A 144,179-nucleotide genomic window follows, 5' to 3' on the forward strand; every position below is an offset into this window, starting at 1 on the left:
CTTTAGAGTTAGCTTCTCCATTAGTCTCCTCAGTTGCAGGATCTTCTTTCCAAAAGCTAAGTCGACGACCAAGAGATCTGGAGCTAAAGCGTAGGTGTGGTCCTCGCCCACTGTGCCATCCTCCACCAGTCGTCGTCCCGTCTCGGTCCCCGGCTCACCAACGTCCTCTTAGCAATGAGGGTAATGCATGAGGAGGCGTAGGAGGAAGAGTGAGATTGGCCCTCTCCTCATTCCTGTAGCAACAGCGCCCCCTGCTGTCGCCAGAAAACACGGTGGAATTGAGCATATCCAATTTCCCTGGGGTGCATGAAGAGAATTGAAGGAATTACCTAAAGGAGACATGGGGAGAACATGCAAACCACACAGAGGCCCCCCCGTCTTGCTGTGAGGAAACAGTGCTACCCACCGAGCCATCGTGCCGCCCTACAAGCGGCAACACACAGAGACTCAATATGAACCGAAAGCTACTCAATCCACCACTGAGCAGCAACCCAAATACCGGCAGAGTTTGATCATCAGTGTCAGAAACCTTCCCAGAAGATCGGAGACTGTTAGAACTGCTAAATCGGAGAACAGGAAGCTCCGTCTCCTCTCAGCTCGTCTGGCGTCCCGAGAGTGCGCCCCCCGGCCATACAAACGCTGTCGTCTTTCAACCGGACGGGCACAAATCCCCACAGACACACTCCGAAAGCTTGTGAGAAGCCTCCTTATCAGAGCAGCTGTTGTTCTAGCTGGAAGGAACACACAGAGGTCCAACAAGCTCACAGGGAGAACATGCAAAACTCCATACTGGGAGGACCTTCTTGCTGTGAGGAGACAGTGCTACCCACCGAGCCACCGTGCCGCCGTGCCGCCCTACAGGCAGCACAATAGAAATTCATTTCTGCACTTTTGTTAAAAAGGTTTTAGGTGTTTCTCTTCTCCCTCCACGTCGTTTCTTCACCCCGAGCTCCAGAATATTTGGGTCACGGGTACGACAGAGGTTACGGAGTCGGAATATAAATTTACTAGCCAAGGAGAAAAACCTTTTTTTTATTTATTATTATTTAAAGGACGTAATTAATAATCAGAGCGGCGCGTTTATGAGCTTCAGAAGTCAAAAAGAAAAAAAAAAGGTTAAAAATTAATAAAATTAAAATAGAAATATGATCAGGGGCCGGTAGAGGGCGCGTGTGAGCCGTGAACCGGGACCCTGAACTGGAGTCTCAGCTCACTGTAATAAATCACTGATGTAAAGAAAACGATCTGCTTCTGACCTTGTAGAAACAGTTTAGGGAAGGACCTGAGCACAAAGAAGCTCCAGTGTCCAGCACAGAGCCCCACCCGACAGCTCTGGGATGAACCGGAACGCCGACTGATCGATCAGCTGCTGTCTTTGTTAAACTGACCGGACACAAATTCCCATACACAGACATCCTTCAAAGTCTTGTGAGAAGCTTCTAGAAAGAGTGGTGTCCAAATACTTTTGACCACAGTGTCCCTCTATTTTTAGTGGTTAGAGCTTTGGGCTATCAATCGGATGATTCTCTGCCATGCAACCACTATTGGGTCCTTGAGCAAGGCCCCTAACCCTGTTTGCTCCAGGGGCGCCGTTCAATAACTCACACCTCAACTTCCAAACATGCTGGTACATATAGAAAAAGAATTTCATTGTACTGCACATGCCATAGACTTATCAAAAGGTCGCTGGTTTAAGCCCCACCACTGCCACACAGCCACTGTTGGGCCCCTGAGCAAGGCCCCTAACACTGTCTGTACAATACCTGACCCTGCGCTCTGACCCCAACTTCCCAAACGAACTGGGATACGTGGAAGCAGAATTTCATTGTACTGCACATGACATAGGCAGACTATCCTGAAACTAGTCATCAAAAGGTCGCTGGTTTAAGCCCCACCACTGCCACGTTACCTCTGTTGGGCCCTTAAGCAAGGCCCTTAATGCTGTCTACTCCAGAGGCACCGTGCAACCTAACATACTTAACTTTGATTGGTAGCTTTATTGCTGTACAGTGCAGAATTGGGCAGCACAAATTCCCACAAACATGCTTTGAAGTCCTGTGACACGCCCTATCAAAAACAAAAGCTGAAAATATCACACACACACACACACACTGTGTGTGTCTTAATTAAGGGCAGTAGTAGTAGTTGTGGTTAAGGTGCTGGACTAGTAATCAGAAGGTCACTGGTTCAAGCCCCACCACTGCCAGGTTGCAACTGTTGGGCCCCTGAGCAAGGCCCCTTACCCTCAATTGCTTAGATTGTACTGCCACAGTACTGTAAGTCATTTGGGATAAAAGCGTCCGCTAAATGTCGCAAATGTAAATGTAATTCCGCTTGTTTTTTTTAAACGAAGCTCATAATCAGGTGTCCAAATACTTTTGGTCACGTGTTACAAGCTTTATTGCTGTCTGATGCTAAATGGGGATCACAAATCCCCACAGACATGCTTTGAAGTCCTGTGAGACACCTCAAAAACAGAAGCGCTGAAAATATCACACACACACACACACACACCAGTCTGTTTTAATTAAGGTCAGTAATCAGAAGGTCGCTGGTTCAAGCCCCACCACTGTCAGGTTGCCACTGTTGGGCCCTTGAGCAAGGCCCTTAACTGCTTAGATTGCTTAGATTGTACTGCCACAGTACTGTAAGTCATTTGGGATAAAAGCGTCCGCTAAATGCCGCAAATGTAAATTTTATTCCGTTTGTTTTTTAAAACGAAGCTCATAATCAGGTGTCCAAATACTTTTGGTCACGTGTTACAAGCTTTATTGCTGTCTGATGCTAAATGGGGATCACAAATCCCCACAGACATGCTTTGAAGTCCTGTGAGACACCTCAAAAACTTTTGGTAATATTTAATAAGCATTTGCACTTGCATGCTTCATCTCATTTTTTTGATTATTTGTGGCCACTTTGAGGTCATTTTAATTATTCTGATCATGCAGATTGTATTTATTTGGAGTGTCGGTGTGTTTTATGATCACTTGCTGCACAAATGCGCAAAAATTAACACTAATTTTAACGCAATCGGAGCTAAAATTGCATTAAAATTGAGCGTTTGCGTGAAGTGAAATCTGCACCCACCCCAAAATCGCGTCCTATTGGATACCGTGGTGCAGACTCCCTGGTTTTGCGCACTACGTAGTGCGCTAGGTAGGGAGCACGACGGCGATTAGGACTCGGCGTCTCCAAACCGTCTCCAGCGCGTCGCGTCGCTCGGGGTTTTTTTCTCCTCACTCTCTCTCACCTCACGGCGTGTCGGGATTCACTGAGCCGCGGACTGGCATCCAGCAGCGCGGGAATACCCGGCGTGGAGTTCACACGCGTGACAGGAACGCGCCTGGCATCCGTGGAAAGTTTTTACACGCTGTGTGTGCGACGCGCACGAACACGCGGGACGCCGGAACGTTCTCACCAGAGCGTTCCTCAGGACTCGTGGGCTGGTATTTGATATTTTGGTGGTTTTGCAAGCCTGACGAGGCAGGAAGCGGGCACCGGGCTGCACGTGTGGGGCATTAAATGTGCGTGTTTTTTTGCGTGGCACAATCATCGCACTCATGCAGCCGCTGAAGTCTGGAACGTGTTTTTGAGTTCCTGTTTTATTTAATTTAATTTAATTTGATTTAATTTAATAAGGACATCGTTTGTGCAGCGCTGTGATATTTTCCACGCGGATTCGTCTGTCACGAGCTTCAACCCCCTCCAGCCCACGCGAGCTGCTCCAGATCGATGCTACACCGAGCTGCGCCTGTTCGCGCCGCGGATAAAAACCGGCAAACCGGCGCATAACGCAGCGCCGGCGTTCGGCTTTGCGCAGCTCCGCCACCGCGACCCTGTTTCACCCACAGTTCTGCACCTTCGAATCAGAACTCGGAACACTTTTAAGTTCAGGAACCGATCGGAACTGATCCGTTTCATATGGAAATCGATCATCGATAGACGAGTTCTGGTGCCAGGAGGAGTTTTTGATTATTGACGGAGTCTGGAGTGATCAAGATGGTGAGGATGAGGATGATGATGCGCGTCTGTACAGCCTCCTTCATCCTGAATCTGCTCTGCACAGGTGAGTCCAGACTGGCATCGCTGTATCGTTGGCATTGCGCGATTAATCAAGTACCTGGTGCTAATAGTTCTGCTTCCAGTCGTGCACCTGCGGTGATTTAACTTCTGCGCTTTTGCACTTGCTGTCGATCATTTATTATAATTGGATATTTATATAGATATTTTAATGCTATGGTGGTTTAAATACTATAAATAAATACGCCTGCAGCTAGAGAGTGATTATTGTAAATAAAATTGAATTTTATTTTAATTAAAATGCATTTTTATTTGTTAAAAAATACATTTATATGTGCGTAATGCTGCCGGAACACGAGAGCAGAGCTGTAGGACTCCAAACAAACATAAAAACCATCATTATGCATTTATTTATTTATTCATTTATTTATTTTTATTTATTTATTTATTCATTCATTCATTTATTCATTCATTTATTTATTTATTAAATAATTCATTCATTTATGCACTTTTTCCACTTTCCACTGTACCTGCAGTGTTTTCATTGCTCAGTGCTGTTGCTCATTTATTATAATTATAAGATTTTTTAAGCTTTGGGCTTTTTAATAATGTAAATAAATACATGTGCAGCCAAACAGATGCCAGACATAGTGATTTATTTTAATTAAATATAATTTTATTTTAATTAAATTGTATTTTTATTTATAAATTGTGCACAAAGCTGCCGGGATCACCAGACCAGAGCTGTAGAACTTTTCATTTTCTCGTCAGTAATGGACATGTCACATGTGTGTCTCCAAACAATAACATAAAAATATACATCATGCATTTATTTATTCATCCATTCATTCATATATGTAATATGTAATGATATTCAGTGGGCAGCGGTGTAAAAATAGACCCTACTGGGACTATATGCACGTTGGCACTTCACTCTAAACTTGAATACTTGAACACCCGAGGGATTCGACCCCCTGTTTATACACACACAGACACACATACACACACACTTTAAATACAGCACAATACAAAATATTTGCACATCCTGATATTCTGTTCTCTACCCTCTACCTCCTGGTCCACATTTAGTCCACGCACCATGCCAGTTATCCTGCTATTCTCAAACATTCCTGCCATCTTCATACCTGATGGGAACACACACTGATCCTAAAATGACCCACACCCGGTGAGAGGAGTCTGTATATGTGACAATTGGGGAGGGGGGTTAACTTTAAATACCCCTTTAATACCCCTTTAATACCCCCATAATTTAAAGCACGAGGAGGCATTGTGAGCATATATGAAAATCCCACCTCGAGTATATACTGTGATTACTGTGTGTGTACCTGTGTATGAGAGGGGTTTGGTGTGTGTGAGTGTGTGTGTCTGTGTGAGTGTGTGTCTGTGTGTATATGTATGTGTGAGTGTGTGTGTGTGTCTGTGTGTATGTATGTGTGAGTGTGTGTCTGTGTGTCTGTGTGTGTGAGTGTGTGAGTGTGTGAGTGTGTGAGAGAGAGAGAGTGTATGTGTGAGTGTGTGAGTGTGTGAGTGTGTGAGAGAGAGAGTGTATGTGTGTGTGTGTGTGTGTGTCTGTGTATGAGAGGGGTTTGGTGTGTGAGTGTGTGTGTCTGTGTGTGTATGTGAGAGAGAGTGTGTGTGTGTGTACCTGTGTACTTGTGTATGAGAGGGGTTTGGTGTGTGTGTAAGTGTGTGTGTAAGTGTGTGTATGTGAGAGAGAGTGTGTGTGTGTGTCTGTGTACCTGTGTATGAGAGGGGTTTGGTGTGTGTGTAAGTGTGTGTGTAAGTGTGTGTGTAAGTGTCTGTGTGTGTATGTGAGTGTGTGTGTACCTGTGTACCTGTGTATGAGAGGGATTTGGTGTGTGAGAGAGTGTGTGTGTATGTATGTGTGTGTGTGTGCGTGTGCGTGTGTGTGGAGTTTCTTAAAGCTTCTTAATATTTCTTTGTCGCTGCACAGAGAGGCTCGACAGCGTTTCATTATTCTGTACCAGCATGGCAAAAAAAGCTGAATTGAATTGCACTGTGGCGCAGCGGGTAGTGCAATCACTTCACAGGGTTCAGTTCCCCAGGGTCCTTTCTGTGTGGAGTTTTGCATGTTCTCTCTGTGTCTGTGTGAGTTTCCTTGCACAGTACAAAAACATGCAGTTGGGACGATTAAAGCTGCTAGTTATTACACTAGGGCGGCATGGTGGCACGGTGGGTAGCACTGTCACCTCACAGCAAGAAGGTCCTGGGTTCGATTCTGTGTGGGTTTCCTCCGGGAGCTCCAGTTTCCTCCCACAGTCCAAAAACATGCAGTCAGGTTAACTGGAGACACTGAATTGCCCTGTAGGTGAGTGTGTGTGTGAGTATGCTTGTGTGTGTGTGTGTGTGCCCTGCGATGGACTGGCGCCCCGTCCAGGGTGTTACTGTGTGCCTTGCACCCATTGAAAAGCTGGGATAGGCTCCAGCACCCCGCTCGACCCTGATTGGATAAGCGGTTAAGAAAGTGAGTGAGTGAGTTATTACACTAAGTATATATATGTGTGTGTGTGTGTGTGTGTGTGTGTGTGTGATAGAAGGGCAACCTGTCCAGGGTGTTTCCAGCCTTTGGACCAATGAATCAGACCCACCGAGACCCTGACCAGGATAAAGCGGTAGTTAAACAGACAGTGAATGAATGAATGAATGAATAAATGAATGTGAACTTGCATGTCGAAGCTGGATCAGAGGTTCTGGTTCTACAGTACCGATCAGACTCCGGGTTTAATCCCCGTCCTCACATTTCTCCTACTGTTGGGCCCCTGAGCAAGTCCCCTCAAGGCTTGGATTGCATCCCAGGACTCCTGTCTCCTAGGATAAAAGGTTTTGGATTAAAGACTCTAAGAATAAAATACTAACAAGAGTCTTTTATTAAGCTCATAAATCATTTTTGTATCGAACAGAACCAGAACTGGATTTTTTTACTGGATCTTTACCCACAGCTGAGGGTCATCCCGTGCCCCTGAACCTTCCCTAAATAACCCTTTTTCTGTTGCTTTTCCTTTCCCCGCCTGACTCTGACGGTCCCAGTCCAGGTCCTGAAAGCGTTCTGTGCTTTAATAATTCAGGAAGGTTCCCAGGGGCCGCCGGGGGGCTGGTGTGGAGCCTCTGTTGGGCCCGGTGCATACCTGGGTGGCGGCGCTTCCTCAGCACATTAGTGACACCGGGGTGGTAACGGGGTGGTAACGGCATGATGATTGGTGAACGTCGGCGTGGTTTTACAGCCGTCAGAGAGGAAGCAATCAGGAGGCTCGGTGACTGATCATGAATCTCAGGATTTACACAAATCAGCTCATTCCTGCCGTTCATTAAAAATCAATCATTTTTATTTATTTAATTCCTGTGACATTGTGAGCAGGTTTTGGAAAATCCTGCACCAGTTTTTTATGTTCCTGAATCGTTCTGGTCTGTCTGCGTCATTCCTCGGTGGTTTGATAACGTTCAGTAAAACATTTGTAAGAAATAGAATCATTTTTTATCTTTTTTATTAGAATTTTATAATATTGACGAGCTCCTGGTGACGCCGTCTCCTCACATACGCAGTCCTGGAGGGACCTTTGACCCCACGCTCCACTTTAACATAAATATCATTTCCTCCGTTCCTCTGTCTGTCCACCCAGTTAACCCCCCCCCCCCCCCCCCCCAAAACACCACTGCTTAAGAAGACATCTCTACCACCTCCAACAATCATGCTGGAACAGGAAAGGACCTTCCCTAAACTGTATATTTTGCTGAATAATTTGAATGATCCTGGTCAGGGTTGCGGTTGGTCTGGGTGTAATGCAGAACAAGTGTTTAGTTTAATAAAATGTGTTTTCTCCTGTAGTTCTCTTGGTGTATTATGATGATTTGTTTGGTCTGAGATGGTTCAGTGTGATGGAGGTGCAGTAACAGAGCTGAACAGTAAGGGGGCGCTGATGTTTTCGTTCAGGACTGATGTGCAGGTCGGTGCATTAGACGGGGTTTATGGTTGCACCTGTTCTGTAAGAGCAGTCGGACTCGGCGGGTGACAGAAGCGCCCCTGTCTGCCCTGTGAGCATGAATCAGGGAAGATTTGGGCGGGGGCGCAGGGTGTGTGTGTGGGGGGGGAGTGTAGAGTCATTACCCCAAACACACTCACATACAATGAGCCCATTAAGAAAGATTACAAGAGCCGCCTGTCTCACTCTCACTGATCTGCAGCTACCACAGCAACCGTAATCACTGTCCTCAGTACTGCACCCGAGATCCACCAAACACCGGCTCAAACACCTCCACCACCTCCAACAAACACCTCCAACACCTCCACCACCCTTACTAAACACCTCCAACACCAGTCCAAACAACTCCTCCAACAAACACCTCCAACACCTCCAATAAACACCTCCAACACCAGTCCAAACAACTCCTCCAACCAACACCTCCAACAAACACCTCCACCACCTCCAACAAACACCTCCAACACCAGTCCAAACAACTCCTCCAACAAACACCTCCAACACCTCCAATAAACACCTCCAACACCAGTCCAAACAACTCCTCCAACAAACACCTCCAACACCTCCAACAAACACCTTCACCACCTCCAACAAACACCTCCAACACCAGTCCAAACAACTCCAACAAACACCTCCAACACCTCCAATAAACACCTCCAACACCAGTCCAAACAACTCCTCCAACAAACACGTCCAACACCTCCAACAAACACCTCCAACACCTCCAATAAACACTTCCAACACCAGTCCAAAAAACTCCTCCAACAAACACCTCCAACACCTCCAACAAACACCTCCAACACCAGTCCAAACAACTCCTCCAACAAACACCTCCAACACCTCCAACAAACACCTCCAACACCTCCAACAAACACCCCAACACCTCCAACACCAGTCTAACAAACACCTCCAACACCTCCAACAAACACCCCAACACCTCCAACACCAGTCTAACAAACACCTCCAACAAACACCCCAACACCTCCAACACCAGTCTAACAAACACCTCCAACAAACACCCCAACACCTCCAACACCAGTCTAACAAACACCTCCACCGCCTCAAACACCTCCAACAAACACCTCCACTGCCTCCAACTCCAGTAAACAAACTAAAAGTAAATAATTAATAATAAAATTAATTACATTTAATATTATTATTAATAATAAATATAATAATAACAATTACAATAATAATAAATATAATAATAAAATAATAATAATAAATAAATATAATAATAATAATAAATATAATAATAATTATAATAAATATAATAATAACAATAAATATAATAATAATAATAATAATAATAATAATAAATATAATAATAATAATAAATAATATAATAATAAATATAATAATAATAATAATAATAATAATATTAATAAATATAATAATAATAATAAAAGATTTTTTGGCTCTGAAGATGTTTAATAAATAAAAACGTTTCAGGTCTCATTCAGTAACAGAAAAACTTCTGCAGGTTCTTATAAATAAATACAAAAGCTCACGGCTCAGTGAGTCCCGAACGCTTACACACACACACACACACACACACACACACACACGCTCACACACGCTCACCATCACACACATACACGGTGCCAGTGTGATGGGCGGCGCTCAGCAGGGGTCTGAACAAACACAGTCACTAAGCGATCATTATTCAGTTGAGCAGCAGTGTTACTGTGGTAGGAATCAGGAGTGTGGAGGAGGGATCAGCGCTCACCTCGTCTTCCCCGTCCCTCACCAGTCCCCCCGTCTCTCACCAGTCCCCCAGTCCCTCACCAGTCCCCCCCCTCTCACCCGTCCCCCCATCTCTCACCAGTCCCTCACCAGTCCCCCCCGTCTCTCACCAGTCCCCCGTCCCTCACCAGTCCCCCCCTCTCTCACCCGTCCCCCCATCTCTCACCAGTCCCTCACCTATCCCCCGTCCTTCACCAGTCCCTCACCAGTCCCCGTCTCTTCACCAGTCACTTACCAGTCCCCGTCTCTTCACCAGTCCCCCCGTCCTTCACTAGTCCCCTGTCCCTCACCAGTCCCCCCATCTCCCGTTTATATCATGAGTTTTTGATCTGAATCTTTGGTGAATTTGCTGATGAATACTCCAGATGTGGGAGGTCTTTATTTTTGGGCGTGGTCGGAGGTGAAGACGTTTATGTTCATTCATGCTGTTTGATGTTTAGCTGCTGGAGGTCGGGCGGGTTTGTTGTGCACGGGGGCTCAGGCATGCTGCAACCGCAGAGCACCTTCCCTAAACTGTTGCATATCATCGCAGGGTCACACCCGTCAAACATATCCCGTCGTGTCTGTATAAATGTCCGGCTGGCTGATAGCACCACTGAGAACTGAACCTGTTTTATACACCTGTAAATAATTTACATTTACAGCACTTAGAATTGAAGCGTTAGAGGCCTTTCTCAGGGGCCCATCAGGGGCAACTTGACAATGGTGGGATTTAAACCATTTACCCTCTGATCACGAGTCCAGTAACTGAACCAGTAGATTCTCAAAAAAAACTAGGAAAGAAAACAAACTGGAAACCTAGAAGAAGCATCTTGTGCCAAGTGTGGGTCCAAACGTGGGGCCCGCTCCGAAAAAAGGGCCTTACGATGATTGAGAAGTGCCGCCAAGTTTACTGGAGTCATACGCCAGCAGAAAACCGGCAAAACAGGTCGCCAACAGAGGAGAAGGCAAATCTGTGAGAGAGAAACCATAATGAATAGAAACACGTCCATCTGGAGCCAGTTTATGTTTAATGAGGCAATAATAACTGACTGTCGGTCATTTGTGCCGGCCGTATTTGGCAGTGCAGAAGGACACGGTTCTGTAATTGAACCCCAGCCGAGTTCCACCTCAGACGGGCATTATGAGGGAAGTCCAAAACTAACCAGAAAAACCTTGGCATGATGGGCAAAGTCTTGCAAAATCTTAATGACGTGATGTGGTTCGTTAGGTCTAATTGGATCAGCGTCGCCTCAGAAACGATGCTCGGAGAAATGACGGGAACATGTCCACCTTTACCTGGATGTTCTTCTGATTTTAAACCCACCACGTTTCAATTCTGGGCTCTTTTCCTCCGTCCATCTCTACCCAAACCACCCCCCATCCTCCAGTGCCAACCCACAACCCTGTGCCAACCTCACTGCACCACAGTCGGCAAATAAAGCGTCGCAGTGGTTCCGTCCCATTTCCTCTTGGTTCCCTTTAGTTCCCCATGCTTAGTGCATCGTTATTTACCCTCGACCCGTTTCTGCCCCTCTGTGCCGAACCCATGACCCCCGTCCGTCCAGGTCAGACTGTGATCCACTGCCGCTGGGGTCCAGGGTTCGAATCCTCGGTGTGGTCGATCGGACGTCGGCATTGTGACACGATCAACTGTTTCTAAAGACGCGATGGATTGGCATCCTGTTCAGGGTGTGTTACCGCATCGCTCCTGGCAAATGCATGGTAACTGCGCACACTGTGACCCTGACCAGCACAAGCAGTGGCCTCATTACCTGCCTCACCAGACGTTGCTTAAAGACTCTTCTGTTTCTGATCGCACGTTTATGGACATGTTGAAATAACGAGGTCACATGATCAAAATTCCGCGCCGCCGGTCCGTCCGTGTCGCTCGGGAAACGCTAGCTAATCGTCGTAGCCGGAAGTCCTACGCTGCATCTTTCATGTACGAAATCTACGCAATCTCACTCGCGTGTGTCTGACAGGCGCTAAAATTAGTCCGCGGTCGTCGCACGAATGCTAAGCAAAAATCCGCGGCTGATTCAGTGCTTCTGGTTCCCGCTGTGATTTACAAGGCTAACGGATTTTCCTGTAGCATAAGCGTGGCGTCTGCGGTGGGAATGTAAACGCGCCGCGCGTGCGCTCGACAGCTGTTCCGCCGGATGCCGTCACGGCCATAAAGACACGCGGTAATTGGGGGGGGGAAAGCAGCGGGGAGAAAAGTGCACGCTGCTCCGGTTCGGGTTAGCAATAACGGCTTCAGCGGCTTTATTATCTTAATCTTAGTGACACGTAGCGTGTGTACGGAGCTGCGCTGCGGCGGAAAACCACGACTGGCCTCGTTACGGCGGGACGCTGAATCAGTCAGTCATGGTATACCTTACTGAGGGAGGCTGGGTGGCATTACTGAGTCGTTTCCACAGCAGCAGCGACACCTAGTGTCTGGTCAAGGTCATGAAAGTTGCTCCTACATGCACTACATGGTCAAAAGTATTTGGACACCTGAGCGTGAGCGCCCCCTGTGGGGCTCAGGACTCTGTGTCTTGTGTTCAGTCTCAGCATCATTTAGGCGTGTTCGGTTCCCCTCTTTGAAGTCTGGCTCATGCATGCCATCCATGCTGGCCAAGGAGAAGCTCAGACTAGGACGGTGGTCTGAGATATTCATCCACCGCTTGTGCAGGTGCACAGACAGTAGGAGGCGCTGTTGCAGCAGTAGAGAGCTGACAGCCTATCCTGGCTCCCCTCTTTTAAATCAGAAGAGTCTGTAGAGCTCCTGCACGCGAGCTCCGTGCGACGTGAGGGTTTCTTCATCCTGCCGTGAACTATGTGATCATCTCTTCACCACGAGAGCCGCTTGCATTCCGAGCTCCGCCAGGCGTGAACGACATGCCAGCTCTGCCTGGCGAGCGGGTGACACCGGCTCTCCCGGGCACCAGGAGAAACGAATCCGACAGGCAGGAGAAGAACAAAAGGACGGAGCTGATCGAAAGTCTCGGGAGGTTTCGAGGAACCTCGATACGTCAAAAGAGCAGGTAGCTCGGCGCCCGCTGTACCCGCCGCTGGCCGCGCCCCTTCGATACGCGCTTTCAATTAAACAGACGAGTTCTTATGGTCTTATTAAAGGATAATAAGCTAATATTCACTGCGGCTGGAAGGGCTCAGAGGTCGTTCTCGTTAACATCTAATTAAAAGCTTTCCTTCGTCTCGTTTACGCCGAGGTGAAGCTCCATCGCGGCTCATCGTATTAAAAACGTAAACAAAAAAAAGCCGGACCTTTCGGGTGACAACGATTGGCTCATTTAAAGGGAAGGTGTCGTAGGGGATTCCTCATGAGTGCTGCAGTTACGCCCTCTGCTGGCTGATTGAGATGCTGCACAGAGACGAGGGATAATGGAGATCGGTGCCTAACTGTGATTCTCCATGCGCGATACGGATCTCCGTATGAACCCATCTGCTGCAGGTGAAAAGAAGCGGTACTAGTTAGTCACGACCCTTCTTGGTCAGGACAGGAGTGGAGGTCTGCAGCAGTAAAGAGAAATTATATCAGGGAGTCGGATATGACTAAATTAGTCGACGTCTCCAAGTGCCGAGGTTCGAACCCGACGTTAAAGTGCCACGTTAGAAAATAATAATGAAGGATTTAACCACTAGTTAGTTTTATTTATTTATTTATTTATTTTTATTATTAAAACGAATATCGGTGTGTGACTCTCCGTGCGCCATACGGATCTCCGTATGAACCTAGCTAGTGCGGGTGAAAAGAAGCGGTCTGTACTGCACACATGTCGGAGGGGGCGTGTTTTAGTCAGGACTGGAGGTCTGCAGCAGTAGATGGGAAGAGAAATGAAATCGGGGAATTGGATACGACTAAATTGGGAGGAAAACTGAATACAGAGTTGCAGCCACCAAATTTAGAGAAAGCAGTGAGGTGGATCAGTTGTTAGTGTTGTTCTGAATCGACGTCCTCAAGCGCTGAGGATCGAACCTGACGTTAAAGTGTGTACAGTGCTGCGCCGGCGGAAAACCACAACTGGTCTCATTACGGTGGGACGCTGAATCAGTCAGTCATGGTATATCTTACTGAGGGAGGCTGGGTGGCGTTACTGAGTCGTGTCCAGTGCAACAGCGACCAGACAGGTCAAGGTCATGAAACTTGCTCCTACATGCACTATATGGCTGAAAGTATTTGGACACGTGAGTGTGAGCGCCCCCTGTGGGATATTTTCAGCTAGAACAGCCGCTCTTCTGAGAAGCTTCTCACAAGACTGTGGGAATTTGTGCCCGTTCATTCCAACTATGACAGCATCAGTTGTGGATCAGTTGTGTTGTTCTGAATTGACGTCCTCAGGCGTTGCGGTTCGAACCCGATGTTAAAGTGCCACGTTAGAAAATAATGACAAATTTCACCTGTAGTTTCATTTATTGATTTATTTATTTATATTATTAAATGACCTCGGTGTGCAGATTCATTTGAAATTCTTTCTGTTTGTAAGTGAATGAATGCAGCAGCGCAGCAGGAGAGAGCAAACATGCGGCGGTTGTAGTAACAGAGACGCCGGAGCGACGTTTTAATCACGCCGTAATTATATTTCAATCATGCAGATGAGCCGGCGCCGGTACTTAGAGCCGCGCTCGGGTGTGTAATTGAAAACGGGAGCGTCGCCCGGCGGTGGAACCTCGGCCCGGTGCCTCCGCCGGCGTCCAATCAGAGCGGGCGCCGCCGCCAGGCTCGATCCGGGCTCGGCGTTCGCACAATCGAATCGTTTCATCTTAATTAACTGAGCGGCGTCCGTTCAGGAGAAAATTTATTCATTTATTTATTTCTTTATTTTTCTCTCTTCATCACGCGCACGAATAAACCTGTTTAATAATAAACACGTCTCAGTCTGGATGTGACCCCAACTGGTTCTGGACCAAGCCGAACCATCGCGGGAGCGTCAGTAGCAACCAGATCCCAGAATTCATTCCACTGGCCAATTAGGGTCCATCTCGAATCATAGTGACCCGCCCTGCTCCCTACTCCCCACTACCTACCTGATTCAGAATTAAGGCGCCTCAGTAGGAGCATTTTAAGAGATCTAAGGATTTAGACACGCCCTCTTCTCGGGAGTGAGGAATGATGGGATATGTGTGTGTGTAGAGAGAGCTAAGTTATCACACAGACCCCTGAATGAATGATTCTATTTCCTGTTCCTGTGTTTATATATAGGGGGCGCCACAGGGCATTCAGTCATCATACCAGTTTTTACCTCGGATGCCCGTCTTGACCCAACACTCTTTATCTGGTCTGTATGTACTATAGTGCGGTGGTAGCTTAGTGGTTAAGGTTTCGGACTAGTTATCAAAAGGTGTCAGTTTGAGCCCCACTCCTGTCTTAACCATCAATTGTTAAAGTTGCTTTGGATAAAGTACAAAAGTATTGGGACATTTAAATTTTCAGCATTAAGCTGACACTTTTATCCAAAGCGACTTCCGTGACGATATACTGTCTAAGCAATTGAGGGTTAAGGGCCTTGCTCAAGGGCCCAACAGTGATAACAGGCAACCTGGCAGTGGTGAGGCCTGAACCGGCAACCTTCTGATTACTGGACCCGCCTACGGGATGCCCCCTTCTAATTTTTAAACTTGTCCGCTTCAGCCTTAACAGTTACTAACAGGTGTAATAAATCATACAAAGAAAATAATGTGCTTTTAACTTTGCAGCAACAGTTTAGGGAAGGACCTTTTCTGTTCCAACATGAGCGAGCTCTATAAAGTCGTGAAGAAACAGAGCCCCACTCATCAGCTCTGGGATGAACCGGAACTCCAACTGAAATGCAAATGCTGTCTTTCGACTGAATGAATAAAATCAATCATATAAAATAAAAGAACGGGTCTCTGACTTTGCGGCAGCAGTTTAGGGAAGGCCCTGTATGGTTCCAGTATGAAATAAAGCTCATCTTCGGACTGAATGGGCACAGATTCCCACAGACACGGATGTACTTGTGTCTTGTATTGTGGCTGTTCGCTCTGTTTTAATACCGAGCTCATGATCAGGCTTCCAGCTTTGTAGAAACAGTTTAGGGAAGGACCCTCTCCGTTCCAGCATGAACTCTGGGATGAACCAGAACATTGACTGAATGGGCACAAATTCCCACACACAGACACACCTCAAGATCTTGTCAGAAGCTCCTTCTTAGAGAAAGATCACACAGCGGTCGCTGTATCTCCAGGTTTAGGACCTGCACCGAGAGCGCACTGACACATCCACCTAAACAAGCTGATCCCTACACAGGCTGTCGGCCGTCCCGCCCCCCGGCCAGACGCATCACAATAATGGAGCTCATTTCCATGTATTAACTTTAAAGGTCAGGATGTTTGTGAGCGTGAGGAGGATTTTCTAAAGAACTGAAGAAACATCAGAAGAACGTCAGCGCTGATAATGGCGGTTATAAACGTCGTTATTGTGATTCAGAGCGGAGAAAGTTCAGCGTTTACGCCAGTCTGTAAAATTATAGGTGAGATTTGATAATTGTGGGTATTTATCGCGGCTCGGCGTGAGTGTTGATCAGTTTCGCCGCCGGCGGTGCACGACTCCCTCCTGTTCACTCCGAAACCCAAACGCACCGAAAATAAAATAAATAAAAAGCTGAAATGAAGCTAATTTAACATCATTACCCTTATAAAAGCGCTCGCCCGCGTCGCCAGCATCGCCCTCCTAATGAAGCCCGATCACATAAACGCCGCTCCGGTCAGTGTGGGCCGAGCCGAGACCCGTAGCTCTCCGCCGCCATCGCGCCCACTTCTTAATTAGCATCACGTTCGGCTCCATTAGACTCGTATTTGTACGTAATCGTGCACAACAACCGCTACCGAGCAGAAAGTATGTGGACGCCTCCTGTAAACGTGGAGCTCACAGGTTTTGGCAGCTCAATGGGTAGCACTGTCACCTCACAGTGAGAAGGTTCTAGGTTTGATTCCCAGGTGGAGCTGATCTGGATCCTTTCTGTGTGGAGTTTGCATGTTCTCCCCATGTCTGTGTGGGTTTCCTACAGGTGCTTCAGTTTCCCGGGTGAGTTTGCCCTGTGATGGACTGGTGACCTGTCCTTGGTGTTTACCTTGACCAGGATAAAGCGCTGGTAAAACACACATTGAATAAATGAATGCTTTGGTTTGAGTTTGGACGAGCCGTGCACAAAGACCCAGTGTGAAGGAACGTTTGAGATGATTTTTTTGTTATTTTATTATTATTATTATTTAATAATTATCATTTTTATTTATTTTCATTGTTATTTTATTATTTTTTTATTATTTATACATTGTCATTATTATTATTATTTATTAATTAATTAATCAAATATTTTCATTATTATTTATTATTTTATTTTTCACACCCTCGTGCAGGGCCACGCCCAGATTTCATAAGCAGACCTGCCACATTGCCACATTTTTTAAGTTACTGGCACGCCCACGTATTAGGTACTTGGGTAGGAGGTTCAGCTTTGGTGCCCCCTCTGCCCCCCAACTCTTGAGAGTGATAGAATTATGAGGGTTTTATTAGCTGGTAAGAATCTGGCAGTACCAAACCACTTCTAAATCTTTTTCTGCTCCTTGTGGTGCCAGTCAGGCACCAACTTACCAACACGATGCCACCACCTTTCCACTGTCTAATGGAAGGTTCTAGTATAAGGGATGAATAAATGGAGGAATACGGGGCGCTGTGACGGAGCGATCGCGATCATACGAGAAATATCTTAGCGTCTAATTCCGCCCCTGAATTATCCCAGTGGGGGCGGCGGCGGTGGGGGCAGATCTCCTCAGGTTTACGCCACACCAGCGTGTTTCCCTAAAACCCGACACGTTTACGACTGAACGCATAATTAATATCAGTCAAATAAATAGTTAATGATGTGCCCGAGGCGCTGGCACAGTGAAGCGGGTTTAATCTGATTACAGCCGCGTGTGAACAGATTCAGTTTTATATGAAACACCTACAGACGCCGATATTACAGCGCAGCGCCGGCGGCGGCCTGCTGCACGCTAGCATGATCAATCATTTAACTACGACAAACCCCCCTCAGGCACGGCGAAGGTACGTACACGCCCCTCCTGACTGGACCAAATCAATTATGTGGGTACAGTTACGGGTCACAGAGACTCCTGTGGAATTCTGTATCGCTCTGGGCTTCGGTTATGACCCAAAATCACGTCGACAGCTCTGGAATGAACTGGAATGTCAACTGAGGCTTTCTCCATCATTTGTATTACTGAACTGGCACAAATGTTTTCCTGAGCCCTAAACACCTTTGGGATGAATTGGAACATTGCACACAAGCCAGGCGTCCTCGTCCAGTTTCTAAATGACCTCTGTTTTAAAAGCTCTTTTGGTTGAAGGTGCACAAATTCCTGCAGACACAGTTCAACACAGTCTTGTATCTTTTTTTTTTAATTATTATTATTATTATTATTATTATTATCATCATCATCATCATCAATCATTATTATTATTATTATTAATATTAGTGATATTATTTATTTATTATTATTATTTTTAATATGAATTATTTTATTATAATTATTAGTTTTAATTTTATTTTGTTCATTTTTGTATTATTTTATTTTTGTTATTTTATTATTATTTACTTTGACTTATTTCTTTATTATTAGTTAATTTTATCTTTATTTTATTATTATTAATTATATTATTATTGTTATTATGATTATTATTATTTGTATTGATTTTATTTTTATTATTGTTTTATTATCATTTATACTTTATTATTATTATTATTAATTAAATATTATCATTATTATCTTTTATTTTATTTTTCATTTTATTATTATAATTTTTATTAGTAGTATTGATTTGATTTTATTATTATAATTTTTTTAGAAATTGTCCTTATTGTTATTAATTGATTAAATGCCATTGGTATTAATTTTATTTATTTATTATTATAATTTTTTATTACAAATCCATTTTTATTTTTTTGTATTATTTGTATTTGTAATTATTTTGTTATTATTATTATTTCCTTTATTTATTCAGAAGTGGAGGCTGTTTTAGCTGTAAAAGGATTATTATTCCAGGCATCATAACCAGGCGTCCACATACTTTTGACCCGGTGGTAGGACGTCCTCATGCTCTGGTTTGAGTATTTAGTGGACGGCGCTCTGGCCGGCGACCTTGGTTTGCTTTTCCTCGGTAATTCACGTGGGATTGATGTTCCATCAGGAGACAGGTTTTCAGAGGGCTGCATGCCGATACGCAGACTTTTTACGAGGCAGTGCCTTGGTTTATGGCTCGCAATAAAGTCGACGGTGTGGGGGTGTGGCGAGGGGGGGGCGGGGGTGGAGAGGGGTGTGTGTGTGGGGGGGGACTCCTGTCGAAAAAAAGCCTTTTTCTCAGCAGAAGCTGGGCCAGCGTGCGGTGATTATCTGGATCTGCTCCGACGCCGGTACTTACCGAGTCTTCAGGGGCCGCGGGACGCTGATGGAAAACGATTCGCTCTGAAATGAAGCTGGAGAGGCGGCGGCGGCCCGAGGATCGAACCCGAGATGCTGGAGACCCCGAGTTCATCTCATTTATTAGAGTTAAACCCAAATTCTACACGTTCAGCCTCGCACCCCACAACACACGAGAAGGTTCGTGGATTTTTTGGGATGTCCACAGGAGGAACAGACGTTCCCCCCGTATAGGTTCCATAATCTTCAGTACGAATCCTCTTCATTCCTCTAGCGAGTCGTATCTGAGTCCCAGTGGCCCCAGGGCCCCTCTGATGGACCCAGAAGATCTGGAGGTTGGTTAGAACCATGCGGAACCGTCTCCAGATCTTCTTGTTAGATCCAGATTCATGTTTCCTTCGATGGTGCGTGATTCTCCGGTGCTGTTCGTACAGAAGCAGCTCTGTGCCGATCATGATGCTCCCACCACCGCACTTTACAGTGTTTGGTCCTGGATCTTTCGTGTGCACACGCAGCTCCTCTGAATTATTACTGAAGGTTCTGCTCTTGTTTTATTTCTTAACTGTGGGGTACTTGTGACCTGTCTGAGGTGTTTCCTGTCATTTGCTCAATGAACTGGACCCACTGCGACCCTGACCAGGATAAAGCACTAGCACAACAGACAGAATGAACGCCTGAACAAATGAGTAAATAAATCATTAAATGAATTATTGAGTGACGGATTGTGAATACATGAATGAATGGATGAGAGAGTGAGTGAATTAAATGAGTGAATGAATGGATGAATGACTGAGAATGAGTGAGTGAATGATGAGTGAATGAATTAATGGATAAATTAATGAATGCTTGAGTGATGAACATGAATGAGTGAGTGAATAAATTGTTGAATGTATGAATAAATGATTAATTGAATGAATGAACGAATGATTGGATGATAAACTGAATAAATAAATGACATTGATGGAATGAGTGAATAAATAAATGATTAATTGAATGATTAAATAAATTAATGAATGAGTAAATGATTTAAGTGATTTAAATGAGTGATATAAATGACATTAATAGAATGAGTGAGTGAGAGAGTGAATGAATGTGAGTGAGTGAGTGAATGAAAGAATGAATGAAAGAATGAATGAATAAATGACATTAATAAAATTTGTGAATGAATGAGTGAGTGAATGAATGAAAGAATGAATGAGTGAGTGAGTGAATGAATGAATGAATAAATGAGTGAGTGAAAGAATGAGTTGAGTGAATAAATGAGTGAATGAATGAGTGAATAAATGAGTGAATGAATGAGTGAAAGAATGAATGAAAGAATGAGTAAAAGAATGAGTTGAGTGAATAAATGAATGAGTGAATGAATGAGTGAATGAATGAGAGTGAGTGAGTGAATGAAAGAATGAATGAAAGAATGAATGAATAAATTACATTAATAAAATTAGTGAATGAATGAGAGTGAATGAAAGAATGAATGAATAAATGACATTAATAAAATTAGTGAATGAATGAGAGTGAATGAAAGAATGAATGAATGAATGAGTGAGGGAATGAGTGAATGAATAAATGAGTGAATGAAAGATTGAGTTGAGTGAATAAATGAGTGAATGAGTGAATGAATGAGTGAATGAGTGAATGAATGAGTGAATGAATGAGTGAATGAAAGAATGAGTAAAAGAATGAGTTGAGTGAATAAATGAATGAGGGAATGAATGAGTGAACGAATGAATGAGAGTGAGTGAATGAAAGAATGAATGAAAGAATGAATTAATAAATTACATTAATAAAATTAGTGAAAGAATGAATGAATGAATGAGTGAGTGAATGAATGAAAGAATGAGTGAATAAATGAAAGAATGAATGAAAGAATGAATGAATGAATGAATGAGTGAATAAATGAAAGAATGAATGAAAGAATGAGTTGAGTAAATAAATGAGTGAATGAGTGAATGAATGAGTGAATGAATGAATGAAAGAATGAGTAAAAGAATGAGTTGAGTGAATAAATGAATGAGTGAATGAATGAGTGAATGAATGAATAAAAGAATGAGTAAAAGAATGAGTTGAGTGAATAAATGAATGAGTGAATGAAAGAATGAGTAAAAGAATGAGTTGAGTGAATAAATGAATGAGTGAATGAATGAGTGAATGAATGAATGAAAGAATGAGTAAAAGAATGAGTTGAGTGAATAAATGAATGAGTGAATGAATGAATAAAAGAATGAGTAAAAGAATGAGTTGAGTGAATAAATGAATGAGTGAATGAATGAATGAAAGAATGAGTAAAAGAATGAGTTGAGTGAATAAATGAATGAGTGAATGAAAGAATGAGTAAAAGAATGAGTTGAGTGAATAAATGAATGAGTGAATGAATGAGTGAATGAATGAATGAAAGAATGAGTAAAAGAATGAGTTGAGTGAATAAATGAATGAGTGAATGAATGAATAAAAGAATGAGTAAAAGAATGAGTTGAGTGAATAAATGAATGAGTGAATGAATGAATGAAAGAATGAGTAAAAGAATGAGTTGAGTGAATAAATGAATGAGTGAATGAAAGAATGAGTAAAAGAATGAGTTGAGTGAATAAATGAATGAGTGAATAAATGAATGAGTGAATAAATGAGTGAATAAATGAAAGAATAAATGAAAGAATGAATGAAAGAATGAATAAATGAAAGAATGAATGAAAGAATAAATGAAAGAATGAATGAAAGAATGAATGAATGAGTGAATAAATGAAAGAATGAATGAATGAGACTGGATCAGACGCTCGTTATTAGATGCAGAATAAATCAGACACAGCGACTTTGTTAATAGTTTTTTCTTGTTGAGTATTTCTGTATCGTGTCCTAATTTTTTTTGGTCCCCTCAGTATTTCTCTCCCCTCGAGGCTCCATTATAAACACTGTCGTGTTCTCGGCCCTCTGGGACTCCCGGTTAAACCTCCTGCTTTTTTTCTCATCAAATCAAACCAGCAGACGTGATGTCAGAAATATGGGAACGTCTGTGGGAATTTGTGCCCATTCGGTTTAAAGAACTCTCGTGGTGGAACCAGACACACCGTGATCCTGACCATGCTTTAGAGCATTAATTTGTGGAGACGGGGAGGTGGTGGGGAGAACGATGCTCCACCAGGCTTTAGCGCACCGAATTGCCCTTTCTAATATCCTCAGTTTTTACGGGCACAGAGAAGTCACCAGCTTTAGTCAGTTATAAGCACTTTTGATCCAGCAGATGCTTTAGAAAACCTTGCGTGTTTCTCCTTTTCTTTTACCTCTGGGATGAATTAGAACGTTGACAATGAGCCGGGCTTGTTGACTGGGCACACGGGTGGCAAGAAGGACCTGGGTTCGATTCGGTGGGTCCCGTTCCCACTGCGACCCTGACCAGGATGAAGCGAGGGTGAAAAGGGACAATGAATGAATGAATGGGCAAGAAATTCCCACAGACACACTCCAGAACCTTGTGGATAGATGACTAGAAAAACTACGCTGGCAGTTGGCACAAAATACGGCCAAAAATATGTGGACACCTGAATATCAGCTAGTTTTACAGCCCTTGGAAAGAGACCACTGTTCCAGGTACCTTCTAATACTGTAGGTACTGTCACACTAGCCTTGTTTTTATGGGCACAGAGAAGTCACCAGCTTTATGCTTCAGAAAACCTTTGAGTGTTACTTCTTTCTTTTACCTCTGGGATGAATTAGAATGTCAACAGTGAGCCAACACAGGTGTCTGACCTCATGAATGCTTGCTGACTAACTGGGCACAGGGGCGGCACACAACAGGAAGGGCCTGGGTTCGATTCCCACCGGACTCGACCCTGACCAGGATGGGAGAGGGGGGGTGTGAAATGGACAATGAATGAATGAATGGGAAGGAAGTTCTCACAGAGACACTCTAGAATCCTGAAAATGAGATTGTTTTACAGCCCTTGGCAAGAGACCACTGTTCCAGATAATGTCTAATGCTGTCGCAGTCACACTAGCCCTGTATGATCCACTGAGTTGGACCCACCGTGACCCTGACCAGGATGAAAAACCAGGGGTGAAAACGGACAGTGAATGAATACATGAATGAATGAATGGGAAGGAAGTTCCCACAGACACACTCCAGAATCCTGTGGAAAATCGACTAGAAAGCCGGCAGTCATATAGTATGTGGACACCTAAACATAGGCTTGTTTTACAGACCTTGGCAGGAGACCACTGTTCCAGGTACAGTCACACTAACCCTGTATGATTCAACAGATCAATGAAGGGTAGGGAATTCCCACAGACGCACTCCAGAATCTTGCTGAAAGCCTTCCCTAACGGTTTTGGAACGGGACGTCCAGCGCGGTGATGTTCAGGTGTCCAGATACTTTTGGCCGTGCCGCGTGCTGAACGCTCACAATCACCGCCGTGGCTTAATTGAGGTAATTAGTGACGAGACGATTTGGCGCGACGGCGTGACGTGAACAGAATAATCGGAGCGTGTCTGTGGAGTGTTTTTCTCCGACTGTCAGGGGCGCGGGCGCGGGCGGGGTCGGCGCAGAGCTTTAAAACCTCCTCAATAATAAGCAGACGAGTTTGTGGCGAGACGGGTTTCATATCCGGAGGAGAAACGATGAGCCGCGTGAATGCGCCGGTGCTTTATTATTTATTTATTTAAGCGGCGGAACAGAACGCCGGGCTAATTTATTCTGGGAGATACGCCTGTCGCTCCCGCCGCCTCCGGAGCTTCTGATTTTCATTTTCTCGTCCGTCTCCGCAGCATCGACGGGGTTTCGGATCAGAGACGGAGCTGGCGCGCTCGTGAGGGTTTAAAGTAGTGCGTCTGTGGGAATTTGTGCCCGTTCAGACGTTGGAGGATGTTGGTTTAACCTGTGCAGAAAATTGCCTAAATGGGCACAAATCCCCACAGATGTGCTACATCAAACCCTCGCAAGTGCATCAGGCTTGACTAACATCAACCAACACCTAAGCGGGCACAAATCCCCACAGACGTACTACTTCAAACCCTTGTGAGGGCGTCAGCTCCATCAATGATCCAAATCATTGTCAGATGCATCAGTCAACACCTAATCAGGCACAAATCCCCACAGACGTACTACTTCAAACCAACACCTAAACGAGCACAAATTCCCACAGACGTACTACTTCAAACCCTCAACCAACAGCTAAACAGGCACAAATCCCTACAGACATACTCTTTTAAACCAACAGCTAAACGAGCACAAATTCCCACAGACGTACTACTTCAATCCCAACACTAAAACAGGCACAAATCCCCACATTCACACTTCAAACCCTCTATTTTTCATCTATTGTAATAGACGTCCGAATACTTTGGACCATGTAGCGTATAGCGTGTACGCAGCGATGATGAAGCTAATCCGTCAGCGCGCGATAAAAACGTCAGATTATTTATCATTTATTATTTAGACAGGCTAACGTACGCCGCTAGTCATCAGTAGCGCTGCACGCTGCTATCGATCAGAGACCGAATAGCGTACGCCTCAACAGTACCGGATCCGGTCCGGTCAGATCGTCCTGACTGATCATTATTAGCCATTAGCTTAGCGCCTGGCGGTTATCCAGCGCTACTCCCCCCGCGCGCGCTCACTTACAGTAAGATTATATAGATTTTTATTGAGCCGGCGGCGAGAGCGCTAATCCAAGGCCACTCCAATTACGTTAGCTCAGAGTCGGTGCGAGACTCCCCGCGGCCAGCGCTACGGCTCTTAAATTAGCTAATAGCTCCCCGGGCTCCGTGCGCCGCGCGCTCCTCCGCTGCTGTCAGCAAATATTTCAGCGCAGCGCGGGGGGTCCCGGCGACGCGGCGGAAACCAGCGCTCTCAATTATTGATGTAGATTCTATTCTGCACCGCGCCCACTCAACCCTAACACACCCAACCCCCCCACTGACTGAATGGGCACAAATTCCCACAGACGTACTACTAACACCAACCATCACCTGAACGAGCACAAATTCCCACAGACGTACTACTAACATCAACCATCACCTAAACGAGGACAAATTCCCACAGACGTACTACTAACATCAACCATCACCTAAATGAGCACAAATCCCCACAGACGTACTACTAACACCAACCATCACCTAAACGAGCACAAATCCCCACAGACGTACTACTAACATCAACCATCACCTAAACGAGCACAAATCCCCACAGACGTACTACTAACACCAACCATCACCTAAACGAGCACAAATCCCCACAGACGTACTACTAACATCAACCATCACCTAAACGAGCACAAATTCCCACAGACGTACTACTAACATCAACCATCACCTAAACGAGCACAAATTCCCACAGACGTACTACTAACATCAACCATCACCTAAATGAGCACAAATCCCCACAGACGTACTACTAACATCAACCATCACCTAAACGAGCACAAATCCCCACAGACGTACTACTAACATCAACCATCACCTAAACGAGCACAAATTCCCACAGACGTACTACTAACATCAACCATCACCTAAATGAGCACAAATCCCCACAGACGTACTACTAACACCAACCATCACCTAAATGAGCACAAATCCCCACAGACGTACTACTAACATCAACCATCACCTAAACGAGCACAAATTCCCACAGACGTACTACTAACATCAACCATCACCTAAACGAGCACAAATTCCCACAGACGTACTACTAACATCAACCATCACCTAAACGAGCACAAATTCCCACAGACGTACTACTTCAGACCCTCAATTGAGGCTCTCTTGCCTCATCAGGTTACAAACGAGTGACTTCAGCGTGATGTTTTTCGGCTAGAACGGCAGCCGCTCCTCTAAGAAGTTTCTCACAAAATTTTAAAGTGTGTCTGTGGGAATTTGTGTCTTTTCAATCCCTGATGTTGGTCGAGAAAGTCTCAGTCAATGTTCCGGTTCATCCCAGAGCTGTTGAGGGCTCTGTTTCTTTAAACTGAGCTTTTCTTCACGTCTTTATAGAGCTCACTCATGCTGGAACAGGAAAGGTCCTTCCCTAAACTGTTGGCACAAAGCTGGAACTCCAAAAGGCCAAAAGACAATCAACAATTGTATTTGTTAGCAGTTCGTACATTGCAAGCAACTGAAGGTTAAGGGCCTCGCTCAAGAGCCCAAAAGTGGCAACCTGGCAGATGTGGGGCTTGAACCAGCAACCTTTCAGTTACTGGTCCTGTACATTAGCCACTAAGCAACCACTGCCCATCTTTGCCTGTTCATTCCTTGTTGTTGGTTGAGAAAGTCTCAGTCGGTGTTCCGGTTCATCCCAGAGCTGTTGAGTGAGGCTGAGCTCAGGGTTCTGTGCAGGACTCTGGAACTGCTGTGGCTGAAATATGTTTATTTAATATTAGAAAGGGTGTCCCAATACTTTTGTCCCTATAGTGCAGGTCCTGGTGCCGGTGTCAGAATCACAGCCGCCTCCCTAAATCTCCTGCGCCCGTCTCTTCTACTGACCCGCAGACACAAAATCGATGGTGTCTCTCAGGACCCTCGATCAGAGCGGGTATCGGGGGCACTTTGCTCCGGTTCGATAAAGAGCTCCGGTTTGAAAAGTGGGGCGGCAGGCCCGCGCCGGGGGGGGCAGAGGTTTATTTACACCTCGGGGTCCGGAGCTCGGAGAGGTGCCGCCGCGGTTCCGGTCGGGGTCAGAGGTGTTACTACAGAGGACGCGGCTGTAATGGAAAGTTGATTGATGTCTCTTTCTGTCTCCTCGACAGTGACAGATGGCCGGACGCTGCAGGAAGGTCTGCCAAGGTCCGGCAGCGTGCCAGCGTACCTGCCCGTCCGCTATCGGGTCCTGAACGCGGATCTGGCCTTCTTCCTCAAGGAGGCTAACCAGGACATCATGAGGAACTCCAGCTTCCAGGCGCGCACCGAGATGTTCTTCGTCCAGCAGGCGAGGAGGACGCCGGTGGTCAACGCCACCTACGGACCGTTCTCCGCGCAGCAGGCCGTCCCTGCGGAATTCCTCGACCCGGGGATCTTCAACCAGCCTACGTCGTCGGCGCAGCCCTCGTCCCTGTTCACGTTCAACTGGAAGGTCCAGACCTTCGTGGTGACCGAGCGCGTCCACCCCAGCTGGCCGAAGGTCCAGGTCCTGTTCTACGTGGTGGGGCGGGACTGGGACGACTACACCACCGTGGACCGGCTCCCCTGTATCCGGATGTTCGCCTTCCACGAGACGCAGGAGGTTCGAGGCGCCTGTCGGCTGAAGGGGGAGCTGGGTCTGTGCGTGGCGGAGCTGGAGCCGCTGCCCAGCTGGTTCAGCCCGCCCAGCGTGGTGCCAGGCAGGCAGAGGGCGCCTCAGGCCGAAGGAACGCCCGTGGAGCTTTACTACATGGTGCAGTCGGGCGAGTCCGGGGAGTGCGAGGCCGAGAGTTCTCGCAGGGCCGGCGGCGTCCAGTCGGAGTCGCAGGGTCCAGCGGGGTACTTCTCGGGACCCACGCCGATGCGGCGGATCGGGAGCGTGCGCCTCCTCCAGCCCCTCTCGGAGTTACGGCTGGACAGGAACTTTGTGGTGATGGTGCCGTCCCGGTCCATCAGGCAGAGAGAGACGGTGTCCGCCTTCCTGGTGGCGTCGGCTCTGTCCTCGGTGGAGATCTTCACCCTCAGGTAGGACCTGCGTTTGTTTTTATATTCTGGTAGCAGTTACTGCTCAGCAGACACGTCAAGGGGCTACAGGGTTCGTCATCCTCCACAGGTCCAGAACCACAACCGCTGTCCAAACAACCAATCACATGTCAGATTAAAATGTGCCCACCTCCATTTGCTATCCGTTTAGTCAAACTGGCATTTGCAAGGTCAGGTGTTTTGCCATTCCAATTCATCCCGAAAGCATCAAGTGAGGTTTTGTCAGTAATCTCATGGTGGAACAGTGAAGGTCCTTCCCTAAACTGTCGCCACGATGCGTGTTGTGGGCCGAATGTGGCTGTAGGGGGCGTGTGGTTGCCTACGGCCCTTCTCGGGCATCGAGGGTGTCGAGAAACCAGCAGAGGTCGCCGGAGTGCAGAGGTGAATTAGGACGATACAGTCGTATCCTAGTACAGTTTTGTTTCCCCCGCTGCTCCAGACCCTGACTGAGAAGTGCTGTAGCTAAAACGCCCCCCTGTGAGACGTGTGCAGTTACTAACCACTTCTTTTTACCCGGCAGAGACGTGAGGACAGTATCGAGTCAGGCACTGCTCTCCGTTATTCAGCGTCTCGGTGCAGAGGTCGCAGTTATAGCAGCAGTGACAGAATCTGCAAGTCACATCTGTATAGCAGAGACGTTCACAAGTCACAAAATACGAGTCCGAGTCGAGTCAGGAGTCAATATAATCTACACAAAACATATATTATAAATGTAGCGTAGAAATAAAGAAATAATCTGTAAGTTCAGATAAAAACAACAACAGATTAGCGAGTGTATTTAGTCGTTTTACTTCGTGTCTTTACTTTCCTCCTCATTGTGTAAATGAATGTAATTTCTGTAACAAGAAGGTTCCAGTTAAAAGCTTCAACTGATACGTTTTGTTTTCATTACAGAACAAAAGCGCTCGATAAATCACGGCACAGCGGCCAAAATCCCAAACACAGCAAAAACAATCATAACCGCTGCTTACCTTAGCTTCTGTTCTTCCAGATGCTATTACATTTATAAGCGTGCGTCCCATTAGGAATAGAATCCGTTATTTTGTAAATGTGCTTATAATTAAAAACCTCCAAACTTTTCCGGGCGTGAAGTAAAACAGGAAGTCGTTAGAAAGCCATTTTTTGCGAGTCACGAGTCTGAGTCATTTGAAACGAGTCCGAGTCGAGTCTGAAGTCGCTGTGTGTGCGACTTACGTGCGACTTTGACTCGAGTCCCCATCTCTGCTGTATAGGCGCCCGGACGGTCGATAGCTCACCTGTACCAGCAAATACGGCATTTCTATACATGCAAGGTCATCTGTCCAGGAGCTGAAGCTGAGGTGCGATTGGCTGAAATTTGACAGAATGGAAATTTGGGACCTGGACCCTGTAGTGGTGCCGTGTCCTGACCCACAACCAAGTCATGTAGATGCTAAACGTGTTGCCGCCGGTTACCGTGATTAGGGGTTGGTAACAGCGGACATCAGAAGAAGGGGGCGATGACTTTTAAGCACCGCTGAGCGAGCGCAGAGAAGCTTCATATCAGCGACGCTCAGACGGTCAGGGACGTGGAGGGAGGGGGGTTATGGGGCCGAATGAAGAGCCTTTTCCCCCCGGGGGGTCGGAGTACGTTTATCTATCGTACAGGAGCTACGAGAGAGCAGGACGAGCTGCTCAGGATCTTATCATCACACACGCTGAGGAAAGAGGAACCTCGAGAGGAACCTCGAATCATGGAGACTTCTCACGTATTTGATGCATTTTCTCCCAATTTATCATAGTCAGTTTGTCTCCCCCTGCTGGTGGATTCCTGATTGCAGGTGAGGTGGGTATATTGCTGCTCACGCCTCCTCCGACCCACACGCAGCCCTTAGCGGAACCCTTTTCCACCCGTGCATCCTGCACAGGCACCTCGGAATCTCGGCGCTGGTGTGCTAGCGGAACATCCCGCTGTGAGATCAGCTGCGTGGATCATCATTACAGATCATCAGAGAAGATTAAAAATGCGAAAGATTGCTGGACATGCCTTAAAACACAGACGGGTACTGATGTTCCCCTGGTCGTGATTCTGATCCTCTGAGGTCTAGCAGGAATGAATCTGCTCAGATCTGACCAGAACCGAGACAACCCCAGGTCCTCAGGTTCGATCCTGCAGCGTTTATGAAACACCGTGTTCTCCGGGTCATTAAAACCAGCAGCTCTGACCTTTACAGAATCATAAATCACGAGCGCCGGGTCCAGCGCTGGAAATAAAAATACCAGAACGTTCTGGAGCTGCTTGATGAGTAAACGTGAGCTCCAGCGCTGAACGTGTTCCGCCTCTCTGATTCGGGGAGGAGTAACAGGTTGGAATTGGGACGCGTCTCGTTTATGATGCAGATGAAAAGCAGCTTCTCTCACCAGTCAGTTAACACTCATTAGGAAGGTAAACACGTCCCGCCGCGATGTGGTTTTTCCTTTAATAATCACACACGGATGCTCATGCTAATGCTAATAAACTCTAAGGAAAATATCTCAGTGATTTTATAGAACGTTTGTAGTTACACAGATTCAGGAGCGGAGCGTACCAGAAGCAGTCGCTCAGGGAGAGTTTCTTCTTCACCTTGATCACTAATCAGTACACCATTAACACCACCAACACCCTGAACTACACACCCGACCTATTATTTATCAATTATTATTATTGTTTATAATGATTTATTATTATTAATTATTATCATTTTTTATTATTATTTATTATTATTTATCATTTATTATTATTATTATTTATTATCATTTATTATCATTTATTATTATTATTATTTATTATTATCATTTATTATAATTTATTATTATTATTTATTATTATTTATTATTATTATATTATTATTATTATTTATTATCATTTATTGTTATTATTTATTATTATTTATTATCATTTATTATTATTATTATTTATTATCATTTATTATTATTGCTTTTTAATCATTTAATATTATTTATTATAATTTATTATTAATTATTCTTTTTTATTATTTATCATAATTTATTATTATTATCTATTATCATTTAATATTATTCATTATTATTTATTATTATCAATCATTTATTATCATAATTTATTATTATTAAATGGTATTATTACTTATTAATTTGTATTATTATTTATTAATATTTATTATTTATCATTTTTATTTATTATTATTATTTATTATTTTTATTATTTATTATTTATCATTATTATTTATTATTTTTATTATTTATTATTTATCATTTTTGTTATTTATCATTTATTATTTATTATAATTTTTATTATTATTATTATTATTATTTATTAATATGTATTATTATTTATTATTTTTATTATTTATGAATATTTATTATCATTTATTATTATTATTATTATTATTTATTAATATTTATTATCATTTTTTATTATTTATCATTTATTATCATTTATTATTTTGTTTATTATTTATAAGTATGAATTATTTCTTATTTGTTATTATTTATTATAATTTATTATTTATCATTTACTTTAATTTATTATCATTTATTATTAGTAGTTTTTATTGTTATTTATTATTAATCATTTATTATCATGGTGATGCGCTGGTGTATTCTACCCATCATAACGTCTTCTTTGTGTGTTCGGTGATTTATTAGCATCTTTATTTCGTATTAAAGACCCTAAATGTGATGAGTGTGATGATGTCAGAGTGTGATGCCCGGCTCGTGATGGGCATCCTGTTGGCGTTATTTTGTCCCACACGAGGACCGCCCCCCCCCCCCCCCCCCCCCGACCTCCTCTCGTCCCTCCTCTCATATTTCAGTTTATTTTCTGCTCTCCTCGTCCTCTTATGTATGTTTATTCGGAATCCTCCGTGTTCGCTCCTCTCTCTCGGTTGTTACCTGGTGGAGATGATTAGCCCGGCGTGACAGTTTACCCAGCAGTTCCTTCTAATTTCCTGCTGCCCCCCGTGGGGTCGCGGGCGTGTTTACTCAGACGCTCCGACTCCCTTCATCCAGCCATTAATAAGTAATTAGCGATTTGTGCGCTGGGGAGAAACACGGTCCCTCGTGAGCGCCGCTTTGATTTGGCTGCAGCCAGAAAAAGGCAATCAGCGCTCGCCGCTAGCAAACGTTATTACCGCTCACCGCTAGCAAACGTTATTAGCGCGCGCTGTTTTATAGCCGCCGTTTTTTATCACTCTGCCCCCGATTCTTTCACCTCCTGACGACGATCCAGCTCATTTATTTCATCCAGATTTCTACAGAGTGAACAGCTGGAAGTGTTTGTGCACCCTGAATGATGGGCTTATGCTAACAGCAGTGTAGCCAACAGTTTGGGGAAGTTCCTTTTTTGTTGAGCTTTGAACAAGACCCATAAACACGTGGTTTCTGTTTTTGTTTGTTTACAATTTGGTGTGGGTGGCACGGTGGCTCGGTGGGTAGCACCATTACCTAACAGCAAGAAGGTCCTGGAATTGATTCCTTTCTGTGTGGAGTTTTGTATGTTCTCCCCATGTCTGTGTGGGTTTCCTCTCCAAAGACGTCCAGTCAGGTTAACTTGAGATACTAAAGTCTGCCCAGGTCTGTGTGCCCTGGCGACCTATCCAGGCTCTCCCTGTAGCCCAGTGAATTGCACCCACCGCAACCCTGACCAGGAGGACTCGGTGGTAAAAAATTATTATAATTATTATTATTATTATTTATTTATTTATTTATTTATTATTATTATTATTATTATTTTTATTATTATTATTATTGTTATCATTTATCATTATAATTATTATTATTTATTATTATTATTATTTATAATTATTATTCAATATTTATCATTTATTATTATTAAATATTATGTAATATTTATTATTCATTATTATTTATTATTATTGTTTATCATGTATTATCATTTATTATTATTATTATTATTGTTATTATTATCATTTATTATCATATATTATCGTTTATTAGAATTTATTATTATTTATTATTGTTGTTTATTATCATTTATTATTTATCATTTATTAGAATGTATTATTATTATTATTATCATTTATTATTCAATATTTTTTATCATTTATTATTTTTAATTATTATTTAATATTATTTATTATTAGTCATTATTGTTTATTATTATTGTTTATCATTTATTATTATTATTATTATTATTATTATTATCATCATTTATTATCATATATTATTATTTATTATTATTGTTTATTATTATTTATTATTATTTATTTATTTATTATTATTATTATTATTATTTGAACCTGGACTTTACACAAATTCACACATATTTGCACAATTATTACTATTATTATAATTACTTTTATTGTTATTATTATTATAATATATTTTTATGTTTATAGAGTTTTGCATGTGTGCAGCTTTGGGATGAATTAGAACCTCACTTGTGAGTCTGGCATCATCGTCCTACATTTTGTTTGGAATTGTAATAGTTTTGGAGCAGGAGTGAAACGAGCTAATGGTGGGGTGCCCCCTTCCCCCGTGTGCTGTAAACACTGTGTGGCCGAAAGTATCTGGACGCCTGTTCTAATGTCTGAAGGAATCTTCAGTGAAACCTGTGAGCTTGATGGATCTCCGGGTCCTAAACGTTCTCATAAATATTGGAGACGCTGTCTGAACCCTGCGTGAATATTTACGAGTGATTTCCACTTCCTGTCCCGCTCCTCACCGCAGGTCACCGGCGTCTAATAAATCCACCTGCTACCCACATCCAGAAACCTGGCATTTAGCGCCAGGCGGGAGATCCTCCGCCCGAATGTTCCGCTGTAAGCTGTTTCCTGTTTGATGTTCCTGCAGATCAGAGCGCGGTTCCTCTCGACGGGACGACGTGGTTTTATGTAGGACTGAATATTTATCGATCACGTGATTCAGTCCTGCACACGTTTAACACCGCCGGCTTTGATCAGTCAGGCTGTTTTTTATCGCTCGCGCTGTGTTCCCGTGAAGTCTGGGCGTGTTCTGACCGTCATGGCACCGGGGCTGGTTGGGTTTGGGCTTGTCATCAGATCTTCTAATCCCATAATGATCTCGTATTATAACCACACTCTTTTCGTTTTTGCCCCCCTGGCGACCACTTCTTTTCACTGGGCAGTGTTGGGTTCCCATAAAGACCCGTATAGCGTATGGAGAGACACACTAAGTTCCATTTAGCAGATGCTTTACACTGTCTAAGCAATTGAGGATTAAGGGCCTTGCTCAAGGGCCCAACAGTGACAACCTGGCAGTGGTGGAGCTTAAACCAGCCACCTTTTGATTACTACTCTAGTACCTCACTAGGCTACAACTGCTCCTGCAGAGCTCCATGTCACACCTTCTCCTGGAGACCACATATCTCAGTGGCAGCGTGAAGACAGACAGACAGACACAGTCCGACCTTCCCTCCCTCAGACACACCTATCAGTGTCTGTGTGGACACCTGGGCTGGTTGGCAGCTCTGCTGAGATTCGAACCCATGACTTTCAACCCTCCGGAGTGGTGTGGTGTGTTCTTCTGTTCTCATGGACGCCCTCCCCTCAGCATGTGACCCTGTTTGACGCCTGGCCAAGTTGATGCCAAGTGCTTCTGAGATTTGAACCTGAACCATACCCGTTTCCAAGAGGTCTGTGTGAAACCCTCGCTCTGTCTCTACATAGACGCATTTCCCAGCATCCTCCACTCCCGTATCGTTTAATTCGGGTTCACGTTCCTGTGGCAGTGCCATGCGTACCGCGGGCCAAACGTGACCCAGTCGTACCATCCTGTTCACATCACACCCGAGAGACGATCCAATCAACGCGGATTTGTGGTCGCCGTTTGGCATCCAGACCTTCTCCTCCGCCGTGGTTCCGCCGTGCCATGTGGCTGCCAGCGCGGCCTGGCACCGGACCGTCGCTCGTTCACTATCGAAATAAAATTCTGTGCCAGCTACAGGGGGCGGTGGAACATCTGCAGCTGCTAAAACACCCCAAATCAGGAGGTTGTGGGGTCTAATATAGGTGCCAAAATAAACCCTCTCAAAGGTGTTTCTGTAACAGTGGAATGAGGAACATCACTGCCGGTCCACGTTACAGAGAACATAAACACGTGACCTTTATGGACTTTACTATTTACACTACATGGTCAAAAGTATTTGGACGCCTGACCGTGAGCCTTGTCAAATGGTATCAAAATAGAGCTTCTGACAAGACTTCGAAGTGCATCTGTGTATGGGAATTTGTGCCCGTTCAGACAAAAGATGACTGCATTCGTGTTTGTACGGCTGGGCGCTGATTGTTCAGTCAGTGTTCCGGTTCATCCCAGAGCTGTTCAGTTGACTGAACAGGCACAAATTCCCACACACAGAGCTTCTCGGAGATCCTATTTAAAAAACAAGTGGAAGTTGCTTGCAGGACTTTGAAGTGTGAGTGTGTGTATGGGAATTTGTTCCCGCTGTGCTGTACATGGAGCTTAGCGTGTCTCTCCGTATGCTTTACGGCTCTGTGCGGGTGATGAGAAGCGGTGCGAGGGGGCGTGTGGTGATCTGGCAGCGGATTCACGATCGGGAACAGGATATGACTAAACTGGGAGATAAAGTAGTAACCTTTTCAGCAGCCGAATCCTCATGTAACCCTCCGCAATCCATACACTGGGCTTCCAACTTTGCAGCAACAGTTTAGGGAAGGACCAATCTTTGGACTGAACGGGCATAAATTCCCATACACAGACATCCAAGGTGTCCAAATACTTTTGACCACATAGTGTACACAGACGCCCCTCCTAGCTGTTAAGTTCAGGTCTTTGAGCCACACCCACTTCTACCAGGTGTGTAAAATCAATGATATCAAATAAAAGAAAGGCTTCCAGCGTTGCAGCAACAGTTTAGGGAAGGACCTGTTCTGTTTCAGCATGTAGAGAAGCTCATGTTTGGACTGAACGGGCATAAATTCCCACAGACACAGACGTACTTGTGTCTTGTATTGTGGATGTTCACATTGTGTTTTAATATCACACTTATGATCAGGCGTCCAAATACTTTTGGCAATGTAGCATATACAGACGCCCCTCCTATTTAAGTTCAGGTGTTTGAGCCACACCCATTTCTACCAAGGAAAAGGCTTCCAGATGTGCAGCAACAGTTTAGGGAAGGACCTTCTCTGTTCCAGTATGAGCCCTGACCTCAGCCCCACTCAGCAGCTCTGGGATGAACCGGAACACCGACTGATCAATCAGTACTATGGATCCGGCCACACTAATGCTGTCGTCTTTTGACTGAATGGGCACAAATCCCAACAGACACACTTCAAAGTCTTGTGAGAGGCCTGGTACTATAAAGACATGAAGAAACCAAACAAACCGGAACGTCAACTGAGGCTTTCTTGACCGACATACGAACGCTGTCATCATTCGACAGAAACGGGCACAAATCCCCACAGACGTACTCTGGAGGAGGGTTGTTCATATACTTATATTTGAAGCTTCTCACGTCTTGAACGGCGTCCAAATACTTTTGGTCAGATGGTGAATTGTTGAGTATTTGAGAATCAATTATGATCAAATGAATGAGGGAAGCACACTGATGGACCACTGATCAGAAAGTCCACCACGTTGGCACTGTTGGACCCCTGAGCGAGACCCTTGACGTCCAGACGATTTCCAGACAGGTAAGTATTGCAAGTCTGGTGAGATAAACACGTCTGTAATCGTGAACGTAAACGTACGAGCGGATAAATAAACAGGCGGTAATTTATGCCAGCGGTTGCGGGCGGCGACGGCGGTCCGCGGCGGACACCTGCTGATGTGATTGCTCAGCGCTTCCCATCAGTGCACATAATGAAGTGCAAATCAGCCTAATGTGCTCGCCCATGCGCCCGCTCCTAAAGATCAGACTCAAATTGATTTATTCCCAGCAACGCCGCGCCATTAACGAATAATAAAAGCGAATCGAGCAGGAAGGGGCGCGGGGGTGGGCGGCGAGAAAAAAAAACCTCGTTCCACGATTCCAGCCTCGCCACGCCACGCCACGTACCGGCTGGATCCGGTGGATTGGCCCGCGGGTGGTGGAGGAAACATCAAGCAATCTTCTGATGACTACTCCAGTATCTTAACCACTAGGCTACAACTGCCTATAAAGCGACTTACAGTCATGACAATTCGATTTCAAGCAAGTGAGGGTTAAGGGCCTCGCTCAAGGGCCCAACAGTGGCAACCTAGCAGTGGTGGGGTTTGAACCGGCAACCTTCTGATTACCAGCCCATCACCAGGCTACAGCTGTCCTAAACTTTTTAAGCAGATGCTTTTATCCAAATTACTGTGACAGTATGCAGTCTAAGCAACTGAGGGTTGAGGGCCTCGCTCAAGGGCCTCACTCAAGGGCCCAACAGTGGCAACCTAGTGGTGGTGGGGCTTGAACCAGCGACCTTCTGATTACTAGTCCTGTACCTTAACCGCTAGGCTACAACTGCCTATAAAGCGACTTACATTTATGTCACTTCAATTTCAAGCAACTGAGGGTTAAGGGCCTCGCTCGGGGTCCAGTTTGGTGGCAGCTTGGCAGTGGTGGGGTTCGAACCAGCAACCTTCTGATTACTAGTCCATTACCACTATCCTCCAGAGTACGTCTGTGGGGATTTGTGTTGCTTTTATCCAAAGCAACTTTTGGGGGTTAAGGGCCCAACAGTGGCAACCTAGCAGTGGTGGGGGTTTGAACCAGCAACCTTCTGATTACTAGTCCAGTACCTTAACAACTGCCTCTAAAGTGACTTACAATCATGACAATTCAATTTCAAGCAACTGTGGGTTAAGGGCCTCGCTCAAGGGCCCAACAGCAGCAACCTGGCAGTGGTGGGGCTTGAACCAGCAACCTTGTGATTGCTAGTCAAGTACTTTAACCACTAGGCTACACCTGCCTCTAAAGCGACTTACAATTATGAACGTGCACAAATCCCCACAGACAATTTAATTTCAAGCAACTGAGGGTTGAGGGCCTCGCTCAAGGGCCCAACAGCGACAACCTGATAGTGGTGGGGCTTGAACCAGCGACCTTCTGATTACCAGTCCAGTACCACTATCCTCCAGAGTACGTCTGTGGGGATTTGTGCCCGTTCCGTCCAAACATGATTTGTATGTCGGTCAGGAAAGCCTCAGTCATTAGAAGGGGCATCCCGATACTTTTGGTCGTATAGGGTACGTTTCGGGTGAGCAGTGGGATTACCGATGGCGTGTGCCTGCGGGGGGGCATGAGGGGGCTCTAATAATCCCTCATCTGAATGTTGTAGCCCTTGGCAGGAAGGGAAACGCGGGACAAGCTTAGGCAGGTTGGCACCGTGCCCGTCTGACAGCTCCGCAATTTAATTCTCACAACATGCTGTGATTCATTTCAGAGCGTAATGAAAAAATCAATTGTTACAAAAGCTGAAGAAGATGATTGTAACCCCCCCTCGCCCGCACCCCCCTCCGAAAACCTCCTGCACCCCCCCTCCGCCCCTCGCCCCTCCGTCCCCACCCCTTGCCCCCCGTCCGCAGTGACATTTGATTACTGTGCCAGGCAGCGCATGCCGTTTCGGTAATAGCTTGATTTCGTATTTACTCGAACAGATGCCGCCCCTCCGCTCCTCGGCTCCGTCTCTGTTACCATAGCGATGCCGCCCCGATAGCTCAACCTCTCTCGGACCGCCGCGTCTGAGCTAATTGCGGATTTTGCGCTTGGACTTTGCGAAGGGCCCGGTGGCCCCCACGGCCCCCGCTCGGGTCAGATCGTTCTCACGGCTCCGTCTATCCGTCTAATAATCTGCGGATTCTTACACTGCACACAAATACGAGAAGCAAACGTAACACTGAAGGAATCGATGAATCAGAACGGGCACAAATTCCCACACACAGACAACATTCCAAGTCTTGTGAGAAGCCTCCCAAAAAAGGGCGTCCAAATACTTTTGGTCAGATTGTGTCTTTGTGAATCAATTCCAATCAAACAAATGAGAAAAGCACATTCAGCTCACTGATGCTCGACCATTGATCCAGTCGAGGTCCAGACGTCCTGCTCGGTGTCGTACCAGGTGAATATTGCAGGTCTCGTGGGATAAACACTGATCAGAAAGTATGCCACGTTGGCACCCACATTGGCACCCATGCTGGCACTGTTGGACCCCTGAGTGAGACCCTTGATGTCCAGTCGAGGTCCAGATGTCCTGCTCGGTGTCGTACCTGGTGAATATTGTGAGTCTCTTGGGGTTAAAGCATCCGGAAGTGTTTAATTACGATCAAACGAATGAGGGAACGGATTGATGGACCACTGATCAGAAAGTCCACCACGTTGGCACCCACGTTGGCACTGTTGGACCCCTGAGCAAGACCCTTGACATCCAGCTGAGGTCCAAACGTCCTGCTCAGGAACACTGATCAGAAAGTATGCCACGTTGGCACCCACGTTGGCACCCATGTTGGCACCCATGCTGGCACCTTCTGATTATTAACTCTGTGCCTTAGCTACTACTGCTGAGCTACCACTGCTGCCCCCTGCTGTGTTTGTGTGAATGGTTGTGGTAAACACTGTTGGACCCCTGAGCAAACCCTCAAGCACCTGGGTGATCAATTCTTTCAGATAATAAAAGCACCCACACCCTAAAATCTGATCGGCTCCGTAACGGCGGATTGTTTCCAGTGTCTGAGGGCCACGCCCACTCAGAGGAGCGTCACGGCTGAGCGATTGTCAGCGGTTCGGATCTGCTCGGCGTCGATACCTGCTGTACGAGTGTCCTTCAGACCCCCCGCCGCCTCCTTCTGTGATTGATCGCCTGATATTTCCAATCTAGCGTCTGTCAGGGCCCCGGCGGTGAAGCCTAGCGCTCGGGGCCCCGCGGGGGAAGGGGGGGGGGGGGGGGGGGGGGGGGTTGGATGTAGGCGTGAGGAGTGTTCCGCGCTCCTGTTTATATTGATTAGCTGAGCTGAGCGACTTCCTTCATTAGTTTCATTAATGAGCTCCATTAGCGGCGGAGCCTCGATCCTCAGAGACTCGGCGGTCAGGTGGTTAACACAGAGGCGCGGTGATACCTCAGGGGCTGAATCCACCCACGCAGGGACCAGAGTCATTCATTCATTCATTTGTTTATCCATTCATTCATTTGTCCGTCCATTTATCTATTCATTCATTTATTTATACATTCATTCTTTCATTCGTCTGTCTGTCAGTCTGTCCATCCATTCATTCATTTATTCATTTATTCATTTATCTGTTCATTCATTCATTTATTCATTCATCCGTTCGTCCGTCCGTCCATCCATCCATTAATTAATCCATTCATCCATTCGTCCACTTATTTATCCATTTATTCATTCATTCATTCATTTATTCGTTCATTTACTTATTTGTTCATTTCTTAATTCATCCATCTATTCATTCATTCATTCATTTATTTATCCATTCATTCATCTGTTTATTTATTCAGTAACTTCATAAAGTATCTGTCTATTATTCATTTAATCATTTATCCATTTATTCATCCATCAATTCCTTCATTCATTCATCTATCTACATATTGATCCATTCATTAATTAATTCATTCATTTATTCATTCATCCATTCATCTGTCCGTCCGTCCATCCATCCATTCATTCATCCATTCATTAATTCATCCATTCATCCATCTATTCATTCAACTATTTATACATTTATCCATCTGTTAATGTATTAATTCTTTCATCCATCCATCCATCCATCCATCCACTCACTCATCCACTCATCCATCCATCCCCTCATCCATCCATCTATTCATTCATCTATTCATTCATCCACTCATCCATCCATCCATCTATATTCATCCATCTATTCATTCATCCACTCATCCATTCATCCATCTGTCCTTACATCCAACAATCCATCTATATTCATCCATTCATTCCTTTATTTATTATTCATTCATCTTAATCTTGGATTGTCGTGATCTAAAGCCTGAACCAGAAACACTGACTGTGAGCTCGGTACTAGAGCAGAGTAACTCTCTGTGTCATCTTTACTGAGAAGCTTCTCAAAAGGCTTTAAAGTACGTCTGTGGGAATTTGTGCCGTTCAGTTGTGTGTTTAACTATGACAGCATTTGTAGTTGTATGTCTGGGCTCTGATTGATCAGTCGATGTTCTGATTCATCCCAGAGCTGTTGAGTGGTGTTGAACTCAGGGCTCTGTGCAGGAAGCTTTTCTTCCGGACCTTCCCTAAACTGTTGTGTCTAAAACATAAATTCCAAAATTAGAAGTGGCGTCCCAATACTTTTATCCATAAACGATATTCAAACGCTGGGCGTGTTTGACCCCTCCGTGCAGAGGCGCGTCACACCTGAACGGTCGGCGTGTGGCGTTTTACCCGGCAGATTGGTGGGTTGGTGAGGTGAGGTGCGGCGGGTTGGTGAGGTGAGGTGCGGCGGGTTGGTGAGGTGCGGCGGGTTGGTTTGGTGAGGTGCGGCGGGTTGGTGAGGTGTGGCGCGGACGGGTATCACCACGCCGATAACGAAGTTAATTGAATTAATGAGGCCGCGTCTGTCGTTTCATTATCGCTCTTGTTAAACGAACTGGGCCGTGACGACACGCCAACGGGGAAACGAGATTAGCGCCGTCAGAGGCGTCGTACACAACAGACTGAGCTCAGCGCTAACCGAGCGTTTCTCTCTCTCACACACACACACACACACACATACATACACACATACACACACACACATCCTGGTAAGAGCATTTTCTTCCTTTTTCTCCCAGTTTAGTCATACCCAGTTCCTCTTCCTCTACTGGAGACCCCAATGGTGTATTGAGGAGGGTATTTTCTCCTGACACGCCCTCCCTCCAACATGTCCTCCCTCTGGCACCTTCTTATTCGCCCGTACTTTGGTGGATCGGTGCGTGAGGTCGGTCTCGCTCATGGAGAGTCACTCGCTGATCTCCACGTTCCTCCACTTCTGTACTTCTGTACACAGCCTCAAAGACCCCGCCCACTTTTTAGCAGAGTAGTGGCCAATTTTGTCTGGTGCAGGCACTAGGGGGCGCCCAGCCGACCAGTAGCAGAGCTGAGTTAGATGATCCGCCGAGTCTCCGTTACAATAATAGATGTAAGTCTGATTATTTTGTTTAGTCTGATGCCGCCTGTCTGGGGTCTGGCGTGGGTGTAAAAGTCCGACGGAACAACCAGCGGATCCCGAATTAAAATTCTGAACGTGTCTGATCTTCACCTGCACCCCCGCCTCACCCCCCCGCCCCCCTCCCTCTCTCCGGGGTGCTTCTCAAAAAGATTAGCAGTATTTCATCTCCTCTCGGCCTCTCCGGAGCTGGTTTTGAATTCTTTCCTCCGCACCATCAGGGGAGCGGCGCATTCACATCGGCGCATTCACATCAGCGCTAAACCATCCGCACCGTGTATCGGTATTTTAGAGCCTGATCGCTTTGATGTCAGGGTGAGGGGGGCGTCTCGGGTTGTCAGAGCGCGAGGCGCGAGGAGGAACGTCAACGCTCTAGAATTTTAAATCATCCTGCTACCGTCCCAAAACCTCCTGGAACTCCGGTCAAAAGTATTCGGACACCTGACCATAGAGCGACCTGTATGAGATCACATGACTTTGAAGTGTGCCTCTGTGTGTGTGGGAATTTGTGCCCGTTCTGTAGTACAACACACGACAGCGTATGTATGTCTGGGCGCTGACTGATCAGTCGATGTTCCGATTCATCCCAGAGCTGTTGGGTGGGGCTGAGGTCATTGCCCCAAAGTCCAGGAGTCCTAAAGAGTCTAATAATTCTGATCTCTGAGTGATTAGACGGACACAATTCTGTACAGGTGCCAATGGGTGAGCCTACAAGGTGCCACACTTTGTTTCATTAATTCATTCATTGTCTATCGTACCAGTGCTTTATCCTGGTCAGGGTCACAGTGGGTCTGATTCATTGGGCGAACAGCAGGAAACACCCCAGACACACACACACACACACTCTTTTAGTAGCTCCAGTTGTCTTGACTGCACGTCTTTGGACTTGTGTGAGGAAACCCACACAGACACAGGGAGAACATGCAAAACTCCCGACAGACTAGTGAAATATTGTGCCCGCATGGGGTGCCCAGCCGACCGGTATTCTTGGGACGTTTCCGCTTAGTTTTTAGTAACTCCAGTTGCATTGACTGCACGTCTTTGGACTGGTGTTAGGATCCCCACACAGACACAGGGAGAACATGCAAAACTCCAGACAGAATTGACCCTTGGGAATCGAACCCAGGCCCTTCTCGCTGTGAGGCAACAGCACTACCCACTGTGCCATCGTGCCGCCCCCTTCAATGCTTATAAATAAATATACTCACGTCTCTGCCGAAAGTATCTGGACACCCTTCCTAACTCCTAAAACCTAGGTTTTAAGGTTTTTCAGCCACACCTTGGGTCCCAGGTCCTTCTAGCGCTGCCCGCTGTGCCACCATGCCACCCCATGATCGTGATCCATGCCAACATTATCAGGAATCGAATTATAAAGATGAGATAGAATAAGCAGAGGGGAACATAATACCTGACACATACGTGTTAAACATAGCATTAAAATACGAATAATTAAATTAGGAATCAGAGATGATCATTCGGGCACTGAGGTGGGCACAGGGTGAGACTCTGGTATTAAAATTGTTCCTCTGTGCCCGGTTTCCTCTCTGTGGCTCTTTCATCTCCGTCTTTCATCAGCGCTCCGGTCGTTCCTCTCCTCACGTTTGTAGATTCTAACAGAATTGATACTCGACTCTGTTTGGGGATTGATGAGCTGCCGATGCGGGTGCCGATGCGGGCGCTGACGGGGGCGCAGATGCCGACTCTCCCTTCAGTTCGTTTTCCCGGAATTTTACCCCCTGGCTCTTGGGAAAATCATATTAGCCGAACCAATTTCATTAAAGCCGACGACCTCCTGATTAACCCCTCCTTCTGCTCGCGGAGCCGCTCGGGTTTCTGGGATATCTCACGCCTCTGTTATCGGACCCGCTGATGTTTATTTCGTCTCCGTTTGCTAAATCGTTTGTACGGAGATGCCGCCGCGGGGTAAACTGGCACGGCCGCCACGTCTCCTGCTCATTTTATTATTAAATGTTGATTTTAATACGGTGGCACCACCTTCAGTTTATAAAGCGATGAAAGCCTTACTCCTTTGGGAAGACCTTTCACAAAATTCAGGAGTGTACCTGTGGGGATTTATGTCTGTTCAGTCAAACGAACACACTAGTGTAAAGAAGAAGAAGGCCTTGCACACAATCAGTGTTCCAGTTCATCCCTCTCAAACTAAACCAGGTCCTAAAAGACCTCGCTTTGTCCTGTCATACTGGGCCTTTGGGCCTTCCCTAAACTGTTGGGGAGGATCTTACACAACATTTGGAAGTGTGACTGTGAGGATTTATACTCATTCAGTCAAAAGAACACACTAGTGTAAAGAAGAAAGGCTTGCTTGCAGTCGATGTTCCAATTCATCCTATTCAAACCAAACCAGGTCTTTATAGAGCTCGATTTGTCCAGTCATACCGGGCCTTTGGTCCTTCCCTAAACTGTTGCTGCACAGTCAGAATCATGTGATGTTCTCTATCTGATTGTAATTCAGGTGAAGCAGGCCGTGATGGTGATTAAATAATCCAGACGCGTCGGAACACGCGTGATGAGAGGCTGAACGCAGTCGTGAGGACTCGACTTTGATCTTCACACTTCATCACGTTCTGCTTTGATCATTAAACCGCGGCCGTATCGATCCGGGCGTTTCTGAATCGTCCCAAACCTCCCGTCTGAACCAGGTTCATCAGAAACGACGTCCCGGCTCTGCTCGTACCACAGGTTCAATTCTCTTTACGAATCTTTAGTCGTGGTGACGTTACGCCGTCCAGTTCATCTAATAATTCTAATAAAATCTAATAATTAATAATTCTAATAAATTCTAATAATTCTAATAAATTCTAATAATTCTAATAAATTCTAATAATTCTAAAATTCTAATAATTCTAAAATTCTAATAATTTTTATAATTTTAATAATTCTAGTAAATTCTAATAATTAATAATTCTAATTAATTCTAATAAATTCTAATCATTTAAAATTCTAATAATTCTAATAATTTTAATAATTCTAGTAAATTCTAATAATTCTAATAAATTCTATTAATTCTAGTAAATTCTAATAATAAATAATTCTAATAAATTCTAATAATTCTAGTAAATTCTAATAATTAATAATTCTAATAAATTCTAATAAATTCTAATAATTCAGAATTTTAATCATTCTAGGTAATTCTAATAATTCTAATAAATTCTAATAATTCTAGTAAATTCTAATAATTTTAATCATTCTAATAAATTCGAATAAATTCTAATAATTAAGAATTCTAATAAATAGTAATAAATTCGAAAAGTTAATAATTCCAATAAATTCTAAAATTTAATACAAATTAATTTTAATAATTAAGAATTCTAATAATTAATCATTTAAATAATTAATACTTTTTTGGAATTCCAATTATAATAAAGTATTTTTATTTCTAATAATTAAGAATTCTAATAATTCTTCAGATTTCCACTGTAGTTCTTATCTATAAGGTTTATATTTCTTTAAAAAGAGGAGACATTTAGGAGTAACAACTGCTCAGCGCTTTCGCGTTTTTTTGTATTTCAGGAATCTTCTGTAATTGGGACGTTTGTTTCTTTACTTAAGCAGAGAGAACCCCGCCACGCCCCCCCCCCCTCCCCCCGCTCAGTGGATTATATTATAAAACAGGTTTTATTTGCAGAAAAAGAAGTTGCATCAATCAGTCACTGACTCACAACCCACTGCCAGCACCGCCGCCACCATCATCATCATCATCAGCGCCCCCGGAGATGAATTTATTAAAACATCCAGCCTTCAAACTGCAATAAACCCTCAAACCGCTTCATTTATTCCTGTGCTGCTTCTTTTTATTCGATCGTTTAGTTTCCTGTTTATTTGTTTGTTTGATTTTGTTGACGGTCAGCATCCGAGCGTCTGAGTGCTGACACGGTGGTAATTACTACGGTACGGTTAGAGGACGTTGTTTCCATCAACCTCGTGCTTGTGTTTACTAATCTCCGTCATTCAGATAAATTCGTTTCAGTCGTTTATTTGATTTATTTATTAATTATTGTTTTTTGGTGAGTTTCTACTTGAAGGATTTGGGTGTTCGGTGATGATTTTTGAGCCGTGCCGTGCCAGTCTGCTGTCTGCACCAGCGGTGGGCGATTCTGCGACGACATATTAGATGCACTGACACTCCTCCAAGGTTACAAGGTTTTTCCTGTGTAGAGCTCATGGCACACGTGTTTGTGTTTATAGTTTTTTAGCTATTTCGGTAAAACAAGCAGCCACACAGTAAATCATAAATAATGATAAAAAAAATCAATTCATGAAATAAAAATATTATTAATAACAATAATTATATTTTTAATATTTTTTCAAATAATGAAATCTCAGCCATTCCTCCACATTGTATGTATGTTTCAGATAAATCAGTTTTAGTCGTTTATATTATTTATTTTTTTATTAATTTTTGGGGTGGGGTGGTATGGTCAGTCGATGATCAGTCATTCTGTACGCCTGTATTTCAGTTTCCTCCCTGAAGGATTTGCACTCACATCTACACTTTTTGGACTCCTTTTATTCTGATTAAAATAAAAATAGAATGATTTTTAAGCGTCAGGAACGCGTTCCCTTAGCGGAAAAGTAAACAACAGCAGCAGCAGCCGACTAGTGATGCTAAGCTGTGATAAAATGTGTAGTTATACAGTGAACAATCCTGTCAGTAACAAAAATAAAACCAAGAACTAAACAAAACACAATCATGTGTATAAAGTGCCGTAAAACTTAAATAAATACATAAATAAATAAATTAGTTGTTATACAGTGAGTAGTTGTAGTATTTTTAAACGTCGCTGATCCATCACATCAAAATGATTCTTTATATTTATTAACGACACCACACCGACCCTCTGGTCACCATCTCTGGTTCTTCTCTTATAGCTCGGTACAGCTCAGTGTGTCCTGATTGGTGGGTTGATGAGCTTTGTTGATGTGCTATCGGCCAGTCGGGCATCTACATACAGACACGATCGTTTATGTCTTAGATGTAGGAGGTGGTACAACATGAGACGGTCCTACATGTCGGTCTTATACTGCTTCTTTAAATTATTCTATATGGCCAAAAGTTTGTGGACACCTGATCATGAGCTTGTTGGTCGTCAGGTTCTAGAACCATTAACACCCGTTAATAACTATAACAGCTTCCCTGATGTAAGTCCTTCCCCAAACTGTTGCCACAAAGTCACTATATAACAGATTAACAAAACCTCAATAATTAGAAGGGGTGTCCAGAAACTTTTGGTCATGACACCACTGCAGCTCACTTAGGTGCACATTTATGGACACTTATACAGACCAGTGGTTGTGAAACTTTATCAGCTGTAATAAACCAGGAGATGTTTATAAGAATGACAGGGCACAGCTGGCACAGCTGGCACACAGTCTGCATAACATGGATGTAATCGTGTTATCTGTACCGACGTGCCAGTGTTGCTTGTGATGTACAGGACGTGTTCTTTGTGTTTGGAACAGGGTGAAGTTAAAGGACGACGTGGCGTTTTTGGGAGCGAAGGCGGTTAACCCGGCGCAGTGGACGGTCAGTCAGGACGTGAGGAGTGAAGGGCACAGGGTGGTGACGCTGCACTGTCGGAGGAAAGATGCCAACTTTGGACAGAGGTCAGTGCACTTCCTTGGTCTGTTTATTAATGCGCACCAACGTGAATCTCAGCTGTGCTGTCGACCTGGCTGGGCATCCGACAGCCAAAATTGGCCGTGCCCGAGGCAGGGAGGGTCTGCTGTCTGCACCAGTTGTGGACAATTTATCAGTGGTATATTAGGTTGTATATACAAGGTTTTTCCAGAGTAGAGCTCTTGGCGCATGTGTTTGATATATTTTTAATATTTTTATGCAATTTATGTAAAATAATGAATTTTTTTTTTTAATTATGAAAAATGATAGAAAAGGAAATAATTATTACATAAAATTAATTCATTAGTTCATGTAATTTAATGTGATTTATGTAAAATAATGAATTTATTTTTAAACAAAGAAAAATTATAGAAAGTAAAATAATTACATATTATTAATTAATTTTAAATATTTCATTGTTATTTTTATATTTTTTAATATTTGTATTTAATTAAATGTAATTTATGTAAAATAATGCATTCATTTTTTAATTATGAAAAATGATAGAAAAGAAAATAATTATCGCATTAAATATTTTTTTTTATTATTTTGATATATTTTTAATATTATGTAATGTATTTAATGTAATTTATGTTAAATAATACATTTATTTTTAAATATTAAAAAATAATAGAAAATAAAATAATTATTTCATAATATTAACCAATTAATTTGTTAAAATACTTATTATATATATATATATTTATATATATATATATATATATATATATATATATATATATATATATATATATATATATATATATATATATATATATATATTATTACAATATTAATTAATTGATTTAATAATTTTTTCATAATTTTTGATATATTTTAATATTATTATGTTATTTAATGTGATTTATGTAAAATAATAAATGTATTTTTTTAAATAATAAAAAATATTAGAAAAGGAAATAATTATAACATATTATTAATTATTTAATTAATTAATTAATTAAAATATATAAATGTAAATAATAAACAATAAAAATATGTATATATTATATAATATATAATAAATAAATTGCTCGTGTAATTAAATAAATAAATAAATAGCTATATATATATATTGCCACCTGGTGTTCTACCTGGTTGTAATGACATATTACATGCCCATGTACTGGCACTGTGTTCAGGGTGTTTTCCCGGTTGGCATCAGACCCACGTTAGTTCTGCAGCCAGCGGAACAGTTGAAGGTTCATGCTGAACATTCACATGGACCATTTCTCAACCAGGAGCTTTAATCAAATATAAAAATAATCATCTTTTAGCTGCACTGGAGTGAATGTTTGAGGGGGGAGAAGCACGAGATGTTCATGGATGTTCGCCAGCGTTCGGTGCAATAAGAATTTCAATGAGCGAGCGTAATCCAATCAGAGCGCTTTAGTACAGTATGATATATCTGAGCTCCGGCGCTGGAGAGGCGCCTTTCCGTTAACGTTCATCATTTTTTTATGCTGAAACTTAGTTTGTGAGAACTTCCAGCGGCGTGACGTCCCCCCCGCCCCTCTCGCCCCTCTCGCTCCCCCCGTCCTCGTTCCCAACCTAATTTACAAACTGACACGTGTCAGGAGATTTAACAGAAATCTATTCGAGGTCTGAAGGGAAAGCAAAGCACAAAAATATCCACTTAATTACCATCGCCGCTGCTGATTCTGTTTTCCTCTCTCTGCTCTCCGTCCGTCAGCAGGAGGATCCGGGTTTTTGACGTTTTTCTCAGATTAATTTACGAATGTTAATGCGAGCGAGCCGGAGACGATCTTGAGTTCTGCTAAAGACAGACAGACACGGAGAGCACGGCTGACAATCAAAACAGTCCAGTTTTCTAATCCATATACGTCAGGAGGTCTGAATTCGGCGGGCGGTCAGACGGGCGGCTGGTGAAGCTAAATAAAGTCCTCAGGAGGTGGAAAGTGCAGGAGAACCGAATTTGTTTGGTTGCGAGGGAGGAGAGCGTTTAGCCTAAGCTCAGCACGTATAAATAACGCTCGGGTTCGACTCCCAGGTCCAACTTTGAATTTGTGACTCTTAAACCTCCCAGGGTCGAACCCTCCACCTAAAAAAGCACGTCTCTGTGTTTTTGCCGGGGGCTAAAATTCTGACCTACGAACCGCGCTATCAGTGGTGCTCCGGATCTGCTGCTCCGCTCAGCTCGAGCCGCTCGGTCGGGTTTCCAAACTGAAAATAAATGAGTTTCACATTTTTATATTTTTTACACTGAGCTGGATGGTAATTTTACCCAGAACACTTTGTCCTAGTGAAGCAGAACCTTATCATCAACACACAGACGGAGAGTTCCACCTTTTATTCCTCTATTTTATAACATCACATCATCTATGTCATCTTTTCAGCTTCTCACAAGACTTTGAATTAGTCTGTGAGTGGGAATTTCTGCCGGGTGTTGATCGAGCTGTTGAGTGAGACTGAGCTCAGGACAGTAAGCTTTTCTTCATGTCTATATAGAGCTGTAGGACCTTCCCTAAACTGTTGTCGCAAAGTCTGAGACATAATTTCCTTTATATGACTGATTTATTACCTGTTATTACACCATTAGAGATTTGTGGCTGTGAAGTTCCATTTACTGAGCAGCAGAAAATTATTAATAAATAACAATTCATTAATTACAATTTTAAAAAGAAAGAAAATGACCAATAATAATAATAAACAAGTAATAAAAATAAATAATTAAATAAATAAATTGCCTTTTTAAATAAATTAAATAATGAATGATTAATAAATAAAAAATTATAAAACAGAAAATAATTATTAAATAATAATTAATTAATTATAATTTTTTAAAGAAAATAACCAATAATAATAATAATAATAATAATAATAATAATAACAATAAATAATAAAAAATAAATAATAAGTAAGTGCAGTAGCTTGGCACCCGGTGTTCTGAGGAAAGGTTCTAGACCCTGACCGTCAGTGTGGCGCTGTGTAAATAAGATGAGGTTTATGGAGAGGTGAGACGGGAGGTAGTGGGTGGTACGAGGGGTGAGGAGATTATCCTCAGGTCTAAATTACATGTCAGAGGAAGTGTGGCTGTCAGGACGGACGTGTCAGTCATGAGTTAATTCACGTCTGTCGCTGCGTGTCGGTAATGAGATTCAGGAGTGTGTGTGTTCTGATCTCACTGGGTAACACGATACGCTGTGATTCTGATCTCACACGTCTGTATTCTTTACTGATTTATTACTTTATTTATATGTATTATTCATTTTTTTATGGATGTGTACATCTGATACCCGTCTTAGTGACCTGCACACAGTGTCCTGACAGAGTCCTGACTTTAACAGCTTTGTCAAATTTATTTATAGAGCGCTTTTTACAATAGACATCGTCTCAAAGCAACTTCACAGAATCCAGGACCAACAGACCAAAACCCCTGTTGAGCAAGCCGAGGGCAACAGTGGCATTCTCGGGTGGCCTGGAGAATTATTTGAATAAATAGGATTTACACAAAACATACACACACAATTAAAATGAACTAACAGTTATAACTAGCAATAAATAATAGTAGAGTTATTATTCAGTCCAGTCTGTAATAAATTCTGTAGTGAGTTTGTGATATTCTTGGTGCAAACACGCCAGGTCCCCGTCACATCTAGCAGGAGCAGCATTGTTGGCACGGCAGTCTCGACTTCATTCCTTAACCTCGGGTGGGTAAACAGGTTTCCATCAGAACCACCTCGGGGTAAAACAACAGAAACTGTAGTTAAAAATGTAAGATGTCAGTTTTACAGAGTAGCTTTAGACTCCGCCCACAAATTATGACATCATAACTAAAAGGGAGAGCGAGCAGGTAACAAGGTCATGAAGCTTCCACAGGGCATCAGCGCCCACCTCGCCCACTGTCATCAAACCTGAGTGATCGGACAAGAGAGGCAGAACGACAGCAACCCAACATCCCTGATCACCACACGTTTCTATCACCAAGAACCCCCGAGCTCTGCTCCTCTGTCTATAGTCAGGGTGGGCAGTTTCAGTCGTAGAGGCCAGAAACCGGGCGTGGCCAGAAGCCAACACGCAGCACCAGCAAATCTGACAACATGAGAGCACTAGACCGCCCAGACCCCAGATCTCCAGGACCGGAGGCACACCCCCCTAGTCTGGAAAACACTACATCAAAGACCTGAGTAAATAAATCTCTTTTCAGTCTAGACTTAAACGTTGAGACGTGTCCGAGTCCCGAACAGAGGCAGGAAGATTTGGGGTGAATTGGAATGCAGATTGTAAGCCAGGCCTTCCTGTCTAACATCACTGCCTTCTGACTTCTGAATGGGCACGCGTTCCCACAGACGCACTCCGAAATCCTTTGTTATGATCAACTTTTCCAAGTCCCTCAGTCTCCCTGGCACTCGGGTGGTACACAAGGGCATGATTTGGCCCCAGACGTGCCACCCCAGGAATGCTCCGGGGTGAATTCTGACACCTCAGACGTGTTTGATGTTTGAAGATGAGCCGCTGGTGTTCCGTTTACGTTCACAACATGCCCACGAGCGCAGAAGTGCCAGGGTTCAGGGTTCAGCCTGGCACCGTCCTGGTTACGAACCCGAAGCTAAATCTGCGTGAGTGCCTAGGACGTACAAAGAGAAACGTAAACACCCGAAAACAAGCGATCGTACCCAGTTACAGAACAGTCGGGGGTGCGGGTGGGGGTTCTGATTATGGTCTGAGTTCCTCTGTGCCAGCATCACCGATCCTGGCACAGAAATAAATCCTGATGTTCTTCTGATGTGGACCTGCTGTGAGCTTCAATCCCATCTACCTTCATACTGCATTAATCAGCAGGAGACACACACACACACACTCGCACACACACACACACACACACACACACACTCTCTCACACACACACACACACTCACACTGTCAGTTTGTCACTAATGTACAGGTCAGTTCGACATCAAATCAGAACTGTTATTACTCCCTGTGGACTCTGATACGCTCCCACCAGGTTGCCAGATTATTCAGGCCACCGCGCCGCTCCACCACGCTTTTTACTCCAGTGCACTTAAAATTATTCACCAAAGTATGTGGACGTCTGATCTATCCGATAGAGCAGATCTTCGGTGTGGTTATATAGAACACGGACCACATACTGTATTGTATATATGTATTTTGGCTGGCAGAGGGGGCACGGAGGCGCCTCATGAGTGTTAATTCGCTCCCTGTGGAAGTTCTTTTATAGATCACGGTTTCTCTTTCGCCGCCAGTTCCTCTGACTGGCGAACCTGCTTTTCTCTGAGACCGAGGTGCCAGCCTGCCTGGTACAATACAGTTTCTGCTGGCATGTGGTGCCAACAGTCTCACTTCAATGATGGGGTGTTTTGGGCCTCAAGGTGTGTGTGTGTGTGTGTGTGTGTGTGTGTGTGTACTCATGTGTGTGCTTATTATGTATGTGCTCGTGTGTGTGGGTGTGTGTGTGGGTGTGTGTGTGTTTGTGTGTGTGTTTGTGTGCGAGCATGTGTGCTTATGTGTGTGTGCTTGTGTGCCTATTATGTGTGTGTGTGTGTGCTTATTATGTGTGTGCATGTGTTGGTGTGCTCATGTGTGTGTTAGTGTGTGTGTGTGTGTGTGTGCTTATTGTGTGTGTGCTTATTGTGTGTGTGCATGTGTTGGTGTGCTCATGTGTGTGTTAGTGTGTGTGTGTGTGTGTGTGTGTGTGCTTATTGTGTGTGTGCTTATTATGTGTGTGCATGTGTTGGTGTGCTCATGTGTGTGTTAGTGTGTGTGTGTGTGTGCTTATGTGTGTGTGCGCGCATGTGTTTGTGTTTGTGTGTGTGTGTGTTTGTGTGCTTATTATGTGTGTGTGCGCATGTGTGTGTTTTTGTATATATATGAGTGTATTTAAGTGTACGTGTGTGTATTTGTGTGTTTGTGTGTGTACACTGCCAAGTTGCCAATTTTGGGCCCCTGAGCAAGGCCCTTAATACCCTTTATTCAATCACAATTGTGAAGCGCTTTGAATAAAAAATGTGTGTGTGTGTGTTAGCTGCTGGTGGTGTAAACAGCATTAGGGTGGGTAGGATTAAGTTTGCCACCCTGGATTGGCACCCCCGGTCCCCTTATCACATGAGACCAGCCTGGCCCTGCTCGCTGAATGCTGCCTTTAGGCTGGCACACCGGGCACCGGAGCTCATGTTCCTCTGAAGCTGGTGAGGGGAGACGCTTCAGGGTGAGGGGCGAGGTCTGGAGGAGGAGGAGGAGGAGGAGGAGGTGATGCCGTGCCAAAAGCTGAGAGGGAACATTACAGAAAAACGAATAAAGCATCGTTTAAAAAGAGCTGAAACTGAACCGTATGTGTGGAGAACATACCAAACTCATACAGTTAATATAGTAATCACAGAATTGAGACGTTAATTACATCATCACGTCAATTAAAAAGCCTAAACGCTGTAAAACAGAGCAAACCAGTAAAAGCTTTACCCTTTATTATTTATACACAGCAATTTCTATAAATCTTTTCATAATATTATGGACGGTAGGTGGTAACATCCCTAAATTCCTGGCAGTTGGGTGTTTGTTTTTAAACCGTGCGACCAAACGGCCAATTTGGACCCCAAATTTGAACCCAAAGCTCCGTTCATACCCGACCTGTATTATTATGTTTATTTTCCCCTGTCCCAACTTTTTTGGAAAAGGTCAAATTAGGAACATGCTAGGGCGGTGCAGCGGCCTATTCTGCTAGCCCACCGCCACACCACCAAGATCCGGGTTTGAATCCTGGGACTGTCTACTCAGACCAAACGTATGTGGACACCCCTTTAAATCAGTGAGTTTAGGTTTTCACTTCAGACCTACTGCTAACAGGCTTGGAAAACCACTGGTTTTAATAAATGGCAACAGTTTGACTTTGTGGCAAAAGTTTGGGGAAGGAGGTGAATGTTGATGAAGAGGAGGAGAATGTTGATGAAGAGGAGGTGAATGTTGGTGAGGAGGAGGAGGTGACTGTTGATGAAGAGGAGGTGACTGTTGATGAGGGGGAAGCAAATGTTGATGAGGAGGAGGTGAATGTTGATGAGGAGGAGGTGAATAATGATGAGAAGGAGGAGGAGAACATAAAGGTAGGTGAAGAGAGGGTGGTGAATGTTGATGAGGAGGAGGTGAATGTTGAGGAGGAGGAGGATATAATGGTAGGTGAAGAGGAGGTGAATTTTGATGAGAAGTAGGCTAATGTTGATGATGAGGAGGTGAATGATGATGATGAGGAGGAGGAGGAGGTGAATGATGAGGAAGAGGACATATAGGTAGGTGAAGAGAAGGAGGTGAATGTTGATGAGGAGGAGGTGAATGTGGGTGAGGAAGAGGAGTTAAAGCTCTGTTTATACCCAACCTGTATTATTGTAGTATTATGTTTGTTTTTCCCTTGTCCCAACTTTTTTGGAAAAGGTGAAATTAGGAGCTAGCGTATACATGTTGGGTGCTCGCTCGGGTGGCGCAGCAGCCTATTATGCTAGCCCACCACCACGCCGGCGAGATTCGAACCCGGGACTGTCTACTCAGACCAAAAGTATGTGGACACCTCTTTAAATGAGCAAGTTTAGGTTTTTGGGTCAGACCTACTGCTAACAGGTGTGAAAAACTACCGGTGTTAATAAATGACACGTGTTTGACTCGCTGCAACAGTTTGGGGAAGAATCTCGGGTCTCTCTACTCAGAAGTGAAAGGCCGTGTCTGCCAAGGATTGACACCCTGTCTGGAGTATAGCTGCCTCGTGACTGGACCCACTGCAACCCTGACCAGGATAAAGAGGTTAATAAAAAGCTTGGGTTTTTTTTTACCCAGTGTCCCAATTTTTTTGGAACGGAGGTTCGTACACAAAAACAAAGGAGCTGAATCGGAAATTCTGTGGTCGATTTGTTTTTACACACCTTGAACTTCACAGAAGCAATCACATAAATTACTGTTGACTTGTAAAAGCGGTGCCAGCTCTTGAGGGCACGGTGCCAGCGCCGCCCGACCTCAGCACTTTTCCCTCCGTCGCTCTTTGTGTTTCTGAAGTAAATCAGATTGGCGCTGCGTGTTGTTTGATTGCGCCGCAGTTTGAATCGACGACCCCGCTCTTGGAACCCGGTCTCCGATTGGTTGGCGCGGTTGGCGGGCTGGTGTAACTAAGCGCCCGGCTCTGTGTTTAAACGTGGCGGTGCAGAGATCCTGCCGGGCAGAACGGCGGCGTTCCGCCGGCGTCCGTATTTCCATATTGTAATTTAGCCCGTGCTCCGGAGAAGCCGCGCGCGCTATTACCGCAACGACGTACGCTCCGCGCGGAGAGGAGACGCCGCCTCCCGAAATAAATGTGCCATCGTGGTTCCCGCCGTGCCAGCGTGAGATTATTGTTTATGATAAAACGTACCCGCTGTCATTTATTTAAACCCCCGCACTGAGCGTCTGGTAGTATTAGAAGGAACGCGTGTGATGCTAGCTGGCGGGAATCAGACAAACGTCTCCAGCTGGTGTTAGTGTGGCACACTATAGTGCATCCATTAATCTGGGTTCAATCCTACATGCTGATGCAGCTCCACATACTGTGTGCCAGCAGGATAAAGAAACATCCGTACGTGTGTGTGTGTTGGTGAGGAGGAGGTGGTAAAGGTGGGTAAAGAGAAGGTGATAGTGAGTAAAAAGAACATGAGGGTGGGTGAAGAAAAGGAGGAGGTGAAGGTGGGTGAGGGGGGAAAAGTAAAGGTAGAACAGTAGAAGGTGAATGCTGATGAGGAGGAGGTGAATGTTAAAGAAAGTGAAGGTGATGAGGAGGAAGTAAGAGTAGGACAGGAGGAGATGTACAGTGGTGTTCAAAATAGCAGTGATTTTAAAAAAGCAAATAAAGCACAAAATCATTATAATAACTTTTATTTCCATAAATGCAAATGTACTGAAAATACTCCACTTTCAATTCTAAATCAAAACATTAACAATATTTAGCCAGTTTGTGTTCATCCTTTACAGAAAGTTAAGAAAAATGAATATTAGGCTGTTCAAAATAATAGCAGTGAAGCATTTTTCTTTAAAAACCTCAAAAAAAAAAATCTATTATCTATAAAACAAAAAAAATGTTTGAGGTTTCACTTTACTTTAAATTACTGAACTAATATTTAGTGGCATAACGATTGTTTCTGAGATCTGTGTTGCATGGAGTCGACCAACTTCTGGCCCCTCTGAACAGGTATTCCAGTCCAGGATGATTAGAACATTCCACAGTTCTTCTGCATTTTTGGGTTTTGCCTCAAAAACACGTTTCAGACGTCAGAACACAAGTTCTCTCTGGGATTGAAGTCAGGGGATTGTGCTGGCCACTCTATTACCTCAATCTTGTTTGTCTGTAACCAAGATGTTTTGGGTCATTGTCATGTTGAAACACCCATGTTAAGGACATTTCTTCTTCCACATGGGGCAACATGATGATCTCAAGTATTCTGATATATTTAAACTGATCCATGATCCTTCATCTGTGATAAATAGGTGTAACACCACGGTATGAGAAACATCCCATATCATCATTTTGTACCACCATGCTTTACTCTCTTCACAGTGACCTTTGGCTCGAATTCAGTGCTCAGGGGTCATCTGACATACTGTCTACAGCCACTAGACCCAGAAAGAACAATTTTGCTTCCACCAGTCCACAAAATGTTGAGCCATTTCTCTTTGGACCAGTCAATGTGTTCATTGGCAGATTTGAACCCATTCAGGACGTCTGTTTCTTAACAACGGGACTTTGCAGGAGTTCTTGCTGGTAAATCGGCTTCATTTCATCATCTTCTTTACTCACTGATAACTTCAGATGTTCCTTGATCTTTCTGGACGTGATCATTGGCTGAGTATTTGCCATTTTGGCTATTCTTCGATCCTTTTGAACAGCAGTTCCACGCTTCCTTCTACGTCTTTCAGGTTTTGGTCACTTCAAGGTATTTGAGATCATTTTAGCTGAGCAGCCGATAATCTGCTGAACTTCTCTGTATGTTTTTCCCTCTACAATCAACTTTTTAATCAAAGTACGCTGTTCATCAGAACAATGTCTGGAACAACCCATTTTACCCAGTATTTCAGAAGGAAACGCACTATGACCAACCTGTGCAACATTTGCCCCCCTCCTAAATTAAATAAGGGCCAAAATTGACACCCGTTCTTCTGCAGAATGAATGACTTCACCAATTGAACTCCTCACTGCTATTATTTTGAACAACCCCCTTTCAATCAATGCTTCGATTACTCAGAATGAGCGGCATGCATGTTCTAATTGTTGGGTTTGTTTTGTTTATAATACTCTACTACACTTTCAAGTAAATTATTTGCTATGTAGAAATATCACTTCTACTAATAACAGTGATTTATCAGGTTAATGGTGTTGGGCCGCTATTTTTTGAACACCACTGTATGTTGATGAGGAGAAGTAAAGGTAGGTGAAAAGGAGGTGAAAGTGGAGGAGGAGGAGGAGGTGAATGTTGAAGAGAAGGTGGATGTTGATGAGAATGTTGAGGAGAAAGGTGGGTGATGAGGAGGATCATGATGAGAAGGTGGAAGTAAAGGTAGAAGGTGAAGAAAAGGAGGTAAAGGAGGAGGAGAGGTGATGGTGGGTGAGGAGGCGGTAAAGGTGGTGAGAAGAAAAGAACGTGAAGGTGGGTAAGGAGGGTGAAGGTGAAGATGATGATAAGGAGTAAGTAAAGGTAGGTAGAGGGAAGGAAGTGAAGGTAGATGAGGAGGAAGTGAATGTTGAGGAGGTGGAAGTGATGTGGCCAAATGTAAGTTTGTGAATATGGGTGAGGAGGTGAATGTCGATGTGGAGGAGATGAATGTTGAGGAGGTGAATGATGAGGAGGAGGAGGTGATGATGGTGAGGAGAAGTTATGAAAATGGGTAAGGAGAAGGAGGTAAATGTTGATGAGGAGGTGGTGGTGCCAAAACTATGTGGACACCCCTTTTATTCAGTTCTTTTAGGTTTTTGAGTCAGATCTATTGTTAACAGACGTGTAAAACCACTGACGTGTTTGAGTCTGTGGGAGCAGTTTGGGGAAGGTCCGGCCTCTGCTGTGGTGTGGAGTAGTTTGAGTCTGTGGGAACAGTTTGGGGAAGGCCTGGCCTCTGCTGTGGTGTGAAGTGGTTTGTGGGAACAGTTTGGGGAAGGCACGGCCTCCACTGTGGTGTGGAGTAGTTTGAGTCTGTGGTAACAGTTTGGGGAAGGCCTGGCCTCTGCTGTGGTGTGAAGTGGTTTGTGGGAACAGTTTGGGGAAGGCACGGCCTCCACTGTGGTGTGGAGTGGTTTGAGTCTGTGGTAACAGTTTGGGGAAGGTCCGGCCTCTGCTGTGGTGTGGAGTAGTTTGAGTCTGTGGGAACAGTTTGGGGAAGGCCTGGCCTCTGCTGTGGTGTGAAGTGGTTTGTGGGAACAGTTTGGGGAAGGCACGGCCTCCACTGTGGTGTGGAGTAGTTTGAGTCTGTGGTAACAGTTTGGGGAAGGCCTGGCCTCTGCTGTGGTGTGAAGTGGTTTGTGGGAACAGTTTGGGGAAGGCACGGCCTCCACTGTGGTGTGGAGTGGTTTGAGTCTGTGGTAACAGTTTGGGGAAGGCCTGGCCTCTGCTGTGGTGTGAAGTGGTTTGTGGGAACAGTTTGGGGAAGGCACGGCCTCCACTGTGGTGTGGAGTGGTTTGAGTCTGTGGGAACAGTTTGGGGAAGGCCCGGCCTCTGCTGTGGTGTGGAGTCGGCTGTGGTGTTTGTGTGTTGTAGCTGAAGGATGGACTGCATTGAGAAACAGTGAGTCTGGCCTCCACGCCGCCGCTCGCCGAGCTCCTCAATCAATAGCAATCAGAGCGCAGGTTACTGACCTCACTCAGCTAACGGAGCACGGCATGATGGGAAGTGTGTCATCACCAGAGTTTATCTATAAACCACACCGGCTAACATTCGCACTCCGCTCTCTCACACTCTCTCTGTCTCTCTCGCTCTCATGTCTGTCTCTCTGTCTCTCTCTCATGTCCAGTGGCCTGGTGGTGGGAGTTTAGTGGAAATGAACTTAGGGGAAACTATAGGGGGCGCTAGAGTGGATCTGCTCCTCATATCAGACTCAGTACAGTTTTTACACTGGATCCCCTTCCTGACTCAACCCTCCTATTTCTATCCAGACTTGGGACCTACACTGATAACCTTCCCTCTTCACTGGACATTAGCCAATCACGTCTGTGCAGACGACCGACCGTGCTTTGGAAAACCGTTGTCATTGAACACAGGCCGCCGCTGCATGAGGAACTGAGATCTGATCCTCTATTACACAGAGAAAGTCGTACATCAGTTCTATACAGAAACACCTCAGAGGTCTCTGGGCCCGAGCTCATCTCAGATGGACCGAAAGAGAGTGGACATGTGTGCTGTGGTCAGAGGAGTCCACAGCACAGCTTCTTCAGGTTCCTGTTGTTCTTCTCTGAATGACTGGAACTCAGATTGCCAAAAATATGTAGACGGCAACTTGATTTCACCTTGACTCATGCTGTGCTGCTGAAAGTTCAATAAAAGTCGTTAAACATCGTGGCGTGAAGTTTTAATTCCTCAGAATGATTATGAAATTATGATCAATGGCAGCTGGGGACTTCTCTGTGCCCGTATTCATCTAACTAATATTGGTGCACAAAATTGTCTATTAGAACAAAGTACGTGGAACAGTGGTCTGTTTCTCAGTGGTGGTTCTTCAAACCTGACAGGTCTGCCAGCATGGACGCCTTCCTTCTTTTTCCTTCCTTCCTTCCCTCCGTCCGTTCTTCCCTCCGTCCGTCCTTCCTTCCCTCCATCTGTCCGTCCGTCCTTCTTTCCTTTCTTCCGTCCTTCCTTCCATCTGTCCTTCCGTTCTTCCTTCTTTCCCTCCGTCCATCCTTTCTTCCGTCCGTCCTTCCTCCCTTCCCTTTGTCCTTCCTTCACTTCTTCCTTCCTTCCTTCTCTTTATCTATCCATCTATTTTTTCTTTCTTTGTTCTTGCAGAGTGAATTGCTTTCTTTTGCTCATGTGGGCATGGTGTTAGCATTAGTGTGAGTCTTTGTAGTGGGTTGATTTGATTCCTGTGATGTTTGGTTGGTGTCACAGTAAAGCAGCAGCAGTTTAAACAATATTCATTATCTACAGAAACTTCAGCAAACGCAGCAGCAGCTCCTCGTTCTTCAGCGTCTTCATTTTATACTTAAAAAAGACTGACATTTTACTATTAAATATAATTTATTAGTTTTACTGAAATATTATTAAATATAATTTATTTCTGATGTCGGGGCTCTGTGGTGTGTGTTTGGTGTTTGAGGAGCAGCAGATAAAGCAGCTCCACTGATTTCAGTTCAGTGAGGTTCTGCAGGAAGCTCCAGGTGGAACCAGCAGGCGTGAGCGACACTTCGATAGTCCAGGTTCCCGGCGTGTGTTTGTTCCGAGTGCAGGGCGAAACCCGCCGCGCTGATCAATCCTCGGCCGCCGCGCTGCACCCACCCTGTTTTTATTCCTCCTCTTTGCTGCTTTGTTTGCATGGCGATGAGAGAGGAAACGCTCTCGCCCGGCCGCTGAGGTTCTGTCCTGAGGACCAGCGTGAGGCGCAGGAACAAAATAAATTGCTTTTTTTACTGTTTCACTGAGACGTGTTTTTTTACCGGGCTGAATAATAGAAGTGAATATTGTTCTCGACCTGAGCTGAGGGAACACACACACACACACACACACACACACACACACACACACACATATATATACACAGTTCGTATATACGTATATATATATATATTTCTACACACAGACCCTCTATACTCGGTACAGAAAATCGAAACACATGTTTAATAAAAGTGTCTCAGGATTAATGGAAGCAACAGATTAAAATCAGATTTTTTTTGTACAAATCAAAAGACAAAAATTGATTTTCTTTATCTGTTGAGGTTATTGTTGTTGTTTTTTATTTTCTTTGTGTTCTTGGTCACTCAATCTGTAATTGAAATCAAAGCTGGTTAGACGTGGTTTATTTTCTCACCCACAGTCGCATACGCAGGTACGAACGGATCCTCAGCTCAATCAGACCAGTTATTTTGACGCCTTATGTTCTGAAATGTATTAATTAATTTAATTCATTGTTATTTTATTTCAATTTAAGTTTGTATTTAAATTTATTTTGTTATTCCAATTTAATTTTAATTTAATATTATTTTTATTTTATGTAATTTTTATTTATTTTAATTTAATTTTTTTATTTTGTTTTATTTCATTTTATTTGTTTTATTTTATTTTTTTTGTTTTATTATTTTTTTTGTTTGTTTTGGTTTATTTTTAATTTATTTTATTTAAATTCTATTTCAATTATAATTAAATTATATTTTTTGTTCATTTTATTTTGTTTTATTTTATTTTAATAGCTTAATTAAGAGCTCTCAATCTAAATGTGACAGACAGTAGTAGCCTAGTGGGTAGAGCTTTGGGCTATCTGTCAAAAGGTTGTGGGTTTGAATCTCGGTTCTGCCATGCAGCCACTGTTGGGCCCTCAAGCAAGGCCCCTTAACCCTCTCGGTTCCAGGGATGGTGTACAATAACGCCCCTCCAACAAGTGTGCAGCACCGACCACTTCTTTTCACCTGCACCAGGCAGGTTCGTACGGAGATCTGTATCATGCACGGAGAGTCACGCACTGATTTATTACTCCATTATCCCCCGTCTCTGTGCAGCACTATCAATCACCAGCAGAGGGAGTAATTACAGCAGTTATGAGGAACCCGTACGACCCTCCCTCCCTCAGACCAGCCGTCAAATTTAGTTTCTTGGTCAATAAGATCTAGTAGGACTTTTGCTCCCTTCCATTGATGTGTAATTCTGTTGTAATGTTTGCATTACTAGCAGCCCCATATCAGGATGCTCCCACCACCATACTTCACAGTAGGTTTGGTGTGCTTGGTATATTTCACATACGCAGCGCTTCTCCAAACACGAGTGTTATAAGCATTCTTACCAATTTACTTTTGTTTCATCTGCACGCCATTCTGATGCCGAAACGAACGGGGCGGTGCTGGTAACCCCGCTGATAACCCCTGACCTGTGTCCCTGCAGGGCGGAGTCAGGTCTTCAGAAGGTTCTGCAGGTGGATCTGGATGTGAACGGACTGGTGGAGCCGCTCAGCACTCGCTCCGTGACCTGGCAGGTGGAGTACCCCGTGACCCGCACCTTCTCCGAGGAGATCCAGACCCTCATACGCCTGGCACCTTCTGACCTGGGGGGCATCGTACCTCTCGCCATGGTGAGTACCGCTCTTCTAAACCGTCATCCCCATTTATTTTATTTTATTATATTTTTTATTGTTTTGTTTTATTTCATTTTATTTGTTTTATTTTATTTTGCTTTATTTTTATTCATTTCTTTTAAATTCTAATTTTATTTTATTACATTTGTTTTGTTTTATTTGTTTTATTTTATTTTGAGTCATAGAGTCATAGAGGGGTACAGTCAGTATCACCACCCCAATAATCTACAACTGAGGGAGTGTTCCATGTTGTTTGAGGTCACCAGTTTATTTCCAGTCTGTACTGGTTTTTAAGCCACAATTTGGTTCTTCTATGAGTCTTTAATTCCACGCAGCGTAAATAAACCTTCAAGTCTCACCATCGTCTCTTGTTGCCGTTGTCATTCTGAGTGTTGCAGCAGGGGGGCGCTGTAGAATGTGAGTGCGTTTATCTCCAGCCTGTCAGTACGAACACATTCACGACACTTCGTAAGATCGCTACGTAATCTCACAAGGAAACCGCCAAAAGAAAGAGGAAACCGATCCAGATCTGATTAGTGGATGACTCTAGCGCCCCCTGGAGTGCTGATGTTTCAAACCTCTGTAGTAATAACAGCAGCTTGTTTCAGTCCTCGCTGCTTCTGTTATCGGTGTAAACATTTAAAAACTGAGTTCATTCGTTCTCTTAAAAGTCGTCATTTTCACCCTCTTAGGTTAAAAAGCGCCACTTCTTTTCCCCTGATGTGTTATTGTGTGTGGCTCCGCCTTTTTTAATCACCTTTAATTGCTCAATTTCCTGTATTTTATTGCTATTAAAAAATAAACACTACTGCTAGCTTTGTCATGTCACGTTACGTCCGGGTTGTGCGCAAAATTAGGAATACCTCATGCTATAAAATATTGAACAGCTAGTTAGCTTGCTCGCTCTGTGAGCGGTGATGCACAGCTAGCGGGTTACTCTCCAACATGAATTGTGGCGTAATGCTAAAATATGTAAACATGAGATTGTATTTACTGTATATATATTGAAACGTAGAAGTGAGTTGCGGGCTGATTGTTGTCGCCAGGGGGCGCTGTAGAGCGTCTGTGACTCGGAGCTTTAGTGTGTTTATCTCTGGCCTGTCATGGCAGAGCAGTTTAATAGAAACCCTGCTGGATCAGAGCTAGTTCGAGTGAAACGGCGAGTAAGACGGATCGGAATGACGTCTGTAGGTTAGTCTAGCGCCCCCGTGAGTGCCGATGTTTCATATCTCCATGGTAACACGCGTTTGGATGATAGGAACGGAACTAGACTCCCCCCCACCGCTGAACCACCGCCTGAGGTTAAACGTTCGAACAATGATGTTGTTGGTGGAGGTGGAAGGTCAGCGATTAGCATCTTCAAACAAACTCCGAACGCCATCTGAACACACTTAGCTTGAGCGGCGCTCTCGCCGCGCTCTCGCCGCGCTCTCTCCGCGCTCTCTCCGTATTGATCTTTTGGACTCTCGCGAAGCGCCGGCGTTCCTCCGAGTCGACGCCGGGTCAGATCCGGAGTCGTGTGTTATTTTTAGTTGCGCTACGTTGGCACACGCGGAGGATCCAGCAGAATGGAGCGCATGTGCTAAAACGACTTCCCATCGCTAATTAGTGCGCGTACAGTTTGATTAGCGGCAATTAAGCTAATAGAGCACAAACGCTGCTTCTGTTATTGAGAAGCTGCTCGTACTGAGGCTGAGCGCAAACGTACAGGAGAAGCTCTGTATGGGCAAAAGTATTGGGACAACCCTTCTAATTATTGAATTCTAGTAATCCTAAGGTTGCCAGTTCAAGCCCCATCATCACTACGTTGCTGCTGTTGGGCCCCTGAGCGAGGCCCTTAACCCAATTGCTCAAATTGTATTCATTTATAATTGTAAGTTGCTTCAGATAAAAAGTTTTAGCGGATTCTTTTAGCCAAAGCAACGTACAGTACACAGTCTGAGCAATTGAGGGTAAGGGCCTCGCAACAGTGGCGACCTGGAAGTGGTGGGGTTTGAACCTGCAACCTTCTGCTTACTAGTCCAGTAGCTTAACCACTAGGCTACAACTGTCAAGTCTTGTGAGGAGCTTCTCAGCAAAGATCTCTGTAATGAGTGGTAGAGTGGCTAAGGTACTGGACTAGTAATCAGAAGGTTGCAGGTTCTAGCCCCACCACTGGCACCACTGTTGGACCCCTGAGCAAGGCTCTTAACCTTCAATTGCTCAAACTGTATTCAGTCATAATTGTAAGTTGCTTTGGATAAAAGCGTCCACTAAATGCTGTAAATATAAGGGCAGAGGTAGCTCAGTGGTTAAGGTACTGAACTAGTAGTCAGAAGGTTGCAGGTTCAAGCCCTACCACCACCAGGTTGCCTTAACCCTTTGTTCAAAGTGTATTGGTCATTATTGTAAGTCACTTTGGATAAAATCATCCGCAAAATGTTGGGACAGGTGTAGCTTAGTGGTTAAGGGTACTGGACTAGTAATCAGAAGGTTGCAGGTTCAAGCCCCACCTCAGACAAGTTGCCATTGTTGGGCCCTTGAGCAAGGCCCTTAACCCTCAATTGCTTAGACTGTATACTGTCACAGTACTGTAAGTCACTTTGGATGAAAACGTCTGCTTAATTCCCCTAAAGTTGGGACAGTTGTAGATTAGTGGTTAAGGTACTGGAGTAGTAGTCAGAAGGTTGCTGGTTCAAGCCCCAACACTGGCACCAATGTTGGGCCCTTGAGTGAGTCCCTTATTTCTTAATTGCTCAGACTGCATACTGTCACACAACTGTAAGTCGTTTTGGATAAAAGTGTCCGCTAAATGCCGAAAATGTAAATGTGTTTTAATATTGTTCATTTTTGGACCCGGACGTCCAACAAGCTCACAATCAGGTGTCCAGATACTTCTGGCCCTCTGGTGTACATGTACAATATTATTCACCCAGTATAACCGATAGTTCCAGTGAAGGTTTTCGCAGCGTGGTGGTTCAGCATTGATCCGTGACTCCGTTCCTCATGATGAATGATCTTTAATTTCCCGAGGTGAGCAGGTTCCCTCTGATGGACTCACGCCTCCAAACGGCTCCATTAATGTTTCATGGGGTTCAGTCAGGAGATGAACCGGGTCCATGTGAGCACCTTCACCCCCCAGCACCCAGCACGGGCTCCTGGCACGGGCTCCATACTGATTTATTACCCACGATTCAGTTAGAGTTTCTGTTTCTCCTCATTTGTTGTCACGGTTTAGCTCAGATTTAAGCTTCCCTGGAATCACCGGGTGCGTTTGGGTGTCCTGGGTAAAATACAGGGCTTTAAACTTAAAATTCACAATTTTAAAGGTCCTAACATCAATCCCTGGTCAGATAGTGAGCGTGAAGAAATAAGAATGAACTCCAGAGACCCGTGCTGTCAGTTTTTACTCATCATTTCTGGACTGTTGGGTGGAAGAGCAGCTGGAAACAAGCTGGAGACGAGCGTCGTCTCGTACACAAATAAAGAAATGCTTTTATTTGAATTGAAACACGTCTGGCTGTTTAACGTTTTCCAAAACATGTTCCACCCTGATTCAAGCTCGGTTATCACACAGCGTCCCCTCCGCGTCCGAAAAACGGAGCTTCCTTTCATTTACCGTCACAAATTTGAGTCTTTTTTATGATTATTCTCGTCATAACTATTATAGAAGGTCCTTGTGTTTACTGTAGTGGGTTTTTTATCAGTACACTGTGTACTGTGTTTGTACTTGTGTTCTGTGTCCTGGAGTAAAGTGGCCACTCAAAAGGAGGAACATCAGACCCCAAAATGTACATCAGACCCCAAAATGGACATCAGACCCTAAAAGGAGGAACATCAGACCCAAAAAGGAGGAACATCAGACCCCAAAATGGAGAACGTATGGAATTAGACACTAAAAAGCAGGAAATCAAAGTCCAAAAAAAGGTGGGAATTAGAGCCCAAAAAGGAGAACATCAGACCTCAGAAAGGAGGAACATCAGACCCCAAAAAGGAGGAACATCAGACCTCAGAAAGGAGGAACATCAGACCCCAAAAAGGAGGAACATCAGACCTCAGAAAGGAGGAACATCAGACCCCAAAAAGGAGAACATCAGACCTCAGAAAGTTTATTTAGTTTAAAATTAAAAGAAAAGTTTTTTTTGTCCAGTTTTTACGTTGGAGTCTTGTTAGTGCCACCATTCTGCTCTGGCACCCAAAAAACCTTCTGAAACCACCCCGGTGCACAGAAAGGTAATTATTAGCATTGCTAATTGTACTGCCGCCGGTGCCCAGCGGTGTTTACATGCCCGTGTGCTGATCACAGCGTGTCCTTTTTGCCGGCGGTGATTAAATTTGGCTTCAGTCACTAATGAGGGCACGATCAGCTAGAACAAACGGCCAGTGCCAGTGGCATGGGCACCGGGGGCAAACCGCCACAGGCTCGTTCCTGCTAGTGTGTTCAGGGCCAGATGAAGTGTTATCGAGCCCCTGTGGTACCCATCTGCACCAGCACATGCTTCTCATACAGAATGTACTGTGAAAAAGTATTCACCCCCCATTCTTATTACACCAACCCAACTTTATTTATTTATTTATTTAAATGTATTTATTTATTTATTTATATTTATTTACATTTATTTATTTACTTATTTAGATTAATTTATTTAGATTGATTTATTTATATTTATTAAGAGTTATTTTTTAGATTTATTCATTTATATTGATTTATTTAAATTTATTTATTTATATTTATTTATATTTATTTATTTATTTTTATTTATTTTTTAGATTTATTCATTTATTTATATTTATTTAGATTTATTTATATTATTTGTTTATTTTTATTTATTTATATTGATTTATTTATATATTTATTTATATTTATTTATTTATAATTTTATATTTATATATTTATATTTATTTATTTATATTTATTTATGCTGATACAGACTGATGTAGTTTTCTGCAGAACACAGTCGGATGCTTTTTACTTTTTATTATTTTACTTTTTTATCATATAAAGAAAAAGGTTCCGTCTGGCGCTGTAACAGGGGTGTGAAGACTTTTTATATCCTCTGTACATGACGAGCACCAGACCCACTATCTCACAACATAATGGAAGCTGGCAGTGCATTTGTGTGCCAGTCGTGCCCGTCTGTGTACAGAGCAGAACCGTGGCTAATGTTGTGTGAATAAGATGCATTTCTTCATGGCCGTGTGGGCAGTGGGCGTTAGATAAAATGCCAGCCTCTGTCTGGCGGCAATATAAAAATCACACCGATACACACACACACACACACACACACACCCACATACACACTGACATATATGTATATAAAGCTATAGCGAGTGTGAAGTGAAATTATTCAGACCTGTCTGCATTAATATGGTGCTGCTGTGCCCATTCAGTGAAAAGACAACAGCATTTTTGTAAGTCTGGGCACTAACTGATTGATCAGTCGGTGTTCCGATTCATCCCAGAGCTGTCGAATGGGGCTGAGGTTGTTTTCCACAAGCTTAGTTCTGTATTAAAGACCAGACCTGGCGTGAGTGAGGTGGCGAGAACAAATCCACCTGATTCATGCTCGGATGGAGGAACTACAAACAGTTCCTCTCCTCTCTGATGGTGATGCATTCACCCAGGCGGCACGGTGCCAGCGCCGGGCACCCATCCCTCACCCTCACCCGTCTGCCGAGCGGCACCATTCATCTGGAGTTTGTGCTGGAGCCCAGAGAGCCGTGAGTGGTGGAACTCAGCGGGACGGAGATGAATGAGATCACATCACTCTCCACTTACAGGATGAGGAGATCAGATAATCAGATTGGGTCCTGTACCCTGTACCACGGTCCAGGGGTGAAAGAAATCTGCTGATGAAGCTGCGCTGGTCCTCCTCCTCCTCCTCCTAATCTTCATCCTCCTCCTCATCGTCCTCCCTCATCTGCACTAATGCACCAGAAACTGACTCTGCAACTTCCTGTCGGATCCGACGGGGCCGATCAGAAGGACCGGAACGGTGACTGTGCTCACCTCCACCTACTCGGTATGAGGAAGTACCTGGAAGAGTGGGTGGGTCCTCTGGACGTGGGTTTGATGCTCCCCATGGTGTTGTCCTTCCAATCTAGTCATATCCAATTCCTCTACTCTGACTGAGGAGAGCCGTGACTAACACACGCTAACACACGAGTTCATATGCAGATCAGCTTTGTGTACGGAGAGACACCCTTAACCTCATTATTCCTCGTCTCTGTGCAGTGCCATCAATCGGCCAGCAGAGGTCGTAGTTGCATCAGTTATGAGATCCCATCCGGCTCCCACCCTGTATGAACTACAAGCCAATCGTTGTTCAGGTAGGCACCCAGCATGCCAGATGGCTGGTGTGCTAGCATGTTTTACCGCTGTGCCACCTGCTATATACATGGATTTTTTGCCCTAAATTGCCCCTTGGTGTAGGTCTGTAGATCTTTTACCCCCCCCCTTATCCCCTGTCTACCCATTTTATACCCCTGTTTATCCCCCTCATACCCTCATTACGTTCCCCTGCACACCCCTATACCTCCTGTATATACAGTATGTGTGGGACCCCTAGTGGACAGGTGAAGCAATGTCACACGTTTTTTGTTTTGTTTTACATGGATCCCATAAGAAAGAAATAATGACGCCTAATAATAACCCGAGGAGGATGGAGGTTCCTGCTGAGTCTGGTTCCTCTCGAGGTTCCTCCTGTAATTTTAAGGGGGTTTTTCCTGCCACTGTTGCCCTCGGCTTGCTCAACAGGGTCTGTTCTGGTCTGTCGGTCCTGGATGCTGTAAAGTGCTATACAAATAAGTATATAATTAATAAGTGCTGGGGGTGCTCAAGTGGCCGACACGCTGGCACACCGTCAGGTCCATACAAACTCCCTCCCTCTGATGGAGAGAGGGAGGGAGTTTGTATGGATTCCTCATAACTGCTGCGATTACGACCGCTGCTGGCTGCACAGATGCGTGACTCTCCATGCGCGATACAGATCTCTGTATCAACCCAATTGGTGCAGGTGAAAAGAAGCGGTCGGTACTGCACACAAGTCGGAGGGGGCGTGTTTTAGTCACGACCCTCCTCGGTCACGAGTGGAAGTCAGCAGCAGTAAAGAGGAGGCGAAATGCAATTGGGGAATTGGATATGACTACATTGCGAGAAACTGAACGGTGTATAAAGTGGCGTAAAACTAAAATAAATAAATAAATAATATATACATGGATCCTCTGCTCTAAATTGCCCCTTGGTGTAGGTCTGTAGATTTTTTAATCCCCTTTATTTTCTGTCTACCCGTTTCATACCCCTGTTATCCCCCTCATACCCTCATTACGTTCCCCTGCACCACCCTATACCGCCGGTATATAATTTGACTGTATATACAGTATGTGTGGGACCCCTAGTGGACAGGTGAAGCAATGACAGCTCCATGTGTCACACTTTTTGTTGTAGATGTTAGTGGTCTGACGGATGGTCCCCGAGTACCACTGAGGCATTTTCGGTGCCAGTCTTCCTGTACTGTACGCCGTGTCACAGCCTCATCGGGGTCGTGAATATAAAGCACAGAATTACAGACGTTAATAAAAATGCTAATCTGTTTCTCCCTGCAGCTCGGACCTTACACGCCTATTAAAGAATTAATCGTGGTGTTTATACGCGGCGGTGCGAGGAAATACCTGCAGGGGAGAGCTGCTGAAACAGTAAAGTCAAAGGTTTGTTTTGAAACCGTACTGACGTGCCGGGGTGTGTGGGGTGGGGGTCTGAAACACAGAATCTGTTTGAAAGGGGCGCGAAAGAAGCCTAAATCCTATAATAGGGTCACGATTCTTCCTTTCAGCCTTTTTACGCTCCCTTCCTGGTCTGATTAGTTCTTCTGTGTGAAATTCCTGCAGAGCGACGCTCCAATTTGCAGCTGCATGAAAGTATTCGGACACCTGATCGTGAGCCTGGTATTAAAACTGTGACCCTCTGTGTGATCTTTTCTGCTGGACCTTCAGCCGCTCTTTTTGACATTGAAGTACGATTGACCTGTTGTTCATATATGGGCGGGACTTAGCCGGATGGGGTCTCTCTCTCATGACTGGTGTAATTACGACCCCTGCTGGCTGATTGATGGCGCCTGCACAGAGATGAGAAAAGAGTGCTCTTAGGGTGCGTCTCTCTGTACACAACGCTGAGCTGCACTGCACTCGTCAAAGTGTAAGTGATAAGATGCATACGGCTGCTGCCCACGTGTCGGAGGGGGCGTGGGATAGCTTCGTTCTCCTCAATCAGAGCGGGGATCGGCATTGGTGGAGAGGAAGCGTGATTCAATTGGCAATTGGATGTGTTAAAAGGGAGAAAAAGCTGGAACATCAGCCGCTCTTCTGAGAAGCTTCTCACCAGACTTTGACATTGAAGTGCTTCTGTGTGTGGGAATTTGTGCCAGTTCAGTCAGTACGGCTGGGCGCTGATTGATCAGTCGATGTTCTGGTTCATCCCAGAGCTGTTGAGTGTGGTCAGGGCTTTGTGCAGGAAGCTCACTCATCCTGGGACCTTCCCTAAACTGTTGTTTCCTTATATAACTGATTTATTACACCTGTTGGCTGTATTTAGGTCGTATTCCTCATTTCCGATGACGTGTTACCCGCTGCTCAGCATCACTGACCTCAATCACCGTAGAGTAACAATCATCATCATTATTGGGTTACGCCATCGCCGTCGCTCACTAATTACTCCAGATGGAAGAGTGGAAAGCAGAAGGATGAAGGATCCAGGGGTCATGGGGTCATTAATGAGTGTTCTGGGACGCACCCTTCTTTCTGTTCCTAATTTCTGATGGATGGAGAGATCACCTCCCAAAGTTCTTCAAATGAATGATTGGGGCGCCTGGTGTTCTAAAAATACTCGGCTCTGTTACCGGTCAGCTGGGCGCCCCCTAGTGCCTGCAGGGGACAAAATCGGCCGGTAGTCTGCTGGGTGGGAAAAGATAGGACGATAAGAATGGGGGTCTTCGAGACCGTGTAAGGACCCTGGTTAGTAGGCCGAGGCGTCTGTACAGAGGTTGAAGAACATCAGTGTGTGACTCTCCATGCGTGAAACCGATCTCATTAAAGTACAGGAGGATAAGAAGGGGTCGGTGGAGCGCCCACACGTCAGAGGGAGAATATACCCTCCTCGTACGCCATCGGGGTCTCCAGCAGAGGAAGAGGAACTGGCTACTACCACAAGGATTCGACTCTCCAGGGTTCGACTCTCCAGTGGACATGATTAGCTATGTCTGAGGCAGGGGGGTGACCGAGGCATCTAGATGGATTGGCGTCGTGTCCGGGGTGTGGTCACACATTGCGCCTACTGATTCCTGGGCATTCGGACCCTGTTCACGTCTCTTGACCCATCTAAATGAACATGTAAATAAGATTGTGACTTCTGTATAAATCAGTGAAACACTTGGGGTCGTGTATTAAGACTGAGGGTCAGCGCTTACCAACGAGTGAACCCTGGCGGAACCACACTCCCTCTCGACGTCTATTGTTTAGTAATTGATTAGGGCGCGTTTACGAGCAATCACGCGTCCCTGGCGTCGCCTCTGCCGGCCGAGGTTACGGTCCGAGCGGTGTGCTGTATCAGGAAGGTAAATCTCCAGAACACCGCAAGCACTTGGCCCCGCTGTGCGGAGGAAAATCCTCTGATGATCTCTGGGCTTCGGTAGTTGGAACATGTGGACGTTATTAGTGATTATCCCCGTGGGTACAATCTGCAGCGGGATCGAAGCGAGCCGACCGCTGTGATGGGCTCAGCGGCAGTTAAACCTTTCTTCAATTTCTCTCCGCCATTATAGAAATAACCGAGCGTTTTCTCCGGCGCTGACCTCCTCCTGCACCTTCATTTTCTCAAACATCTGCTAATGGAGGGAGTCGGGGTGCTGGAACTGGGTGGAAACGCGGCGTCCAAATAATAGTAATACACCAAACCCCAAACCCAATCTCAACTAGTATAGACTGTGTAAATGGAAACACATTTAGAATTCGATCCCTGCCAGGCGCTCCAGAAAAGTCAGGACGGGGGCGTGTTCCACACGTGTTCCATCAGCGTCCCTATTAATGAGATTTTTTAATGCGTGTGGAACTGAGGACACAAATCGTTGCTGGTTTGCGAGTGGATTTTTTCTCCGTTCTTCCTCGATACGAGACTTCAGCTGGAGACAGATCTGTACTGCAGGCAGGCCAGTCAAGCACATGTACTCTGTAGATGATACAGCAATGGGACTGTATTGCTTTAGGGATGCCACTAACGATTAATCTATAGACTATTTGATCAATTATTGATTAATCTAACGATTCATTTTCATCCAAACAATATAATTCAGAATCTGATTTAATCTTCTTTTATTCTAACACTAAACTGTAGGTGATAATAATCTAACACAGAACTAAATGTAAACAGGGTTTATGTTCATATAATCACATTCTCAGGTGCTCCATATTAAACAGAGTGCAGCTCGTGTTCATGCTGTTCTGTACACACAGCAAAGTGCTTCAACTTATAGCAGAAATAAAGTAGTTAGATGTAGCCACGTCTCATTAAGTCCAGCGTTCAGTAACGACAGAATGAGCCCAGATTCTAACCTCCACATTCACTCAACACTTACTGCACATTCTAAGTGGTGTAAACACAGTGGTGAGAAATACGGTGTTCCAAGATCCCACGATTAAGAAGCTTAATGAAACAATATAGAAGTAAAAATGCGCTCTAACTGAACTCGCTAAGGAATACGGTATTCTAGGATCTCCGCGATTAAGAAGTTGAAACAATATAGACGTGCAGCATGTCGCTGGTGCTGCTGTGGTACCATCAAAGCTTTGCACAGAGAACAAACCAGCTTTTAGTTTTGTACCAGTTTTAAGTATCAGGTGCAAGTTCTGTCTCTAGTTGATTTTCTTGAGGGATTAATGAAGTCTTCTCTTGTCTCTTGACCATTAGCTTGCTGGACATCTTATTCCGAAACCGTCGTGTCCTTTTTTGCAACCTAACAGCCTCCAGTCATCTAGGAAGACTTTCCTCCAGATTTTAGAGTGTCTTGTCTGTGGGAATTTGTGCTCATGTAATAAAATAAAATAAAAAAAACATTTTGTGAGGTCAGGCACTAATAACAGACAAAATGCCTGGCTCACAGTGGATGTTCTAATTCATCTCAGATGTGTTCAGTAGAGTTGAGGTCAGGATTAAACCATGTCTTTATACGTAGATCCTGCTTGGTGGCACAGTGATGCAAAAAAGGACCTTCCTCAAACTGTTTCCACATTGTAGAAGGCAGATCATTTATTGTATATAATTTAACACGTGGAAGATGCCTGCAGTAACAATCAGAAGATTCGAACCCGTGATGAGATTCAGCTAAAAGCATTCCGGCCCCTCAGCACAGCCCCTCAGCACGGCCCCTCAGTGTGGCCCCTCAGCACGGCCCCTCAGTGTGGCCCCTCAGCACCGCCCCTCAGCACGGCCCCTCAGTGTGGCCCCTCAGCACCACCCGTCAGCGCCGCCCCTCAGTACGGCCCCTCAGCACCACCCCTCAGCGCCGCCCCTCAGTACGGCCCCTCAGCACCACCCCTCAGCGCCGCCCCTCAGTACGGCCCCTCAGCACCACCCCTCAGCAGCGCCCCTCAGTGTGGCCCCTCAGCACCACCCCTCAGCACCACCCGTCAGCGCCGCCCCTCAGCACGGCCCGTCAGCACGGCCCCTCAGCACCGTTCCCTCGCTCTGGTGTTGATCCGTCACCCTCTGGTCTGTGTGGTACAGATATTTGAGGACGGGTACGTGCCGATGATCCAGTCCCCCCGCTGATAATCAGTCAGGTTAGAGTGCAGCCGCTCAGCACATCTCTGAAGCGCTATCAGAATCAGTAAACAGAAAGCAGCTCGACCTCGGGAGGGGGGGTGGGGGAGTGTTCACCCACCTCCAGGCGTCAGCGCTGACCGGAATACATAAACGGCACCGAGAGAGATCTGACCTGGCATTCAGGGGCCCGAATTCCTGCGGGTGGAGGAAGCTGGAGGAGGGAGTGGAGCGGGGTCAGAGTGAGGGGTTATGGTCGAGACTGTGGGATGATCAGTGATGAGAGGAGAGATACATGAAGAGATGAAAGGATGGGGAAAGATTGTTGGAAGGGTTGGATGGATGGATGAATATAGATGGATGGATGGATGAATATAGATGGATGAATATAGATGGATGGATGAATGTAGATGGATGGATGAATACAGATGGATGAATATAGATGTATGGATGGATGAATATAGATGAATAGATGGATGGATGAATATAGATGGATGAATATAGATGGATGGATGGATGAATATAGATGGATGGATTAATATGGATGAATATAGATGGATGGATGAATATAGATGGATGGATGAATATAGATGGATGGATGAATATAGATGAATAGATGGATGAATATAGATGGATGGATGGATGAATATAGATGAATAGATGGATGAATGGATGGATGAATATAGATGGATGGATGAATATAGATGGATGGATTAATATAGATGAATAGATGGATGGATGAATATAGATGGATGGATGAATATAGATGGATGGATGGATGATTATAGATGGATGGATGAATATAGATGAATAGATGGATGAATGGATGGATGAATATAGATGGATGGATTAATATAGATGAATAGATGGATGAATATAGATGGATGGATGAATATAGATGGATGGATGAATATAGATGGATGGATGGATGAATATAGATGGATGGATTAATATAGATGAATGGATGGATGAATATAGATGGATGGATTAATATACAGTAGATGAATAGATGGATGAATGGATGGATGAATGGATGGATGAATATAGATGGATGGATGAATGGATGGATGAATGGATGGATGAATGGATGGATGAATATAGATGAATAGATGGATGAATGGATGGATGAATATAGATGGATGGATGAATATAGATGGATGGATGGATGAATATAGATGGATGGATGGATGAATATAGATGGATGGATGAATATAGATGGATGGATGGATGAATATAGATGGATGGATGAATATACAGTAGATGAATAGATGGATGAATGGATGGATGAATGGATGGATGAATATAGATGGATGGATGAATGGATGGATGAATGGATGGATGAATGGATGGATGAATATAGATGAATAGATGGATGAATGGATGGATGAATATAGATGGATGGATGAATATAGATGGATGGATGGATGAATATAGATGGATGGATGGATGAATATAGATGAATGGATGGATGAATATAGATGGATGAATTAAGATGGTTGAATATAGATGGATGGATGAATATAAATGAATAGATGGATGAATATAGATGGATGGATGAATATAGATGGATGGATGAATATAGATGGATGGATGAATATAGATGGATGGATGGATGAATATAGATGGATGGATGGATGAATATAGATGGATGGATGAATATAGATGGATGGATGGATGAATATAGATGGATGGATGGATGAATATAGATGGATGGATGAATATACAGTAGATGAATAGATGGATGGATGGATGAATATAGATGGATGGATGAATATAGATGGATGGATGGATGAATATAGATGGATGGATGGATGAATATAGATGGATGGATGAATATAGATGGATGGATGAATATAGATGGATGAATATAGATGGATGGATGGATGAATATAGATGGATGGATGAATATAGATGGATGGATGGATGAATATAGATGGATGGATGGATGAATATAGATGGATGGATGAATATAGATGGATGGATGGATGGATGGATGAATATAGATGGATGGATGGATGAATATAGATGGATGGATGAATATAGATGGATGGATGAATATAGATGGATGGATGGATGGATGAATATAGATGGATGGATGAATATAGATGGATGGATGGATGGATGAATATAGATGGATGGATGAATATAGATGGATGGATGAATATAGATGGATGGATGGATGAATATAGATGGATGGATGAATATAGATGGATGGATGGATGAATATAGATGGATGGATGAATATAGATGGATGGATGGATGAATATAGATGGATGGATGAATATAGATGGATGGATGAATATAGATGGATGGATGGATGGATGAATATAGATGGATGGATGGATGGATGAATATAGATGGATGGATGAATATAGATGGATGGTCGTGGGTGAGTGTTAGGAGGGTGGATGGGGGGTTTTGAACTGGATTATCCAACAAGATCACGGTCAGGTGTCCATATACATTTAACCATATATTATATTATATGTGACTGGTATAAAACTCTTTATGGATTTTTATTCCTTTTCTGAGGAAAAACCTATGTGGACATGTGGAGAACATGCAAAACTCCATACAGAAAGGACCTTGACCATTATCTATATCTGGACACCCGCTGTACCACCGTGATGACGCCCTTCATGGATGTACAGCAAATCCAGTCTGTTCCAGCCCCACCACCATCTAGTTGACACTGTTGGGCTCCTGAGCGAGGCCCTCAACCCTCAATTGCTCAAACCGTCTGTGGATAAAAGCGTCCGCTAAACGCCACAAATGTAAACGTATAGAAGAGCGGCATTGTGGGTAAATGTGGCGCTGAAAGTCTTTTTGATGCCCAGAGATTCTGATTTTGTACATTTTTTATCTGGTGGCTTCAGAGCGTCGGGGTTTTATTCTCCTCAAATCGTTTCTTAATTTCTGCATTAATCTTTAAGCTCGAGTGAAAATCACTTTCAGCGACGCGACGCCGACAGACGCGTGAAAGCGTAGCGAGCGTTTTATGGAGTCGTCGGGGGGGGGGGGGGGGGGGGGGGGAGGGGTGTATTCTTTAAATCCATCAGAGGTAAAAGGGGTGCAGACGTACCGCGTTCTTCACGTCCTGATGAATTCCTGTTTTGACAGCGGATCAGACGCGGACGGGAACTCGCTGTCAAAACACTGCGAGTCTGCGCCCGTACCCACGACCGTCCCCGTCACTCCGGAACCCAATCAAAATCATACGTTTCAGTTCGGGGTGGAATTAAACCCTCGGTGTCGGATAGATTAAAAAAACAACCAGAACATTCAGGTCTGATGGGTACAAGAAAAAAAAACGGGTGGAAATTATTGGAACTGAAATCGGGACAAACTGTCGGCGTCAGAGATGTTTACAAGTCACAAAACACGAGTCCGAGTCAAGTCACGAGTCTTTAGGCTAGAGTCCGAGTCAAGTCAGCAGTCAATATAATCTACACAAAACATATACGTATTATAAATGTAGCGCAGAAATAAAGAAATAATCTGTAAGTTCAGATAAAAACAACAACAGATTAGCGAGTGTATTTAGTCGTTTTACTTCGTGTCTTTACTTTCCTCCTCATTGTGTAAATGAATGTAATTTCTGTAACAAGAAGGTTCCAGTTAAAAGCTTCAACTGATACGTTTTGTTTTCATTACAGAACAAAAGCGCTCGATAAATCACGGCACAGCGGCCAAAATCCCAAACACAGCAAAAACAATCATAACCGCTGCTTACCTTAGCTTCTGTTCTTCCAGATGCTATTACATTTATAAGCGTGCGTCCCATTAGGAACAGAATCCGTTATTTTGTAAATGTGCTTATAATTAAAAATCTCCAAACTTTTCCCGGTAAACCGGGAAACCGACCCACCGTGACCCTGACCAGGGTTGGGTTGATGACATGACGGTTCATATCTTAGGAATTACAGCATACAAAAGTATTGGGACGCCACGTCGGTTGAAAGACAGCGGTTAAGGTACTAGACTAGTAATCAGAAGGTTGCCGGTTCAAGCCCCACCACTGCTAAGTTGCCACTGTTGGGTCTTTGAGCAGGGCCCCTAAATCTTAACCTTAATGGTTAGGGTACCAGACTAGTAATCAGAAGGTTGCCGGTTCAAGCCCCACCACTGCCAAGTTCTTACTGTTGGACCCTTGAGCAAGGTCCTTAACCCTTAAACTTCAAGGTTAAACAGACTAGTAATCAGAAGGTTGCCGGTTCAAGCCCCACCACTGTCAAGTTGCCACTGTTGGGCCCCTACACAAGGCCCTTAATCTTAGTCCTTAATGGTTAAGGTACTAGACTTGTAATCAGAAGTATGCTGGTTCAAGCCCCACCACTGCTAAGTTGCTACTGCTGGGCCCTTGAGTAAGGCCCTTAACCCTAAACCTTAATGGTTAATCAGACTAGTAATCAAAAGGTTGCCGGTTCAAGCCCCACCACTGCCAATTTGCCACTGTTGGGCCCTAGGGCATGGCCCTTAACTGTTAATCAGACTAGTAATCAGAAGGTTGCCGGTTTAAGCCTCACAACTGCCAAGTTGCTACTGTTGGGCCCTTGAGCAAGGCCCCTAACCCTTAAATTTTAAGGTTAATCAGACTATAAATCAGAAGGTTGCCGGTGACAAGTTGCCACTGTTGGGCCCCTACACAAGGCCCTTAATCTTAGACCTTAATGGTTAAGGTACTAGACTAGTAATCAGAAGTATGCTGGTTCAAGCCCCACCACTGCTAAGTTGCCACTGTTGGGCCCTTGAGTAAGGCCCTTAACCGTAAACCTTAATGGTTAATCGGACTAGTAATCAAAAGGTTGCCGGTTCAAGCCCCACCACTGCCAATTTGCCACTGTTGGGCCCTTGAGCAAGGCCCTTAACCCCAAACCTTAACGGTTAAGGTACTAGACTAGTAATCAGAAGGTTGCCGGTTCAAGCCTCACAACTGCCATGTTGTGGTGAGGGAGGGACGGATGAATGAGTTTGATCTCTCTGATCTGCCCGCAGGAGACGGAGATCCTCAACACCGCCGTCCTGACCGGGAGGACCGTCGCCATGCCCGTCAAAGTGGTCACCGTGGGAACGGACGGAGCCGTGAGCGACGTCACCGAGTCGGTGGAGTGCCGCTCGACCGATGAGGGCGTGGTTAAGGTGAGAGAGCGATGAGCGGGGTGGGCGGGGTCAGGTGGAGCTCTGAACGCCATACGGCTCTCTGTGGGACCTGTGTTGGAAGGGTCAGACACCGCAGCGACACCGACGGCGGTGTGAAAAAGTATTCACACCCCCTTCCAGTTTCTTCTTCCTGCAGTGCATTAGTACACCAAGAGAACAGAAATAAACACACTCTTTCTTACTTACTGTGATTAGTGTGTCTGACCTGTGTGTCACTGTTGTGAAAAAGTTATCACCCCCACCCCCCACACCTCGTTTACTCAATTAGTCCTTGTTAAGCTTCAGAATCTTCCTATCAGGATCAATCAGCACCTTTAAAGTTTCTACAGGAACACTACACACCCCGACCTCACCATCTTCCAAAAGCACCAAGACCCATGTGGCACAAAAGTATTGGGACACCCCAGGTGTTTTCTGAGGGATTGGCATCCTGTCAGGAATGGGTTTGCACCCAATGATTCCAGAAAGGAAAGGGAGGTGGACCCACTGTGACCCTGACCAGGTCAAAGCAGTGGTAAAACATCAAAATGAAACAAATGTGCAAAAGGAATTTCAGGAATTCTGGAAGGGGGCGAATACTTTTTTAACAGCTCTGTATTCATCCATATATTCATTCACAGTTTTACCACTGCTTTAGCCTGGTCAGGGTCCAAGTGGGTCCGATTCATGGGGCGAAAGGCGGGGAAACACCCCAGACACACACACACACACACACACACACACTTAGCTCCAGTTGACATAATGGTGGAAGGAATTTGGAGCACACAAAGGAAACCCACACAGAAACAGGGAGAACGTGCAAAACTCCACACAGAACGGACCCTGGGGAATCAAACCCAGACCCTTCTTGCTGTGAGGTGTGTGATAAATACAGGAATGTATTTATCACCCTAAAGGCTTCTTTAATGTACTTTCCAACTCCAGTGATGCCGAGATGAGAGAGCTGGAGCACCGACAGATTCGGAGGGGTGTGGGGGTTACGGGGGGCAAGTGGGGGGTGAGGGTGGCGAGTGGGGGACGAGGGGCGAGAGGGGGGCGGGGTGCATCCGAGACGGCGAAAATGGGATGAACACCTGCAGGGAGACAGTGAGCGGAGTCAATGAGCGATGACGTTTATTTAGCCTGGCACCTGGGCATGCCGGTTCCAGACACTTTTTCGAGAGGGGTGCGTGCCAGGGGTGCCAGGGGTGTGTGCTGCACCTGTTTTGGTTTGCACCCAGACCTCCTGTCGGTCTTCTGAAAAATGATTTGGGGGTAAGAGTAGCAGATCTGTGCTTAATTAGTGCCAGGAACAGCGGGTGGAACGGCGACCGTCGATGCCACGGTGCCCTCGTGACACCCCCCCCCCCATTCTCGACGGCATCCACAACGTCCTCCATGAGCGTCCTCGTCGTCTTCGGTACTGCCGATGGATCCCCCGCCAAAATTATGTGGACACCCCTTCACAGGCAGGAGAAACCTGCTATAACCTGGGGCAATAGTTTAGGGAAGGTCCTTTCATGTTCCAGTACACAGCACTACAAAGCCAGTTCTAAGACTTTAGGACTCCACTGAACCACAGTGAGAGCGAATCTCTCCACACCAAGGAATCTTCTGTGTGTGTGCGAGGGGGCACATACTTTTTCTGTTCTGTGTGGAGCATCTCTGTTAATTCAGCTGCTTCAGCCTGGTCAGGGTTGCAAAGGGTCCAGAGCTTCCTTTTAGGCAAAACACACCACGATCAGGAGCGATTAAGGGAAGCCAATGTAGTTTTTTGGGAGGTGTGAGGTTCTGAGCGTCCTCAAAAGATCAAACCCAGGACCTCAGGGAGCACGATACCGTGTCACACCCACACCAGGTCAGGGTCGCTAGGGGTCCAGAGCTTCCTATTGGGCAAAACACACCACGATCAGGAGCGATTAAGAGAAGCTGATGTTGTTTTTTGGGAGGTGTGAGGATCTGAGGTTCTGAGCGTCCTCAGAGGATCAAACCCAGGACCTTAGGGAGCACGGTACCATGTCACACCCACAACAGGTCAGGGTCGCGGAAGGTCCGCTTCCACCCATCCATCGCAGGGCTTCCACCCCTCACTCCCTCGGCCGAGATTCAAACCTGGATGGTGGGTAACGTGGCATCCCACTGCACCACCCGGTAACGGTGTCTTCTTTTGCCCCCCCTCAGGTTTCGGAGAGGTGCGATTACGTGTACGTGAACGGGAAGGAGAGCAGAGGGAGGGTGAAGACCACGCTGAACTTCACCTACAGCTACCTGAGCGCTCAGCTGGAGGTGAACGTCTGGATCCCTCGCCTCCCGCTGCACATCGACCTGTCCGACCCCGAACTCAGCCAGATCAAAGGATGGAGGGTCCCCGTCGCTACCGGCAACCAGAAGTGAGGGGCATGTTTTTTTTTGTCGTGCATGACCAACATTTGATATTGTGGCTCTAAAGCTCGTCCAGATCTTCAGATCGATATCGTTTGGGACAGATGCACCTCTTCCTCCGCCGCCAAATTTGGGGAAAACTTAAAAAAGCTCATGGTCAGGCGTCCAAATACTTTTGGTCATATAGGGTAAAGGGTTTTTCCAAAAAAACAAGAGGGGGTCGCAGACAAAAACAATAATAATGAAATAAACTGATTTTAACTGGCACGAGTGCACACAAAATAAACTTGTACATCAGCGCCACCTTGTGGCGTAACATCTTGTTAACCACAGTAGGACCAGATCACCACTAATTTTATTCATGAAGTTTATTTAGTTTGGGGTATGTCTGGGGTATGTCTGGGGTAGACGGGGATCCAACAGTGTACCTGCTGTGAGGTACGGTGGTGGTAGTTTAATACTCTGGAGTTGATTTGCTGCCGTTTGAACCGTAAGAATGACCCCGGGTGGGTCCGTGTGTTTCAGACCCGGCGAGGACAATGCTGACGAGGGCAGCAGGAAGGACCGCGGGTGTGGCCCGCTCTACCAGAGCACCACTTTCCGGGTTCTGACCCACTTGGTGGCAGACCCGGCTGAGGGGCGGGGGCAGCCGGACTTCCTGCTGGGCAGCGACTGGCAGGTGGACGTGACCGAGCTGGTCAGGGATCTGCTGAAGGTGGAGGACTCGCGGGTGGCGGGTCTGCGGGACGGACCGGTGCTGACGGGTCTCGGCGCGGGAACCACCAAACTCCAGGTGAGTAGTAGTGGTGGCAGAGGGTTCCTGAGGGACGGGAGGTCTGGAGAATCCACCACTGACTGAGGTAAAGAAGCGTCTGGCGAATGCAGGTTTCACCAGCCGAGCAGGTTCTCCTCGGCCAGCGCCGGGGCTTATCTGAGCCGTCCTGAACGTGTCGTGGATTTGTACACTGTGGATTTGTACATCTCTACACTGGCTTCCAGTTAGTTACAGAATAGAATTTAAAGTGCTGCTACTGGTCTATAAATCACTGAATGGGTTCGGCCCAGAATACATCTCAGAAATGTTTAGAGAATATAAACCCAGTAGATCTCTTAGATCCATGGACTCAGGTCAGCTAGTTGAGCTCAGAGTCCAAACTAAACATGGTGAAGCAGCATTTAGCTGTTGGGCTGCATATAACTGGAACAGACTGCCAGGAGATATTAGATGTTCCTCAAATGTAGAAATCTTTAAATCCAGGTTAAAAACATTTCTTTTTTCTTGTGCCTATGATTGAGCTCGAAATTTTTGCTATTACCCTCATTTTACCATATTTCTTTTAGTTTTTCATGCTCTTCTAAATTGTAGTGTATATTTTACTAAATTTTCTTTTAGTTTTCATGTTCTTAATTTTTTATCTCTCTTGTTTTAATTTCATATTCCCTAAATTGTAGGTTATACTTTACAATAATTTCTTTTAATTTTTCATGTCCTTAATTTTTTTTATCTCTCTTGTTTGAATTTCATGTTCTTAATTGTAACTAAATGTTTGCAAGAAGTCTTTCTGAGGTTCTAGATCTCAGGAATGTTTTAATGCTTTTAATTTATTTATTTTTTTCCTTATGTAAAGCACTTTGAATTGCCACTGTGTATGAAAGGTGCTATACAAATAAACTTGCCTTGCCTTGCCTTGTACCCAAGTACTCAAACCAATTCTCTCAATTTAGTCATATCCAGTTCCTGACTGTGAATCCGCTGCTGCTTCACAACCCCCGATCACCACACGTCAACATGTGTCCAGTCGGTCGCCGCTGCTTATCACCTGTCAGTGTTAGGTTCCCACACAGAGAGCCGTATCGTGCACGGAGAGACACGCTAAGCTCCACGTGACTCGCTTAGGAGTCTGGACCAGTCACAAAGATCGGATATTGTAGCAGTCGTAGGAATAGATGCCGTCCGACCTTTCCTCCACCAGACACGCCCAATTGCGTCTGTGTGGAGGCCCGGCCCGAGTCGGTGGGTCACGAGTTCCGACACTCCGCAGAGGTGAAACATAATACCTAGCATGCCATATATACAGTGTATCACAAAAATTAGTACACCCCTCACATTTCTGCAGATATTTAAGTATATCTTTTCATGGGACAACACTGACAAAATGACACTTTGACACAATGAAAAGTAGTCTGTGTGCAGCTTATATAACAGTGTAAATTTATTCTTCCCTCAAAATAACTCAATATACAGCCATTAATGTCTAAACCACCGGCAACAAAAGTGAGTACACCCCTTAGTGAAAGTTCCTGAAGTGTCAATATTTTGTGTGGCCATCATTATTTCCCAGAACTGCCTTAACTCTCCTGGGCATGGAGTTTACCAGAGCTTCACAGGTTGCCACTGGAATGCTTTTCCACTCCTCCATGACGACATCACGGAGCTGGCGGATATTCGAGACTTTGTGCTCCTCCACCTTCCGCTTGAGGATGCCCCAAAGATGTTCTATTGGGTTTAGGTCTGGAGACATGCTTGGCCAGTCCATCACCTTTACCCTCAGCCTCTTCAATAAAGCAGTGGTCGTCTTAGAGGTGTGTTTGGGGTCATTATCATGCTGGAACACCTGCGACCCAGTTTCCGGAGGGAGGGGATCATGCTCTGCTTCAGTATTTCACAGTACATATTGGAGTTCATGTGTCCCTCAATGAAATGTAACTCCCCAACACCTGCTGCACTCATGCAGCCCCAGACCATGGCATTCCCACCACCATGCTTGACTGTAGGCATGACACACTTATCTTTGTACTCCTCACCTGATTGCCGCCACACATGCTTGAGACCGTCTGAACCAAACAAATGAATCTTGGTCTCATCAGACCATAGGACATGGTTCCAGTAATCCATGTCCTTTGTTGACATGTCTTCAGCAAACTGTTTGCGGGCTTTCTTGTGTAGAGACTTCAGAAGAGGCTTCCTTCTGGGGTGACAGCCATGCAGACCAATTTGATGTAGTGTGCGGCGTATGGTCTGAGCACTGACAGGCTGACCCCCCACCTTTTCAATCTCTGCAGCAATGCTGACAGCACTCCTGCGCCTATCTTTCAAAGACAGCAGTTGGATGTGACGCTGAGCACGTGCACTCAGCTTCTTTGGACGACCAACGCGAGGTCTGTTCTGAGTGGACCCTGCTCTTTTAAAACGCTGGATGATCTTGGCCACTGTGCTGCAGCTCAGTTTCAGGGTGTTGGCAATCTTCTTGTAGCCTTGGCCATCTTCATGTAGCGCAACAATTCATCTTTTAAGATCCTCAGAGAGTTCTTTGCCATGAGGTGCCATGTTGGAACTTTCAGTGACCAGTATGAGAGAGTGTGAGAGCTGTACTACTAAATTGAACACACCTGCTCCCTATTCACACCTGAGACCTAGTAACACTAACAAATCACATGATATTTTGGAGGGAAAATGACAAGCAGTGCTCAATTTGGACATTTAGGGGTGTAGTCTCTTAGGGGTGTACTCACTTTTGTTGCCGGTGGTTTAGACATTAATGGCTGTATATTGAGTTATTTTGAGGGAAGAATAAATTTACACTGTTATATAAGCTGCACACAGACTACTTTTCATTGTGTCAAAGTGTCATTTTGTCAGTGTTGTCCCATGAAAAGATATACTTAAATATCTGCAGAAATGTGAGGGGTGTACTCACTTTTGTGATACACTGTATATATATACAAATAGATGGCACAGCGGGATATTCCGGGATCTCTCAGCTCTGCTAACGGTCGGCCTCTAGCAGACACGATCGGCAGTGCAGACAGTGCATTAGTCGCTAGTCTGCTGGGTGGGAAAAGACGTGACTAAAAATAAAGGGGGCGGGGTCTTGGACGCTGTGTAAGGACCCTGGTTAGTAGCTTGAGGTCAGCTCGCGACTCTCCGTGAGAGAGACCGACCCCACACGGTGATCCACCGAAGTACAGGTGAATAAGAAGGGGTCGGTGGAATGCGCACGCGACGGAGTGAGGGCGTGTCAGGAGAATATACCCTCCTCAGTACGCCATGGGGGTCTCCAGCAGAGGAAGAGGAACTGGCTATGACTAAACTGGGAGAAAAGGGAGACAATGCAGAAGAAGTAAAATAAACTCATCACGGCGGTTCTGAGTTTGGACTGTACTCTGACGGCGTCTCTTATCTAATCTAAATGATTTTCTGTCCTCGTGTGCTTTTCATTTCCGCTCTCGCCGCCGAACGTTAAAAGCAAATAATTTCTGACGTTGGGCACATCGCGGCCGCGGCGCACGCCCAAATTATACAGAGGCGCCGTCGGCTCTCTCCGATGTTCTATTTGATCGTCAAATTGCCTCTCGCTCGGGCCGCACCTCCGTCCCCCATCTGCAGGGGGTGGAAAATTAAAATCAGATAAAAGCAGAGTAACAGGTGGAGGATTCGGAGCCGCGAATCACACGCCGTCTGCTCCCGCCCATCACTAATCATCCGAGCTCACTCGTACCCCCCACGGTCACGGACGGGCACCGAGCGGCGGGTTCGGTTCCTCCAGTTCCTCCGGTGCCACACCCTCGTTTCACCTCATTAACTAGAACTGAAGGAATAACTACATCAAACAGAGCAGGACAAATACTGACAAACATCAACATGCCTGAGAGGCTAAATACTGATTATATACAGAGCAGAGGGGGTAATTACACTCACTCACTCATTTATTCATTCATTTACCCACGTGCTTATTTACACATGACATCCAAATACTGATTATATACAGAGCAGAGGGGGTAATTACACTCACTTATTCACGCATTCATTCATTTATATTTATTTACTTACTCATTAATTCATTTATTAATTCATTCATTCATTGACTCATTCATACACTCACTCATTCATTCACTCATTCATTCACTTATATACACTACCTGGCCAAAAAAAAAGGTCACCACCAGGATTTAACTAAGCAAATAGGTAAGAGCCTCCCATTGGATAATTACTGCATGGGTGATTGTTTCAGCTGGCAACAAGTTATTTAAGCCTAACTGATGCAGTGAGTAGCTTCTCATTTGTTAAACAACCATGTGGAAGGACACGTCCTGTGGTCATGGAAAAGATGTTCATCTGTTTTTGAAAGGTCAAATTATTGGCATCAGGCAGAGAAAACATCTAAGGAGATTTCTAAAACAACTAACATCGGGTTAAGAACTGTCCAACGCATTATTTTAAAAAGTGGAAGGACAGTGGGGGGGGGGCATCATCTTTAAGGAAGAAATGTGGTCGGAAAAAAATCTTGAATGATGGTGATTGGCGATCACTTAAACGTTTGGTGAATCAAATGGCATAAAAACTCCAGTAGAACTCTGGGATGTTTAATAGTGACAGTAAGAGCATTTCCACAAGCACAGTGTGAAGGGAACTCAAGGGATTGGGACTAAACAGCTGTGTAGCCTTAAGAAAACCACTCGTCAGTGAGGCTAACCGGCAAAAACGGCTTCAATTTGCTAGGGAGCAAAAAGATTGGACCCTGGAGCGATGGAAGAAGGTCATGTGGGCTGATGAGTCCAGATTTACCCTGTTCCAGAGTGATGGGCGCATCAGGGTAAGAAGAGAGGTGGCTGAAGTGATGCACCCATCATGCCTAGTGCCTACCGTACAAGCCTGTGGGGGCAGTGCTATGATCTGGGGTCGCTGCAGTCGGTCAGGGTCTAGGTTCAGCAACGTTATGTGCCCAAAGAATGAGGTCAGCTGACCACCTGAATATACTGAACCACCAGGTTATTCCATCAATGGATTTTTTCTTCCCTGATGGCACGGGCATATTCCACGATGACAATGCCAGGATTCATCAGTCAGATTGTGAACGAGTGCTTCAGGGAGCACGAGACATCATTCTCACACATGGATCGGCCACCACAGAGTCCAGACCTGAACCCCATTGAGAATCTTTGGGATGTGCTGGAGACGACGTTGTGCAGTGGTCCAAATCACCCATCATCACTACAAGATCTTGGGGTAAAATTAATGCAACTCTGGACAGAAATAAATGTTGTGACGTTGCAGAAGCTTGTGGAAACGATGCCACAGCGAATGCGTGCTGTCATCAAAGCTAAAGGCGGTCCAACCAAATATTAGAGTGTGTGACCTTTTTTTGGCCAGGCAGTGTATATACACACTCATTCATTCATCAGAAACCTGAAGGACTTGTAGGTGTAAATTTTTTCTAATTCATGTTTTCTGGCCACAAAAGTTGCTAACAGTTTAGGGAAGACCCTAAGTCCTGAACTCAGCCCCACTCGACAGCTCTGAGATGAACCGGAACATCAACTGAGGCTTTCTTGACCAACATCAATGCCAGCCATACTGACTGAACGGGCACAAATTCCTAAACACACATGACAAACTCCTATATATTCATTCTTTAAGGGTTTAGAATAAACAAGCTCACGCTCTACTCTAATACATGTCCACATACTTTTGGCCTAAAATGTCACTATACTGAGTGATGTGGCCTAATTCCTTATTAATTAATGATTAATTAACTACAGATGCTGACTCCTCTATGCCCGTATAAACAGGGTTTATAGGAGTGGACATAAATCACCTTGGACACTCCAAAATCTTGTGTACAAACCTTTCCAGAAAAGCAGAGACTGTTGTAGCTACAAAGCGGGTGGTAGGACGTCCAGTGTGGAGATGATTGGTGGAACAGGCAGTGAGGTATAACTGGGTGCAGAGTGAATTTGGGGGTGTGGAGTTGTACCCATGGTTCTGTGGCAGTGCCCGTTGCTGATATTTTTATCCTCTTGCTGCTGGCTGGCGTGTTTAATGCAGCGTGCTTATGTAAGAAACACCTGGCGCCGTGTGTTCTGACTGTCTGTGCCCTGTGCCGTGCCAGGTAACGTCGCCCCTGTCTGACGCGCTGCTGGCCGAGAGGACGGTGCGGGTGCTGGATGATAAAGTGAGCGTGGTGGATCTGGGTCTGCAGCTGGTTTCGGGACTGGCGCTCTCGCTGCAGCTCAGCCCGGGAAGCAACAGGGCCATCGTCGCCACGGCAACCACCCAGGATACCATGCACAGCCTCAAACAGGTACACACAACCATCATACAGGTACACAACAATCATACAGGAACACACAAACATCATGCAGCTACACACGACCATCACACAGCTACACACAACCATCACACAGCTACACACAACCATCACACAGCTACACACAACCATCATACAGATACACACAACCATCACGCAGCTACACACAACCATCGTACAGGTACACACGACCATCACACAGATACACACAACCATCATATGGGTACACACGATCATTACACAGATACATACGACTATCATACAGATACACACGACCATCATACAGAGACACACGACCATCATACAGATACACACGACCATCACACAGATACACACGACCATCACACAGGTACACACGACCATCACACAGGTACACACGACCATCACACAGGTACACAACAATCATACAGGTACACACAAACATCATACAGCTACACACAACCATCACACAGCTACACACGACCATCACACAGCTACACACAACCATCACACAGCTACACACAACCATCATACAGATACACACAACCATTACGCAGCTACAAAACCATCACACGGGTACACACAACCATCGTACAGGTACACACGACCATCACACAGATACACACGACCATCACACAACCATCACACAGATACACACGACCATCACACAGGTACACACGACCATCACACAGGTACACACGACCATCATACAGATACACACAACCATCACACAGGTACACACAACCATCGTACAGGTACACATGACCATCATACAGAGACACACGACTATCATACAGATACACACAACCATCACACAGATACACACGACCATCACACAGGTACACACGACCATCACACAGGTACACACGACCATCATACAGATACACACAACCATCACACAGGTACATGACCATCATACAGGTACACACAACCATCACACAGGTACATGACCATCATACAGATACACACGACCATCACACAGGTACACACGACCATCACACAGGTACACACGACCATCATACAGATACACACAACCATCACACAGGTACATGACCATCAAAAAGATACACACAACCATCATACAGATACACACAACCATCATACAGATACACACAACCATCACACAGGTACACACAACCATCATACAGATACACACAACCATCATACAGGTACACACAACCATCATACAGATACACACAACCATCATACAGATACACACAACCATCATACAGGTACACACAACCATCATACAGGTACACACAACCATCATACAGATACACACAACCATCACACAGGTACACACAACCATCACACAGATACACACAACCATCATACAGATACACACAACCATCATACAGGTACACACAACCATCATACAGATACACACAACCATCATACAGATACACACAACCATCATACAGATACACACAACCATCATACAGACAGCGTGGAGGCAGCAGCGTGGTGGCGGCAGCGTGGTGGCGGCAGCGTGGTGGCACCGTCTCGCCCGTCAGCGGGTGCTGTCTGTAATCAGAATCACGGGAGGAACAGAGGCGCGGCAGAGAGGACCCGATCCGAACCTCCGATTAGATTCAGATCAGATCACTGTGCTGTTTATCTGAGAAACATCAAAAAGATTTTTATTTATAACACAAATATAAACAAACAATCAGATCTGTAACAGTGCTGTACGATCAAAAGTATGTGGACGCCCCTCCTGATAACTGAATTTAGTTGGTTTTGTCCCATCTGTTGCTATCAGGTGTATACAATTATATTCAGTAAGGTAAATGATATGCTTTTAACATTGTGCCAACAGTTTAGGGAAGTCCTCTATCTCTTCTAACATAATTACACCTTTCAGCACAAAGCAGCTCTGTAGAGACGTGGTTTGAATAGTTCCAGACAGTTGTTCAACCCAAAACTTTTGAACTTCACCAGTCCTTCTCTTCCTGACTCTATTGACTGAACAGGCACAAATTCCCACAGACACGTTCTCTCTAAAGTCTTGTAGAAAGGCTTCCTACTAGAGCGGATAATATTAAAGCTACAAAGTAAAGACGGAGCGATTTAATATGAACGCAGACGGTTTTGGAAAGGGGAAGCTCACAGTCGGGTGTCCCAATACTTTTGAACATTTTTTGGAGGAGATGATTTAATATTTTTAATCAATTTAGTTTTAATGGTTTGTGTTTTTTTAGGAATCTCTGGTAAGCGCGTGGCTGCACTTCAGCGACGGTGCGGTGACGCCTCTGGACCTGTTCGACCCCGCCCACTTCACGCTGACGGCGGTGTCGGTGGACGAGCGCGTGGTCTCCGTCCGGAGGGTCCCGTGGTGGAAGACGCCCGTGGTGGTGGTGAAGGGCGAGGGGCAGGGCACGCTGGTCCGGGTGGAGATGTCCGGATCCGAGTCATGCCAGAAGAACAAGCGTCGGGCCGTCCTGGCGTCCGCCAGCGCCAACGTCCGGGTCAAGTTCACCCGCCACGACGACGACGGCGAGGGCCGAGCCGAGGATCGGAGAACGCACAGAGCGAATAATTCTCACCACGTGATTACGAGTTCAGACGCCGGCATCGTGACCCGAGCCGCCGCCACCACCAAAACCTCCGCCGGCGAAGACAAGCGGAACGCTCCCGTGGACTTCCCGACGCGACCCGACCTCCCGCAGGAGGACCTGCTGCAGGCGCGGCGCGGACTCACCGACCTGGAGATCGGCATGTACGCCCTGCTGGGGGTCTTCTGCCTGGCGATCCTGGTGTTCCTGATTAACTGCGTCTCGTACACGCTGCAGTACCGGAACAAGCAGCTGCCCATGGACTGCCAGGAGACCATGCCGCACTCCCACGACTGGGTGTGGCTGGGGCACGAGGGCGAGCTGTGCCTCCAGCAGGATGACCTCAGCGCCACCGTGGACGTTGGCGCCGCCCTGGAGGAGGCCAGCACGCTCCTGAACGGCGTCTCCGGTCAGAAAGGACAGGCGGCGCACAAGGAGCACAAGAGTGACGTGAACTCGCCCACCACCAAACGGAAACGGGTCAAGTTCCAGACCTTCAGCGGCAGCTCCAGATCGGGCGGCGGTTGCCCGGGAAACAGCCCGCTGGGCGTCAGGCAGAACGATATCAAGTGGGTTTGTCCGGACATCGAGCTCGGGGACTCCATGGAGCTCCGGAATTACATGGAGAGGCTGAACGAGAACGCCAGCAAGAGCGCGGCGTAGCGTCATCCGTTTTCCTCTCTTGCACTATTTATTTCGGCGTAGCTCACCCATATGCCTTCAGGGTAAAGAAGGACGGGGGGCGGACGGGGGGCGGGCAGGGGGCGGGCGGGGGAACGGGGGGGGTACATGAAAAGACAGGCCTGTCGTCAGGTCTTGTTTCCATGGCAACTGTCAAAAGGGTTTCGGGATTAGAAGGGAAGGCGGACGATGAAAGTGGTCGTGGAACTGCCGAGGAACCTAAACGTATATTATACACACGTATATCATATATACATTTATACATATCATATATCATATATCATATATCATCGGGCTCGTATGAGAGAGGTGCGCTACATGGGCTGAAGTATTGGGACACCCGACCGTGAGCTCGGCGGACGCCCCGTTCCAAAACCGTCTGCGTTTATATCAGATCGATCCGTCTTTCCTTTGTAGCCTTTCTACAGGACTTTGGAGGGAGTGTGTCTGTGGGAATTTGTCCCTGTCCAGTCAATAGAGTCAGGAAGAGGACGCACGGGACATTTGCACATAGAGCTGCTTTGTGCTCAGGGGTGTAATCATACCGGAAGAGAGAGGGGGGACTTCCCTAAACTGTTACCACACTATTAAAATCATATTATTTACCTTACTGTATGTCATTTTTATTCACCTTAAGTTAAGGAGGGGCGTCCACATACTTTTGGGTGTATAGTATCGCCTTACGGTGAGAAGGGCCTGGATTCGATTCTCCAGAGTACTTTGTGTGCAGAGTTTTGCATGTTCTCCCTGTGTCCAAGTGGGTTTTCTCCTACAAACTCCTAAAAGACATGCAGTCAGGATAATTAGACCTACTGAAAAATTACACAAGTGTGTGTGTGTGTGTGTGTGTGTTGGACCCACCGCAACCCTGACCATAGAATGCAGTGGTGAAACAGACAATGAATGAATTAATAAATGAATGAATGAATGAATGATTCAATCACATGACTTCAGTAATGTCCAATAATAACCTGAATGACATTTGACCTAAACTATATGACCAAAAGTATGTGGACACCCGGACAAACTCACAGGGTTTTGGAGTGTGAGTGTGGGAATTTGTGATTTTTACACACATCATATAGTCACTTATGTTTTATCCCTGGCTTGCAGTCGGCGTTCCAGTTCATCCCAGATGTGTTCCTCCACACCGAAATCCTGTGCACAGGGTCACGGTCCTGCCCTTCCCTAACGTGTTGTTCAGGTGTTAGCAGTGGGTGAAACAGCCGAGCTCTGTAGTAAGGAGGGGCGTCCACATACTTCTACCCCATGTAGTGTGTATTTAAGGGTAAATAATGGATCTGTAGGTTATGATATAGAGTACATGTACACATTCTACATCTATATACATATATAAATAGAAATATATATACACACACGCACGCACGTATACATCTGTACATAAACATTTACTGATGATGATGTAAAACCACATTTTATAAGATTTTACATATTTTTATAAATCCTGTAGTGTGTGTGTGTGTGTGTGTGTGTGTGTGTGTGTGTGTGGGGATTAAAGCTGCTGTAGGTGAGTTACACTTCAGTACCTTCATATACTGATACACTCCAACACTTCACTCATTCACTCATTCACTCACTCACTCAGGTTTACACTAATCCACTTCAACACTACATTAATTCACTCACTTACTCAATCATTCACTCATTCATTTTCTTAGATTTACACTTCGGTACCTACATATACTGATACACTCCACTCCAACACACTTCATTCATTCATACACTTAGATTTACACTGAAGGGCCTTTACACATCGATACACTCCATCACCATTGATTCATTCATTCACTCGTTCACTCACACATTCTCCCAGATTTACACACTGATAATTCATCACCTTTGATTCATGCATTTATTCATTTATTCACTCACTCATTTACACTTTAGTTATTTCACTTTAGACTTTCACATACTGATGCACTCCAATACTATTCATTCAGTCAGTCATTAAATCATTCACTCATTTATTTATTCATATACTTACTCATTTATTCATTCCTTCATCCTTATTTTCTCAGATTTCCACTTCAGAACTTTCACACACGTATACACTCCAACACTATTCATTCACTCACACATTACACTTCATTACCTTCACATAACAAAACACTCCAACACGATTGACTCATTCATGCATTCATCCACTCACTCACTCACTCACTCAGATTTACACTTCAATACCTAGGGAAGGTCTGTAAAGCCCAGTCAAAGTTCAGAGTTAAACCACAGACGTCTGTGGCGAGACCTGAATATGGACGTTCACAGACGCTCATTATCCATACTTTATACATCCATGAAGAATGGGATAAACCGCCCAAATCATGTAACTGCTGCCAAAGAGGCGTCTACTAATTATTGATAAAGGGTCTGAATACTTTCTGAATCCACTGTGGGTGGTTGTTTTCAAGAAACCAGAGTCACCGAGACCCTGACCAGGATAAAGCGGTGGTTAGACATGAAAATGGAATGAATTGAAAACTGAATGATTACCTGATAACTGATCAGGTTTGAAGGTTCTGGATTGGCCTAAATTCAGATGATTTAAGTCTAATCGTTGATAAGTGGCCCCTGAGCAAGGCCCCTAACTTTCTCGATGTATTCATTAACAATTGGGAGATAAACGCCACAAAATGAACACGATCAGATGTGAAACAAACCATGTCATCTCACCATTTATTAAAGGTAGACTTGCTAACTTCACTTACAGCAGCTTTAATGCAAACAGAGTCAGTTTGGGGGATTTTATGATGATGATGATGATGATGATGATGATGTGTGTAAATATTCTAGATGATCGTGTCACAGAATTCACAACAGAGAAACTGTACTGTGATACCTGATGTTTTTGTGTACAGATACTTTGTTTTAATGAAATGATAAAAGATAATCACCTCATTTCATCCTGTGACTGTTGATTCGCCATGTTACTCTAACTTTCTCTGTTTTCGGTGGAGCAGGGTTGCCAGATTGCTGCATAAAACCTCTTTCAAGACGCGCCAAAACACTACACATGAAAAACGGTCGCTGGGTTGCCAGATTGTTAGTCATTTCCAGCCAAAACGTGTTTCAAATCCCGACAGAATGCAAATACACAGAAAAACAGCCGCTGTTCAGAATTAACAATATTAATATTAAACACGAACTGCTTATAAACTGCTGAAATACACCGATCAGGCATAACATTAAAACCACCTCCTTGTTTCTACACTCACTGTCCATTTTATCAGCTCCACTTACCATATAGAAGCACTTTGTAGTTCTACAATTACTGACTGTAGTCCATCTGTTTCTCTACATGCTTTGTTACCCCCTTTCATGCTGTTCTTCAATGGTCAGGACCCCCACAGGACCCCCCCAGAGCAGGTATTATTTAGGTGGTGGATGATTCTCAGCACTGCAGTGACACTGACATGGTGGTGGTGTTAGTGTGTGTTGTGCTGATATGAGTGGATCAGACACAGCAGCGCTGCTGGAGTTTTTAAATACCGTGTCCACTCACTGTCCACTCTATTAGACACTCCTACCTAGTCGGTCCACCTTGTAGATGTAAAGTCAGAGACGATCGCTCATCTATTGCTGCTGTTTGAGTCGCTCATCTTCTAGACCTTCATCAGTGGTCACAGGACTCTGCCCACGGGGCGCTGTTGGCTGGATATTTTTGGTTGGTGGACGATTCTCAGTCCAGCAGTGACAGTGAGGTGTTTAAAAACTCCAGCAGCCCTGCTGTGTCTGATCCACTCATACCAGCAAAACACACACTAACACACCACCACCATGTCAGTGGGGGTCCTGACCATTGAAGAACAGATGGACTACAGTCAGTAATTGTAGAACTACTGTGCAAAGTGCTTCTATATGGTAAGTGGAGCTGATAAAATGGACAGTGAGTGTAGAAACAAGGAGGTGGTTTTAATGTTATGGCTGATCTGTGTAAGTTATAACAGAAATGCAGACAGGTTGCTGGGATGACGCTCTTGTTCTCTATAGTTGTTTTGTTCTCCAGGGATTCTTTGGCCACTCGAACCATCCTCCTTACCGCTCGTGCGGTCAAGATAAACTCACGTTCTCCTCCAAGCATCTTCTTAACATCATCGGTTTCATGATTCGTGCAACTCAACACCCGAGCCAGTAATTTTGGCACACGAAGGTTTTTAATAATGAATTCTATTAATTACATTGAAAAGATCAAAAGAATAAACAATGCAGAACATTTTTACAGCCTGTTTGGTTTGGATGTTCATAGAAGGGGGCTGTAGGTCGCTGTGTGCATATTTTTGATCCACAACAATTTACACAAATGATAAAAGAGCTAACATTTGTGACCCCCCTCGTCCCACGCACACATTTATTCAGTCAGAAATAAAGAATAGTTCCAGAGATGAATAAAGACCTACAGTGAACTGTATGTAAACTTTTGACCTGAACAAGTCACCAAAATAAAGAAGCAGACGTCAGCCATCAAACACGTCTCGTCTGATTTTATTTTTGGCAAACAGTTCCACATACACGATATGGCCAAAAGTATTCGAATGCCTGACCGTGCGCTAGTTCAAAAACAAACGATATTAAAATACAGAGACCTTAATGTGATTTTTTGAGTTTTGAAGGACGTCTGTGTGTGGGAATTTGTGCTTGTTCAAATGTTAGCTGATGCTGGTCAAGTAAAGCCTCGGTTGATATTCCAATTCATTCCAAAGCTGTTTAATGGAGGCTCTGTGCAGGCCAGTGGCGTTTCTTTAAACATTATTACATTTTCAGCATTAAGCAGACGCTTTTATCCAAAGTACTGTGACAGTATACAGTCTAAGTAACTGAGGGTTAAGGGCCTTGCTCAAGGGCCTAACAGTGGCAATCTGGCAGTGGTGGGGTTTGAACCAGCAACCTTCTGTTTACTAGTCCATTACCTTAACCACTAGGCTACAACTGCCCTTAAGGCAACTGCCTTTAAACCTTTATAGAGCTTGCTTGAAAGGCCCTAAGTTGGAAGCACATTATTTTCTCTATATGATTTATTACACCTGTTAATAACAGTTGTGGCTGAAACGTAAGAATTCAGTAATTAAAAAAGGCGTCCCAATACTTTTGTCCGTACAGTGTACCTGTTCTCAGGTAATGCGAGTCGTGAGAGGTACAAGCGTAGCCACAAATTTTAAGAACGCATTTCTGGACTCTCTTTTTTTATTTGAAATCTGTTCATCTTCTCAGTGGTGATTTATTGGTCTGATGTTTTTTCCTCTGTGCTGCTTCATTCTGACGTTAGATTGGATTTATTTCCGTGTCGTGTCTGTCTGATAAATGCGCAGAATAAATGGATTTTGTCACCCGATAATGTTTCTCCTTTGATTGATTTTTGCTTCCTTCTCGGATTTTATTGTATTCCAGATGATATTAGTCTGCATTCGATTACGTTACGAGGCTCCCGGGGGCCCGGAATCTGATTTCCGTTCTTAAATACCGCCATATTGGATTCTGTAAAAGCTGTGAATGTAAAAAAAATTTTTTATCAGATGTCACCTGCTTTCAAACACCATCCTGTCGGTCAGCATCCCAGTGCCTGGTGCATCTCTTCTTCTGGTAAATGCCCCACACACACAATCCTGGAGAAAACTGAACCTGACCTTCTTGTGTTGCTCTGATGTCCAGTTCTAATTCCTGGGTGCACATTAGGAGTAGGAGCCTTCACTAGTGGACAGGAGATGCACTGACTGGACTCTGACTGGCACTGAAGGGTTTGATGTGCTGTGTTGTGCCACATTCACCTCATCACCAGGATAATAAATAGTAGGAAAAACACTCACTCACTCATTCACTCAATTTCTTAACCGCTTATCTACTTAGGGTAGCGGGGGGTGCTGGAGCCTATGCCAGCTTTTCAATGGGCGCAAGGCACACAGTAACACCCTGGACGGGGCGCCAGTCCATCACAGGGCAGACACACATACACACACCCCTTCACCTATAGGGCAATTCAGCTTGCCAAAGCAAACCAAATCCGTTTATTTGGGATAACTCCCAATTTGGCAACCCTGTAGTAGCGCTGCTGTGAAGTAAGTGGGACTCGATCATGACAGGAATCGTGACGGGACTCAAAATTCACTCCATAACCTTAAATAATTTGGGGGTTTTGGGCTGTTTTATTACCAAAATAAAGGCACTTGATGTTCCTCTGACAGCAGACCACGTGTATGAGGTCTGAATTTTGTTTCTCAACGTGAATCTTTACATTTTACAGGTGATTCCTGGGTGCACATTGTGGGAGCTTTCAATGGTGGACAGGAGATGCATGGGGACTCTGGAACTGAAGGGTTTGATGCTCTGTGTTGTGCCACATTCACCTCATCACTAGGAATAAAATCTGTAAAACACGTCTTAATAAATATATATTTTTAATTATGATAAAAATCAGGCGTGATATCACCCACCCACCCACATATAAACTTTTTTACCTTTATGACTGGTGCAGCCTTGCTAATGTGCGCTTTAGAATCACCCCCTGTGGCGGGTACCATACAAGCTTTTAGTTCATACCATCCCAAATTTTGTCCACCCGCCAAAGCATCTTGTTTTCTGCCAATTTCAAACCAAATCCGCATATTTGGGATAACGCCCAATCTGGCAACCATGTGGTAGCGCTGCTGTGAAGTAAGTGGGACTCGATCATGACAGGAATCGTGACGGGACTCAAAATTCACTCCATAACCTTAAATAATTTGGAGTTTGGGGTGTTTTATTGCCGAAATAAAGGCACTTGATGTTCCTCTGACAGCAGACCACGTGTATGAGGTCTGAATTTTGTTTCTCAACGTGAATCTTTACATTTTACAGGTGATTCCTGGGTGCACATTGTGGGAGCTTTTAATGGTGGATAGGAGGCGCATGGGGACTCTGACTGGTACAGAAGGGTTTGATGCTCTGTGGTGCCACATTCATCTTATCACCAGGAATAAAATCATCACACTTTGATCCACAGTAGATCTTCTGTTTTGTGAGGGAGGTCCTACCTCCCGTTAATAACGGGCATCGCCCACACTGGTACCCGGGACCATTTCTCCTCAGAGAGAGAGACAAACACACTAATTAACTAACGAGTTTTTATCCATGCTAATGTGACATTTCAGCGCAACCTTTCAAGCTCAATTAGTGCATCCCGTTACCCACCCAGATGCCAACGATGTGCCAATTAACCCAATTACCATGACAAGCTCTACCAATCACTTCAAATACAACGTAAAAATGTGGGCACAGGGAGACAAACTCAACCCATCCACAGACTGCTACAAAGAGTGTGTGTTTAAATGTGGTACCTGGCCACGCCCTCTAATTACTCCATTCAGGTATCTCAGCCCCGCCCACTGCTCACAGATGTATTAAATCAATCCTTTAATTTCCATGTTTCGCCAGCCAGCGCTGTATCCTGGTCAGGGTGGTGGCGGGTCCGGTTTGCCGGAATCACCAGGAGTGACGAGGACCGACGGGATCAGTATGAAATTTGTAACAACAGTTTGGGGAAGGACCTTTGTGTGTTCCAGCATGCCTGCGCTCCTGTTTAGTGTGGAGGAACTGAACAGTTTGAGATGAATTGGAATGATTTTCTCAGACAGGGCACAAATTCCTACACACACAGTCCAACATCAAGCTTGGTAAACATTATCGGGGGTAAGTGTTTTTTTTGTTCACTTTCAGGTCTCTTAGGTGAAAGTCTTTATTTAAATAGCACCATCAGTGCCAGGCGTGCCAGCTTTGCCTCATCAGAATGAGGACAGAAACAATACGAGTTCAGTAGAGGAAACGCTACACGACACTCTCAGACGCTCCTGGCTAATTCGTCTCCCAGCGGGCGCGGCCTTTTTCAGATCCCTCGGCGGGGATCCCTCCATAACAGGCTCTGTTTTGTCTTTTATCTGAGCTGATATTTTAGGATTTGGGTCTTTGCTGGGGGTCCCGGGGGGAATCACGCCCGCTCAGACTGTGTCTGCTTGTAAGGATGGCATTTACACTCTCCCGTCTCTCAGTGGTTCTCTTTGTCCGCCTGGTCCGAGTCTCTGGGGGGCGGAAGCTTTATGGCGCCTCATGGGGGGTCGACGTGACTGACGTGGGTCTGAAGTGATGATATAGAGTTAATCAAAAGTATAAACCAGGGTGCTGAGGTGGCACAGCGGTAAAACATGGTAGAAGGAAAAGGATTGGCTCGTCCGGGGGAGGGAGGGTCGTACGGGTTCCTATTGTAGGTCAGATCTGATGGTGCGAACCCTTTATAAACTAATCCCCCCCGGGTGGTTCCGAGGAAGGATGAGGGGGGTCTGGAGGCGCCGCGGCGATGACAAAGATCATCTGAGCGTATTATACGAACCATCACGTTACACGACATTATTTCCTGCCGTCAAGCTCAGATCAGAGGAATCAGACGCCACCGCTCCGTACATTCAACAAACGATGCCGGTGAAATACGGTACGCACAAACACTCCATCACACCACCGGCGCACGCCGTCTCAGTCCGAGTCTCAGTTTAGGTCTCTGTCCGAGTCTCAGTCCGAGTCTCAGTTTAGGTCTCAGACCGAGTCTCGGTTTAAGTCTCAGTCCGAGTCTCAGTCTGAGTCTTAGTTTAGGTCTCAGTCCGAGTCTCAGTTTAGGTCTCAGACCGAGTCTCAGTTTAAGTCTCAGTCCGAGTCTCAGTCCGAGTCTCAGTCCGAGTCTCAGTTTAGGTCACTATCCGAGTCTCAGTTTAGGTCTCTGTCCGAGTCTCAGTCTGAGTCTCAGTTTAGGTCTCTGTCCGAGTCTTAGTTTAGGTCTCTGTCCGAGTCTCAGTCCGAGTCTCAGTTTAGGTCTCAGACCGAGTCTCAGTTTAAGTCTCAGTCCGAGTCTCAGTCCGAGTCTCAGTTTAGGTCTCTATCCGAGTCTCAGTTTAGGTCTCTGTCCGAGTCTCAGTCTGAGTCTCAGTTTAGGTCTCTGTCCGAGTCTCAGTCTGAGTCTCAGTTTAGGTCTCTGTCCGAGTCTTAGTTTAGGTCTCAGTCTGAGTCTCAGTTTAGGTCTCTGTCCGAGTCTCAGTTTAGGTCTCTGTCCGAGTCTCAGTTTAGGTCTCAGACTAAGTCTCAGTTTAAGTCTCAGTCCGAGTCTCAGTCCGAGTCTCAGTCCGAGTCTCAGTTTAGGTCTCTGTCCGAGTCTCAGTTTAGGTCTCTGTCCGAGTCTCAGTTTAGGTCTCTGTCCGAGTCTCAGTCTGAGTCTCAGTTTAGGTCTCTGTCCGAGTCTTAGTTTAGGTCTCTGTCCGAGTCTCAGTCCGAGTCTCAGTTTAGGTCTCTGTCCGAGTCTCAGTTTAGGTCTCTGTCCGAGTCTCAGTCCGAGTCTCAGTTTAGGTCTCAGACCAAGTCTCAGTCCGAGTCTCAGTTTAAGTTTCAGTCCAAGTCTCAGTTCAAGTCTTAGTCCGAGTCTTAGTTTAAGTCTCAGTTCAATTCTCAGGCCGAGTCCCTGTTTAAGTCTATACCCGAGTCTCATTTTGATTTTCTGTTTGAGTCTCAAGTCTTAGAGCGAGTCTTATACAGGAATCTGTTTAATGCACAATAAAATAATAAGAAGAAGATTTTATAACTGCTTAAGAGTAAAAACTTTAACTAAACATTTATTACCACACAAACACACAAAACAGCCAAAAGTATTTGGACACCTGACCATGAGCTTGGTATTAAAACAGGAAGCTTCTCATAAGACTTTCAAGTGTGTCTGTGTGTGGGAATTTGTGCCTGTTCAGTACAAAAGATGACAGCATTAGCATTAATACAGCTGGGCGCTGATTGATCAGTCGGTGTTCTGGTTCATCCCAGAGCTGTTGAGTGGGGCTGAGCTGAGGGGAACATGACTGATTTATTAGCGACTGTCGTGCCTGATCACCTGAATTCAGTAATCAGAAAGGGCGTCCCAATACTTTTGTCATGCTGTTATACAAAATACGGGGGGTTAATGACGGTCTAGGGTGCGAGTGCGGTAGGTGTGTTGGTGTTTGTCCTTTCGACCTGTCTCTAAGGCTGTAGCTTGTTAGGAAGTGAGGTTTTTTCGGGAGTGGGTACTCAGGCACCCTGGATGGGGGGATGGGGTGTTGGGTTTGTGGCAGATCCATTACTCCACTTCTGTCAACCTGTCGGCCACTCTGCACCTCCTGCGCTCCTCGTTCTCTCTGTGCTTTTCAAAGAAAACACTTACTGGAAGCGGAGTCGCCCCTCCGAGCGCCTCTTCCTGTCAGATAACGCGTATGAGGCGGCGTGGAGGCACGGGCCGCGACCCCGCTACTTCTCTTTAGGCGCAGAAGCCCTGCAATTCCATTTTCATCAACATCCTGCCACCCATAATTTACTCTCCACTTACGTCTGACGGGCAGGATATTGTGCTCGGGGTCCGGACCGCGCCGCAGCACCGCACCTCAGCACCACCGCCTCCTCAACACCGGCGCCCACCGCGAGAGAATTCCGAAGCAGCAGGAATCGAAAAAAAAGCTTCATTCACGCCTATTACTAACAGGATTATACAGTTTGACGACCGGGCGTCTACACAGGTGTGATTGGTTACACCTTCGTGGCTAAAACCCTGTGACGGATTGCCACTCTGTCCAGGCTGTTCCTGTCGTGCGCCCCATTGTTTCCCAATGGAACCGGACCCGCCGTGACTCTGACCAGGCTAAATGAACTGAATGATATTAAATGTAAAACCTTCACTGACTGATACTCAGACGTAATTAGAGATGTTTTCTGTCCTGCTGTGTTTGTTGAGCTGAATCAGCAGGTTCTCAGGATCGGCCTCGTTAAGCTCGTTAGATCAGATTCATCCGGTGCTGATCAGGCAAAAGGTTCAAATCCTGCAGTCCCAGAGACCCCAGAGCGAGTCTCAGTCCGAGTCTTAGACAGAGTCTTAGTTTGAGTCTCAGTTTTAGTGTCAGATGGAGTCTCAGTTTAAGTCTCAGTTCTAGTCTCAGTCTGAGTCTCAGTTTAAGTCTTAGACTGAGTTTCATTTCAAGTCTCAGTTTAAGTCTTAGACTGAGTCTCAGTTCTAGTCTCAGAGCAAGTTTTAGAGTGAGTCTCAGTCTGAGTCTCAGTTCCAGTCTTAGTTTGAGTCTCAGAGTTTTAGAACAAGTCTCAGTCTGAGTCTCAGTTCCAGTCTTAGTTTGAGTCTCAGAGTTTTAGAACGAGTCTCAGTTTGAGTCTCAGATCAAGTCTCAGACAGAGTTTCAGACGGAGTCTCAGTTCGAGTCTCAGAGCAAGTCTCAGGTGGAATCTCAGTTCGAGTCTCAGTTCGAGTCTTAGATTGAGTCTCAATCCGAGTCTCAGTTTAAATCTCAGGCCGAATCTCCGTTTGAGTCTCAGTCTAAGTCTTAGTTCAAGTCTTAGTTTGAATCTCAGTTCAAATCTCAGTTCAAGTCTCAGTTCGAGTCTCAACACGGGTGCTGCCAACCGGGCATGTGCATGTATTTTGGGAGGTGGGAGGAAAACAGGGTACCCGAAAGAGATCGGAGATGGGGATCAAACCCAGGTCTCCGGAGCACGTCTCTGTAAGGCACCCACCTTGCCAGCAGTGCCAACGTTACTCCACATTCAGGGTAAACACGTGTCCTGCTCTGTCCCCAGTCTGGAGAACATGAAGGAACGATCAGTCAGTCATGATCTTCATCATCATCAGATGGTCGTCATGCTGGACCGTTCCGTCTATGGTTGGAGTGTATGTGTGTGGGGGGGGGGGGGGGGGGGTACGCTGGTAGTGCTGGTCTGGGGGGGGGGCACGGCGGTTGGCAGCAGTGTAGGGACAGAAATAAACAGCATGCAATTACCAGCGGAGTCAGACAAGGTGAAAAATAGCAGATGGTCCTTTAACCGCCAGCGCTCGCCGCTGCGTGATCGGATTCTCAACCACCAGCGCTTTTGTTTTTCTGTTTTCTCACCCGCCGCCGCCGCCAGATTACCATTTTCTTCAGAACCGACCGCTACCTGATCACGCTCGCCAAAATCACATCGATCGCCTCGCTCGCGCTGGAGGAGGAGGGGGAGGAGGAGACCGTCCCACAGGCTCGGGGTTTGAGTGTGAATGCGCCGGTGCTGCAGTACGAGCGGACAGATTGAACAGGATTTAATGCGTTTATCGGATTCAAGGACAAACTTCCTGCCGTTGATTAAAACCCAAAGTTGGATATAATGACCCTGTCTGTGGGGATTTGGCTCCCGAAAAACCTCCAGGTCCACAAGACGGGAGCGGAATGAAACGGGGGGTTCGAATGAATAAAAGCTGTAATGTGCAGGAAAACGTATTCTGCCTTTTCTGCAACATCCTAGTTTGGATATACTCGATTCCCAACGCCTATGAAACCTTTTAGAAACAGAAATGCCGTAAATTTATATTCGGAAAATAGATGAGCGCTCCTGAACCCCCAGAAATAATAAATTAGACCAAATATTACATGAATTAATGAATAACTTTATTAATTAATGAATTTTTTTTTTCTTTTGATGCTCCTGTGGGCGTCGCCTTAATTGATCAGATTCATCTCCACCCTCCTGTGTATCCATGCATGTGATCTGCACTGAGAGCGCACTGATACGGTTAGGTTTACGTACCTGCACGCACCTTCTGTGTTTGTGAGCCCAGCCCGGGACTCGAACCCCAGAACTCTCGGCTCTTAGCGCCACGCCACATCATATAACGTAGAAATGAGGTGGGAATCTGTGGCGCTATAACAGGCCGCAGCAAAACAACAGCGCTATTATAATCAAAACTTCCTAATATAAACATTTTTCCTAATGTGGACACGCTCGACATCTTTGGGATGAATTGGAACTTCATTTACATGCCAGGCATCTTTGTCCATCATCGGTCTCTGACCTGAGAAATGATCTTTTTACTAAACTGGCACGGGCACACTCCAAAATCCTGTGGAAAGCTTTGCCAGGAGAGCAGAGGGGTTCGGAAAGGATTTATTAATATCCACCAACCTCCTGGTCAGGCATCCACATACTTTTGGCAATACAGTGTCTCTCCCGCTAGAATTCTGGAAACAAAGACCACTGTCGCTCTTTCAGATCTGTGTGAGAGCGCCGCAGCGCCCCAGAGACGGAGAGTGGTGATGTGTGGGAGACGGGCATCCCGCCGGGCACTGCAGAAAGGCCAGCTCCACCGGGTACGGGCACCACACACCTCTCTCTGCCCGTTACAATAACACATCTGATGCCCGCCTCTCGTCTGTTGGGATCCGTTTTATTCTGACTGTGATTTCAGATGTTTGTTCTGAATCCTGGAGGATCAGGTGGCATCAGGTGGCATCAGGTGGCGCGTCTGACGCCAGTCGTTCCTGTACAGCTGTGGCGTCTGGTAGGACCAGCAGAAGATCTACTGTGGACCAAACTGCAGATGATTTTAACCCTGGTGATGAGATGAACGTAACAACACACAGAACATCTAACCCTTCTGTGCCAGTCAGAGTCCCCATGCAACTCCTGTCCACCATCTGAAGCACCTACAACATTCATGGAACTGGACATCAGAGCGATGGAAGAAGGTCGACTGATCTCCAAGATCATGTGGAGGCCAGGTACATGTAGATGTTTCCCTGGGGAAGAGAAGTGCCAGGATGGACTGTAGATGGTCCAGCTCCAAACGCACAGAAGCTGAAGTCAAGTCAACTTTATTTATATAGCGCTTTTTACAATAGACATTGTCTCAAAGCAACTTTACAAAATCCAGGACCAACAGATACAAAAAACCCCTGTTGAGCAAGCCGAGGGCGACTGTGGCAAGGAAAAACTCCCTGAAAATTACAGGAAGAAACCTTGAGAGGAACCAGACTCAGCAGGGCCCATCCTTCTTGGGTGGCCAGGAGGATACTTTAAATAAATACACGATTTACACAGAGCATACGAACACAGAATTAAATGATCTAAAAGTTATAACTGGTAATAAATAGATAAATAATAATAGAGTTGTTCTTCGCTGTAGTCTTCAATAATGTCTGTAGTGATTTCTTGTCATTCTTGGTGCAATTACTCCAGATCCGTCACATCCGGCAGGAGCAGCATAGTTGTCACGGCAGTCTCGACTTTAATCCTTAACCTCGGCGGGTGAACAGGTTTCCATCAGAATTGCCTTTGGAGTAAAACAATAGAGAATGTAGTTAATAATGTACAATGCTAGTTGAGTAAAACAGTTTTACAGAGAGTTTTAGACTCCGGCAGCCCTAATTATTACAGCAGAACTAAAAGGGAGAGCGAGCAGGTAACAAGGTCATGAAGGCTTTCACAGGACATCAGCGCCCACCTCTCCTACCCAAACCGGAGTGATCGGACAAGAGAGGCAGAACGACAGCAACCCAACATCCCTGGTCACCACAAGTTTCTATGACCAAGAACCCCCAAGCTCTGCGCCTTTGTCTATACTAATCAAAAGCCTGAGAAAATAAATATGTTTTCAGTCTAGACTTAAACATTGAGACTGTGTCCGAATCCCGAATAGAGGCAGGAAGATTATTCCAGAGTTGTGGAGCTTTGTAAGAAAATGCTCTTCCACCAGCCGTGGTCTTTTTAATTTTAGGAACTATAAGTAACCCTGCATCTTGTGAGAGAAGTGGACGCGCTGGATTGTAGTGATTAATAAGTTCACTCAGATACTGTGGAGCCAGACCATGTAGCGCTTTATAGGTTAGTAAAAGTATTTTGTAATCAATGCGGAATTTAACTGGCAGCCAGTGTAGAGATGATAGAACAGGAGTGATATGATCAAAGTTTTTAGTTCTAGTTAGCACTCGAGCTGCTGCATTTTGAACTAACTGGAGTTTGTTTATGGATCTACCAGAGCATCCAGTTAGAAGAGCATTACAATAATCTAACCCAGAAGTTATAAACGCATGGATCAGTTTTTCGGCGTCATTAACAGATAGTATATTTCTTATTTTAGAGATATTACGCAAATGATAGAAAGCAACTCTAGTAATATTATTAATGTGTGTATCAAAGGAAAGATCTGAATCTATTGTGACACCTAAGTTTTTTACATCTGGGCTGGGAGTAACAGAGAAAGTGTTTAGGTTTAGCACCAGGTTAGACAACTTGTCTCTTGCAGCTTTAGAGCCAACAAGTAAAACCTCAGTTTTATCTGAATTAAGTAAAAGAAAATTACACGACATCCAGTTTTTTATGTCGTTTACACAATCTTCTATCTTACTGATTGTGTCAGTATCATTTGGTTTGGCTGATATATACAGCTGTGTGTCATCTGCATAGCAGTGAAAGTTTATGCCATGTTTATGAATAATTTCACCTAGTGGAAGCATATAGAGTGTAAATAATAGCGGTCCAAGTACCGACCCCTGTGGAACACCACACTTTACTTTTGTAGTTTCCGAGCATTTATTATTTACATAAACAAATTGCGAGCGGTCAGTCAGATATGATTGAAACCAAGAGAGTGCGAGTCCTTTAACACCTACTGTATTTTCTAGCCTCTCCAGTAAAATGTTCTGATCGACCGTATCAAACGCTGCGCTAAGATCTAATAGAACAAGAAAAGAGACACATCCATTATCAGAAGACATTAACAACTCGTTAACTACTCTAATTAATGCGGTTTCGGTACTATGATTGGGTCTAAATCCTGATTGAAATTTTTTCATGAATACAATTTTCATTCAAATAAGAGCATAATTGTTTGGAAACGACTTTTTCTAATATTTTAGAGACAAAAGGAAGGTTTGAAATTGGCCTAGAATTAGCTAGTACATGTGGATCAAGATTAGGTTTTTTAATCAGGGGTTTAATAACGGCACTTTTAAACAATTTAGGTACGTACCCAAGGCTAAGGGATGCATTGATTAATGTAAGCAGGGGCTCTACAATAGCTGGGAGTAAATCTTTAAGTAAACGAGTTGGAACAGGATCGAGTATACACGATGATGACTTCGATGATTTAATCAACATAGTTAGTTCATTTTGGGAGATTGGATTAAAGGAATTTAGTTGGATTAACTCGTTACTATTATCACCAATGCTGCTCGGAGTGAGTCCATACTTAACACTGGTAAGTGACACACTCTGACTCTGAAGTCGTATTTTTTCTATCTTGTCATTAAAGAATTTTAAAAAATCATCGCTGGTACAGTCAGGCGGTATATTAGATTCAGTTTCATTGACGTTTTTAGTTAATTTGGACACGGTCTCGAAAAGGAATCTGGGATTGTTTTTATTTTTCTCTATTAGGGACGAATAATATAAAGATTTAGCTTTTATAAGTGCATGTTTATACTCAGTTAGAGCATCTTTCCAAGCAATCTTATACACCTCCAGTGTAGTGTGACGCCACTTGCGTTCTAATTTCCGTGCTGCTTGTTTAAGTGCGCATGTGTGGTCATTGTACCATGGAGCAAGTTTTTTCTCCCTAATCAGTTTAGTTTTAAGTGGGGCTACGTTATCTAAGGTTGTGCGCAATACAGTCTCTAAGTTCTGAGTTGCCTGATCTAGTTCTTTAGGTTCTGATGCTGGTATATTTGGTAATTCTGGTAGGCAGTTTATGAACGCTGCTGCAGTTGCAGATGTAATAGTGCGCTTATATTTAAAACGATTTGGTTGCTGTATATTATTGGACAGGGACACTTCATATATTAGTAGGGAGTGATCAGAAATTAAGTCATTCTGTGGTACGATTTCCAGGTTGTCTATGTTTATACCATAAGTAAGTATTAAATCTAAGGTATGTTTACAGCGGTGAGTGGGTCCTGTTACATTTTGGGTGATGCCTAAGGACTCTAAAATAGAATCAAACGCAATTTTGAGTGGATTACACTTATCCTCATAATGAATATTAAAGTCACCAACAATTAAAGCTTTCTTAGTTGATAAGACTAATCTAGAAAGAAAATCGTCAAATTCGTTAAGAAATTCTGAGTAAGGACCAGGAGGTCGATAAACAGTAACCAGTTTAAACATACTAGTTTTATCAGATGAACATTTATTGGTTATGTCAGAGATAAGAACTTCAAACGAGTTTGTTATGGGAGTTGATTTTACAGTAAGACCTATGTCTTTATCATAAATTGCGGCTATTCCTCCACCACGACCGCTAAGACGTGACTTATGTTCATAACTGTAACCCGGAGGAGATGCTTCATTTAAACTTAGATACTCATCAGGTCTAGCCCAGGTCTCGGTTAAACAAAGTGCACTAAGACTATTATCTGTAATTATTTCATTTACAATTACTGTTTTGCATGCAAGTGACCTGATGTTTAGAAGTCCTAACTTTAGTTTAGCCTTACTAGGGTTTTTATGATGCTCATTTAGATTAATTTTAATTAAGTTATTATGACATACTTTTTTATTTTGTTTAGGCTTACACCTGCCACGGTAAACAGACACAGTCTCAATGGTTTGTGACCTAAGGATTCCGGGTGACGTCCGATGGCGACTCGCAGACAGTCGGTTAGGCCTGTTAGTCTGCTGCCTGGTCTTGGCTCTGGATAGTCATTTAACACTATCTGCCGCTACACTAACGCGGTGGTAAAGCCTGTCACCTATGCTGCAAGAAATGCCAGCAGCACCCTCCCACGTGGGGTGGACACCATCCCGCTTCAAAAGACCAGGCCTTCCCTCAAAGGTGGACCAATTATCTACAAAATCAATGCAGTTTTCTGAGCACCATTTAGACATCCAGCGGTTCAGCGACAACAACCTGCTGTAGGTTTCGCCACTGGGTCGTATCGGTAAGGGGCCAGAGCACACTACTGCCTCAGACATCGACCTAGCTAACTCACACACCTCTTTAACATTACTCTTAGTAACCTCAGACTGCCGTAAACGAACATCATTAGTGCCGACGTGGATAACAATCTTCGAAAATCTACGATTAGCATTAGCCAGCACTTTCAGATTTGCTCTGATGTCAGGCGCCCTGGCCCCCGGAATACAAGTGACTATGGTTGCTGGTGTCTCTATGGGGGTGGCAATACGCACGTGTCGGAGCTGAGAATCTCCTATAACCAGAGCACTTACATTAACAGGCTGCTCAGCGGGTGGCTCACTGAGTGGGGAAAACCTGTTGGACACGTGCAACTGAGATGGTCGGTGCTTTGCCCTACGACTATGTCGCCGAGATGTCACCCAGTCGCCCCGCTGTGAGGGCTCTAATGCCGGAGTCTGGGGTTCTGTACCTGAACTGCTGGCATTCGGGACTGCTACAGCTGAATCTAAGCCCTCACTAGTAGTAGTCTGTTCTAAAGCCCGAATGCGCCCTTCTAACACTGAGATCTTCTCCGTCAGACTAACAACTAATCTACACTTATCACATATAAAGTTATCACTAAACACGGAGAAGGAATAACTGAACATATTACACTCGGAACATGGATATAAAGCTCCTGCTGGGGCCATAATAACAGAGAAATGTACTTAGCTTTACAAGATGAGTTGAAGTTGATGAGTTGATGTTTATGTTGGTTTCACCGGCGCTTCTGCTGGTAGTCACAGAAAACCGGCTTTAATTCCGGACGAAACAGGCGATGATGAGCTGGAATATAAAAACCAACAACCAAACAACACAAACGCGCTTCGTTCGGATAAAACGGCTGTAATTCTAAAGGAAAACGGTGTTTATGCGCTCATGTACAAAATGAATAAACAAAACGCGGTTCCTACAGACAGAAAACGGTTTTAACTCCCCACAAAACAAAGATGTTTAAGCGCTGAACTACAAAAACAAACAACACAAACGCGCTTCGTTCGGATAAAACGGCTGTAATTCTAAAGGAAAACGGTGTTTATGCGCTCATGTACAAAACGAATAAACAAAACGCGGTTCCTACAGACAGAAAACGGTTTTAACTCCCCACAAAACAAAGATGTTTAAGCGCTAAAATACAAAAACAAACACAAACGTGCTTCGTGCAGACAGAAAGCGGTTTTAATTCTGGATGAATAATATGTTTAAGCGCTGAATTACAAAACAAACTAAAACCGGCTTCGTTCGGATGCCGGTAGCAGAAGTTTTCACAAGCACGGATTTACGTTAGTAAACAAGCGTAAACACAAGTGCTTTTTTACGATAGACAAAATAACACTCTATCAACTACGCGCGAAAGATTAACGTTTAAAACATACGTATATAAAAAGTTATTTAGCTAATGGCTACAAACAAACAAACAACTACGCTACAGTCTCAACGTGCGTCCACAGGAACCACAGGAACCCATCAGACATCTTGTGATGGTCCTAATGTTCTAGCTAATGGGTGTGTGTTTCTGTTAAAGCCGAGTGGTTTCATCATGACCCGGTTTAACCCATCCTGGCCTTTAGGGGTACGTTGTGTGCCAGCCGTGTGCTCAGGCACGGACTGAAGCAGGAGGAGGAGGGAGGTGATGGATCAGATCTAATCCAGATTTAGCTTCATACAGATGTTGAGCTCTGCATGATCAGGACCGAGACCTTTTCAGCGTCCTGGCACAGACCGAACCCTCAGATCGGGACGGGGTTCCAACCAGCAGGGGCATCACACTGTCATAATCCCATGTGAAAAAAGTATTTGCCCCTCTAAATTGACTTGGACTGCTCCACCTGGGAATCGAACCCAGGACCTTCTTGCTGTGAGGTGACAGTGCTACCCACCGAGCCAACGTGCCGCCCCAGCTATTAGCATTAAGTATTAAACAAATCAGTGTAACTGAAACACATGAACCCGGGCAGCTCTGTCACCTCACTGATGAAGGTCCTGGGTTCGATTCCCAGGTGGAGCGGTCTGGGTCCTTTTTGTGTGAAGTTTGCATGTTCTCCCCATGTCTGTGAGTGTGTGTTAGTATGTGGGCATGCTTGTGAGTGACTATGTGTGTGTGTTTGTGTGTGTGCGTGCATGCAAGTGTGCATGTGCGTACTTGAGTGTAAGTGCGAGTGCGTGCGTGTGTGTGTGTGAGTGTGTGTATGTATGTGTATGTATGTTTATGTGTGTGCGTGCATGAGTGTGTGCACGTGTGTGAGTGTATGTGTGCATGCGTGCGAGTGTTTGTGTGTATGTGTGTGTCCACGCCTGAGTGTGTGAGTGTGTATCCATGCGTGTGAGTGTGTCCACGCCTGAGTGTGAGTGTGTGTTCATGTGTGTCCACGCTTGTGAGTGTGTCCACGCCTGAGTGTGTGCATGTTTGTGTGTGTCCATGCCTGAGTGTGTGCGTGTTTGTGTGTGTTCATGCTTGTGAGTGTGTCCACACCTGAGTGTGAGTGTGTGTTCATGTGTGTCCACGCTTGTGAGTGTGTCCAGGCCTGAGTGTGTGAGTGCGTTTGTGTGTGTCCACGCCTGAGTGTGTGCGTGTTTGTGTGTGTTCATGCTTGTGAGTGTGTCCACGCCTGAGTGTGAGTGTGTGTTCATGTGTCCACGCTTGTGAGTGTGTCCACGCCTGAGTGTGTGCGTGTTTGTGTGTGTTCATGCTTGTGAGTGTGTCCACACCTGAGTGTGAGTGTGTTCATGAGTGTCCATGCTTGTGAGTGTGTCCACGCGTTTGTGTGTGTCCACGCCTGAGTGTGTGTGTGTGTGTGTGTCCACGCATTTGTGTGTCCACACCTAAGTGTGTGTGTGTCTCTGTCTGAGTGTGTGTGTGTCCATGCCTGAGTGTGTGCATTTGTGTGTGTCCACGCCTGAGTGTGTGTGTGTGTGTGTGTGTGTCCACGCATTTGTGTGTCCACACCTAAGTGTGTGTGTGTCTCTGTCTGAGTGTGTGTGTGTCCATGCCTGAGTGTGTGCATTTGTGTGTGTCCACGCCTGAGTGTGTGCGTGTTTGTGTGTGTTAATGCTTGTGAGTGTGTCCACACCTGAGTGTGAGTGTGTGTTCATGTGTGTCCATGCTTGTGAGTGTGTCCACGCCTGAGTGTGTGCGTGCGTTTGTGTGTGTCCACGCCTGAGTGTGTGTGTGTGTGTGTCCACGCGTTTGTGTGTCCACACCTAAGTGTGTGTGTGTGTCTGTCTGAGTGTGTGTGTGTGTCCATGCCTGAGTGTGTGTATTTGTGTGTGTCCACGCCTGAGTGCGTGTGTTCATGTGTGTCCACGCTTGTGAGTGTTTCCAGGCCTGAGTGTGTGTGTGTTTGTGTGTGTCCACGCCTGAGTGTGTGCGTGCGTTTGTGTCCACGTCTGAGTGTGTCGATGCCTGAGTGTGTGTGTGTCCACGCGTTTGTGTGTCTACACCTAAGTGTGTGTGTGTCTCTGTCTGAGTGTGTGTGTGTCCACGCCTAAGTGTGCGTGCGAGTGTGTCCACGCCTCAGTGTGTCCACGCTTGAGTGTGTGCATTCGTGTGTGTCCACGCATTTGTGTGTCTACACCTAAGTGTGTGTGTGTGTCTCTGTCTGAGTGTGTGCGAGTGTGTCCACGCCTGAGTGTGTGTGCGAGTAAGTGTGTGTGCGGGTGTGTTTCCTTTGATGGACTGGCGACCTGTCCAGGGTGTTTCCTACCTTTCGGCCTGACCAGGATAATCGGTGGTAAAACAGACACTTAATGAATGAAAGTCGGTATTTAAAGTGGGTGTCCAGATACTTTTGGAGGCTCCACGTCTCTATACAGACGCTGCAGGGAGGCGATTTAATTAGCAGCATTAACATGCGGGAGCTTCTCCTCCGTCACTCACTTCTCTTACACATCTGATTAAACTGTCAGAGTATTTACCCTCCACACACACACACACACACACACACACACACAGCTCGGTTATTATCACATTTCTGAGATCCGAGTGTGTGTGTGTGTGTGTGTGTGTGAGCCGTCACTCGTTCTCATGTGTGACAGTGAGGAAAATAACCCAATTAACATGCGGCCTGATAAGATAAGCAGCTGCCGTTTCGCCGCCGCCTCGGTGGGGAACAGACGGGGCAGATGTGGGGCTCTGGATCCAGACCATAATCAGAACTAAACCCTCCTGCAGAGGAACCGCTGGCGCTTTACATCCTGGCGCCGTGCCACGTGGGCATGGGCGGATCGTAAACAGCGGGTTCGAGAGAAGACTGGCAGATGTTGGGTGGAAAAATAAAATGATAATTTCATCCTGATGTGCAGTAGAAAGTTTACGGGGTCGTCGGGGGCTGAGACCTTCATCCGTTCATCTCATCTACCAGCCTGACGGGTGGATCTGAGCGCAGGACAGGCGGGTATACGGTCTTCATGGCACACAGAGTGTGTGTCCCTGAAATCCCAAAATACGCCTCGCATCACACATGCAGGGGCAAAGTTGCACCCTCATACCATGACACATGAGGGCAGTTGTAGCCTAGCGGTTAAGGTACTGGACCAGTAATCAGAAGGTTGCCGGTTCCAGCCCCACCACTGCCAGGTTGCCACTGTTGGGGCCTTGAGCAAGGCCCTTAACCCTCAATTGCTTAGATTGTATGCTGTCACAGTATTGTAAGTCGCTTTGGATAAAAGCGTCTGCTAAATGCTGAAAATGTAAAAAAAAAAAAATGCTGGGGTTTGCACCTGCATCTGAATTCTGGACTCATCTGACCACAGAACACCTGTCCACTGTCTTTCGGTCCATGTAAGATGAGCTTGAGCCCAGAGAACTGTATAGAATCGATATACAACTTTCTCTATGTGTAACAGAGTTTCAGGTGTCATTTCTTGACGCAGCGGCAGACGAAGTTACGAAGGTTTTTCAAAGCATGTGCCCATGTGGTTATATTTATCATGGTATTTGAATCATTCAATAATATTATGTACAGTAGATGGTAAAAGATTTAAATTTTTTGACTACAGAACACATGTCCACTGTCTTTTGGTCCATCTGACATGAGCTCATGGCCCGAAGAACTGTACAGAATTGATGTATGACTCTTTTTGTGTTTGAGTTTCAGATGTCACTTCTTGATGCGGCGGTGGCCTGTGAGTTTTCTGAAGTGCTCCTGAGCCCATGTGGTTATATTAATAACAGTAGCTTGACGGTTTCTCATACATCGCAGCCTGAGGACTTCTGGCTTTACCCTGCACAGACTGAGATTCCCTAAATCTTTCCACCATATTATGTACAGTAGATGGTAAAAAAGACCTAAATTAATTGGACACTTGCACCAGACCAGGCTCATAATAGATGCTCCCGTTTATCCAGGAACTGTTTAATGAGGTTGATGTTGGTTGTCTGGAGGCATCGAATCGAATGGGTGTTGGTTTTATACACCTGGCAGCCGAGGGTGTGGCTGGGACAGCTGAACTTGTCTGCGTTTGTAGGCATAAACAAAACTTCATGCCTGTGATGATGCAGTGGTAGCTCAGCGGTTAAGGTTCTGATCTAGCATTCATATGGTTACCGGTTCAAGCCCCTTCATTGCCAAGCTGCCACTGTTGGGCCCTTGAGCGAGGCCCCTAACCCTCAATCTGGACCGCTTTGGAGAAAAGTGGCCATTAAATGCTGCAAATGTAAATGATGTAGATAATGTTGATGCGGTGGGTGGTGCTGTCACTTCACAGTGAGAAGGGTCTGGGTTCGATTCCCCAGGGTAATTTTTTTTTTTTTTTTTTTTTTTTTTTTTTTGAGTTTGGTACGTTCTCCCCGTGTCAGTGTGGGTTTCCTGGACACAAGTGTAAAAATGGGCAGTCAGGATAACTGAAGATGCTAGAAATTATTTAAGTGTGTGTGTGTGTCTGTGTTGTTTCCTGCCTTTCGCCCACTAGATCAGGCCCACCGCGACCCTGACCAGGATGCAGTGGTGATAAAACAGACAGTGACTGAATGATGGTGCAGGATTTAAAAAATCCAGTTCATTAAAGAACCCTCGTTAATTAAGGGAATTAAAACAAACCTTCCTGATTGTGATTAAAATATTTATATGGTGTTACCGCCCTGCCCTGCCCCGCCCCGCCCGCCTCGTTACAATATAACCTCGTTATCTCCTGATGAGCCGGTGGTCCGTGAGTGGGTGTTTGAAGCGTTTCTCTGTTGATTGGTTGATTGGTCTGTTTGGACTCGTTCATCACCAGACGCTCTCTCCGAGTCCCGCCGTGTTGGATTGAGTCCTCAGGCGGAGTAATCGTCTTTCTGACGGGCCAAATCGACGCCGCCGTGCTGTTCGGCTCATTGTGCCGCCGCGCCGCTACGATAACTGATTACGCTGGACCGAGCCGAGCTAGTTCATAACAAACATCTCTACTGAGCGTCTTAAAAAAACACGGATGTGAGAGAGAGAGAGAGAGAGAGAGAGAGAGAGAGAGAGAGTGTGTGTGTGTGTGTGTGTGTGTAAGAAAGAGAGAGAGTGAGAAAGCGAGACTGAGTGAGATGAATAGAGTGTGTGTGTGTGTGTGTGTGTGTGTGTGTGTGTGTGTGTAAGAAAGTGAGAGTGTGTGTGAGTAAGACAGTGAGTGTGTGTGTGTGTGTGTAAGAAAGTGAGAGTGTGTGTGTGTAAGAAAGTGAGTGTGTGTGTGTGTGTGTGTGTGTGTGTGTGTGTGTGTGTAAGAAAGAGAGTGAGAAAGCAAGACTGAGTGAGATGAATAGTGTGTGTGTGTGTGTAAGAAAGTGAGAGTGTGTGTAAGAAAGTGAGAGTGTGTGTGTAAGAAAGTGAGAGTGTGTGTGTGTGTAAGAAAGTGAGTGTGTGTGTGTGTGTGTGAGAGAGAGAGTGAGTAAGAAAGTGAGTGTGTGAGAGAGCGAGAGAGTGAGAGAGAGAGTGAGTAAGAAAGTGAGAATGTGTGTGTGTAAGAAAGTGAGAGTGTGTGTGTGTAAGAAAGTGAGAGTGTGTGTAAGAAAGTGAGTGTGTGTGTGTGAGAGAGAGAGTGAGTAAGAAAGTGAGAGAGAGAGAGAATTCTAAACAACAGCAAGGAATATGAGCTCCTGAAACTTTAAGCTTTTTTGTTGAGTTTTTGGACATATACAGTGTATCACAAAAGTGAGTACACCCCTCACATTTTTGCAAATATTTCATTATATCTTTTCATGGGACAACACTATAGACATGAAACTTGGATATAACTTAGAGTAGTCAGTGTACAGCTTGTATAGCAGTGTAGATTTACTGTCTTCTGAAAATAACTCAACACACAGCCATTAATGTCTAAATAGCTGCAACATAAGTGAGTACACCCCACAGTGAACATGTCCAAATTGTGCCCAAAGTGTCAATATTTTGTGTGACCACCATTATTATCCAGCACTGCCTTAACCCTCCTTGGCATGGAATTCACCAGAGCTGCACAGGTTGCTACTGGAATCCTCTTCCACTCCTCCATGATGACATCACGGAGCTGGTGGATGTTAGACACCTTGAACTCCTCCACCTTCCACTTGAGGATGCGCCACAGGTGCTCAATTGGGTTTAGTCCATCACCTTTACCTTCAGCTTCCTCAGCAAGGCAGTTGTCATCTTGGAGGTTGTGTTTGGGGTCGTTATCCTGTTGGAAAACTGCCATGAGGCCCAGTTTTCGAAGGGAGGGGATCATGCTCTGTTTCAGAATGTCACAGTACATGTTGGAATTCATGTTTCCCTCAATGAACTGCAGCTCCCCAGTGCCAGCAACACTCATGCAGCCCAAGACCATGATGCTACCACCACCATGCTTGACTGTAGGCAAGATACAGTTGTCATGGTACTTCTCACCAGGGCGCCGCCACACATGCTGGACACCATCTGAGCCAAACAAGTTTATCTTGGTCTCGTCAGACCACAGGGCATTCCAGTAATCCATGTTCTTGGACTGCTTGTCTTCAGCAAACTGTTTGCGGGCTTTCTTGTGCGTCAGCTTTCCTCTGGGATGACGACCATGCAGACCGAGTTGATGCAGTGTGCGGTGTATGGTCTGAGCACTGACAGGCTGACCTCCCACGTCTTCAACCTCTGCAGCAATGCTGGCAGCACTCATGTGTCTATTTTTTAAAGCCAACCTCTGGATATGATGCCAAACACGTGGACTCAACTTCTTTGGTCGACCCTGGCGAAGCCTGTTCCGAGTGGAACCTGTCCTGGAAAACCGCTGTATGACCTTGGCCACCATGCTGTAGCTCAGTTTCAGGGTGTTAGCAATCTTCTTATAGCCCAGTCCATCTTTGTGGAGAGAAACAATTTTATTTCTCACATCCTCAGAGAGTTCTTTGCCATGAGGTGCCATGTTGAATATCCAGTGGCCAGTATGAGAGAATTGTACCCAAAACACCAAATTTAACAGCCCTGCTCCCCATTTACACCTGGGACCTTGACACATGACACCAGGGAGGGACAACGACACATTTGGGCACAATTTGGACATGTTCACTGTGGGGTGTACTCACTTATGTTGCCAGCTATTTAGACATTAATGGCTGTGTGTTGAGTTATTTTCAGAAGACAGTAAATCTACACTGCTATACAAGCTGTACACTGACTACTCTAAGTTATATCCAAGTTTCATGTCTATAGTGTTGTCCCATGAAAAGATATAATGAAATATTTGCAGAAATGTGAGGGGTGTACTCACTTTTGTGATACACTGTACGACGGTTAGCAGTAATCTAAACTCTAGCTGAATATGTCAGGCACATTTAGAGCGATTTTTGGATCCATCAACTAAAAAGAAAAAGAAGAAATACAACTAACAAGTTTTACCTATCAACTCAGGCTCACTCAGTCAAATCAAAACAACAGAGACTGACTAACAGACAGAAGAAAAAAGTGGAGAAATCTGGAAAAAACCAACAAAATCACAGGAAAGCAACAACCAATCAACAAACCAGGCTGAGTTGGCTAATAAGAAAGGGGGTAAGCTTATTTTTGTGTATATATTTGTGTATTTTAAACATTTATAAGGACTGTTAGCTGTAACTCAGTTAGATAGAATCTTCAACTGCCACCAACTGCCATTAGAATCTCTGTCAGTTTAAAAATGAACACAATACTGAGCCAGCAAACTGAGCACAGCCTCAGCTCTCTAACTATCAGCTACCCTGAAGAGGCCAACAGTGAGAGTAAAAAGAAAAAATACAAGGCAGAAATACTGAGAGAACACCCTGAGACACTCCGAGCTGATTTCACTCTGGTCAATGGAAGAGAAGTTAAATCTGACCTGGTGTTCTACACTGATCACCCAGATATCTGGCACACTACTCTTCTAGCTGACCAGAGGAACTATAAAATGTGTGGAAACAAAACAATTAGACAGCTGTACCTTGACACCACACCTAAATTTAACGTAAATTTTTATAAAACTGGAACCATTATGATCCAGGGACCTGAAATACAACTTCAGAAATTTGAAAAGGACTTCCAAAGACTGAGGTCAGTTGTTGAAAGAAACAAACCAATTCAGGCCCCTACATCCAGTGCTGTGCTGTCTACCTCACCCCCACACTCAGCTTCCAGCCCTCTTCTAGCAGCCTGTTCCAACACAGCCTCAACTACCACCAGCCCTGCAGCGCCCAGATCACCCGCTACAGTCAAGCGCATTCAGGACTGCCTCTCACTGCTAGAGATGGAGTTAATAGAGATGAAGGAAAGTAAACTTCATGAGGAGGATCTTCTGCAGCAACTAAAAGCTGAAATGAACCAACACAAAATCGAGGCAAATGTGAAAATAGGACAGATAGAAGAAACTGTGAATCTGCTCCAGAGAGAAAATACGATTCTCAAAACGGAAATAATAAGAATTAAAGAGGAACTGGAGCAGAAGGACAGACGGATCTCCACCCTCACAGACCAGCTGCTAAAGGTGACTACAAAACACCACACAGATGCCAACAGCAAACCTAACAGCAGCCAGAAAGAGTCGGAGCTCCGCCCCTCCAGCGCTACACAGAAAGAACCCGAGCCCCGCCCCTCCAGCGGTGCTCAGAAAGAACCCGAGCCCCGCCCCTCCAGCGGTGCTCAGAAAGAACCCGAGCTCCGCCCCTCCAGCGCTACACAGAATGAGCCAGAGCCCCGCCCCTCCAGCGGTGCGCAGAAGGAACCAGAGCTCCGCCCCTCCAGCGCTACACAGAATGAGCCAGAGCCCCGCCCCCCCAGCGGTGCGCAGAATGAGCCAGAGCCCCGCCCCTCCAGCGGTGCGCAGAAAGAACCCGAGCCCCGCCCCTCCAGCGCTACACAGAATGAGCCAGAGCCCCGCCCCTCCAGTGGTGCGCAGAATGATTCGGGGCTCCGCCCATCTTCAGCCTCACTTTGTCCTCCTAAAACAGCCATTCTCATCGACTCTAATGGGAAATTTCTGAGACACAGGCAGATGTTCCCAACACACAGAGTGGGGAAATTCTGGTGTCCCACAACCCAGGCAGCACATAATCTGCTTCATCATACACAGATAGGTGCACCTGATAACATCATCATACACACAGGAACAAACCAGCTTCATTCTTGTGGGAAAAGTCTGTCACTGATGGTGGTACAAATGGCTCAAAAAGCTCGTAAAGTGTTCCCAAAAGCCAACATCACCATCTCTACCTTACTCCCACGACGAGACATTCCCTGTGAGATGATCAAGGACATTAATGATGCTGTCAGCAGAGAATGTGCCAAGATCACGGGCATTACAATTGCCCATCACCCAGCGCTAACTCCAGAACACCTACATGACCATGTACATGTGGACAAAAACAACATCTGGATGTTAGCATATGATCTGGGAGGAGCCGTACAAAGCCCAGGGTTAACGACGCCTTATCCTCATGACATAAATCATAGGCCTAAGAGTACAGTGCAACCTAAGAGAGGCAGACCAAACAGAGCCACTCCCAGTAATGCAGGACACAGTAGAGCCACATCCAGCAACACAGTGTCCACCAAACCCCAGCGTCCCACTGCAGCATCGACCAGATCCCAGCATCCCACTGCAGCACCAACCAGATTCCAGCATCTCACTGCAGCACCAACCAGATTCCAGCATCTCACTGCAGCACCAACCAGATTCCAGCATCTCACTGCAGCACCGACCAGATCCCAGCATCTCACTGCAGGATCCAGCAGATCCCAGCATCTCACTGCAGAATCCAGCAGATCCCGGCGCATCACTGCAGCAGAGGCTCTACCACCAACCTGCCAACAACCCTCCTATGCACATGTTGTATCTGGTATTAAACAACCAAACCATCCAGCCCTTGAGGAAGTGAGGCAGCTGCTCCAGCTCGTCTGCAGACTTGTTGGATAATTACACAAAACAATATATCCTTTTTATATTTATATACTTAATATACTTAATTAACTTAATTATTACTGTTGCTTTCTGTTGTATATGGCTAATAATCAATATTTAATAGTTTACTTAGAATGAAATCTCTTACAATCTCTTCCTGGAACATTCAAGGACTATATTCCTCAACATTTGGTTTTAAAACCACAAATTTAGATTTTTTAACATGCATTTCTGGCCAAGACATTATCATACTAATTGAAACATGGTGTAAAGATAACACCAACACTCACTGTCCCCCAAATTACAGGGAAATTCTGCTGCCCTCTATAAAACACAGCAATATAAAACATGGTAGAGACTCCGGGGGGGTTATAATATGGTATAAGGACAATTTATCACCATATTTGTCAGAAACCAAAAGACATTCAACACATATTTGGCTAAAATTAAATAAAAACATAATTGAATGTGAAAATGACTTATACATATGTGCAGTTTACACCCCCCCTCTAGAGTCTCCGTACTATCAGGATTGTTTCTTTGAGAACCTTCAGCAGGAAATCAGACATTTTCAGGCCCAGGGGAATGTCATGCTTGTTGGAGATTTAAATGCCAGAACAGGCAATGAGAACGATATCATCGATTCTACTGGCAACAAATATATATTTAATCAAACCTCCATCAACTTCAGCACTATCTGCTCCCAAAGAAACAGTCCTGACCACGCCCTGAACAGGAATGGTAAAGAGCTAGTGCACCTCTGTCGATCCTCAGGTCTGTATATTCTTAACGGTAGGATCCGAGGGGACTCTTTAGGGAGGTTTACATACTGTTCAGCTCTTGGAGCTAGTGTAGTCGACTATGCGATCACTGACATGGACCCCTCCACTATTAGTGCATTCACTGTCAGACCACAACTCCCACTTTCTGATCACTGTCAAATCAATGTTTATCTTAAACGACTCAGTCAGCATCAAACCATGAAATATGAGCCCTGCAAAACATCCCAGTTAAACCGAACATTCAGATGGAATCATGACAGCGAAGCTAAATTTAAATCTGCTGTTGGTTCCTCAAAAATCATTAATCATATTAACAATTATTTATTAGAATCATTTGAATTAAACCAATCAGGTGTTGAAAGAGCTGTTTCACAAATTAATGGAATATATTATAAATCCGCAAAAATTGCAGGTCTCAATTTTATAAACACCAAACCAAACCAAAAAGCACAAAAGGAAGAATGGTTTGATGAAGACTGTAAAATAATCAGGAAGAAATTAAGACATCTATCAAACCAAAAACACAGAGAACCAAACAATCATCAAATTCGAACAAATTATGCTACAAATCTTAGGGAATATAAAAAGATTTTACGACATAAAAAACACATCTATTATACTCAGTATCTACAAAAAATTGAAAACTCTATTGACCAAAATCAATTCTGGGAACTGTGGAACAACCTGAGCAACAAAAACCCACATCATCTGGCCATAGAAAATCCAAATACCTGGAAAAATCACTTTGAACAATTATATGAGCAATTACCACCAGACGATTTTAATCCAGAACAGCAACAAATCATAGAAAATCTAAATATATTAGAATCTACCATAAAAGACTATCAGAACCCAATTGATTACCAAATTTCACCGGAAGAATTGAATACCCAAATTAAAAAACTCAAATCCAGAAAAGCCTGCGGACCTGACAGCATCAGGACGGAGATGCTGAAGTGCAGCAGTCCTCAGCTACAGCAGGCTCTGCTCAGGTTGTTCAATATCGTTCTCCAGTCCGGCTGCTTTCCTGAGATCTGGAACAGGGGGCTTATTTCCCCAATCTATAAGAGTGGAGACAAATTCCACCCCAACAACTACCGAGGCATCTGTGTGAGCAGTAACCTGGGGAAGGTGTTCTGCTGTATCATTAACGCCCGGATACAGGCCTTCCTTACCGAGCACAGTGTCCTGAGTAATGGACAGATCGGCTTTTTACCAAATCATCGCACTACTGACCATATTTACACCCTACACACCCTAATCCACCAACATCTACACAAACAAAATCATGCTAAAGTTTTTGCATGTTTTATAGATTTTAGAAAAGCATTTGATTCAATCTGGCAAGAAGGATTATATTATAAAATTATCCAAAATGGTGTAGGGGGTAAAGTCTATGACATCATTAAATCAATGTATGTCAATAATAAATGTGGAGTAAAAATTGGCAATAAAATGACTGAGGTCTTCACTCAGGGGCGTGGTGTCAGGCAGGGTTGCAGCTTGTCTCCTACTCTATTTAATATCTATATCAATGATTTAGCGGTGTTATTGGAGCAATCTGCAAATCCCGGCCTGACACTAAATAAAACGGAAGTTAAATTTCTTCTCTATGCGGATGACCTGGTGCTGCTGTCGCCCACAGAAAAGGAGCTTCAGCAGCATCTGGATCTGCTGGAGAAGTTCTGTCAGACCTGGGCCCTGACAGTAAATCCTGATAAATCTAAAATCATGATCTTCCAAAAGAAAGCCAGATCTCAGGAAAGCAGATATACTTTCAATCTAGGAGACACCGCCCTAGACCACACCCTTTCTTATGATTACCTGGGGCTCAAAATCAGCGCCTCAGGAGGCTTCGGTCTGGCAGTGGATGCACTGAAACAGAAGGCCTGCAGAGCCCTCTATTCAATTAAAAACAAATTCATTAAGATTGACATCCCAATTAGAATCTGGTTAAAGATCTTTGATAGTATAATCCTGCCCATTGTGCTATACGGTAGTGAAGTATGGGGTCCACTCAGTCATCATGACTACACTAGATGGGACGAGCATCCCACTGAAGTCCTGCATGCAGAATTCTGCAGAATGATTTTACATGTACAAAGAAAAACCCCAACCAACGCATGCAGGGCTGAATTAGGCCGATACCCATTAATCATTAATATTAAAAAAAGAGCCCTTAAATTCTGGATGCACCTAAAATCCAGTCCCACAACAAGCCTGCAGTTTCAGGCACTCCTATCCCAAGAGCTCTACCCTGAAAAGAGCCCCCTGTGTCAGCTGGTCCAGAGACTGCTTAACACTCTGACCCCTAACAACCCTAACTCTCTGACCAGCACTGCTTCCCAAACACCAATCAGGATCACCCAAATTATCAAACACCTCAAAAACACTTATCTGGAACATTGGAGAACCCAAACTCAATCCCAAAACAGACTGAACTGCTATCTGACCCTAAAACATGAATACAACCTGGCCACGTATCTCTTCACTGTCCGAGATACGAAGCAGAGACAGATCCTCACCAAATACAGACTGAGTGACCACAGCCTGGCCATCGAGAGAGGCAGGTTAAAAAAGTCCTGGATCCCCAGAGAGGAGAGACTGTGTGGTCACTGCAGGACAGGTGAGGTTGAGACAGAGGTGCACTTCCTTCTAAACTGCCCAAAATACACAACAATTAGACACAAATATTTTGATCAGTTTGGAAGAGAGGTGAGCGGCTTCAGAACACTGACAGACAGCGAGAAACTGGCCATTATATTAGGAGAGGGACCATCAGCCTCCACTGCAGCCAGATACAGTGTATCACAAAAGTGAGTACACCCCTCACATTTCTGCAGATATTTAAGTATATCTTTTCATGGGACAACACTGACAAAATGACACTTTGACACAATGAAAAGTAGTCTGTGTGCAGCTTATATAACAGTGTAAATTTATTCTTCCCTCAAAATAACTTAATATACAGCCATTAATGTCTAAACCACCGGCAACAAAAGTGAGTACACCCCTTAGTGAAAGTTCCTGAAGTGTCAATATTTTGTGTGGCCACCATTATTTCCCAGAACTGCCTTAACTCTCCTGGGCATGGAGTTTACCAGAGCTTCACAGGTTGCCACTGGAATGCTTTTCCACTCCTCCATGACGACATCACGGAGCCGGCGGATATTCGAGACTTTGCGTTCCTCTACCTTCCGCTTGAGGATGCCCCAAAGATGTTCTATTGGGTTTAGGTCTGGAAACATGCTTGGCCAGTCCATCACCTTTACCCTCAGCCTCTTCAATAAAGCAGTGGTCGTCTTAGAGGTGTGTTTGGGGTCATTATCATGCTGGAACACTGCCCTGCGAACCAGTTTCCGGAGGGAGGGGATCATGCTCTGCTTCAGTATTTCACAGTACATATTGGAGTTCATGTGTCCCTCAATGAAATGTAACTCCCCAACACCTGCTGCACTCATGCAGCCCCAGACCATGGCATTCCCACCACCATGCTTGACTGTAGGCATGACACACTTATCTTTGTACTCCTCACCTGATTGCCGCCACACATGCTTGAGACCATCTGAACCAAACAAATTAATCTTGGTCTCATCAGACCATAGGACATGGTTCCAGTAATCCATGTCCTTTGTTGACATGTCTTCAGCAAACTGTTTGCGGGCTTTCTTGTGTAGAGACTTCAGAAGAGGCTTCCTTCTGGGGTGACAGCCATGCAGACCAATTTGATGTAGTGTGCGGCGTATGGTCTGAGCACTGACAGGCTGACCCCCCACCTTTTCAATCTCTGCAGCAATGCTGACAGCACTCCTGCGCCTATCTTTCAAAGACAGCAGCTGGATGTGACGCTGAGCACGTGCACTCAGCTTCTTTGGACGAACAACACGAGGTCTGTTCTGAGTGGACCCTGCTCTTTTAAAACGCTGGATGATCTTGGCCACTGTGCTGCAGCTCAGTTTCAGGGTGTTGGCAATCTTCTTGTAGCCTTGGCCATCTTCATGTAGCGCAACAATTCGTCTTTTAAGATCCTCAGAGAGTTCTTTGCCATGAGGTGCCATGTTGGAACTTTCAGTGACCAGTATCAGAGAGTGTGAGAGCTGTACTACTAAATTGAACACACCTGCTCCCTATGCACACCTGAGACCTAGTAACACTAACAAATCACATGACATTTTGGAGGGAAAATGACAAGCAGTGCTCAATTTGGACATTTAGGGGTGTAGTCTCTTAGGGGTGTACTCACTTTTGTTGCCGGTGGTTTAGACATTAATGGCTGTATATTGAGTTATTTTGAGGGAAGAATAAATTTACACTGTTATATAAGCTGCACACAGACTACTTTTCATTGTGTCAAAGTGTCATTTTGTCAGTGTTGTCCCATGAAAAGATATACTTAAATATCTGCAGAAATGTGAGGGGTGTACTCACTTTTGTGATACACTGTATGTACAGGAGTGTCACACACTCCGGGACAGTGAGTGAAACACCAGATCATCCCCCCACCCACCCCCCGCACACACACCACACACACACACATCACACACCCACCACACACACACAGTAATATTTTCTCTTTTTTTTGTGTGAATAATTGTCTAATTACATAATGAATATTTTATCACCATTTTTTTTCTATGTATATACTTGTTCTTTTTTTCAAATATTTATATATACTAATGTAAGCTTTGACAATACAAATATGTAAATTTGTCATGTCAATAAAGCAAATTGAATTGAATTGAATTGAATTGAGAGAGAGAGAGAGAGAGAGAGAGATACTTTTTTTTTTTTTTTTTTTTTTTTACCAAAATCAACAAAATTATCCCCAATTTTAATTCTCTCTCAAACCCTGACAAGCTGCCCTACCTATTGGGGGAGCACAGAGCGAGCTGCACACTCGCAGCTCTCTACCTACACACCTGCCACCAGGTGAGGGACAGTAAGTGACCTTATACTGTATCCCATACACACTCACACATACTCGCACACACACACCATCATACACACACACCATCATACACACACACACAAACACACACACACTTACAAATACTTTTTCCACACATACATATACACACTTTATATACTTGTTGTTCTAATTTGTTTCTGTTATTTTTTAAGGCTAATTACTAATGTTATTGAACATTCTTTAAATTAATATAAATGTTTATGTATGCAATTTTTTTTTTTTTTCCATTTATTATCTAGTTTGTAAATGCGCTTTGGCAATACAAATGTGAATATTTGTCATGCTAATAAAGCACTTTTGAATTGAAATTGAATTGAAGTGAGTGTGTGTGAGAGAGATATAGAGAGAGAGAGTGAGTAAGAAAGTGAGAATGTGTGTGTGAGTAAGACAGAGTGAGAGAGAGAGTGGGTGAGGGACTGAGAGAATGAGCGAGAGACAGTAAGAGAGAGTGAGTGAGCAAGAATAAGAGAGAGAGAAAGTGAGAGTGTTTGTGAGTGTGTGTGTGTAAGAGTGTGTGTGTGAGTAAGACAGTGAGTGTGTGTGTGTGTGTGTAAGAAAGTGAGTGTTTGTGTGTGTGTGAGAGAGTGAGTAAGAAAGTGAGAGGGTGAGTGTGAGTAAGACAGAGAAAGTGTGTGTGTGTAAGAAAGAGAGTGTGTGTGAGTAAGACAGAGAAAGTGTGTGTGTAAGAAAGTGAGTGTGTGTGTGTGTGTGTAAGAAAGTGAGTGTGTGTGTGTGAGAGAGAGAGAGAGTGAGTGTGAGTAAGACAGAGTGAGAGAGAGAGTGGGTGAGGGACTGAAAGAATGAGCGAGAGACAGTAAGAGAGAGTGAGTGAGCGAGAATGAGAGAGAGTGTGTGTGAGTTTGTGTGTGAGTGTGTGTGTGAGAGTGTGTGTGTGTGTGAGTGTGTGTGAGTGTGTGTGAGTGTGTGTGTGTGTGAGAGTGTTTGTGAGAGTGTGTGAGAGTGTGTGTGTGTTTGTGTGTGTGAGAGTGAGTGAGTGTTTGAGAGTGTGTGAGAGTGTGTGTGAGTTTTTGTGTGTGTAAGAGTGTGTGTGAGTGTTTGAGAGTGTGTGAGTGTGTGCGAGTGTGAGTGTGTGTGAGTGTGTGTGAGTGTGTGTGTGTGTGTGTGAGAGTGTTTGTGAGTGTTTGTGTGTGTGAGAGTGTTTGTGAGTGTGTGTGTGAGTGTGTGAGAGTGTTTGTGAGAGTGTTTGTGAGTGAAAGAGTGAGATAGTGACAGAGTGTGTGTGTGAGAGTGTGTGTGAGTGTGTGTGTGTGTGAGAGAGAGTGTGTGAGAGTGTGTGAGAGTGTGTGAGAGTGTGTGAGAGTGTGAGAGTGTGTGAGAGTGTTTGTGAGAGTGTGTGAGAGTGTGTGTTTGAGAGTGTTTGTGAGTGTGTGTGTGTGTGTGTGAGTGTTTGTGAGAGTGTTTGTGAGAGTGTGTGTGTGTGTGTGTGAGAGAGAGAGAGAGTGTTTGTGAGTGTTTGTGTGTGTGAGAGTGTGTGAGTGTTTGTGTGTGTGAGAGTGAGTGAGTGTTTGAGAGTGTGTGAGAGTGTGTGTGAGTGTTTGTGAGTGTGTGAGAGTGTGTGTGTGAGTGTGTGAGAGTGTGTGTGAGTGTGTGAGAGTGTGTGAGTGTGTGCGAGTGTGTGTGTGTGTGAGTGTGTGTGAGAGTGTTTGTGAGTGTTTGTGTGTGTGAGAGTGTTTGTGAGTGTTTGTGTGTGTGAGTGTGTGAGAGTGTTTGTGAGTGTGTGTGAGAGTGTTTGTGAGAGTGTTTGTGAGTGAAAGAGTGAGATAGTGACAGTGTGTGTGTGAGAGTGTGTGTGAGTGTGTGTGTGTGAGAGAGAGAGTGTGTGAGAGTGTGTGAGAGTGTGAGAGTGTGAGAGTGTGTGTTTGAGAGTGTTTGTGAGTGTGTGTGTGTGTGAGTGTTTGTGAGAGTGTTTGTGAGAGTGTTTGTGAGAGTGTGTGTGTGTGTGTGTGTGAGAGAGAGAGAGAGAGAGAGAGTGTTTGTGAGTGTGTCAGTGTTTGTGAGTGTTTGTGTGTGTGAGAGTGTGTGAGTGTTTGTGAGTGTGTGAGAGTGTGTGTGTGAGAGTGTTTGTGAGTGTGAGTGTTTGTGAGAGTGTTTGTGAGAGTGTGTGTGTGTGTGTGTGTGAGAGAGAGAGTGAGAGAGAGAGAGTGTTTGTGAGTGTGTCAGTGTTTGTGAGTGTTTGTGTGTGTGAGAGTGTGTGAGAGTGTTTGTGAGTGAAAGAGTGAGATAGTGAGAGAGAGTAATAATATTAATTGATGGCGCTCAGGAGGTGCAGGAATAATTATTCCACTAACACACCAGCACTGGGGTTCTGCTACCGGTCGGCTGGGCGCCCCCTATCAGGCACGATCGGCAGTGCAGACGGTGCAGAGTCTGCTGGGTGGGAAAAGACAGGACTAAAAAGTGGGCGGGGTCTTCAACGCTGTATATTGACGGGTTTTATTGATGGGTCAATAAAAACCCACATTATTTATGTTGCCCTGCCACGCCCGTCATTAAAAACCCACATCATTTACAGCAGGGTAACATAAATAATGTGGGTTTGTATTGACGGGAGTGGCAGCGTTACATAAATAATGTGTGTTTTTGATCGAGTTAACACTTACCCAATCTGCAGAGGAAACGTCAATGCCCCTGTCTTAAGGACAGAGAGGGGACGGGCAGAGAGAGGGCGTGGCGGGGGCGGCTGAGTTCCCCTCGGGCGTCGGCGGTATCGATCAGCTCCGAGGGTTCGGGTCTCTCCGGTTTGATGATCTGTAGCGGAACAAATCGTCTCTCAGCAGCGCAGCAGCAGCACCGAGCTCTGAGGGATGCCCGGCGGTGAACTGTGGCCCCCGGGGGCCAAAACTTACTTACACTCTGACTGCAGGGGGTCGGTGTCGGCACACAGAGGAGGAGCAGCAGCACAAACCGAATTTATTTACTGCCTGGAACCTCCGACACCAGCCGAACAGAACAGCACCGAGGGTCAAAAGTATTGGGACGCCTCTTCTCAAGGTCCTTTCCTCATCCAGCATGAGCGAGCTCTATAAAGACGTGAAGAAAAACTTCCTGCTCTGGGATGAACCGGAATCTCAACTGAGTCTTTCTTGATTGACTTCAGTACACAGCTGTACAAATGCAGAACGGCCACAAATTCCCACAGTCAAACCTCAAAATTGTGTCCGAAACCGTCTCAGAAGAGCGATATGGAGTTCTAACAGCGTTCAGTCCTCTTCCATGAGTTTTCGGAGTGCGTCTGTGAGGATTTGTGCCTGTCTCCTCTCTCCTAGCAGTTGTGAGAACAGGCAGCGCTCACGGTCGACGTTCTAATTCGTCCCAGAGATGTTCGGCAGACGGGCTTTGTGGCCCTCGCTTCTTTAACGGGGCCACAGTCATGCTGGAACAGGTCGGCCCCTCTGTGATTTGGGACACGACGGCGTGATTTATCAGAGTTACATTAGGCGACGTTCCGGCTCGTCAGCAGCCGCCGCTTCTGCTCCTCACGCTTCGTTTTACGATTATAGAAGAATTACGGACGCAGTTATCGGCGTCACCGCGTCAGGGACAAGCGCTGTAAAATATCGGCGATTAAACTTCTGTCCATCAGACGCTTCCGCTCCCTGATGGTCCCGTCACGCCCGTTTTCTCCCGCCGAAATAGCTCCGGAGATTCCAGAGCTACCAGATCACAGAGGGGCCGACCTGTTCCAGCATGACTGTGGCCGCGTGCATGAAGCGAGGGCCACAAAGCCCGTCTGCTGAGCATCTCTGGGACGAATTAGAACGTCGACTGCTAGGAGACAGGAGACGGGCACAAATTCTCACAGACGCACTCCGAGGCTTTCCCAGAGGACTGAACGCTGTTATATCTCTGTATCACTCTTCTGCAAGGACGGATTAAGGATAGTCTGGGCCCCTGGGCAAAGAGTCTTCTCTAGGGCCCCCTGGTAGGGGCTCTCATAACCAGGGCCCTCTAAAAATATGCCCCCCTCTTTCCTAGGACCCCTAATAGCCAGAAGTCGAAGTCAGAGCAGTGCCACAACGCCTCATCCATTTTCATAAATGGCCCAAAAGCATGGCTAGGGCCCCCAAAAGCATGGCTAGGGCCCAAAAGCATGGCTAGGGGCCCCAAAAGCATGGCTAGGGCCCCCAAGAGGCCCTGGGGTCAAAGTCCCTAATAGTCAGAGGATCCTTAAAATGGAGGGCCCTCGGAAATAAAAATATATTGTATCATAAATGTTGATAGGCATCGCAAAATGTTTTGGGCCAGGGCCAGTGCGCTCTCAGTGCAGGTCCCAGGTCTGGGATGAGGAGCAGATCTGCTGTGGCGCCCCCTATATGTAAATACAGGAGCAGCCCTATTGGACGTGAAGGCATCGGCTTTATTGTGTAGCGCTGATATTTTACAGTGCTCGCCCCGATAACTGCTTCTGTAATTCTTCTATAACCGTAAAACGAAGCGTGAGGAGCAGAAGCGGCGGCTGCTGACGAGCCGGAACGTCGCCTAATGTAACTCTGATAAATCACGCCGTCGTCTCGCGCTCGCTGACGTTTCCCGCTCTGACTCGGGCACGGAGCCCGACGCCGAATTCTTTACGAGCGCCCGTGTCAACACGGCGGATCCTGTCAAACCTCTCCGCCCCCCTGCGGCGCCCCTGCTGTCACGAACATCCGCGCCCGGCACGCCGCCCCATTTCCTCTGACAGCTCTTTAATACCGAGCTGGATCTGCACGGCACATCGTTTCATCTCCCCCCTCCTGTACCACGCCCACGCGCCAGAGGCACCGGCGCTCCGGCACGCCAGCCATCGCAGGAACAAACGAGCTCGGTGCCAGCCGGGCCTTCATGTCTAACAGGGCACAAATTCCTTCGTTTAGGTTATTTACATATAGGGGGCGCCACAACAGATCTGCTCCTCATACCAGACCTGGGACCTGCCCTGAGAGCGCACTGACCCGCCTTCCTTTCCAAAATTTGCCAATCATGTCCGTGCAGACGCTTGACTGGCCGATAGCACCGCTGAGATTCGAACCCTTGATCCCCAGATCTGAGCAGTATTGAGCTAGCTGCACCATCCAGGTGCCAAATTCCTGTAGGTACACTCCAGAATCCTGCCCACACTTGTGGCCATATGATTTATCTGGCTCACATCCATAATCACAATTAAATTGTGGATTAAAAACTGCAAATAATTAAAAGTTATTATTAATTTCATTCTTTTTCGGCCTCTAATTGTTGGCATGAGTGGTGGAGGAATAGAAAGAGTACAGGGTGTTCCTCCTCTCCCTAAAAGTATTGTGACACCAATGCACAGAGCCCTGAGCTCAGCCCCACTTCTCTGGGATGAACCGGAACATCGACTGATCACTCAGGGTCCAGCCGTACAAAAGTACGAAGCCGTCTTCGTACTGTTGGTGTACTGGAACCTCCTCAGGGCCTGACGTCAAAGATTTCTTAATGGGCATAAATTCCATCAGTCACACTCCAAAATCTGCTGGAAGGATTAGTTAGGATCAGTTATCAGAAGACTGAAGGCTGTTTAGTTCATGCTATTACTTTTGTCCATTAAGGTCATGCTCAGCTGTCCAAATACTTTTGACCACATGGCGTGCTCATTCCTCAGATTCGTCGTTTTTTAGGCCACGCCCCCTTTTTTATGGACCGTGTTGTTATATCTGCCAAGAGTCGGGGGCGTCCGAGTTCAAATCTCAGCTCTGGTATCAGATTGGCTGTGCCTGTGGGAGGTGGGAGGGGGGAGTGGGAGGGATGGCTGAAGGGATTCCTCATTAATGCTGCTGCAGTTGCGGCCTCTGCTGGCTGGTGGAGGCGCTGCACAGAGACCATGAATAATGGAGAGCAGTGCGTAATAATGACCTTTGTGTGAACCCACATCATTTAGGTGAAAAGAAGTGGTCCAGTGTGTTAGGTCTGACCCTCTGCGGGGAATTCCTGGGGAATTGGATATGACTAAATTGAGGGAAGAATAGAATAGAATCTGAACGTGTTATTATTATCTGGATGTTTCTGGGTTACTCTGCGGTACAAACAAAAATCAACCTAAATGCAAACGTCAGATCTGTGACGTGTCGCCGCTGCGCTGATGCTAGTGAATGATTTAGCCTGTTTACCAAGGTTCTCGTGGACGGCGATGTTCCACGCCCGCGTGAGCTCGGGTTTCATCAGAAGCTCCGGCGCCCTCCTGGGATCAGCGCTGAACCTGCAGACAGGAAACGTCACGGCGTAACTTCATCACCGGGGTAAAAATCTGGTTTCTGTTCTCCGGTTTCATCCGGGGCTCGTCGATGGCGCAAAACCTTAAAGGCTAAGAAGCTAAGAGTATATTAGCGACGGTACAGACTGTGCTAATGCGCTAATACGAGCGTTTCTGGGAAACTGAGCTTTATATGGACGCTTGATGTTTCTTTAGTGCGAAAAGGTCCATTATGATCAGTTTCTTAAAAGAGCTAAAAGAATTTAATCTGAGTCTCAGCGGCGCAAGAGAGCTACGTCACGTAACGTTAGCTCGCAGCTTAGCATTTAAATGCTTTCAAATGTACGTAGGAACTCCTGTGGGATCGGTGTTAAAGCTGCAGACAGGAGGCGCCATTTTTCATGTCATCAATCCAGAACTTGTGGTGTCCCACAAACACTTAGGGTGTTGGATATGCTAAAAACATGTTAGCTACGGGCAGCGCAAAGACGTTTAGGTGCTCGGTTGGCGCAGGAGAGAACGATGGGCGCTAAACAAACACAGTTGGTTATGTCTAAGAGACAGAGGACCAGATGAGGACAACAGCGACTCCTAGCTTCAAGACTCTGCAGATGCTAAAAGACTTTAGTCTGAGTCTCAGCGGCGCTCAGCGTGTGGGTGGGAGGGTCGGAACGGGTTTCTGAACATTACTGCTGCACCGGCGCCTCCTGTTGGCTGGTCCAGGTGCCAACATGAGTAGTGGAGGAACATCTAGTACAGGACAAACCCTCTGTAAGTAAGCGCTGTGGTTTTAGTACAGGACTGGAAATCTAATCTCCAGATCTCTGGTTTGAGCCCCATCGCTTACCAGCACTGTTGGACCCCTGAGCAAGGCCCTTACTCCTTCATTTTAAGTAGGAACACCAGAGGTTAAAGAAGCTCTCAGAGGAACACCAGGGGTTAAAGAAGCTCTCAGAGGAACACCAGGGGTTAAAGAAGCTCTCAGAGGAACACCAGGGGTTAAAGAAGCTCTCAGAGGAACACCAGGGGTTAAAGAAGCTTTTGCTCAGGTGGCACAGGAGTCAGATTCCCCAACAGAGAAACACAATTGGCTATGTCTAAGAGATGGAAGGCCAGGTGAGGACTTACGGGGTTGCTGCAACAGCGACTCCTAGCTCCAATACTCTGCAGGTACCTGAGCGACCGTATACAGTCGACTTTGACCCTTTTTATTAGTTTTATACCTTGCTCAGACTTTTGTGATGGTGGAACCGTCCCTGTGCTCCTCAGAAGGGAGTGTTCTCATGTTCTTATGTTCTCATGTTCCATGTTCCCAGAACCTCATAAGTGCCTCATGTTTCCAGGGTTCTTGGGTTCCATCACCTTGATGTTACTAGTGTTGTGTTCTCCCCATGTTCCCAGGGCCACAGAGTTGTGTAACCACTGGTGAATTACGAAGGTCTGGACGCTCTTCATGAACGTTGTGGAACACAAGAATCTAAGAACACATGACTTGGACTTACTACAAGCCTTCAGGTGACCTTTAGGGTTCCTCTGTCTCTAAATCTCTTACAGTGAAGCTGGGGAAGTTCCAGAACCGTTTGTGAGATTGCGGTAAGACCAGCGGATGGGAGGCGTCTGGTTTTAATCTCATCAGTGGAGTAAAAATCACATTTCTGGTGATACGGCGAGAACCTTAATGAAGAACGTCTAGTGTCCTACACGAGCTAAAAGCAGGATAAAAGGAAACAGAGTCGATTTTACCTCTAACACCGAGGACAGGAGCGTGGATCAACCGAAAGTGGATCAGATTAAGTTTGGACGGTGCTGATAATCACTTTTTCTGAAATATTACGCTTTAAAAAACCACCTGACGTTCTTCTGGTGGAGCGAGTCCATCATCGCTCCTCTTATCTGGTGATTTGATCCCATTTTTAGTCTCTTGTTGGATTGACGAGTCTTTAATGAGTGCATCCGCAACCCTGGTGTTCCTCTGAGAGCTTCTCTAACCACTGGTGTTCCTTTGGAGTTTTGGTAAACTGTCAGACTCGTAAAAGGATGGACACCACCAGTTTTGGTTCTTTTATGGTTCCTCCTTAGCGGAAGAACCTACAAGAACTTTATTTCTTGAGTATTAGAGTGCCAGTAGGTTTGAGGGAGCAGGGCGTGTCGTAGGGAGCAGGGCGGGTCGATAGGTTAAGACATTTCCAGCAGTCATTCAATCCTGAGACGGCCGTGATATTCCCGTCTGTTAAAAGTGTCTGCACCATTCAGAAGGGTCTGAGATCCGTACCCGCTTCTCAGATGCGCTGGGTAATGATCTGCTGGACGAGTTTCAGCTCGGTGACCTCTGACCCTGCTCGTCCTCGTGGGACGTATCCGGCTCCCTCAGCGCTCCGCTCGATAACGGCTCCCTGTTTCCTCTAAAAAAGAAATCAATGTTCCTCTGTTCTCCGGGTGTTCTCTCCTCACCTGTGCTCCCCGGTGCCAGCGTGCCAGTGCCAGCGTGTAGGTGCCAGCGTGCCAGTGCCAGTCTGTGTTCTCAGGTTCCTCCTCACAGGACTCGAGCTTCTCTATCTTTTGCTCTCATTGAAAGGTTCCTCTGTGGAGGATCTAGCGCTCCGTGACGCGGGGGGTCCGGGCGTGGCTTCTGTCTCCTCCGGCGTCTCTCTGTTCTCTCAGCGCGTCGTTTCAGAGGGGGACAAACGCCTGAGGCTCGAGCGCCGTTAGCAGAGCCGCTAATACACCAAGTTCTTCTATTAGCCTGCAGGAAATAAACAGAACTCACTTCCACCAAATCTAAACGTGCCGGCGCTCCGGTTCCTCTCCAGACGCTCCGATTCCCCTCCAAAACCTCCAATTCCCCTCCAAACCCTCTGATTTCCCTCTAGATGCCCCGATTCCCCTCCAAACCCTCCGATTCCCCTCCAGACGCTCCGATTCCCCTCCAAAACCTCCCATTCCCCTCCAAACCCTCTGATTCCCCTCTAGATGCTCCGGTTCCCCTCCAGACGCTCCGATTCCCCTCTAGACGCTCCGGTAGGGATCCAAAGTTCCCTTCTAGAGATCTTAAATTCCCCTTTGTGGGAATTTGTGCCCATTCAGTCATTAGGGGGCAGCATTTGTACAGCTGGGTGCTGATGATCAGTCGGTGTTCCGGTTCATCCCAGAGCTGTTGAGTGGAGCTGAGCTCAGGGCTCTGTGCAGCACACTGGAGCTTCTCTTCATGTCTGGAACAGGAAAAGACCTTCCCTAAACTGTTGCTGCAACATGAACTCAACACCAAGCAGGAGTGTCCACATTCTTTTGGCCGTATAAAGTCCTGATGTGTATCATTAAACATACAGCTTGAAGCCAAAAGTATTTGGACACCCGACCATGAGCTTGTTGGACGTCCAATTAAAAAAAAAAAACGGCATTACAAACGGAAACGTCTCACAAGACTTTGGAGTGTGTCTGTGGGAATTTGTGCCCATTCAGTCAATAGGGGGCAGCATTTGTACGGCTGAGCACTGACTGATCAGTCAGTGTTCCGGTTCATCCCGGAGCTGTTGAGTGGGGCTGAGGTGAAGTTTCTTCATGTCTGTATAAAGCTCATGCTTGAGCAGTGAAGGTCCTTCCGTAAACTGTTGCTGCAAAGCTGGAAGCCTTTCATCTCCTAAGCTTACTTGATGTATTACACCTGTTAGTAACTGTTGTGGCTGAAACTCATGAATTCAGTCACTTTAAGCGGTTCTTCAGACCTGATGGGGAAAAGTTCCTGCAGTTGTGTTCCAGATCAGCCCTGAGAGTGAACCTCGTTGTTCTGATGGATCGTTCTGAGGATCTCGGGTGGTTTTGAAGATTAAATCTCTTCCTCAGGTGAAGCTGCGGCTCCCTGAGCTCAGGAACATCCACTTATTATTCCATCTCAGCTAAACCCGCGGCGGATGTGAGAGAGCTATCAGCCCTCCACCTCCCTCCCACTGTAGCTCCATCAGAACAACCGAGGAACCTTCAGGAGATCATCCTGCTCTCAGGGGTTTGGAGAAGATCTTGTTCTAGATTAGCTCCTCTCCACCAGCAGCTCGTCCTCAGAAACCCTCCTGACATTTCTGATATATAAAAGCTTCCAGCTTTGTGCCAACAGTTTAGGGAAGGTCCTTACTGAGTCTCTGAGCACTAGACACCAATGAAGACGTGGTCTGGTGTGGAGGAACTTCAGTGGCTTGCACAGAGTCCCAACCTCAACCACACTGAACAACACTGGGATGAATCGGAACACTGATTGTGAGCCAGTCATTCTTGTCCAACATCAGTATCTGACCTCCCTAATGTTATTGTTTAAACAGAATGAGCACAAATTCCCACAGACACACTCTTCATTGTGGGGTTAATGTGTGTTTCTGAGACTGAATCATACAGGTGTGTAATAGAGGTAAAGATTTGGGACTGGAACCCCCACACCTCTGATCTCAGTCTGTACTGAGGAGATAAAGCCTGCTCGATTAGGAGCTTCGTGGTGGCTGTTAGAAGCAGCTGATGGAGGTGAGAAGGTTCGATGAGCTGCTCTTATATTTTTATCCTGAAATACTGAACACGTTCCACACTGGAGACGCTAAACTGGGATTCATTTTATACTGGGAATAAAACATTATAGATATTATTATTATTATTATTATTATTATTATATTTATTATTATTATTACTATTATTATTACTATTATTATTATTATTATATTTATTATTACTATTATTATTACTATTATTATTATTATTATTTTAAATATTATTATTATCATTATTATATTATTATTACTATTATTTAAGACAATTATTATTATTAACATTATTATTTTAAATATTATTATTATTATTTTAAATATTATTATTATTTTAAATATTATTAATGGCATTTTATTATTACTATTACTATTACTATTTCTATTTTTAATATTAATTTTATTGTTGTTTTTGTTCATATTATTATCATTATTATTATTACTATTGTTATTACAGGTACTACTATAAATAATAAAGATTTTATTATTAATTGCATTTACAGAATATTATTATTATTATTATTTGTAATAATATTTATTTTATTAATAATAATTGTATTTTTATCCATATTATAATAAATAGTAAAGATATTGTTTATTATTATTGTTATATGATTATTATTATTTGTATTAATATGTTATTATTATTATTAATATTCTTGTTATTCTTGTTATTATTATTATTATTATTATTGCTTTTTTATTTTATTGATATAAATATTTATACACAATTTATAATCTGATCTTTAACAGAAGATGAGAGACGAAATAAAGAGTAAAAACGTTTTTTATTGTTTGTATTAGAGACTTTAATTCAAATAATTTATTTTACATTTTAATTTTATTTTATATTAATTCTGATTTTAAAAAACTAAAGAATAAAATTAGAATAAAAACAAACTGTTAATAGAGGAACGTTCATCCGGTTCATTCAGTCGGTCATGTGGGTGTTGCACAACTCCAGGCCTGGTTACAAAATCTGCCTCCACTTACTGTCTCTGAAAACTTTGGCATGTTCTTCCAGGCTTCTAACAGAGAGAGAGCTCTAAAGTAAGGATCGAACCCAGGAGGTCAGGAATAATGCTGCTGTGCTGCACCCACTCTACCAGCTGTGCCACCACGCTGCCGGACATTAAAGTCGTGCCACTGGTTTGACCACCGGCCAGTGAACTTTAGTAGCATCATCCTTCACCTCACCACGCTCCACCGTCTGCTCAGCGATGCCAGCCTGACCATCAGGATCTTCCTGGCTGGCAAAATGACCCGTTGCGACCTGGTTGTGCCAGCCGAAGTCCAGCCAGTTCCTCTTGAGTGCTGCTAGGTGTTTGATGTCCAGCGTGGTGAAGGTGGTGAACTGGACCTGGTTCCTCTTGCTAGTGGGCGAGTGCAGCGGCTCGCTCCGGACTGGTTTTGCCAGCGGACCGGCGGACCTCGAAGGTGGCAGCGTGGCGCTCCTTCTGCCCAGAGTGGCGGTTCTTTCCTGAAGTCCGGGCGTCTCCGCAGGGTTCGGCCTCTCGTTCGGACCTGGTGCCTCCGGCTCGGTGACGGTTGCGACCGGGACCGCACGGCATTGCTCTGCAGGGGTTACCAGGCGTACCCAGTGGTGGGCAGGGCGTTCTGGGTGTCGGCACTGGAGGGATGGCTTCTTGGCGCTGGAGTTTGGGTTGTGAGCGGTGCACTTGACCAGAACGACCATGATCCCCAAGCAGGCCACGCCCAGCAGGACGTAGATCCAGATTTCAATGTCTGTGAAGATGCCCGGTGCCAGGTCTCGCTCCGTGGTTGGCGTTGTGTGTTTGGTTCGGTCCTGGTTTGAGGGGTCGATCAGGTTTCCGTGGTTTTTAACCGAAATGTTGGCCGGAGCTTTTTCAGTGCCGGGCGTCGCCCTGATTGGTTTATCGTCTCTGGTTGCTTCTTGCAGGCTGGACTCGGTTGGCACAGCGGGGATTTCCATCCTCGTGCCCTCCCGCGTGCCCGGCGAAGATGTCGGACCCACATCGCCCAGATCCTCCACCTCTGATCTCTCGTCCGAAACAAACTTGACCTTGACGTACCCGGTGCCGACGGCCAGCTTGCTCCTGCGCTTGTATTTCTGACAGGCCTCGGAGACGGAGAGCTCGGCCCGGAGCAGCGCCCCCTGCCCCTCCGACTCCGCCACCACCACCACGCGGCCTGGGATCCCCGGCACAGATGCCACCCTTTTATCCAAGGAGGACACGGCGAGGGCGTAGGTGCTCGGATCGAACAGGTCCAGAGGGGCCCGGGTGCCGTCGCCGAACCGGAGCCAGCACGCCACCGCTGCCTCCTGCAAAGCAACACAGAGGAGAGTTACGTCACGGAGGGTCGGGGTGGAAATCAAACCACTGCCATCGGGATTTACGCCAACTACGGGTCACCTCTGGTCCCACTGTGGTTTACAAGGTGTTACGTAAAGCCTCCACAAGGGGGCGCTCATGTACAAGTTCATTACGTGTTTATATGCCAGCCAAGGGTCGCGACCAAGGCTTTGAAGAACCCTGACCTAAAGAGTGGAGAACGTTCTCCTTGGGGACGTTTCCATATTTTTGAAGTTTTGGACCACATACACCGGGACTTGTGGCTGTGAGGAGATGGCGCTACCCCCTTGATGAGCGTGGATCAGTTGTCGTTTTTCAAGAAACCCGAGGGACAAATACACAGCGTGAGGAACAAACTGAGCATTTTTTTGACCCTGGGTTTGAAAAACATTGACCTAGAGACCGGAGAACGTCTCAGACTGAGGTGAAGAGAACGCTGGTTCTCCAGACCAAGAACCTGAACCTGAGGGGTGAAGAACCTGAGCTTCTTTCTTCTCCAGAGACCATGGAGACCCTTCATGGACTGGCTAAAAGTTTGGACCTTTCAAAAGCAAGAAGATCCCAAATGTTCCTCTAACCTCAGTTCCATGAAGAAGCCGTGAGATCTTTTAGGAACCCAGGAGTCTGGAGGATCTGAGATTTGAACCTACTGCTGTGGATGACGTGAACCCTTCCACCACTCACCCCTCCCTCCCTCAGTAACAGAACCCGCCTGGTATCGACCAGCTCAAGCGAAGGACCCGGCGAACAGACCTACCTGTTTGAGGCTGCGCATGGCATCCTGGGTGGTTGCCGTGGCGACGATGACCCTGCCGCCGCCCGGGCGGAGCCGCAGCGAGAGCGCCAGTCCCGAAACCAGCCGCAGACCCAGATCCACCACGCTCACCCTATCATCCAGCACCCGCACCGTCCTTTCGGCCAGCACCGCGCCGGACAGGGGCGACGTTACCTGGCAACGGCAAGAGAAAACGGTTTAGGGAAGGACCTTTACTGTTCCAGCATTCCTGCACAGAGACCCTGAGCTCTGCCTCACTAGTCAGCTCTGGGATGAACCGGAACACCGACTGTGCAATCAATCAGCGCCCAGGCATACAAATACAGATGCTGTCATCTTTTGTACAACTGAACGGGCACAAATTCCCACAGACGTTCTTCAAAGTCGGCTGTTCTAACTGAAAAGATCACACAGAGCTCAGGGTTGGGCGTCCAAATACTTTTGCCAAAGCCACTGCACATACTGGTATGTTTGTCGGGAGGCTGAATTGTAGTACCTGCAGGGAGAACATGCCAAGGGTGGGACAGGGGCAGGACTGGGGCAGAATGGGGTGGGACAGGGGACAGGATGGGGCAGGAAGGGGGACAGGATGGAGACAGGATGGCAAGCAGGACAAAGGACAGGATGGGGTGGGACAGGGGGCAGGATGAGGAGCTAAACAGGGAGCTGGATGGGGTGGGACAGGGGGCAGGATGGCAAGCAGGACAGGTAGAGCTGGATGGGGTGGGACAGGGGGCAGGATGGGGAGCTGAACAGCATGCCATCTCAACAGACTGGGAATTGAACCCAGCGTCACCCGGGTTCAACACTGGGTGTGAGGCAGAAAGGCAGCGCAGACAAGGTGCCAGTGTATTAGCGCAGGCATCTCATCCATTACAAGGAGAACATACTAAACAGTTCGGCTCGGATCGTCCGGACCGTTACCTGTACGGTGGTGACGCCGGGCGCTCTGCCACCGATCACGGTTCCTCTGTACAGCTGAGCCACGCTCGTATCCACGACCCTCAGAGAGTAGCGAACCAAGCGGGTCACATCCACCAGCCAATCAGGACCCAGGAAATGTTCAGAAGGGGTGGAGTCGCCGGCGTCCGCCATGAACGCCGCCAACACTCGGACCGGACTGTGCTGGTACTGGACGCTGCAGCCTCGCGTCCTCTTCTCCTCGTCTTCATCACCGTCCCGACTCAGTCTGGAGGAACAGAGCATTACACAATACACGAGAGCACAAATCCCAGTAGTCACTGGTTACTATGTGCTGGACTCTGGTTACTATGTGCTGAACTCTGATTGCTTACTATGTGCTGAACTCTGATTGGTTACTATGTGCTGAACTCTGGTTACTATGTGCTGAACTTTGAACTTTGGTTACTATGTGCTGAACTCTGATTGGTTACTATGTGCTGAACTCTGATTGGTTACTATGTGCTGAACTCTGATTGGTTACTATGTGCTGCACTCTGAACTCTGGTTACTATGTGATAAACTGAACTTTGATTGGTTACTTTGTGCTGAACTCTGATTGGTTACTATGTACTGAACTCTGATTGGTTACTATGTGCTGCACTCTGAACTCTGATTGGTTACTATGTGATAAACTGAACTTTGATTGGTTACTTTGTGCTGAACTCTGATTGGTTACTATGTGCTGAACTCTGATTGGTTACTATGTGCTGCACTCTGAACTCTGATTGGTTACTATGTGCTGCACTCTGAACTCTGATTGGTTACTATGTGATAAACTGAACTCTGATTGATTACTATGTGCTGAACTCTGAACTCTGATTGGTTACTATGTGATAAACTGATCTCTGATTGGTTACTTTGTGCTGAACTCTGATTGGTTACTACGTATGTGCTGAACTCTGATTGGTTACTATGTGCTGAACTCTGATTGGTTACTATGTGCTGCATTCTGAACTCTGATTGGTTACTATGTGCTGCACTCTGAACTCTGATTGGTTACTATGTGATAAACTGAACTCTGATTGGTTACTATGTGCTGCACTCTGAACTCTGATTGGTTACTATGTGATAAACTGAACTTTGATTGGTTACTATGCGCTGAACTCTGAACTCTGATTGGTTACTATGCGCTGAACTTTGGTTACTATGCGTAACTGTGCCAAATGGCCAACGTTGGGCCCCTGAGCGAGGCCCCTAACCTTGAATCACTTGAACTGCATCCTATGATAATTGTAGTCACTTTGAATAAAACTATCTGCTAAATATCAGGCGTCCACAATCTATTGGTCCTAAGTGATGCTCACTTGTGGTTGCCGGTAGCGACGGGGACCCTCCATCCTTTGATCTGGCTGAGTTGGGGGTCGGTCAGGTGGATGTGCAGCGGCAGGCGAGGGATCCAGACGTTCACCTCCAGCTGAGCGCTCAGGTAGCTGTAGGTGAAGTTCAGCGTGGTCTTCACCCTCCCTCTGCTCTCCTTCCCGTTCACGTACACGTAATCGCACCTCTCCGAAACCTGAGGGGGGCAAAACAGCGCACCTTCTTCCCCAAACTGCCTCAGTCATGAAAGTGTTTGAGATATTGTAGAAATCCCCACAGACACACTCCGAAGTCTTGTGAGAAGCTTCTCAGAAAATCACACTCACTACCAGACTCATGCTCCGGTGTCCACATACTAAACGTGTTTCTCTGTGAGTGTGAGTAAGTCTGACAGGTTGAAGTAGGATTTATTTCGGGATCTGACCCCATAACCTGCCGTAAAACCCTCAGCAGGTTATGGGGTCAGGACGGAAGTTAGGATGGCTAAAGAGGCGCAGCGCCGGACACTGATCTGATAATAACGGGACAAAGGTCTCAGCTCGGGGAAATAACGAAACTGAGTGAGGATCTGCTCCGACTACAGGAAACACCCGTCTACATCTGAGTCTGGTGTCCACACTGAGTGTGTCTCCTCTCTGATCTGTGACGGGGGCAGGACGGGGCGGGAAGGGGACGGGGGGCAGGAATGAGGAGCTGAACAGAGAGCTGGGGCAGGGGCAGTACTGGGGCAGAATGAGGTGGGACAGGGGACAGGACAGGGTGGGACGGAAGTTAGGATGGCGAGCAGGACAGGGAGCTAAACAGGGAGCTTGATGGGGTGGAACGAG

General features: G+C 45.3%; 2 protein-coding genes across 2 annotated transcripts in view; one reads left to right on the top strand and one right to left on the bottom strand.

Moving 5' to 3' along the window:
* Positions 1-19,255: 19,255 nt before the first annotated feature.
* si:dkey-112m2.1 (transmembrane protein 132D) lies at positions 19,256-92,430 on the top strand. Its single transcript, XM_063011142.1, has 9 exons — positions 19,256-19,385; positions 26,937-27,831; positions 47,399-47,542; positions 62,613-62,799; positions 79,586-79,729; positions 81,911-82,119; positions 82,637-82,904; positions 89,002-89,193; positions 91,380-92,430. Exons 1-9 carry the CDS (start codon positions 19,256-19,258, stop codon positions 92,394-92,396), a joined length of 3,186 nt encoding a protein of 1,061 aa, XP_062867212.1. The 3' UTR covers positions 92,397-92,430.
* A 46,330-nt stretch (positions 92,431-138,760) lies between these two features.
* Positions 138,761-144,179, bottom strand: part of si:dkey-1d7.3 (transmembrane protein 132D) — a 19,998-nt gene continuing 14,579 nt past the window's right edge. Inside the window, 4 exon segments of the mRNA XM_063011143.1 lie at positions 138,761-140,266; positions 141,055-141,246; positions 141,997-142,261; positions 143,340-143,548. Of these exon segments, the coding sequence (XP_062867213.1) occupies positions 139,094-140,266; positions 141,055-141,246; positions 141,997-142,261; positions 143,340-143,548 (1,839 nt within the window). The 3' untranslated portion in view covers positions 138,761-139,093.

This window comes from Trichomycterus rosablanca, chromosome 16 (assembly GCF_030014385.1).
Source record: "Trichomycterus rosablanca isolate fTriRos1 chromosome 16, fTriRos1.hap1, whole genome shotgun sequence".
Lineage (NCBI taxonomy): Eukaryota > Metazoa > Chordata > Actinopteri > Siluriformes > Trichomycteridae > Trichomycterus > Trichomycterus rosablanca.

Excerpts from the sequence above, each read along its gene's own strand:
- si:dkey-112m2.1 (XM_063011142.1), top strand. The coding sequence starts at position 19,256 with ATGAAGCTGGAGAGGCGGCGGCGGCCCGAGGATCGAACCCGAGATGCT. Across the intron at positions 62,800-79,585 it reads GCATCGTACCTCTCGCCATG|GAGACGGAGATCCTCAACAC; the intron begins GTGAGTACCGCT and ends ATCTGCCCGCAG. Across the intron at positions 79,730-81,910 it reads CCGATGAGGGCGTGGTTAAG|GTTTCGGAGAGGTGCGATTA; the intron begins GTGAGAGAGCGA and ends GCCCCCCCTCAG.